Below are 144,179 nucleotides of genomic sequence, written 5' to 3' on the forward strand. Positions count from 1 at the left end.
ACCACACACACAATGAAACTCAAACACACACTGAAACACACACACTTGAAAGCAAACACAAATTGAAACACACACACACACTGAAACACAAACACACACTGAAACACAAACACACTGCAACACACACACTGAAACATAAACAAACACTGAAACACACACACACACTGAAACACAAACACACACTGAAACACAAACACTCAGTGAAACGCACACACATTGAAACAGACACACACTGAAACATGCACACTGAAACACAGACACACACTGAAACCAAAACATAAATGGAAACACACACACACTGAAACACACACACTGGAACACAAACACACACACACTGAAACACAAACAAACACTGAAACACACTCACACTGAAACACACACACACACTGAAACACAAACACACTGAAACACAAACACACTGAAACACACACACTGAAACATAAACACACACTGAAACACACTCACTGAAACACACACACACACTGAAACACACACACACTGAAACACAAACACACTGAAACACATACACACTGAAACACACACACACTGAAACACACACAAACTGAAACACAAACACACATTGAAACACACACACTGAAACACAAACACACACTGAAACACACACACTGTAACACAAACACGCACACTGAAAAACAAACACAAACTTAAACACACACACACTGAAACACAAACACACACTGAAACACAAACACACACTGTAACACACACACTGAAACACAAACACACACAAACAAAAACACACACACTGAAACACACACACACACACACTGAAAAACACACACACACTGAAACACAAACAGAAAATGAAACACACACACTGTAACACAATCACACACTGAAACACAAACACTGAAAAACAAACACAAACTTAATCACACACACTGAAACACAAACATACACTGAAACACACACACTGAAACACAAACACACACTGAAACACACACACTGAAACACACACACTTAAACACAAACACACACTGAAACACAAACACACACTGAAACACAAACTCCCACTGAAACACAAACACACTGCAACACACACACTGAAACATAAACAAACACTGAAAGACACACACACACTGAAACACAAACACACACTGAAACACACACACACTGAAACACACACACACACTGAAACACACACACACACACTGAAACACACACACACACTGAAACACACACACACACTGAAACACACATACACACTGAAACACACACACTGAAACACAAAAGCATACTGAAACACACACACTGAAAAAGAAACACACACTGAAACACAAACACACAGTGAAATGCACACACATTGAAACAGACACACACTGAAACACGCACACTGAAACACAAACACACACTGAAACAAAAACACAAACGGAAACACACACACACTGAAACACAAACACACACTCAAACACAAACAAACACTCACTGAAACAAAAACACACACACTGGAACACACACACATTGAAGCACAAACACAATGAAACACAGACAACCTGAAACTCAAACACACTGAAACACACACACACTGAAACACATACACTGAAACACAAACACACATTGAAACACACACACTGAAACACAAACACACACTGAAACACACACACTGTAACACAAACACGCACACTGAAAAACAAACACAAACTTAAACACACACACACTGAAACACAAACACACACTGAAACACAAACACACACTGTAACACACACACGTGGAAACACAAACACACACTGAAACACACACACTGAAACACAAACACACACAAACAAAAACACACACACTGAAACACACACACACACACACTGAAAAACACACACACACTGAAACACAAACAGAAAATGAAACACACACACTGTAACACAATCACACACTGAAACACAAACACTGAAAAACAAACACAAACTTAATCACACACACTGAAACACAAACATACACTGAAACACACACACTGAAACACAAACACACACTGAAACACACACACTGAAACACACACTGAAACACACACACTTAAACACAAACACACACTGAAACACAAACACACACTGAAACACAAACTCCCACTGAAACACAAACACACTGCAACACACACACTGAAACATAAACAAACACTGAAAGACACACACACACTGAAACACAAACACACACTGAAACACACACACACACACTGAAACACACACACACACTGAAACACACACACACACTGAAACACACATACACACTGAAACACACACACTGAAACACAAAAGCATACTGAAACACACACACTGAAAAAGAAACACACACTGAAACACAAACACACAGTGAAATGCACACACATTGAAACAGACACACACTGAAACACGCACACTGAAACACAAACACACACTGAAACAAAAACACAAACGGAAACACACACACACTGAAACACAAACACACACTGAAACACAAACAAACACTCACTGAAACAAAAACACACACACTGGAACACACACACATTGAAGCACAAACACAATGAAACACAGACAACCTGAAACTCAAACACACTGAAACACACACACACTGAAACGCACACACTGAAACACAAACACACACTGAAACGCAGTCACTGAAACACAAACACACACTGAAACACGCACACACTTAAACACAAACTCACTGAAACACACACACACTGAAACTCAAACACACACTGAAACATACACACACACACTGAAACACACACACACACTGAACCACACACACACACTGAAACAGACACACACTGAAACACAAACACACTGAAACACACACACACTGTAACACACACACACACTGAAACACACACACACTGAAACGCACACTGAAACACAAACACACACTGAAACACAAACACAAACTTAAACACACACACTGCAACACAAACACACACTGAAACAAACACACGCTGAAACACATACACACACTGAAACACAAACAAACACTGAAACACAAACACAAACATAAACACACACACACTGAAACACAAACACACACTGAAACACACACACTGAAACACAAACACACACTGAAACACACACACACTGAAACACATACACACACTGAAACACAAACACAAACGTAAACACACAAACACTGAAACACAAACACACACTGAAACACAAACACACTGCAACACACACACTGAAACATAAACAAACACTGAAACACACACACACACTGAAACACAAACACACACTGAAACACAAACACTCAGTGAAACGCACACACATTGAAACAGAAACACACTGAAACACGCACACTGAAACACAGACACTCACTGAAACCAAAACATAAATGGAAACACACACACACTGAAACACACTCACTGAAACACACACACACACTGAAACACACACACACTGAAACACAAACACACTGAAACACAAACACACTGAAACACACACACACTGAAACACATACACTGAAACACAAACACACATTGAAACACACACACTGAAACACAAACACACACTGAAACACACACACTGTAACACAAACACGCACACTGAAAAACAAACACAAACTTAAACACACACACACTGAAACACAAACACACACTGAAACACAAACACACACTGTAACACACACACGTGGAAACACAAACACACACTGAAACACACACACTGAAACACAAACACACACAAACAAAAACACACACACTGAAACACACACACACACACACTGAAAAACACACACACACTGAAACACAAACAGAAAATGAAACACACACACTGTAACACAATCACACACTGAAACACAAACACTGAAAAACAAACACAAACTTAATCACACACACTGAAACACAAACATACACTGAAACACACACACTGAAACACAAACACACACTGAAACACACACACTGAAACACACACTGAAACACACACACTTAAACACAAACACACACTGAAACACAAACACACACTGAAACACAAACTCCCACTGAAACACAAACACACTGCAACACACACACTGAAACATAAACAAACACTGAAAGACACACACACACTGAAACACAAACACACACTGAAACACACACACACACACTGAAACACACACACACACTGAAACACACACACACACTGAAACACACATACACACTGAAACACACACACTGAAACACAAAAGCATACTGAAACACACACACTGAAAAAGAAACACACACTGAAACACAAACACACAGTGAAATGCACACACATTGAAACAGACACACACTGAAACACGCACACTGAAACACAAACACACACTGAAACAAAAACACAAACGGAAACACACACACACTGAAACACAAACACACACTGAAACACAAACAAACACTCACTGAAACAAAAACACACACACTGGAACACACACACATTGAAGCACAAACACAATGAAACACAGACAACCTGAAACTCAAACACACTGAAACACACACACACTGAAACGCACACACTGAAACACAAACACACACTGAAACGCAGTCACTGAAACACAAACACACACTGAAACACGCACACACTTAAACACAAACTCACTGAAACACACACACACTGAAACTCAAACACACACTGAAACATACACACACACACTGAAACACACACACACACTGAACCACACACACACACTGAAACAGACACACACTGAAACACAAACACACTGAAACACACACACACTGTAACACACACACACACTGAAACACACACACACTGAAACGCACACTGAAACACAAACACACACTGAAACACAAACACAAACTTAAACACACACACTGCAACACAAACACACACTGAAACAAACACACGCTGAAACACATACACACACTGAAACACAAACAAACACTGAAACACAAACACAAACATAAACACACACACACTGAAACACAAACACACACTGAAACACACACACTGAAACACAAACACACACTGAAACACACACACACTGAAACACATACACACACTGAAACACAAACACAAACGTAAACACACAAACACTGAAACACAAACACACACTGAAACACAAACACACTGCAACACACACACTGAAACATAAACAAACACTGAAACACACACACACACTGAAACACAAACACACACTGAAACACAAACACTCAGTGAAACGCACACACATTGAAACAGACACACACTGAAACACGCACACTGAAACACAGACACTCACTGAAACCAAAACATAAATGGAAACACACACACACTGAAACACAAACAAACACTGAAACACACTCACACTGAAACACACACACACACTGAAGCACAAACACACTGAAACACAAACACACACTCACTGAAACAAAAACACACACAATGTGGAACACACACACACACTGAAACACACACACTGGAACACAAACACACACACACTGAAACACAAACAAACACTGAAACACACTCACACTGATACACACACACACACTGAAACACAAACACACCGAAACACAAACACACTGAAATACACACACTGAAACACATACACACACTGAAACACACACACACTGAAACACAAACACACTGAAACACACACACTGAAACTCAAACACACACTGAAACACACACACACTGAAACACAAACACACTGAAACACAAACACACTGAAATACACACACTGAAACAGAAACACACACTGAAACACACACACACTGAAACACAAACACACTGAAACACACACACACTGAAACTCAAACACACACTGAAACACACACACACACTGAAACACACACACACACTGAAACACACACACACACACACTGAAACACACACACACTGAAACACAAACACACTGAAGCACACACACTCTGGAACACAAACACACACACTGAAACACACACACACTGGAACACAAACACACACTGAAACACAAACACACACACTGAAACACACACACTGAAACACACACACTCACTGAAACACAAACTCAAACGTAAACACACACACACTGAAACACAAACACACTGAAACACACACACACTGAAATTCAAACACACACTGAAACACACACACACACTGAAATACACACACACACTGAAACATACACACACACACTGAAACACACACACTGAAACACAAACACACAGAAACACACACACACTGAAACACAAGCACACTGAAGCACTCACACACTTAAACACACACACACACTGAAATACACACACACACTGAAACACAAACACACACTGAAACACATACACTGCAACACAAACACACGCTGAAACACACACACTGAAAAACCAACACAAACTTAAACATACACACATTGAAACACAAACACACACTGAAACACACACACTGAAACACAAACACACACAAACAAAAACACAAACGGAAACACACACACACTGAAACACACACACACACACCGAAACACACACACACACTGAAACACAAACACAAACTGAAACACACACACTGTAACACAATCACACACTGAAACACAAACACTGAAAAACAAACACAAACTTAAACACACACGCTGAAACACAAACATACACTGAAACACACACACTGAAACACAAACACACACTGAAACACACACACTGAAACACACACACACTGAAACACAGACACTGAAACACAAACACACACTGAAACACAAACACACACTGAAACACAAACACACACTGAAACACAAACACACACTGAAACGGAAACACATACACACTGAAACACACACACTGAACCACACACACAATGAAACTCAAACACACACTGAAACACACACACTTGAAAGCAAACACAAACTGAAACACACACACACACTGAAACACAAACACACACTGAAACACAAACACACTGCAACACACACACTGAAACATAAACAAACACTGAAACACACACACACACTGAAACACAAACACACACTGAAACACAAACACTCAGTGAAACGCACACACATTGAAACAGACACACACTGAAACATGCACACTGAAACACAGACACACACTGAAACCAAAACATAAATGGAAACACACACACACTGAAACACACACACTGGAACACAAACACACACACACTGAAACACAAACAAACACTGAAACACACTCACACTGAAACACACACACACACTGAAACACAAACACACTGAAACACAAACACACTGAAACACACACACTGAAACATAAACACACACTGAAACACACTCACTGAAACACACACACACACTGAAACACACACACACTGAAACACAAACACACTGAAACACAAACACACTGAAACACACACACACTGAAACACACACAAACTGAAACACAAACACACATTGAAACACACACACTGAAACACAAACACACACTGAAACACACACACTGTAACACAAACACGCACACTGAAAAACAAACACAAACTTAAACACACACACACTGAAACACAAACACACACTGAAACACAAACACACACTGTAACACACACACGTGGAAACACAAACACACACTGAAACACACACACTGAAACACAAACACACACAAACAAAAACACACACACTGAAACACACACACACACACACTGAAAAACACACACACACTGAAACACAAACAGAAAATGAAACACACACACTGTAACACAATCACACACTGAAACACAAACACTGAAAAACAAACACAAACTTAATCACACACACTGAAACACAAACATACACTGAAACACACACACTGAAACACAAACACACACTGAAACACACACACTGAAACACAAACACACACTGAAACACACACACTGAAACACACACACACTGAAACACACACACTGAAACACACACACTTAAACACAAACACACACTGAAACACAAACACACACTGAAACACAAACTCCCACTGAAACACAAACACACTGCAACACACACACTGAAACATAAACAAACACTGAAAGACACACACACACTGAAACACAAACACACACTGAAACACACACACACTGAAACACACACACACACTGAAACACACACACACACACTGAAACACACACACACACTGAAACACACACACACACTGAAACACACATACACACTGAAACACACACACTGAAACACAAAAGCATACTGAAACACACACACTGAAAAAGAAACACACACTGAAACACAAACACACAGTGAAATGCACACACATTGAAACAGACACACACTGAAACACGCACACTGAAACACAAACACACACTGAAACAAAAACACAAACGGAAACACACACACACTGAAACACAAACACACACTGAAACACAAACAAACACTCACTGAAACAAAAACACACACACTGGAACACACACACATTGAAGCACAAACACAATGAAACACAGACAACCTGAAACTCAAACACACTGAAACACACACACACTGAAACGCACACACTGAAACACAAACACACACTGAAACGCAGTCACTGAAACACAAACACACACTGAAACACACACACACTTAAACACAAACTCACTGAAACACACACACACTGAAACTCAAACACACACTGAAACATACACACACACACTGAAACACACACACACACTGAACCACACACACACACTGAAACAGACACACACTGAAACACAAACACACTGAAACACACACACACTGTAACACACACACACACTGAAACACACACACACTGAAACGCACACTGAAACACAAACACACACTGAAACACAAACACAAACTTAAACACACACACTGCAACACAAACACACACTGAAACAAACACACGCTGAAACACATACACACACTGAAACACAAACAAACACTGAAACACAAACACAAACATAAACACACACACACTGAAACACAAACACACACTGAAACACACACACTGAAACACAAACACACACTGAAACACACACACACTGAAACACATACACACACTGAAACACAAACACAAACGTAAACACACAAACACTGAAACACAAACACACACTGAAACACAAACACACTGCAACACACACACTGAAACATAAACAAACACTGAAACACACACACACACTGAAACACAAACACACACTGAAACACAAACACTCAGTGAAACGCACACACATTGAAACAGACACACACTGAAACACGCACACTGAAACACAGACACTCACTGAAACCAAAACATAAATGGAAACACACACACACTGAAACACAAACAAACACTGAAACACACTCACACTGAAACACACACACACACTGAAGCACAAACACACTGAAACACAAACACACACTCACTGAAACAAAAACACACACAATGTGGAACACACACACACACTGAAACACACACACTGGAACACAAACACACACACACTGAAACACAAACAAACACTGAAACACACTCACACTGATACACACACACACACTGAAACACAAACACACCGAAACACAAACACACTGAAATACACACACTGAAACACATACACACACTGAAACACACACACACTGAAACACAAACACACTGAAACACACACACTGAAACTCAAACACACACTGAAACACACACACACTGAAACACAAACACACTGAAACACAAACACACTGAAATACACACACTGAAACAGAAACACACACTGAAACACACACACACTGAAACACAAACACACTGAAACACACACACACTGAAACTCAAACACACACTGAAACACACACACACACTGAAACACACACACACACTGAAACACACACACACACACACTGAAACACACACACACTGAAACACAAACACACTGAAGCACACACACTCTGGAACACAAACACACACACTGAAACACACACACACTGGAACACAAACACACACTGAAACACAAACACACACACTGAAACACACACACTGAAACACACACACTCACTGAAACACAAACTCAAACGTAAACACACACACACTGAAACACAAACACACTGAAACACACACACACTGAAATTCAAACACACACTGAAACACACACACACACTGAAATACACACACACACTGAAACATACACACACACACTGAAACACACACACTGAAACACAAACACACAGAAACACACACACACTGAAACACAAGCACACTGAAGCACTCACACACTTAAACACACACACACACTGAAATACACACACACACTGAAACACAAACACACACTGAAACACATACACTGCAACACAAACACATGCTGAAACACACACACTGAAAAACCAACACAAACTTAAACATACACACATTGAAACACAAACACACACTGAAACACACACACTGAAACACAAACACACACAAACAAAAACACAAACGGAAACACACACACACTGAAACACACACACACACACCGAAACACACACACACACTGAAACACAAACACAAACTGAAACACACACACTGTAACACAATCACACACTGAAACACAAACACTGAAAAACAAACACAAACTTAAACATACACGCTGAAACACAAACATACACTGAAACACACACACTGAAACACAAACACACACTGAAACACACACACTGAAACACACACACACTGAAACACAGACACTGAAACACAAACACACACTGAAACACAAACACACACTGAAACACAAACACACACTGAAACACAAACACACACTGAAACGGAAACACATACACACTGAAACACACACACTGAACCACACACACAATGAAACTCAAACACACACTGAAACACACACACTTGAAAGCAAACACAAACTGAAACACACACACACACTGAAACACAAACACACACTGAAACACAAACACACTGCAACACACACACTGAAACATAAACAAACACTGAAACACACACACACACTGAAACACAAACACACACTGAAACACAAACACTCAGTGAAACGCACACACATTGAAACAGACACACACTGAAACATGCACACTGAAACACAGACACACACTGAAACCAAAACATAAATGGAAACACACACACACTGAAACACACACACTGGAACACAAACACACACACACTGAAACACAAACAAACACTGAAACACACTCACACTGAAACACACACACACACTGAAACACAAACACACTGAAACACAAACACACTGAAACACACACACTGAAACATAAACACACACTGAACCACACTCACTGAAACACACACACACACTGAAACACACACACACTGAAACACAAACACACTGAAACACAAACACACTGATACACACACACACTGAAACACACACACACTGAAACACAAACACACATTGAAACACACACACTGAAACACAAACACACACTGAAACACACACACTGTAACACAAACACGCACACTGAAAAACAAACACAAACTTAAACACACACACACTGAAACACAAACACACACTGAAACACAAACACACTGTAACACACACACGTGGAAACACAAACACACACTGAAACACACACACTGAAACACAAACACACACAAACAAAAACACACACACTGAAACACACACACACACACACTGAAAAACACACACACACTGAAACACAAACAGAAAATGAAACACACACACTGTAACACAATCACACACTGAAACACAAACACTGAAAAACAAACACAAACTTAATCACACACACTGAAACACAAACATACACTGAAACACACACACTGAAACACAAACACACACTGAAACACACACACTGAAACACACACTGAAACACACACACTTAAACACAAACACACACTGAAACACAAACACACACTGAAACACAAACTCCCACTGAAACACAAACACACTGCAACACACACACTGAAACATAAACAAACACTGAAAGACACACACACACTGAAACACAAACACACACTGAAACACACACACACTGAAACACACACACACACTGAAACACACACACACACACTGAAACACACACACACACTGAAACACACACACACACTGAAACACACATACACACTGAAACACACACACTGAAACACAAAAGCATACTGAAACACACACACTGAAAAAGAAACACACACTGAAACACAAACACACAGTGAAATGCACACACATTGAAACAGACACACACTGAAACACGCACACTGAAACACAAACACACACTGAAACAAAAACACAAACGGAAACACAAACAAACACTCACTGAAACAAAAACACACACACTGGAACACACACACATTGAAGCACAAACACAATGAAACACAGACAACCTGAAACTCAAACACACTGAAACACACACACTGAAACACAAACACACACTGAAACACAGTCACTGAAACACAAACACACACTGAAACACACACACACTTAAACACAAACTCACTGAAACACACACACACTGAAACTCAAACACACAATGAAACATACACACACACACTGAAACACACACACACACTGAAACACACACACACACTGAAACAGACACACACTGAAACACAAACACACTGAAACACACACACACTGAAACACACACACACACTGAAACACACACACACTGAAACGCACACTGAAACACAAACACACACTGCAACACAAACACACACTGAAACAAACACACGCTGAAACACATACACACACTGAAACACAAACAAACACTGAAACACAAACACAAACTTAAACACACACACACTGAAACACAAACACACACTGAAACACACACACTGAAACACATACACACACTGAAACACAAACACAAACGTCAACACACACACACTGAAACACAAACACACACTGAAACACAAACACACTGCAACACACACACTGAAACATAAACAAACACTGAAACACACACACACACTGAAACACAAACACACACTGAAACACAAACACTCAGTGAAACGCACACACTTTGAAACAGACACACACTGAAACACGCACACTGAAACACAGACACACACTGAAACCAAAACATAAATGGAAACACACACACACTGAAACACAAACAAACACTGAAACACACTCACACTGAAACACACACACACACTGAAGCACAAACACACTGAAACACAATCACACTGAAACATAAACACACACTGAAACACACTCACTGAAACACACACACACACTGAAACACACACACACTGAAACACAAACACACTGAAACACAAACACACTGAAACACACACACACTGAAACACAAACACACATTGAAACACACACACCGAAACACAAACACACACTGAAACACACACACCGTAACACAAACACACACTGAAACACACACACTGAAAAACAAACACAAACTTAAACACACACACACTGAAACACAAACACACACTGTAACACACACACGTGGAAACACAAACACACACTGAATCACACACACTGAAACACAAACACACACAAACAAAAACACACACACTGAAACACACGCGCACACACTGAAAAACACAAACACACTAAAACACAAACAAAAAATGAAACACACACACTGTAACACAATCACACACTGAAACACAAACACTGAAAAACAAACACACACTGAAACACAAACACACACTGAAACAAAAACACAAACGGTAACACATACACACTGAAACACACACATCGAACCACACACACACTGAAACTCAAACACACACTGAAACACACACACTTGAAAGCAAACACAAACTGAAACACACACACACTGAAACACAAACTCCCACTGAAACACAAACACACTGCAACACACACACTGAAACATAAACAAACACTGAAACACACACAAACTGAAACACACACACACACTGAAACATACACACACACACTGAAACACACACACACACTGAAACACACATACACACTGAAACACACACACTGAAACACAAAAGCACACTGAAGCACGCACACTGAAAAATAAACACACACTGAAACAAAAGCACAAACGGTAACACATACACACTGAAACACACACATCAAACCACACACACACTGAAACTCAAACACACACTGAAACACACACACTTCAAAGCAAACACAAACTGAAACACACACACACTGAAACACAAACTCCCACTGAAACACAAACACACTGCAACACACACACTGAAACATAAACAAACACTGAAACACACACAAACTGAAACACACACACACACTGAAACATACACACACACACTGAAACACACACACACACTGAAACACACATACACACTGAAACACACACACTGAAACACAAAAGCACACTGAAGCACGCACACTGAAAAATAAACACACACTGAAACACAAACACACAGTAAAACGCACACACATTGAAACACACACACACTGAAACACTCACACTGAAACACAAACACACACTGAAACACAAACACAAACTGAAACACAAACACACACTGACACTCACACACACTGAAGCAGAAACACACACTGAAACAAAAACACAAACAGGAACACACACACACTGAAACACAAACACACACTGAAGCATGCACACTGAAACACAAACTCACACTGAAACACACACACTGAAAAAGAAACACACACTGAAACACAAACACACAGTGAAACACACACACATTGAAACAGACACACACTGAAACACGCACACTGAAACACAAACACACACTGAAACAAAAACGCAAACGGAAATACACACACACTGAAACACAAACACACACTGGAACACAAACACACACTCACTGGAACAAAAACACACACACTGGAACACACACACACTGAAACAGACACACACTGAAACACAAACACACACTCACTGAAACAAAAACACACACACTGGAACACACACACACACTGAAACACACACACTGGAACACAAACACACTGAAATACACACACTGAAACACATACACACACTGAAACACACACACACTGAAACACAAACACACTGAAACACACACACTGAAACTCAAACACACACTGAAACACACACACACTGAAACACAAACACACTGAAACACAGACACACTGAAATACACACACTGAAACAGAAACACACACTGAAACACACACACACTGAAACACAAACACACTGAAACACACACACACTGAAACTCAAACACACACTGAAACACAATCACACACTGAAACACACACACACACACACTGAAATACATACACACTGAAACACAAACACACTGAAGCACACACACTCTGGAACACAAACACACACACTGAAACACACACACACTGGAACACAAACACACACTGAAACATAAACACACACACTGATACACACACACTGAAACACACACACTCACTGAAACACACACACTCACTGAAACACACACACACTGGAACACAAACACACACTGGAACACAAACACACACACTGAAACACACACACTGAAACACAAACACACACTGGAACATAAACACAAACGTAAACACACACACACTGAAACACAAACACACTGAAACACACACACACTGAAATTCAAACACACACTGAAACACACACACACACTGAAATACACACACACACTGAAACACACACACACACACTGAAACACACATACTGAAACACAAACACACAGAAACACACACACACTGAAACACAAACACACTGAAGCACTCACACACTTAAACACACACACACACTGAAATACACACACACACTGAAACACAAACACACACTGAAACACATACACTGTAACACAAACACACGCTGAAACACACACACTGAAAAACCAACACAAACTTAAACATACACACATTGAAACACAAACACGCACTGAAACACACACACTGAAACACAAACACACACAAAAAAAACACAAACAGAAACACACACACACTGAAACACACACACACACCAAAACACACACACACACTGAAACACAAACACAAACTGAAACACACACACTGAAACACAAACATACACTGAAACACACACACTGAAACACACACACACTGAAACACAGACACTGAAACACAAACACACACTGAAACACAAACACACACTGAAACACAAACACTGAAAAACAAACACAAACTGAAACACACACACTGAAACACAAACATACACTGAAACACACACACTGAAACACAAACACACACTGAAACACACACACTGAAACACACACACACTGAAACACAGACACTGAAACACAAACACACACTGAAACACAAACACACACTGAAACACAAACACACACTGAAACACAAACACACACTGAAACGGAAACACATACACACTGAAACACACACACTGAACCACACACACAATGAAACTCAAACACACACTGAAACACACACACTTGAAAGCAAACACAAACTGAAACACACACACTCACTGAAACACAAACACACACTGAAACACAAACACACTGCAACACACACACTGAAACATAAACAAACACTGAAACACGCACACACACTGAAACACAAACACACACTGAAACACAAACACTCAGTGAAACGCACACACATTGAAACAGACACACACTGAAACACGCACGCTGAAACACAGACACACACTGTAACCAAAACATAAATGGAAACACACACACACTGAAACACACACACTGGAACACAAACACACACACACTGAAACACAAACAAACACTGAAACACACTCACACTGAAACACACACACACACTGAAACACAAACACACTGAAACACAAACACACTGCAACACACGCACTGAAACACAAACACACACTGAAACACACTCACTGAAACACACACACACACTGAAACACACACACACTGAAACACAAACACACTGAAACACAAACACACTGAAACACACACACACTGAAACACACACAAACTGAAACACAAACACACATTGAAACACACACACTGAAACACAAACACACACTGAAACACACACACTGTAACACAAACACACACACTGAAAAACAAACACAAACTTAAACACACACACACTGAAACACAAACACACACTGAAACACAAACACACACTGTAACACACACACATGGCAACACAAACACACACTGAAACACACACACTGAAACACAAACACACACAAACAAAAACACACACACTGAAACACACACACACACACTGAAAAACACACACACACTGAAACACAAACAAAAAATGAAACACACACACTGTAACACAATCTCACACTGAAACACAAACACTGAAAAACAAACACAAACTTAATCACACACACTGAAACACAAACATACACTGAAACACACACACTGAAACACAATCACACACTGAAACACACACACTGAAACACACACACTGAAACACACACACTTAAACACAAACACACACTGAAACACAAACACACACTGAAACACAAACACACACTGAAACAAAAACACAAACGGAAACACATACACACTGAAACACACACACTGAACCACACACACACTGAAACTCAAACACACACTGAAACACACACACTTGAAAGCAAACACAAACTGAAACACACACACACACTGAAACACAAACTCCCACTGAAACACAAACACACTGCAACACATACACTGAAACATAAACAAACACTGAAAGACACACACACTGAAACACACACACACACTGAAACACAAACACACACACTGAAACACACACACACTGAAACACACACACACACTGAAACACACATACACACTGAAACACACACACTGAAACACAAAAGCACACTGAAACACACACACTGAAAAAGAAACACACACTGAAACACAAACACACAGTGAAATGCACACACATTGAAACAGACACACACTGAAACACGCACACTGAAACACAAACACACACTGAAACAAAAACACAAACGGAAACACACACACACTGAAACACAAACACACTGCAACACACACACTGAAACATAAACAAACACTGAAACACACACACACACTGAAACACAAACACACACTGAAACACAAACACTCAGTGAAACGCACACACATTGAAACAGACACACACTGAAACACGCACACTGAAACACAGACACACACTGTAACCAAAACATAAATGGAAACACACACACACTGAAACACACACACTGGAACACAAACACACACACACTGAAACACAAACAAACACTGAAACACACTCACACTGAAACACACACACACACTGAAACACAAACACACTGAAACACAAACACACTGCAACACACGCACTGAAACACAAACACACACTGAAACACACTCACTGAAACACACACACACACTGAAACACACACACACTGAAACACAAACACACTGAAACACAAACACACTGAAACACACACACACTGAAACACACACAAACTGAAACACAAACACACATTGAAACACACACACTGAAACACAAACACACACTGAAACACACACACTGTAACACAAACACACACACTGAAAAACAAACACAAACTTAAACACACACACACTGAAACACAAACACACACTGAAACACAAACACACACTGTAACACACACACATGGCAACACAAACACACACTGAAACACACACACTGAAACACAAACACACACAAACAAAAACACACACACTGAAACACACACACACACACTGAAAAACACACACACACTGAAACACAAACAAAAAATGAAACACACACACTGTAACACAATCTCACACTGAAACACAAACACTGAAAAACAAACACAAACTTAATCACACACACTGAAACACAAACATACACTGAAACACACACACTGAAACACAATCACACACTGAAACACACACACTGAAACACACACACTGAAACACACACACTTAAACACAAACACACACTGAAACACAAACACACACTGAAACACAAACACACACTGAAACAAAAACACAAACGGAAACACATACACACTGAAACACACACACTGAACCACACACACACTGAAACTCAAACACACACTGAAACACACACACTTGAAAGCAAACACAAACTGAAACACACACACACACTGAAACACAAACTCCCACTGAAACACAAACACACTGCAACACATACACTGAAACATAAACAAACACTGAAAGACACACACACACTGAAACACAAACACACACTGAAACACACACACACTGAAACACACACACACACTGAAACACAAACACACACACTGAAACACACACACACTGAAACACACACACACACTGAAACACACATACACACTGAAACACACACACTGAAACACAAAAGCACACTGAAACACACACACTGAAAAAGAAACACACACTGAAACACAAACACACAGTGAAATGCACACACATTGAAACAGACACACACTGAAACACGCACACTGAAACACAAACACACACTGAAACAAAAACACAAACGGAAACACACACACACTGAAACACAAACACACACTGAAACACAAACAAACACTCACTGAAACAAAAACACACACACTGGAACACACACACATTGAAGCACAAACACAATGAAACACACACACTGAAACACAAACACACACTGAAACGCAGTCACTGAAACACAATCACACACTGAAACACACACACACTTAAACACAAACTCACTGAAACACACACACACTGAAACTCAAACACACACTGAAACATACACACACACACTGAAACACACACACACTGAAACACACACACACACTGAAACAGACACACACTGAAACACAAACACACTGAAACACACACACACTGAAACACAAATACACTGAAACACACACACACAGAAACACACACACACACTGAAACACACACACACTGAAACACACACACACTGAAATGCACACTGAAACAAAAACACACACTGAAACACAAACACACACTGAAACACACACACTGTAACACAAACACACACTGAAACAAACACACACTGAAACACATACACACACTGAAACACAAACAAACACTGAAACACAAACACAAACATAAACACACGCACACTGAAACACAAACACACCCTGAAACACACACACTGAAACACAAACACACACTGAAACACACACACACTGAAACACATACACATACTGAAACACAAACACACACTGAAACACAAACACAAACGTAAACACACACACACTGAAACACAAACACACACTGAAACACACACACACACTGAAACACACACACACACTGAAACACACACACACTGAAACACAAACACACACTGAAACACACACACTGAAACACAAACACACACTGAAACACACACACTGAAAAACAAACACATACTGAAACACAAACACACACACTGAAACACACACACTGAAACAAACACACACTGAAACACACACACTGAAACACACACACTGAAACACAAACACATACTGAAGCACACACACACACACACACACACCAAAACACAAACACACACCGAAACACAAACACACACTGAAACACATACACACACTGAAACACACACGCACACTGAAACACACACACACTGAAACACACACACACTGAAACACAAACACACACTGAAACACATAAACTGAAACACAAACACATACTGAAACACGCACACTGAAACACAAACACACACTGAAACACACACACTGAAACACAAAAACTGAAACACAAACACATACTGAAACACACAAGCACTGAAACACACACACACATTGAAACACCAACACACACTGAAACACACACACACTGAAAGACACACACACTGAAACACACACACATACTGAAACACAAACAGACTGAAACCCATACACACACTGAAACACATACACACACTGAAACACAAACACACACTGAAACATACACACACTGAAACAAACACACACACACTGAAATGCTCACACTGAAACACAAACACACACTGAAACAGACACACTGAAACACAAACTGAAACACACACACACTGAAACACAAACACACTGAAACAAACACACACTGAAACATTCACACACTGAAACACACACACACTGAAACATACACACACTGAAACACACACACACAAAAGAAACACACACACACACACTGAAACACACACACTGAAACACAAACACACACTGAAACACAAACACAAACTGAAACACAAACACACACTGAAACTCACACACACTGAAGCAGAAACACACACTGAAACAAAAACACAAACGGAAACACACACACACACTGAAACACAAACACACACTGAAACATACACACTGAAACACAAACACACACTGAAACACACACACTGAAAAAGAAACACACACTGAAACACAAACACACAGTGAAACGCACACACATTGAACAGGCACACACTGAAACACGCACACTGAAACACAAACACACACTGAAACAAAAACACAAACGGAAACACACACACACTGAAACACAAACACACACTGGAACACAAACACACACTCACTGAAACAAAAACACACACACTGGAACACACACACACTGAAACAGACACACACTGAAACACAAACACACACTCACTGAAACAAAAACACACACGCTGGAACACACACACACACTGAAACACACACACTGGAACACAAACACACACACACTGAAACACAAACAAACACTGAAACACACTCACACTGAAACACACACACACACTGAAACACAAACACACTGAAACACAAACACACACTGAAACACACACACACTGAAACACAAACACACTGAAACACACACACTGGATCTCAAACACACACTGAAACACACACACTGAAACACAAACACACTGAAACACAAACACACTGAAATACACACACTGAAACAGAAACACACACTGAAACACACACACACTGAAACACAAACACACTGAAACACACACACACTGAAACTCAAACACACACTGAAACACACACACTGAAACTCAAACACACACTGAAACACAAACACACTGAAGCACACGCACTCTGGAACACAAACACACACACTGAAACACACACACACTGGAACACAAACACACTGAAGCACACGCACTCTGGAACACAAACACACACTGAAACACAAACACACACTGGAACACAAACACACACTGGAACACAAACACACTGAAACACACACACTCACTGAAACACACACACTCTCTGAAACACACACACACTGGAACACAAACACACACTGAAACACACACACTCACTCAAACACACACACTCACTGAAACACACACACTGGAACACAAACACACACTGAAAAATGCAAACACAAACACACACAGACACACACTCACACAAATGCGCACACACAAAGACACGCATGCACAATCACACACTCACACAGACACACTCACACACATTCCAATGGCATAGTGATCAGGAGCGGGAACCATGGCTAATTTTTGCCCTTTCTCGTCTAGAAGCAGTCGGGCCAACAGCAACGCCCCGATACCGCCTGAGATCAGCTATCTGAGCACGAACCAGTGATCGAATCTGGGATCTTCCTAATCAGTGTGCCTCAGTACCACAACAGGCAGGGTACGCGCCCACTCAGGTAATCTCACATCTTAATCTGATAATCTTGACAACTCGCTGTGAATATGGAAGAGAATCGCGACATTTGTATTGTTTGCAAAATGAATGTCATAAATTTGGAACTATCCCAGAAATACCTGCCGTTAACATTCCAAATCATGACCTCATTTTAAATGGAAGAATAAATTTCAGGCAAAATTTAAATACTGTTACAATTATAATGGAGTACCGCTGTGTGATGGTAATTCAAACATCACAATACCAGTGATAGTACGAGCAGCTGTGAGCAAGTGTGTCTAAAAGTTCCTACTTGGCTGCAATTAATTTGCTGTAAAGGGCTTTGGGACGTCCTGAGGACATGAAAGGTGCTATATTAATGCATGTTCTTTCTTTATTTCCATCTTTCAGAAGGAGGGAATGTCGATGATCGACATTTCCTTCATCAGTCATCTTTGTTGCCTTACTCGGTAAGAATGTCAATATATTGCCATGTTTGTGCCAAGTACAGGCAGTGTCGTGCTGTTGATTCCTGCTCGTAAAGAATTGGGCTGCCAACCAACCCATTCTACAGCCAACAGAGAGAGAGAGAGACACTCTCATCCAATCCGTCTACACCGGAACTAGGATTATAAATGTAGCGGTCCGTTCAGGCTCCTGGGCCAAATTCTCAAGCCTCAAATACCGGATGGAAGGGGATGATTTTTCTTTTAATGCGGGCCCCTAGCGTGGAGCCTAGGCGGCAGATCATTGGGAGCACGCCCGCGATTACCTGATATATGCTCCCGATGGGTGAGACCCTCTGGGGGTAACTTTAAGCAAACTCTCCGGGCGGGAAACCCACGGGATTGGGAGGAGCGCCGGTTTTACACCCCGCCCAATAAAGAAAGAAAGACTCACATTTCTCCAGCGCCTTTCACAACCACCGGACGTCCCAAACGCTTAACAGCCAATGAAGTACTTTTGAAGGGTACTCACTGTTGTAATGTAGGAAACGCGGCAGCCAATTTGCACACAGCAAGCTCCCACAAACAGCAATGTGATAATGACCAGATAATCTGTTTCTTTAGTGATGTTGGTTGAGGGATCAATATTGGCCCAGGACACCGGGGAGAACTCTCCACCTGCTCTTCTTTGAAATAGGACCATAGGATCTTTTACGTCCACCTGAGAGGGGACCTCGGTTTAAGGTCTCATCCAAACGAGGGCATCTCCGACAGTGCAGCGCTCCCTCAGTACTGCCCCTCCGACAGTGCAGCGCTCCCTCAGTACTGTCCCTCTGACAGTGCAGTGCTCCTTCAGTACTGCCCCTCCGACAGTACAGCGCTCCCTCAGTACTACCCCTCCGACAGTGCAGCGCTCCCTCAGTACTGCCCCTCCGACAGTGCAGTGCTCCCTCAGTACTGCCCCTCCGACAGTGCGGCGCTCCCTCAGTACTGCCCCTCCGACGGTGCAGCGCTTCCTCAGTACTGCCCCTCCGACAGTGCGGCACTCCCTCAGTACTGCCCCTCCGACAGTGCAGCGCTCCCTCAGTACTGCCCCAGCGACAGTGCAGCGCTCCCTCAGTACTGCCCCTCCAACAGTGCGGCGCACCCTCAGTACTGCCCCTCCGACAGTGCGGCGCACCCTCAGTACTGCCCCTCCGACAGTGCGGCGCTCCCTCAGTACTGACCCTCCGACAGTGCGGCGCTCCCTCAGTACTGACCCTCCGACAGTGCAGCACTCCCTCAGTACTGCCCCTCCGACAGTGCGGCACTCCCTCAGTACTGCCCCTCCGACAGTGCGGCGCTCCCTCAGTACTGCCCCTCCGACAGTGCGGCGCTCCCTCAGTACTGCCCCTCCGACAGTACAGCACTCCCTCAGTACTGCCCCTCCGACAGTGCGGCGCTCCCTCAGTACTGCCCCTCCGACAGTGCGGCGCTCCCTCAGTACTGACCCTCCGACAGTGCAGCGCTCCCTCAGTACTGCCCCTCCGACAGTGCGGCACTCCCTCAGTACTGCCCCTCCGACAGTGCGGCGCTCCCTCAGTACTGCCCTTCAGTACTGCACTGGGAGCATCAGCCTGGATTTTTGTGCTTAAGTCTCTGGAGTGAGGCTCGAACCCACAACCTCCTGACTCAGGTGCAAGGATGTTACACAGTAAGACTCAGCGCTGACTTCAGTGGAAAGTAAAATTGCCCGGGGGTGTAAAAGTAGCAGCGCACCTGATCCCATCAGTGAATCAAAGTGGAGAATGGGTGGGACCAATGATGCTTCCTGCCTCTAGAGGTCACCATCTACATGTTTTATAAATATTATTGTTATAAATAATAAACAGATTTAATAATTGCACTAGTGATATCTCGTGGCAATAGTGCACCAGCTCTATTTTGATTAAATTGATTGATGGCCTGTCCTGTGTTGTCACATTCAGGCCCTGCCAGTGGTTCATGTTCTGGAGACCTGGGGGCCCTGTGGAAAGTTCAAATCCTCGTTCCCATTGATTTGCTGGTATCTCAAGCTGCTGAATCTCACAGATCCTGGTGTTCTGATTTAGGATTTTTTCATCAACAGGGGACAGCACTGAGAAATACACGCTCCCAACATCCACACCCACAGGATTCTAATCTTTGAAAGAGCTCTCCAATTAGTCCCACTTCCCCACTCTTTCCCCACAGCCCTGCACGTTTCTCCTTTTCGAGTATTTATGCAATTCCCTTTTGAAAGTTACTATTGAATCTGCTTCCACCGCCTTTCAGGCAGCGCATTCCAGATCACAACAACTCGCTGCAGAAAAACATTCTCCTCATCTCCCCTCTGGTTCTTTTGCCAATCACCTTAAATCGGAGTCCTCTCGCCACCGACCCTCCTGCCACTGGAAACAGTTTCTCCCTCTCTACTCTATCAAAAACCCTCTTCATTTTGAAATGTAAAGACATACAGGACTGAGACCCAGTGCGGTGGGGGGGGGGGGGGCAGTGGGGGGGAAGCGGGCAGGTCAGAGGACCTCCTCGTAGGACTGTTCCTGGCCAAAGTGGCCATCAACTGGTCCAGGCAGCGGGCGGTCGAGGGGGGGGTTCATTCGGCCCGATTGCCCTGCCTCTGTTCCGTGGCCACGTTCGCGCCCCAGGTGGCCCTGGAGATGGAGCACGCGGTGTCCGCCGGCACACTCAAGGCTTTCCGCGATCGGTGGGACTGGAGTGCATCATCACCCCGGCCAACCAAATTTCAATTTAATTTGTTAAGTTTCATTTTGTTGTACTTTTGTTAAGTTACAGTTTTAGTTGATCACACCAAAACAGCAAACAGGACTGAGTTGCCTGAGCTTTGAGGGCTGATTTGCCAGGGGCTTGGGGGCCACATGTGACCACAGACTGCAGTTTGAACACCCTGCACTTCTGCGTGGAGGCGTTCCCTGTACGGGCTGCTCCTGCACACTCTCCACTTTGCCATCTTCGTCTGCCGTCCGGACACGCCCATCTTGCCGTCCGGCGGAGGCGGAGGTCCCCAATGGTGGGCTCTCTACGCGGGAGTCCTCCCCTTTTCTGTTGAGGACTTGGCCTGGAGGGTGTTGCACGGATCAATCTTGTGCAATAAGATTTTAAACAGGTTCACGGATTCCCAAGTCGCTTGCCATTTTTGTGGCCTAGAGGAGTCCGTCTTTAACATCTACATTGAGTGCAAAAGGTTGCAGCCCCTCTTCCATTAGTTGAAGGGGCTGCTCCTCGATTTTTGGCTGCACTTCAGTCCGACGCTCCTGATCTTTGGTCACCCAGTGCGGAGGGGAGCGGGCAGGTCGGAGGACCTCCTTGTAGGACTGTTCCTAGGCCTGGCCAAAGTGACCATTAACTGGTCCAGGCAGCGGGCGGTTGAGGGGGATCATCCGGCCCGATTGCCTGCCTCTCTTCCGCGGCCATGTTCGCGCCCGGGTGGCCCTGGAGATGGAGCACGTGGTATCTGCCGGCACACTCGAGGCCTTCCGCGACCGGTGGGCGCCGCGGGGACTGGAGTGCATCATCACCCCGGCCAACCAAATTTTAATTTAATTTGTTAAGTTTTATTTAAAGTTTTATTAAGTTACAGTTGATTTGTTTAACGATCCAATTAAAAGAGGGCACACCCTGCACTAATCCATGCACCCGCTCTGACCAAGGGGGTGGAAAGGCGCTCTGGTTCCAAGCTCACAAAATTCCCCTCTCGCCCACCAATGGCGGCCGTGCCTTCAGCTGCTGAGGCCCTAAGCTCTGGAATTCCCTCCCTAAACCTCTCCGCCTCTCTCTCCTCCTTTAAGACGCTCCTTAAAACCTCCCTCTTTGACCGAGCTTTTGGTCACCTGACCTAATATGTGGCTCGGTGTCAAACTTTGTCTGATTTACGCTCCTGTGAAGTGCCTTGGGACATTTTACTACGTTACTGGCGCTATATAAATGCAAGTTTTTATCGTTGTTGAGTTACGACACCTATGACATTAGGGAGTGTCATGCTGCTTTTTACATGAACACTGGTGTGTTGGGACACAAGTTTATAATTCACACTGTGAGTTCCCAGTTGTGCCCAGTTCTGTTGTTGTTGCTTCTCCTCAGCGCACTCGCCCTCTTTTGTAGGTCTTCGCTTTTTTTTCATTTCAAAATATATTAGGCCTGCAGCAATAGCTGACTTCTTGATGTGGAGCAGAACCGTACACAAGAGGTAGGATTGACCTCTGGCTTATGCTGAGCCACCTCTTCCCAGCTGGCCTCCTCCCTCCTGGCAGCAACCCAGACTAAAAGAGAAGAAAGACTTGGGTTCCTCCAGCGCCTTTCACGACCACCAGGCGTCCCAAAGCGCTTTACAGCCAATGAAGTACAATTTGAAGTGTAGTCACTGTTGTAATGTGGGAAACACAGAAGCCAATTTGCGCACAGCAAACTCCCACAAACAGCAATCTGATAATGACCAGATAATCTGTTTTTGGTGATATTGTTTGTGGGATAAATATTGGCCCCAGGACACTGGGGAGAAATCCCCTGCTCTTCTTTGAAATACCGCCATGGGATCTTTTACATCCACCTGAGAGAGCAGACGGGGCCTCGGTTTAACGTCACGTCAAAAGATGACACCTCCGACAGTGCGGCACTCCCTCAGTACTGCCCCTCCGACAGTGCGGCGCTCCCTCAGTACTGCCCCTCCGACAGTGCAGTGTGCACTCAGTACTGCCCCTCCGACATTGCGGTGCTCCCTCAGTACTGCCCCTCCGACAGTGCAGTGTGCACTCAGTACTGCCCCTCCAACAGTGCAGCGCTCCCTCAGCACTGCCCCTCCAACAGTGCGGCCCTCACTCAGTACTGCCCCTCCGACAGTGTGGCGCTCCCTCAGTACCGACTCTCCGACAGTGCAGCGCTCCCTCAGTACTGCCCCTCCGACAGTGCAGCGCTCCCTCAGTATTGCCCCTCCGACAGTGCAGCGCTCCCTCAGTACTGCTCCTCCGATAGTGCAGCGCTCCCTCAGTACTGCCCCTCCGACAGTGCGGTGATCCCTCAATACTGCCCCTCCGACAGTGCGGCGCTCCCTCAGTACTGCCCCTCCGACAGTGCAGTGTGCACTCAGTACTGCCCCTCCGACATTGCGGTACTCCCTCAGTACTGCCCCTACGACAGTGCAGTGTGCACTCAGTACTGCCTCTCCAACAGTGCAGCGCTCCCTCAGCACTGCCCCTCCGACAGTGCGGCCCTCACTCAGTACTGCCCCTCTGACAGTGTGGCGCTCCCTCAGTACCGACTCTCCGACAGTGCAGCGTTCCCTCAGTACTGCCCCTCCGACAGTGCAGCGCTCCCTCAGTACTGCCCCTCCGACAGTGCAGCGCTCCCTCAGTACTGCTCCTCCGATAGTGCAGCGCTCCCTCAGTACTGCCCCTCCGACAGTGCGGTGATCCCTCAATACTGCCCCTCCGACAGTGCGGCGCTCCCTCAGTACTGCCCCACCGACAGCGCGGCGCTCCCTCAGTACTGCCCCTCCGACAGTGCGGCGCTCCCTCAGTACTGCCCCTCCGACAGTGCAGCGCTCCCTCAGTACTGCCCCTCCGACAGTGCGGCGCTCCCTCAGTACTGCCCCTCCGACAGTGCGGCGCTCCCTCAGTACTGCCCCTCTGACAGTGCAGCGCTCCCTCAGTACTGCCCCTCCGACAGTGCGGCGCTCCCTCAGTACTGCCCCTCCGACAGTGCAGTGCTCCCTCAGTACTGCCCCTCTGACAGTGCAGCGCCCCCTCAGTACTGCCCCTCCGACAGTGCGGCGCTCACTCAGTACTGCTCTGGGGTGTCAGCCTAGATTTTTGTGCTCACGTCTCTGAAGAAAGGGTCTTAGACCCACAACCTCTGACTCAGAGGCGAGAGTGCTACCCACTGAGCCACGGCTGACACAGAACCTTGCTGAAAAGTGCCTGTATGGATGCCGGGTAAGAACAGGCTCCTCTTTGGTTGTGAAGCTACCCTTCCCCAGCGATGGAATGCCCTGCCAGCGCACAGTGTCTATGCTGACCCACGGCTATTTAACTGGGACCCAGTCTGCACCTTCAGGAGTGAGGAATTTGTGAGAAAAAAGAATATGTTGTCGGATAGTGCACCCACAGACAGCTGGACTGAGGCCAGGTCTAGAGACAGACGTAGCAGTGAGGGCAACTGACGCATCACAGTACAACACGGGATGGATTCCCAGTCAGTGCTGAGTTAGCTGGTCTCCGCAGATTAGCAGGAGAGCTGGCACAATTGGGGTTAGCTCACCCAGGCTAACAAAGAAAAGAAATCTCCCTCCTGGTCATTAGGCAATGACTCTTACTGGAAAGTGTGAGGGCGTGTGTGTGTGTGTGTGAGTGTGCGAATACATGTGTGTGTGTGAGCCCATGTGGGTGTGTGTGGGAGCGTGTGTCTGTGCATGAGTTTGTGTGAGCATGTGAATTGATGTGTGTGTGTGAGTCAGTGTGTGTGAGTCAGTGAGAGTCAGTGTGTGTGAGTCAGTGTGTGTGAGTCAGTGTGAGTCAGTGTGTGTGAGTGAGTCAGTATATGTGAGTCAGTGTGTGTCAGTGTGTGTGTGTGAGTCAGTGTGTGTGAGTCAGTGTGTGTGATTCAGAGTGTGTGAGTCAATGTATGTGTGTGAGTCAGTGTGTGTGAGTCAGTGTGTGTGAGTCAGTGTGAGTCAGTGTGTGTGAGTGAGTCAGTATATGTGAGTCAGTGTGTGTCAGTGTGTGTGTGTGAGTCAGTGTGTGTGAGTCAGTGTGTGTGATTCAGAGTGTGTGAGTCAATGTATGTGTGTGAGTCAGTGTGTGTGAGTCAGTGTGTGTGATTCAGTGTGTGTGAGTCAATGTGTGTGTGTGAGTCAGTGTGTGTTGTTGTGTCCGTCAGTAGTAAGACAGATTGCAGGAGAACGGTACAACAGGTGTTTACTCAACGTGGCTCACTCTGGAACTGAACTGTACAGATTACTACTCAGTGCTATATACAGGTGTGGTCACTGCCGGTACTACAGTATACATGAGCTGTAAAAAGTAGTTCCCCCCCTTAAAGGTACATACATTACAATTCCTCCCCTTTTAGATTAACAGTACCATAACACTCATTTAACAATTAAATATCAAACTAATTACAATTAACACTTTTAACATACAACGTTAGCTGAAAATAGTCCATTTGTATATTCAGTCTTTGGGGAGGCTTCCTGATCCTTTCTGGATAGCGCCTTTCCCGAGTGTCTCGCTCTTGGTGCGGAGGCGATTCTGGCACCCTGTCGTCGATTGGGTCATCAGCTTCCGATACTACTGTTTCTGGGGTAGATGCGACCTGTACGTCGAGTTCCTCACCAGGTACGTATGGGCGAGACATGGGGTTGACTTGTTCCTGTGACTCTAGGATCTGGTCAGCATGGCGTCTCACGATGTTCTCCCCAACGTCCACTGTGTACATTAGTGGCCCCTGCCGTGTGCATATCGTTCCTGGCTGCCATTTTTCTGTTCGGTAGTCGCGGGCCAAGACTGGTTGCCCTACATTGAAGCTCCTTGTTGGCTTCTCATGGATGTGCTGGAATTGCTTACTCTCAACATCTCTTCGTACGTTTGGTCTGAGCAAATCCAGGCGAGATCTTAACCTTCAGTTAAAGAACATCATGGCCGGGGCCTGGTTGGTGACTGCATGTGTCGCATTCCGGTAGGTGAACAGGAAATTGTCCACCTTATGCTGCAGCAGAATGTTGTCATTGTACATAGCCTTTATTGCCTTCTTAAAGGTTTGTACGAACCTCTCAGCCAATCCACTTGTGGCTGGATGATACGGGGTGGATGTGTATTGCCTTACCCCATTCTTCTTCATAAACCTCCGGAACTCTTCGGGCACAAACTGTGGTCCGTTATCGGAGCAAATCTGTTCTGGCAAGCCATTCCTGGCAAAAATGGTCCGTAGGACTGCAATAGTTTTCTCCGTGGTGGTGGAGGACATTTTGATGACCTCAGGCCATTTCGAGTGCGCATCCACGGCTATTAAAAACATTGAGTCCATGAATGGACCAGCAAAATCAATATGCACCCGTTGCCATGGAGATGGGGGCCACTCCCATGGGTGTAGAGGGGCATGTGGTGGTGCATTTTGGACTTTCTGGCATCCTGAGCAGCTCTTGGTCAGGTCCTCGATTTGTTTATCGATTCCCGGCCACCACACATAAGCCCTGGCAAGGCTTTTCATTTTTACCCCTCCCAGATGACCTTCATGAAGCTCATTGAGCACTCTATCCCTTAACTTGGGTGGAATTACCACTCGGGATCCACACATCAAGGTCCCCCGGCACACTGACAGCTGTTCTCTTCTTGTCGAGAATGCTGGCAACAGTGAGTCGCCATGTGCTGGCCATCCCTTCACCGTCAAATCATATACCCGAGACAGTGTCGGGTCATTTCGGGTCTCCTGTTCTATACAAGCGTTAGTTACCAGTAGGTATTCAACTATAGTCGAATGAAATATTTCGACAGGATCCACTGCAGTAGGCAGTGGCAGGCGTGATAGCCCATCAGCATTTCCATGCTGTTTCGTGCCCTTATATTCAATCTCATAGTGGTGCGCCCCTAGAGTGACTGTTAAATCTGTGAGTTATCTAGTTAATTAAGACACAGACTAATTAATAACAATCAAAAACAGGTCTTTACTGGTTGGAGGTAGGGACTATACTGAATACAAGATTACTGCACAGTGCTTATATACCGGTGTGTTCACCCCCGGTATTACGTCTACAGCAGCCTGAGAAAGTAGTACATCTCTTAAGGTGGAACAGGCTTAAGCTCTCTTAAGGTGGAACAGGTTACATACACAACACTCCTCCCTTCTTAGCTTTATAGTCATCCCCCCCATTTAACATAACGTAATAACATATATACATATATAACTTCATGTTTAATGTAACATATCACAGATTCAGTCTCTGCGGAAAACAGTTCACAGATTCAATCTCTGTGGTGTAGTCGGTTCACGTTACTCATTCAATAGTCCTTTCATGGATTTAACAGCTTGAACTTCCGAACTGATTTGGCTCCGTTCGGAGGGACCACGTGTGTGATCTGGTAGAGGTGATAATGGTTCAGATGGGTCATCTTCTGTTTTTACTTTTCCTTTTCTGCTTCTTGGAGACTCTCTGGGCTCCATTGTCAGCTGCCACAGCTGCCAGCTGCATGCGCAGTTCCTCCTTCTCTTCCTCCTGTTCCCGTCGTAGAGCCAGCTTCTCCCGATGTTCCGTAGACTTTTGGTGCTCCTCCATGATTTCTGCACTTTGGGAGTCGAAGTTACAAGCTGGGCAGGACAGGACATCGTAATATTCGGTGTCGTCCACCAAGTCATGGTAATATTCGGTGTCGTCCTGAGCTAGACCAGTGAGAGGGTCGTCTATTTCCTCCATACCCAGCTGGACGTTAGCCAGCTCTTGTTCCAAATCCAGTCATCTTTCCTGAAGAGACTTCTTCATGTGTACCTCTGCATCCAGCTTTTTCTGGGCTTTCAGCAAGTCGTTTACTAGTGACCTCATTTGTGATTTTAATACTTCAACTTCCTTTGGAGATTGATTGATCGGACTATGCAATCCCTCTACCGGAGCAGCTGTTTCAGCGGTCTGTTGTTCTACATTGACGTGAGTCAGCGTACTTTTGGCATCCAATGGCTGCTCTGTTGCAGTCGTTTCAGTCTGTGTCGTCACATCAGCCATCTCAATGACTTTTGAGAGCTCCGAACCCTTTTCCTTTGAAGATCGCAGCTCGTGTTCAAGTTTTTCCCATTTCAGAGTCTTGTCCCTCAGCATATGAAGGAGTTGGCTGACCGTTAACTCTTCTGACACCAGATTATGGCACGCACCTTCAGAACCTGAATCAGCTTTGATTCGTTCGGCCTCCTCGCGCAGATGGTTGGTGTGCTCCTGCTCCATTTTCTCCATCAGTTGCTTCTGTTGCCTTTCCAGATTCTCCCACTCTGTAACAAAGAACTTTTTTATTTCATTCATCTCTTGCTCAAAACGGCGAATCATTTGTTCTAATTGCTGTTGTAGTTTGAAATGGAGTTGAGTTCGAGCCCAGTGTCCCTCAAAAATGTGCATATCAGTAGACTTGACAGACTCAGAATTCTCTGTTAAACTATGTTGTTGTTGCTCAGTGGAATTCTGTGCTGAAACTTTGTCTTTTGCACATGGGTTGGTCTTACCATCATCAGTTCTAGAGTCTGGGCTGATTATCTGCACCGAGTTCTCACTCTTTATGGCTTTTAGCGAATGCCAGTCCATATTTATGTTTCTAAACCACTCCCGGCCTAGTAGTGGTGGACCTCCCTCCGGTAGCACATATAAGTCCATTATTTGACTTCCTTCGCCCTTGTTGGCCACTGCAACCTTTATTGTCCCGATGGGGTACACTCTCTGCCCCGTGTAGGTTGTCAATATAATCTCCGTATCCTGTAGGGGAATATGTTGGAATAACCTTCTGTAATCTTTCTTATTCATGACCAACAATGCCGATCCAGTGTCCAATTCCATTTTTACTTGGACTCCTTCTATCTGAAGAGTAACCCAAATTGTCTGGAGGTCTGCACCCTTACCAATGTTGAGTACCCTTAAGCTAGCCAGTTCAATACTGCTAGCGTCTGAATCGGACTCCTGTTCGGCCACCTTGTGTACTTTTGCGTATTTTCCTTGCGGTGACTTCTTGTTGCTGGTCTTCTTCCCTGACCTGCATACTCTAGCTATGTGTCCAAGCCTACCACAAGTTCTACATTCTTGGTTTTTAAACCAACACTGGTTCTGATCATGCGTTGTCTTTCCACAACGATAACATTTGCGAGAACTCACACCCAATTTGTGTGCACTGAGCTCCGGTGACCGTAGCTGCATTACTGCCGTGCCTCTCGCTGCGGCTTCGTGTGCTGCTGCCATAGTGACCGCCTTCTCAAGCGTCAGCTCATTCTTCTCGAGCAGTCACTTTTGTGTATCCTGTTTAAATAAACCACACACAAATTTGTCTCGTAGTGCATCTGTCAGTCCCGTTCCAAACTGGCAATATTTCGCTAATTTACGCAATTCCAGCAAATATTCAGCATTGCTTTCATGCTGTAGCTGCCTTCTGTCGTAAAATTTAAATCGTTCCGCTAGCATCAGCGGCGTGTGGTTTAGATGATCTTTCAGGACAGTAACAATCTCATCGAACGTCTTATCCGCCGGTTCATCTGGTGATCACAGGTGTTTCAATTGCCCGTATGTCTTCGCACCCATTAAATTTAATAATGTTAGAGCTTTATCTTGGTCACGAATTTTATTGGCCTTACAATAATTTTTTACTCTTTCAACATATATGGCCCAATCTTCGAGGTCACTATCAAAGGTGCTAATATTCCCGTGTTTAGGCATTGTAGATTTGCAATTTCTCAGATTTTATTTTCTTTACTTGTTATCAAAGATGGCGGCTTCCCGCTCTTGCCGTCGTCCTCCGCCCACAAAATGGCGGTTTTCCCGCGCTTGGCGGTCTTCACCCGTCCCCCGACGCCGTCTCCCTTCAGCCCCCGAGTGCGGCCCTTATCTTCGCCGCGATCGCCCGAGTGCGGCCCTTATCAGCGGATGCGATCAATGGCCCGGCTGCGCCTCGCACTTGAAAGCGGCCCGGCCCTTATCAGTGCTTGCGATCGATGGCCCGGCTGCGCCTCGCACTCCAAAGCCCTTATCTGGAGATGCGATCGCTCTCGCGGCTCTCGGCCCTTATCAGGAGATGCGATCGCTCTGTTGAAACGCCTCCCGCTCGAAGCGGCTCTCGCGCCCTATTCCTCCGGCTCCCCCAGCCCCGTTCGTGCGGCCAACGCGGTCGACTGCCTGTCGCGTCGCTGCCCGGCTCAGACAACGGCTTACCCACCACCAAGCTGGAGAAGAAGCTGACGGTCGCCAATGGAGGCTCCGAGGTCAGGATGTCTTCCAGTGGGGTGGAGAGGGTGGAAACCTTTCTGCAACGTCCTGGCTGTGGACGAAGCTGCCGTGGAGTGACTGCCGCAGGGTCCGAATCAGACTCGTCGCCAGTGTTAAATCTGTGAGTTATCTAGTTAATTAAGACACAGACTAATTAATAACAATCAAAAACAGGTCTTTACTGGTTGGAGGTAGGGACTATACTGAATACAAGATTACTGCACAGTGCTTATATACCGGTGTGTTCACCCCCGGTATTACGTCTACAGCAGCCTGAGAAAGTAGTACATCTTTTAAGGTGGAACAGGCTTAAGCTCTCTTAAGGTGGAACAGGTTACATACACAACAGTGACCATCTTTGTAGTCGTTGCGCAGTCATCACCGGAACGCCCTTCTTCGGATTAAAAATGGAGACAAGAGGCTGGTGGTCAGTCAGCAAGGTGAATTTCTGCCCGTGCAGATAGTGATTGAACTTTTTCACTCCCCACAATAGGCTGAGGGCCTCCCTGTCAATCTGGGCGTAGTTACGCTCGGCTGAGGTTAGTGATCGTGACGCAAAGGCTATTGGCCTCTCTGAGCCGTCCGAGAATTTGTGCGACAGCACCGCTCCAATGCCGTAGGGGGACGCATCACATGCCAACCGAATTGGTAGTGCTGGGTTGAAATAGGCCAATGCCTCTTTCGATGTGATTAGTGTTTTGCTCTTCTGGAAAGCTCGTTTACATTCGTCACTCCACTTCCATGGCACCCCAGTTTGCAGTAGGGTGTTCAGTGGGTGTAGTATTGTAGACAAATTTGGCAAGAACTTATGGTAGTAGTTTACCAGCCCGAGGAACGACCTCAGTTGTGACACGTTTTCCGGTGCTGGAGCCTTGACTACTGCCTCAATCTTTTCTGGGGACTTATGTAACCCCTCTTTATCAATAATGTGGCCACAATACGAGATCTGTTTTTTAAAAAACTCGCATTTGGGGCGGTTAGCTCGGAGCCCATATTCCTTCAATCTAGTGAGCACCTGCTCCAGGTTGGCGAGGTGATCACTGTCATTTTCGCCCGTGACCAGGATGTCGTCCACATAACACTGGGTCCCTAGGATCCCTTGCAGGACTTGTTCCATTGCCCTTTGCCAAATAGCCGGAGCTGATGCTACCCCGAATACCAGCCGGTTGTATTGGTAGAGACCTTTATGGGTGTTGATTGTGAGGTATTATTTTGATGCTTCTTCTACCTCCATTTGCAGATATGCCTGGGCCAGATCAATCTTAGTGAAGCGTTTCCCTCCAGATAGCGAGGCGAAAATATCTTCAATCCGCGGAAGTGGATATTGTACGGTGTGAAGGACTGGGTTCACTGTTACCTTAAAGTCCCCACAGATGCAAACCTTCCTTGGTTCCCCAGGCGTGCTGCTCAACGACTTTTTCATCACAGGGACGATGGGTGTAGCCCACTCGCTCCAGTCTACCTTGGACAGTACTCCTGAATGTTCCAAACTCTCCAGCTCTGCTTCGACGGCTGGACGGATCGCATAAGGTACCGGTCTGGCCTTAAAAAATTTTGGGTTTGCGTTTTTTTCGATTTTAATTGTTGCTGTCATGCCTTTTAGTGTTCCGAGTCCTTGCTGGAACACTTCTTGCGCGTCGGTTAGGATCTTTGACAGTCGCCCAGGTGTGACGTCGTCATCCTTTTTGGCAGCCACAGTCAGTGCTTGTATGGAATGCCAATCCAGCTGTATTTTCTGGATCCATTCACGTCCCAGTAATGGTGGTCCTCCATCTTGCAATACATACAGGTCTAGTTTTGGTGTTTCCTTACCGTTATATATAACGGTCACCCTTATTTTTCCTTTGGGGTAGACTTTTTGCCCCGTGTACGTCTTCAAAATAATTTTTGTGGCTCTCAAGGGTATGTGTGAGAATAGCCGCTCGTAGTCCCATCGGTTTATGACTGTTAGGGCTGATCCTGTGTCCAATTCCATTTTTACCTGGACTCCTGCTATCTTGAGAGTGACCCAAATGGTTCGGTGATCCTCCGTTTTGATCACATTATGTAGTTTCAGACAACTCAGCTCCCTGCTTTCGGAGTTGGTATCACTCTTGTTCGTCTGAACTATTCTCCATCACCTTATGTACCTTCTTGTACTTTTCTTTTGGAGATTTCTTATTGCTGGTTTTCTTTCCCGACCTGCAGACTCGTGCTATGTGTTCTACTTTTCCACACTGTCTGCACACTTTGTCTTTGAACCAGCAATCATTGTGGTCGTGTGTTGTTCTGCCGCAGCGATAGCACTTCTCTGTTCTGTATGACATTTCGTTTGTGCCATATTCTTGCGGTCTCTGTTGTATCTCTGCAGCGCCCCGTGCTGCTGCTTCATATGATACCGCAATGCTGAAAGCCTTGTCCAGCGTAAGGTCCTTTTCAGATAAAAGCCGTTTCTGGGTTCCTCCACTTTGAAGCCCACACACAAACTTGTCCCTTAAGGTATCTGCCAGTCCCGTTCCAAACTGGCAGTGTTTCGATAGTTTGCGCAGTTCTGTTAAATATTCAGCATTGCTTTCATCCTTATGCTGGTTCCGTTTGTGAAACTTGAATCTTTCTGCTATCAGCAGCGGTGTGGGGTTTAAATGTTCCTGTAGTATCGTCACTATGTCTCCAAAACTCTTTTCCACTGGCTTCGCTGGGGTTACTAGATTTTGTAATAAGCCATACGTCTTTGCACCCATTAAATTTAACAATACCGGTGCTTTCTTGTCATCTGACACCTCATTTGCCTTGCAGTATACCTCTATTCGTTCGACATATGCAGTCCAATCTTCGACTTCATTGTCAAATGCGGTGATACTGCCACTCTTCGGCATTTTGGGTGTGGTTTAAGATGGCTTAAAATGGCGTTTCCCGCGCTTTCCTTCCTCCCCCGCTGCTGCCAATGCTGCTCTCGGCGGTCCTCGTGGCAATGGCGGCGCCCTGTAGGTTTCGCGCGCTTCTTCTGCGCTGCTGCCAACGCCGCTCTCGGCGGTCCTCGTGGCAATGGCGGTGCCTCACGGATTTCTGCGCGTCTCTCTCCCTGTCCTCGACGCTGCTCAGCCCCTGAACACCAGCTGCGCCCTGTGCGCTCTGCCCTCTCTCTCTCTCCCGTTGACGCTGCTCGGCCTTTTGCTGTGCCGCACGGTCGGGCTTTAGCCCGCCGCTGTCCGGGAAGGGTCTGCGCACTACCTGTTGCCAGCCGTTTCGCTGGACCACTGCGACTGGAAAGCTAAGCCTGGCTCTCAACAGCCTCCCCCGCAATTCTCGAGTCTCTGCTGGATGACTGGGCGGTTGCCCGTGGTCGACATCTGTGTCTCTGGCCTTGACCTCCAATCTACTGGTCTCCAGGAACAAATCCCTGGGAGGTGATGCAGAGTTGCAGGTAGGATCGAATTTGCCTCGTCGCCAATGTTGTGTCCATCAATAGTAAGACACAAGACTGCAGGAGAACAGTACAACAGGCGTTTACTCACCGTGGCTCACTCCGGAACTGAACTGTACAGATTACTACTCAGTGCTATATACAGGTGTGGTCACTGCCGGTACTACAGTATACATGAGCTGTAAAAAGTAGTTCCCCCTGTTATGTTCATTAATAACTAGACATTCTTATTATGAACACAGCTAGCTTTTGCTAGTTACTTTATTTGAGCACATGTGGACTTGTACAGCATCTTGTAGAGGCTTCCATTTTGACTGCTGCCTTGTGGGTAGCCTAGTGCCTCATGGGTAATGTAGTCTTAATATCATACAGCTGGGTAGTGTAGTCTTATACATACAGCTATATACAGCTCTACACAGCTCCACCTAGTGTCCACTATAGAATGACATGCTATTGATCACTACATCCCCCTTTCTTTGAGGTTTAACAAAATCAATATCAATCAGCTTTCAAGAAAACAATAAAGATAATATCAGTAACACTTTTGTTAGTGCTCTATAAACATAAACATTTTCAAAACAGTCAACACATTTTCAAAGCTTTACATTGTACTCAAAGATTAAGTCTATCAGGCTTTTTTACTTCACATGTGGATCTTCTCAACACGAGTAAGTCTGATGTGTCTTCATGAGATTGTTCTGGCGGTGAATGACAAGATGCAGTTGCGGCATTGTCATCAATCTGCTCTTGTATAGATCGAGGTCTCCTTGCAATCTTTGCTTGGAGAGGGTTTCAGTGTTTCCTTCACTCTTCATGCCATAACTCTCAATGTAGTCAATGCACTCTCGAAAAACTGCTGGCAGCTGGATCCCATCATACAGCATAGTCCTCTCAGCAGCCTCGGCTAAAGGAACACCAAAGATTGGCCTGAGGGAAGAAGGAGTATCCACCGGAACTGCTTCCTGCTCTGGTGCAGGCTTCTTCTTTTTCTTTTTCTCTTTCCACTGCTTAACAACATCTGCTGCGGTTATATCTTTGGACTTTTTCTCCTTGTGTTTTTCCTCTTTGTGCTTTTCTTCCTTTGGCTTCTCTTTGACCTTAAAGTCTTTTTCTTTCTTCTTGGAGAAACTAGGCTTTTTGAAGACATGGATACCCTTTGGCCTTTTCATCCTTGATGGGCTCTCTGCTTCATCACCTGAGTCATCTGGTCTGCTTATGGCACAGTTTATACGGTAGACTCTCTTGACCAGTTCTAAGTCTTCACAAGCTTTGTCACCTAGTATCGAATCAAGTCTTTCAGCCACAACAGAAAACATGAGATGATGCACTTTGTCTTTGACTGTCACTTTAAGTCTGCATACACCTAAGCTATCTATCTTCTGTCCATTATAGTCCTTCAGTAGTACTGACTTTTTCTGTATTTTGGGCTTTTCTTTCATATTGTTAATGTCACTCATACTGATTAAGTTTGCTTTTGCCCCAGTGTCCAGTTTCAATGTAACTAATGCTCCATTTATCTGCAGTGGGATCATCCATTTGTCCACTTTTACTGCATTGACTTTATGTTCAGCATTGTCCATTTCTGAGGGCTGCACATTTTCTGTATCTTTTTTGATATCGTCACTGTAAAGTCTGTGGGTTGTATAGCGAAGTAATACACAGACTACAAGAGTAACTTAAACAGGACTTTACTATTCGAAGGTCAGGGCGAATCTGCCCAATAAATTCTGCCACAGCACTTATATACTGGTGTGGTCACCGTCGGTATTACAGTATACAGCAGCCAGGATAAAGTAGTGCCACACCTAAAATAGTTCTCTTAAAGGTGGACGGTTACATACAATAGTTCTCTTAAAGGTAGAACAGTTACATACACTACAATCCTCCCTTTTTAGCTTACAATATACTTATTCCCCATTAACATAACATCATAACATATCCAACTTCATGTTACAACAGTTCACAGAGGTAGTCTCTGCGGAAACAGTTCACAGATTCAGTCTCTGCGGGAAACAGTTCACAGATTCAGTCTCTGATCTTCTTGACTCGGTCCGGACCACGCCTCCGTGGTGTAGTCGGGTCACCTTGCTAGAGGGACTCATCCCATAGTCCTTCCCTAGACTTAACAGCTTTACTTCCATCACTTCTGAACCAGCATTGCTGACTTTTTAAAACAAACAAAAAACAGTTGGATTGCCTTGGGAAATTTTCCTACCTTCCAACTGATTTGGCTCCGTTCGGGGGACCACGTGTGTGATCGGGTAGAGGTAATAATGGTTCAGATGGTTATCATCTTCTGCTTCATCTTTTCCTTTTTTGCTTCTTGGAGACTCTCGGAGCTCCATTGTCAGCTGCCAGCTGTAACGCCACCATCTCCCTATGTTCCTTAGACTTTAAGTGATTCATCCTGATTTCGGCACTTTGGGAGTTCTCGGCACAAGCTGGGCAGACCAGGTCCTCGTAATATTCAGTGTCACTCAACAGATCATGGTAATATTCGGTGTCGTCCTGAGCTAGGCCAGCGAGAGGGTCTTCTATTTCCTCCTTACCCAGCTGGACGTTAGCCGACTTTTGTTCCAAATCCCGACATCTGTCCTGAAGAGACTTCATCATGCGTTCAGATTCATCCCGCTTTTTCTGGGCTTCCTGCAAGTCTTTTACTAATGACCTCATTTGTGATTTCAATACTTCAACTTCATTCGGAGATTGATTGATCGGACTATTCAATCCCTCTACTGAAGTAGCTGTTTCAGTGTTCTGTTGTTCTACATTGCCATGCGTCAGCGTACTTTTGGCATCCAAGGGCTGTTCTGCTGCAGACTTCTCAGTCTGGGTTGCCACCTCAGCTCTTCCAATGACTTTTGAGAGCTCCCTTCCCTTTGAAGATTGAGGCTCGTATTTAAGTTTTTCCCATTTTAGAGTTTTATCCCTCAGCATATGAATGAGTTGGCTGACTGTTAACTCTTCTGCCATCATCCCTTTCCCATTAGCTGCAGGGCTGTTTAGAACCTTGCACTGGGGTCCCTTTGCTGCTTCTACTTCGCCATCATCCGCAGCCTCCACCATTCGAATTTCCACAAATGAATCGTCCGGTGATGCTGCACCCGACTTCAGTAGGAGCTCGGAATTCATGGTGACCAAATCAGCCTTTTCTGCCTGCAACCTGCTAACAAGCGCCTTCAGTTGCTGAACATCTTGCTCCACCAGATTAGAGCACGCACCTTCAGAGACCGAATCAGCTTTGATTCGTTTGGCCTCCTCGCGCAGACGGTTTGTGTGCTCCTGCTCCATTTTCTCCCCCAGCTGCTTCTGTTGTCTTTCCAGATTCTCCCACTCTGTGTCCAAGAACTTTTTCATTGCTGTTGTCTCTTGCTCAAGACGGCAACTCAATTGTTCTAATTGCTGTTGTAATTTGAAATAAAGTTGAGTTTGAGCTCGGTGTTCCTCAGTAATGTATATGTCTGTAAACTGGACAGACTCAGAATTCTCTGTCAAACTATGTTGTTGTTGTTCAGTGGAATTCTGTTCTGAAACTTTGTTCTCCTCTGGAGCATAAGCCTTTATGCACGCCTTCGTTTTTCCAACCTCAGTCAGCAAGTTCATTTTAGACTTGTCTTTCATACTTGGGCTGGTCTCATCGTCATCCGTTTCAGAGTCTGAGCTGATTGTCTGCACCGAGTCCTCACTCGTTATTGCTTTTAGGTAGTGCCATTCCATGTCTATTTTCTTGATCCACTCCCGTCCTAGAAGTGGTGGTCCTCCCTCAGGTAGTACATATAAGTCCATTCCTGGGTGTTCTTTGCCCCTGTCTCTCACCTTGACTCTTATCTTCCCCATGGGGTATACTTTATGCCCCATGTATGTCTGCAATACGAACTTGGTATCTCTCAAGGGTATATGTGAGAATAGCCGGTTGTAATCCCTTCGATTTATGACTGATAGGGCTGATCCAGTGTCCAACTCCATTTTCACTTGGACTCCGGCTATTTTTAGCATGACCCAGATAGTTTGTAGGTCAGCTTTCTTACTCACATTGTGAATTCTCAGACTACCCAGTTCCTGGCCATTTGGGTCTGAATCCGAATTCTGTTCATCTGAACTCTTCTCAGCCACCTTGTGTACTTTGTTGTACTTTCCCTGTGATGGCTTTTTTTGGTTGTTGGTCTTCTTTCCTGACCGGCATACTTTAGCTATGTGACCCAGTTTGCCACATTTTCTACATTCCTGTTTTTTAAACCAGCATTGGTTCTGGTCGTGTGTTGTCTTCCCACAACGATAACATTTCGTTGTACCCGAAGTAATTTGATCCACACTGAGTACCGCTGCCTTTAGCTGCATTTCCGCAGTTCCTTTCGCTGCGGCTTCGTGCGATGCTGCAATAAGGACAGCCCTCTCAAGTGTAAGGTCGTTCTCTTCGAGTAGTCGCTTTTGCGTTCCTTCCTTCGACAGCCCGCACATGAACTTGTCTCGCAATGCCTCTGTCAGATTTCCTCCAAACTGGCAGTATTTCGCTAGTCTACGCAGTTCGACCAAGTATTCCGCGTTGCTTTCCTCTTTCCGTTGCGTTCTCGCATAAAATTTGAATCGTTCCGCCAACATCAGCGGTGTGAGGTTCAAGTGATCCTTCAGAACAGCAACAATATTATCGAAAGTCTGATCTGCCGGTTTAGCTGGTGATAGAAGATGCTTCAATAACCCGTATGTCTTCGCGCCCATCGAGTTTAGCAAGGTTATAGCTTTATCATCATCTTCTATTTTATTGGCCTCACAATATATCTCGATACGTTCTACGTACGTGGCCCAATCTTCCACCTCGGCATCGAAGTTGTTGATGTTACCATGCTTAGGCATCTTCACTATCTCTCACTATCTTTCTGCGAAACAACAGGATTTCTCTTTAACTTTTTAACTTTTTCTTTTTTTTCCCCAAAAATGGCGGTTTCCCACGCTTGTCTTCTTCCCCGCCTACTGGCAAAATGGCGGTTTCCCGCGCTTGTCTTCTTCCCCCCTACTGGCAAAATGGCGGTTTCCCGCTCCTGACTTCTTCCTCTGGTGGGAGGGGTAAGCTTTGCCCTCGGGCGACGACCGCTGGTTTACGGGGTTTGTAGCCTGTGCGCCGGCTTCAGTTTATTCTGAAGCGCGCGCTAGAAAAGCCGATCGCGTTCCTTGTTCCCCCCCCCTTCTTCTTTTCGGCAGGGGCAACCGGCGCTGGGGTCAACCAGTTGGCGTCGGACAGATCCAGCTCCTGGTCCTTCACGGCAGCTGCTGCAAGCCGCTGGCCGGAACCTCGCTCGGTCTCTCTCTCGGGCTCTGTCTCTCTCGCTCGCGCTCTCTCTCGGGCTCTGTCTCTCCCGCTCGCTCAGCTCTCGCTCGCTCTCTCTCGGGCTCTGTCTCTCCCGCTCGCGCGGCTCTCCCTCAGCGGCTTTAAACGCCTCTCCCAGACCTCCCGCAGTCCGGTCCTTTCCTCCTCGGTTGCGGCTGATTCTTCGCGGGTTATTTAGTTATTTATTTATTTATTGCCTCCGCGCCTTATGATCCCGGTCGCAGCGCCTCGCGGCCTCGGTAGGTGCCCGGCCTTTTTTGCTCCAATCGCGCCTCCCAGCCCTCTCACAGTCCGGTGCTTTCCTCCCCGGCTGCAGCTGAGTTCTCCGTGGCTTATTTATTTTTATATCTTCCCGCGCCTTACGATCCTGGTCACAGCGCCTCGTGGTCGCGGTATTTGTCCGGCCTTTTTCACCGTCGCAGTCTAGTCGTCTCACAACGCTCCCCAGCCCGCTTGTACCGCGGCTTCTGCTCCACGCTGCCCCAGTCTCAGCGCCTCTGGGCCCGACTTCTGTCCGGCTCCTTTCCCCCTCGACCGTGGTCGAGTGCACCGCCCTTATCCTCCGTTTATTTGTTTCTATTTTCCCTTTACTCACAGTCACCGTGGCCGACTTGCTTCTCGTGTTGATCGGCTCACTCGCCACCGTGGCAGAAGGGACAATCCGTGCCTGTTGCTGATGGAAGACTTCGTGTTTGAAATCTTCCTCCTTTCTTGGTCTGCAGACTCGAGTTTTCTCTCAGCAAAACGACGAGGGCGGGTGCCTCTTCTCGACGCTCGTTTACTTCTTCAGAAGTATTGTTGCCGCAGGGTAAGATCGAACTCGTCGCCACTGTAAAGTCTGTGGGTTGTATAGCAAAGTAATACACAGACTACAAGAGTAACTTAAACAGGACTTTACTATTCGAAGGTCAGGGCGAATCTGCCCAATAAATTCTGCCACAGCACTTATATACCGGTGTGGTCACCGTCGGTATTACAGTATACAGCAGCCAGGATAAAGTAGTGCCACACCTAAAATAGTTCTCTTAAAGGTGAACGGTTACATACAATAGTTCTCTTAAAGGTAGAACAGTTACATACACTACAGTCACATGACACCATTCCTACAAAAAATGTCTCACTTAAATCAGTGTCCTCAATCACATTAACTTGTTGCCCTTTCGTTGTTTTTACTTTCGAAAAGCATTGTTTGGCAAAGTGATTCTTTCCATTACACTTTGTGCACATTTTTCCAAACGCTGGGCATTGTCTTAACTGGTGTTTGTAACCACAGCGTTTACAATTAAAAATTTCATCCTCCGATTGCTTTTCATTTCTGTTCTGCCCACGTTTCTTCCCCTTGTAGGACACAGCACCGACAGCAGCATTATCACTCATTACAATCGCATCATTATTGATTTCACTGAAAGTCTGCGCGTGCTTTCGAGCTAGCTCGCTGGCTTGGCATATTTTCACCGCATTTTCCAAATTTAGTTCGGTTTCTCTCAACAGATGTTCCCTGACTTTTTTATCATACCAAACATAATCTGGTCATGAATCATGGATGCTTTGAGCTCAGAGAAATTACATGTCTGTGCTTTCAGTTTCAGATCAGTTATAAAGCTATCAAAAGTCTCATTTTGTTGCTGTGTCCGAGAACGGAAGATGTATCTTTCATACGTCTCATTCTTTTTGGGAGAACAATGTGCATCACATTTCTGTAGCACATCGTCTAATTTGTCTCTGTTCTCCGCTGGATTAAATACAAATGTATTAAATACCTCTATCGCCTGTGGGCCTGCAACCGTAAGCAGCAATGCTATCTTCCTTGCGTCTGGCTTCGTACCGAATCCGATGGCTGCAATGTAGAGTTCGAATTGCTGTTTAAAAGTCTGCCAATTGTAGTCGATTTTTTCTGTGAGTTTCAAATGCTTTGGTGTCTTCAAATTCTCCATGTCGCTTTTCACAATTTTCAGCAGATCTTCACCACCCTGGTACCATGTTATGTTCATTAATAACTAGACATTCTTATTATGAACACAGCTAGCTTTTGCTAGTTACTTTATTTGAGCACATGTGGACTTGTACAGCATCTTGTAGAGGCTTCCATCTTGACTGCTGCCTTGTGGGTAGCCTAGTGCCTCATGGGTAATGTAGTCTTAATATCATACAGCTGGGTAGTGTAGTCTTATACATACAGCTATATACAGCTCTACACAGCTCCACCTAGTGTCCACTATAGAATGACATGCTATTGATCACTACACCCCCCTTAAAGGTATATACATTACATGTGTGAGTCAGTGTGTGTGTGTGAGTCAATGTGTGTGAGTCAGTGTGTGTGTGTGAGTCAATGTGTGTGTGTGAGTCAGTGTGTGTGTGAGTCAGTGTGTGTGTGAGTCAGTGTGTGTGTGAGTCAGTGTGTCGAAACCTGGGTCTGTACATTGTCAATGGTAGGTTCATAGGAGACCTCCTAGGAAGATCGACCTACTGCTCACCTCTTGGCTGCAGCACAGTAGACTATATGATTACAGACTTGGACCCATCCTCTTTCAGAGCATTCACAGTCAAACCACAAACAACACTGTCAGATCACAGCCAAATTACTATGTTTCTCAAAAAGACAGAAACAAACAACATAGAAACACAACCCAGTAAACTGTACAACACCAAAAAATCGTACAGATGGGCCAAAAATGACACGGAAAAATACCAGAAAACAATTAGCAATGCATCAACTCAAGCTCTCTTAGACACCTTTCTGGATAACATATACACTCACAATAAAGAAGGCGTAAACCGGGCAGTTAGTAAACTAAACAATATTTTTGATAATTTGGCAACAAATGCAAACTTGAAAGCTCGCAAGAACAAACCCAAAACAAAAAACTATGAAAAATGGTTTGACCCAGATTGCCATAACATGAGGAAAAAACTTAGAAAACTGTCAAACCAAAAACACAGACATCCAGAAAACGAGGAATTACGCCTTACTTATTGTCAGACGCTAACACAATACAGAAACACACTCAGGACCAAAAAAGAGCAATTTATTAAGAATACACTCAGCTCCATGGAGGAATCCATTGAGTCGAATTGTTTCTGGGACAACTTGAAAACACTACACAAAAAACAACACGACGATTTGTCCATTCAAAATGGGGACACATGGGTAAACCACTTTGAAAAATTATACCAGAAAAACACACTAAGACCAGAGCAACACCAAATACGCAAAAAACTGGAAAAGCTTGAAATGGCCATAAAAGACAACCAAAACCCGCTAGACGCCATAATAACAGAAAAAGAACTTCTTGAAAAACTCAAGGACCTGCGACCAGGAAAAGCTTGCGGGACAGACGGCATACTAAACGAGATGATTAAACACGCAGACGACAAACTGAAACTGGCTATCCTAAAACTCTTCAACTTGGTTCTGAGTGTCGGTTATTTCCCTGACATCTGGAACAAAGGACTCATAACACCCATATACAAAAGTGGGGACAAAATCGACCCAAACAACTATCGAGGCATCTGTGTAAACAGTAACCTGGGGAAGGTATTCTGTAGCATCATAAACAAAAGACTTATAAACTTCCTTGAAGAGCACAATGTCTTGAGTAAAAGCCAAATTGGATTCCTGCCAAACTATAGAACATCCGATCATATCTTCACCCTACAGACCCTAATTGACAAACACGTTCACCATAACAAAAGCAAAATCTACGCATGCTTTGTAGATTTCCAGAAGGCTTTCGACTCCATCTGGCATGACGGTTTATTCCTGAAACTTATCGAAAGCGGGGTAGGAGGGAAAACATATGATGTAATTAAATCAATGTATACAAACAATAAATGTGCAGTTAAAATTGGAGACAAACAAACAAAATACTTCCCACAGGGGCGGGGGGTGACGCAGGGCTCACCAATCTCACCGACACTCTTTAATATTTACATTAATGGATTGGCAAAACTACTTGAACAATCTACAGCACCCGGCCTCACCCTATATGAATCCAAGGTTAAATTCCTCCTCTATGCCGACGACCTGGTTCTGCTGTCACCAACTAAGGAGGGTCTACAGCAGAACCTGGACCTGCTGGAGTCGTACTGCCAGACTTGGGCCCTGACAATAAATCCCCAAAAAACCAAAGTCCTTGTGTTCCAGCAAAGATCCAAACAACATGGACCCACAATAAATTTCACAGTAGGAACAACCAAAATTGAACAAACCACTCACTACACATACTTGGGCTTAAAAATCAGTTCTACGGGAAACTTCAAACTGGCTGTGAATGAACTGAAAGAGAAAGCAAGAAGGGCTTTCTATGCCATCAAAAAATCAATCCAAATAGAAATCCCAATTAGCATTTGGCTCAAAATTTTCAAATCAGTAATTGAACCAATTGCACTCTATGGCAGTGAGGTCTGGGGACCACTAACACAACAAGATTTTGCAAAATGGGACAAACACCCAATTGAGATCCTACATGCGGAATTCTGTAAAAGTATCCTCCGGACTCAAAGGAAAACAGTAAACAACGCATGCAGGGCGGAACTAGGCCAATACCCATTAATAATCACTATCCAAAAAAGAGCCACCAAATTTTGGAATCACCTACAAATGAGCAACCCCCAATGCTATCACTACGACGCCCTGAAATGCCAAGAGCTGACCATAAAGAAGAATACCCTCAGTCAACTAGTCCTGGGACTCAATAAAGTAACTAATAACAATACTAACAATAACCAGTCCCAGGACAGTGACAGGGTAACACAAAGAATTCGACCCAACACAATCGTCGCTAAGCAAAAGGAAAAATATCTGTCATATTGGGCAGAAACAACAAAAACCCAAAGCAAACTCAATTGCTACTTGGCCCTAAACAGACAATACAACATAGCTGATTACCTGACCATGGTAAAGGATAACAAACTGAGAAGAACCTTGACAAGGTACAGACTTAGCGAACATAGCCTAGCGATCGGAAAAGGCAGACACAGGCAGACCAGGCTGCCAAGAGAAGACAGGATATGCTCTCACTGCAGTCAGGGAGTAGTTGAGACAGAGATGCACTTCCTCACAGCCTGTGGAAAATATCAGGGCATCAGAGAGAATTTCTACCAAAAATTCTCACAAATATGCCCTGAATTCAGAAATCTGACTGACAACCAAAAACTCCCATTCCTACTGGGGGAGGAGAGAAGCTGTGTAACACTGGCGGCACACTATGTTACAGCTTGCCATGAACAGAGGGACAACCAGTAAACTAAGACAAGAATATATATAAACAAGGCGAATGTATATTTATAAACTCAGGGATATACCTGTTTATACACTGTATGAATGGAACCGCGTTTATGTGTTCAACCATAAATGTATTTTGATGCTTTGGCAACATAAGATGTACCTTATCATGCCAATAAAGCGATTTGTATTGTATTATTGTATTGTATTGTGTGTGAGTCAGTGTGTGTGTGTGAGTCAGTGTGAGTCAGTGTGTGTGAGTCAGTGTGTGTGTGTGTCAGTGTGTGTGAGTCAGTGTGTGTGTGAGTCAGTGTGTGTGAGTCAGTGTGTGTGTGTGAGTCAGTGTGTGTGAGTCCGTGTGTGTGTGTGAGGGGGTGTATGTGAGTGGGTATGTGTGCAGGTGTGTCTGTGGGTGTGTGTGTGAGCATGAATAGGTGTGTGTGCGGATGTGTGAGCATGTATGTGTGGGGATGTGTGAGTGGATGCGTGTGTGTGAGCATGTGTGTGTGCATGGGTCTGTGTGGGAGTGTGTGTCTGTGTATTAGTGTGTGTGAGCGTGTGAATCGGTGTGTGTATGTATGAGTCGGTGTGTGTAAGTCGGTGAGTGTGAGTCAGTGTGTGTGAGACGGTGATTGTGAGCCGGTGAGTGTGAGTCAGTGTGTGTGAGAGCCGGTGAGTGTGAGTCGGTGAGTGTGAATTGATGTGTGTGTGAGTTGGTGAGTGTGAGTCAGTGAGTGTGAGCCGGTGATTGTGAGCTGGTGAGTGTGAGTCAGTGTGTGTGTGAGCCGGTGAATGTGAGTCGGTGAGTGTGAGTCGGTGAGTGTGAGTCAGTGTGTGTGTGAGCCGGTGAGTGTGAGTCGGTGAGTGTGAGCCAGTGAGTGTGAGTCGGTGAGTGTGAGTCAGTGTGTGTGTGAGCTGGTGAGTGTGAGTCAGTATGTGTGTGAGCCGGTGAGTGTGAGTCTGTGTGTGTGTGAGCCGGTGAGTGTGAGTCAGTGAGTGTGATTCGGTGAGTGTGAGTCAATGAGTGTGTGAGTCGGTGAGTGAGTCAGTGTGTGTGTGAGTTGGTGAGTGTGAGTCGGTGAGTGTGAGTCAATGAGTGTGTGAGTCGGTGTGTGTGAGCCAGTGAGTGTGAGTTGGTGAGTGTGAGTCGGTGCGTGTGAGTTAGTGAGTGTGTGAGTCGATGCGTGTGAGCCAATGAGTGTGAGTCGGTGAGTGTGAGCTGGTGAGTGTGAGCCAGTGAGTGTGAGTCAGTAAGTGTGTGAGTCGATGTGTGTGAGCCAGTGAGTGTGAGTCGGTAAGTGTGAGCCGGTGAGTGTGAGTCGGTGTGTGTGTTAGCCGGTGAGTGTGAGTCGGTGAGTGTGAGTCAGTGTGTGTGTGAGCTGGTGAGTGTGAGTCAGTATGTGTGTGAGCCGGTGAGTGTGAGTCTGTGTGTGTGTGAGCCGGTGAGTGTGAGTCAGTGAGTGTGATTCGGTGAGTGTGAGTCAATGAGTGTGTGAGTCAGTGTGTGTGTGAGCCGGTGAGTGTGAGTCGGTGAGTGTGAGCCAGTGAGTGTGAGTCGGTGAGTGTGAGTCAGTGTGTGTGTGAGCTGGTGAGTGTGAGTCAGTATGTGTGTGAGCCGGTGAGTGTGAGTCTGTGTGTGTGTGAGCCGGTGAGTGTGAGTCAGTGAGTGTGATTCGGTGAGTGTGAGTCAATGAGTGTGTGAGTCGGTGAGTGAGTCAGTGTGTGTGTGAGTTGGTGAGTGTGAGTCGGTGAGTGTGAGTCAATGAGTGTGTGAGTTGGTGTGTGTGAGCCAGTGAGTGTGAGTTGGTGAGTGTGAGTCGGTGCGTGTGAGTTAGTGAGTGTGTGAGTCGATGCGTGTGAGCCAATGAGTGTGAGTCGGTGAGTGTGAGCTGGTGAGTGTGAGCCAGTGAGTGTGAGTCAGTAAGTGTGTGAGTCGATGTGTGTGAGCCAGTGAGTGTGAGTCGGTAAGTGTGAGCCGGTGAGTGTGAGTCGGTGTGTGTGTTAGCCGGTGAGTGTGAGTCGGTGAGTGTGAGCCAGTGTGTGTGTGTGAGTCAGTGTGTGTGAGTCAGTGAGTGTGAGCCGGTGAGTGTGAGTCGGTGAGTGTGAGCCGGTGAGTGTGAGTCAGTTAGTCTGAGTCAGTGTGTATGTCAGCCGGTGAGTGTGAGCCGGTGAGTGTGAGCCAGTGAGTGTGAGTTGGTGAGTGTGAGCCGGTAGGTGTGAGCCGGTGTGTGTGTGAGTCGGTGAGTGTGAGCCAGTTAGTGTGAGTCAGTGTGTGTGTGAGTCAGTGTATGTGTGTCGGTGAGTGTGAGTCAGTGAGTGTGAGTCGGTGAGTGTGAGCCGGTGAGTGTGAGTAGGTGAATGTGAGCCGGTGAGTGTGAGTCGGTGAGTGTGAGCCGGTGAGTGTGAGCCGGTGTGTGTGTGCGAGTCGGTGAGTGTGAGCCGGTGCGTGTGAGCCAGTGAGTGTGAGTAGGTGATTGTGAGCCGGTTAGTGTGAGTCAGTGTGTGTGTGAGTCAGTGTGTGTGAGTCGGTGAGTGTGAGCCGGTTAGTGTGAGTCAGTGTGTGTGTGAGTCAGTGTGTGTAAGTCGGTGAGTGTGAGTCAGTGAGTGTGAGTCGGTGAGTGTGAGTCAGTAAGTGTGAGCCAGTGAGTGTGGGTCAGTGAGTGTGAGCCGGTGAGTGTGAGCCGGTGTGTGTGAGCCGGTGTGTGTGAGCCGGTGAGTGTGAGTAGGTGATTGTGAGCCGGTGAGTGTGAGTCAGTGTGTGTGTGAGCCGGTGAATGTGAGTCGGTGAGTGTGAGTCGGTGAGTGTGAGTCAGTGTGTGTGTGAGCCGGTGAGTGTGAGTCGGTGAGTGTGAGCCAGTGAGTGTGAGTCAGTGAGTGTGAGTCAGTGTGTGTGTGAGCTGGTGAGTGTGAGTCAGTATGTGTGTGAGCCGGTGAGTGTGAGTCTGTGTGTGCGTGAGCCGGTGAGTGTGAGTCAGTGAGTGTGAGTCGGTGAGTGTGAGTCAATGAGTGTGTGAGTCGGTGAGTGTGAGTCAGTGAGTGTGAGTCAGTGAGTGTGAGTCGGTGAGTGTGAGCCGGTGAGTGTGAGTCAGTGAGTGTGAGTAGGTGATTGTGAGCCAGTGAGTGTGAGTCAGTGAGTGTGAGCTGGTGAGTGTGAGCCGGTGTGTGTGAGTCGGTGTGTGTGAGCCGGTGAGTGTGAGTAGGTGATTGTGAGCCGGTGAGTGTGAGCCGGTGTGTGTGAGTCGGTGAGTGTGAGCCCGTGTGTGTGAGCCGGTGTGTGTGAGTCAGTGAGTGTGAGTCGGTGAGTGTGAGTCGGTGTGTGTGAGCCGGTGTGTGTGAGTCAGTGAGTGTCAGTCGGTGAGTGTGAGTCGGTGAGTGTGAGTCGGTGAGTGTGAGCCAGTGTGTGTGAGTCGGTGATTCTGAGTCGGTGAGTGTGAGTCGGTGAGTGTGAGCAGGTAGGTGTGAGTCAGTGTGTGTGTGAGTCAGTGTATGTGAGTCGGTGAGTGTGAGTCAGTGAGTGTGAGTCGGTGAGTGTGAGCCAGTGAGTGTGTGTAGGTGAGTGTGAGTCGGTGAGTGTGAGCCGGTGAGTGTGCGCCGGTGCGTGTGAGTCGGTGAGTGTGAGTCAGTGTGTGTGAGTCGGTGAGTGTGAGCCGGTGAGTGTGAGTCGGTGAGTGTGAGCCGGTGAGTGTGAGCCGGTTAGTCTGAGTCAGTGTGTATGTGAGCCGGTGAATGTGAGCCAGTGAGTGTGAGCCAGTGAGTGTGAGTTGGTGAGTGTGAGCCGGTGAGTGTGAGCCAGTGTGTGTGTGAGTCAGTGAGTGTGAGTCGGTGAGTGTGAGCCGGTCAGTGTGAGTCAGTGTGTGTGTGTCAGTGTGTGTGAGTCGGTGAGTGTGAGTCAGTGAGTGTGAGTCGGTGAGTGTGAGCCGGTGAGTGTGAGTAGGTGACTGTGAGCCGGTGAGTGTGAGTCGGTGAGTGTGAGTCGGTGAGTGTGAGCCAGTTAGTGTGAGTCAGTGTGTGTGTGAGTCAGTGTGTGTGAGTCGGTGAGTGTGAGTCAGTGAGTGTGAGTCAGTGAGTGTGAGTCGGTGAGTGTGAGCCGGTGAGTGTGAGTCAGTGAGTGTGAGTAGGTGATTGTGAGCCAGTGAGTGTGAGTCAGTGAGTGTGAGCTGGTGAGTGTGAGCCGGTGTGTGTGAGTCGGTGTGTGTGAGCCGGTGAGTGTGAGTAGGTGATTGTGAGCCGGTGAGTGTGAGCCGGTGTGTGTGAGTCGGTGAGTGTGAGCCCGTGTGTGTGAGCCGGTGTGTGTGAGTCAGTGAGTGTGAGTCGGTGAGTGTGAGTCGGTGTGTGTGAGCCGGTGTGTGTGAGTCAGTGAGTGTCAGTCGGTGAGTGTGAGTCGGTGAGTGTGAGTCGGTGAGTGTGAGCCGGTGTGTGTGAGTCGGTGATTGTGAGTCGGTGAGTGTGAGCCGGTGATTGTGAGTCGGTGAGTGTGAGCCGGTGATTGTGAGTCGGTGAGTGTGAGCCAGTGTATGTGAGTCGGTGAATGTGAGCCGGTGCGTGTGAGTCGGTGAGTGTGAGTCGGTGAGTGTGAGTCGGTGAGTGTGAGTCGGTGTGTGTAGGCGGGATTGGGTTGCCCAGAGTCGAATAACCAACACTTCCTGCCGAGACTCACACTCGATGAGGGAGTCACCGGCTGTGGCACCCGGCCTGCCTGCGGAACCCGTGTCTGAATCAGCAGAGAGGTAGAGAAACCGGACAGAAAGAAATTAAAAATGGAACAATAACCCTCTCCAAATTAGATTCCCTCATTAATTTGCAAATGTGGAGATGATTCCGACTATTTAACATAAGAATATAAAAAAAACAATTAAGCAATGAATTTTTAATTAAATTGGGATAAATAGAGGGACCATTCTCTCTTCTAAACACATTTGAATCTTGATGTAATCATTGCTAAATGTTAGAATAAAGCTAGCCCGTTTGCTGTTGATAGTATTTGGTGCGGGATTCAGAGGAAGGAGTGAAGCTTTTCTCTGCTAAGCTTGTGCGCTCAGTGCCTGAGTTCGCTGGTGAAGGGATTTTTTTTCCTCTTAGCCTTGCCTGTGTCAGTTAAGCATTCACACTGGATTTAAACAGCAATGAGGAACCGCCTCGCTGGCATTGGCCGCTGGTGCACAGGGAGGCGGGGTGCTGATGTCTATCAGCCCCGGATCCTGCAGTCTGAGTGGCCAGAGAAGATTGCAAATGACTCATTCATGCCATATAAATGCTGTGCCTTGCACTCAAACCCCTTATTGCTCGCAGTGTTAGTGCAGGAGGCGTATTGTTGGTAGGGAACACACAGGCACTCAAAAAGAAAGAGGGGCTTCTGTGCAAAGCTCAGCTCCCCTCCCGCCCCCCCCCCCCCAACAACAGGACTAGATTATTAATATTTTTCTTTTTTTTGCAACTTAGAAGTGGCTTGTTCATTGCGGGGGGAGCTGCAGCGGTGGATCATGATGGATTGTGCCGTCAATGCACAAAGCTTGATCACCATCTCTCTCCGCAAGATTCATAATTCCAGAACTCAGAGAGGGGGCATCAAGCTGCACAAGAACCTCCTGGTGTCCTACGTGCTCCGGAACGCCCGGCAAGTCTACATGAGCGAGAAGTACGCCGAGATCTACGGCATGCACCAGTACGAGGACATGCTGGACCTCTCGGGAGAGGTCCCAGGGGCTGGCCAGCCGCTGCAAGTGGCCGAAGAGATGGTGGAGGGGAGCGCTGGTGCTGGTGGACAGGAGGAGGTGGTGGTGGAGATAGAGGAGGACCATCATCGCCACCAGCCTGGGCACATGGACATCCCACTCAGCAAGGAAGCCGAGCCTCTGTACCGGCTCGCCTGCTCGGCTGCCTACCCGGGCACCAACTACGAGCCTTCTGCAGGCGCTGGGAGCCACTGTACCAAGACCACGGTGCTGGACCTGGACACTCACACGGTCACCACGGTGGACAACGGCTTCCTCCAGGACTGCGCCTGTGGCTGCGCCAGTGGCCCCGGCACAGCAGCGGGCGGCAGGAAGCGCAAGTCGGGCTCTGGCAGCTTTGACCCGGGTGAAGCCGAGGACTTCTCGCCCCTCAAGCGGGTGAGGCTGGAGGAGGGCTCGGGCCAGGGCTCGGGCTTGGACTGCACGGACCCCTCCAACATCTCCAACCTCATCTCCATCTTCGGCTCGGGTTTCTCGGGCTTGGTGAGCCGGGCGGACTCGGAGCAGTTGCTTCAGCCAGAAGTCAAACAGAACCAGCAATTATGCAGCAAACAGGCGCTCGCCAGTTTAGGAGCTTGGACTCGAGCGATTGTGGCTTTCTGAGAGTGAGTGAGTTGTGAGTGAGTTGAGTGTGTGGGGCGTGTGTGGGTCTTTATTATTTTATTATAAATGGGGAGAACAAATCTGGACCTCACTTCCAATGGGGAGGCGGAAAAAAATGTTCTTTTATTTTGTTTTTATCAAGAGGAACAGTATTGGGTCAGAGCAAATGGTTTACAATTTCTTTCCAAGACTTTTTTTATATATATAATAATATATAGAGAGAGGTCAGTAACTCAAAACCCCTTTGGAAATTGAATGGTTGACCTGGGTTCGTAAATCCTTAGAGGGTGGAGTGGGGATGGTGAAGAATACGGTATTTTTAATAAGGCAAAATGAAAAGTTAGAAATGTGAGATTCTCTTCTCTCTTTCCCCCCCCCCCCCCCCCCCCCCCCGGACTGGTGCTGAATTGGCGGTGTTGCTTTAAGAGGGCCGCGGTCCCTTTAAATGGCCTCAGACTCTCTGACGCCGCCGTTGGGTTGAATGGGGGCTGGCGGCGTCACGTGACGCAGCCCGGCGCTTTTTTTAAAGGGGCAATGCACCGATTCCCCCCTCCAACATACATTGCGGAATTGGCTTTTTCAACTTAATGGCATAACTTTTTTTCTCACACCAGTTCCTGTTGTGTTTTTTTTAAGCAAATTATGTTGAATCCCGGTTTTTTAAAAGCCGTTTCCAAAGTTTCTCATCTTTTTTAAAAGAAAAAAGCTGAGCCTACTCTCTTAAACGGGCAATGACTTCTCTCCTCTTTTTGGAGCGGTGGGACCCATAGACTTGAAATTGTTTTAAACGCCAGTTTTCTTGCAATGGGAAGAGTTTGTTTTTTTTACAACCTATCTATCCCGCGTCTATTGGCGATTGCAAAATCTCAACCGGTTTTAAATTTGGTTAAGAAATAAATATTTATCCTTAAGTTTAATGTGCGCAATACGGATCAAGAACACGAGCCATTTACCAAATCTGCAGGAATCTTAATTCGTCCAAAGCCTCCACGGGCATAAAATCGAAGACCTCTATTGGAACTTGTCATTGTGTTGATTCTCTGTGTGCATGTTGCCACCCAGTTTAAAATGCAGAGCATTGAACGAGTGTAGTAATCTTGTGTTTTTTTTTAATTCGGTATTTCACACTCCTAGGACAAGGAATAGCGACTCGTACCTGAACGGAAAGTTAAAAGCTCTGGTCCCCACAGGAGCACAAGATGGAATTATTTCCCCTCCACCTTTCCCTTTCCAACTTCTCGCTTCCATTCAGTTGCAGCCAGGTGCAGTGATCGTTGAAACCGCCCCAAGTAACTGCTCTGGATTAAAACACTTTCAGACCTGGTTTCGAACCAGCATTAATCCCGAGCAGTGTTGCAATGGGTTTTTTTTGCGTTCTGTAAATAAACCAGTTTTTCCCTCTTTCTTTAAACCTGATTCCAAAACTCGAGCTTTTCAACTTTTTGTTTTGTCGTGTTTCTTTTTACTTGCGCCTGTCTTCATCGAGCAGAAGATTTTCAACACACCAAACCCTTTAACATGAGCGTGCTGTTAAATGGTGAGGCTGTTTTAACCGTGAGTGTTTCAATTTTGTGAGCTGAGCGAAATGTTAAACCGATGCAAGTTTTCTTTTTCAAAATTTGTGTTTGGCAAAGCCTTTTGTTGTAAAAAGGTGTCGAGGCTCAAATGAAACGTTTTATAGCGTGTGACTGACCAGCTTTAATTTGGGAGGCTCCATCTGCCAACCTATCATCCTTTCTGTGTTTGTATCTTGTATTTTTGTGCTTTTAATAAACTGTATATCAGATTCAACTGCCTGAACGGTTGGTCTTTTAAGTGCAGAACCTTTTTTGTTTTTTTTAACACTTTCTCTTCCTCCCCAGCCCATGCTTCAGTCAATTTCCCAATAGTTTCAGATTGTCAACTTTTCCCCAAGTGTGGTGTAAAGGGATGTTGGTCAGTCTACCTACCACTGAACTGTGCTTCAATTCCTAACTTGGAGCAGTGGTGTCTGAGGGTACCAGGGCTTCCAGGGTTAAATTGAGTGGTTGCATAAACTTGGCTTGTGTTCCCTTGAGTTTAGAAGATTTGGGGTGATCTGATCGAGGTGTTTAAGATTCAATAAGGTAGATAGATTATTTCCCCACCAGAGGAAATAGAGGGGACATAACCAATGTTCCCGTTAATTTTTGGGGGGGGCCACGCGCCCCCTTTAACTGGCTGTGCGGCCCATTCAAAGTTCCACACCTGTGCGGTTTTCTATCTGAAAACAAGAGCCGGCTGCGTGGGACCTGCAGACCACGTGCAGCTCAAGGGGAACATTGGACTTAATCTTCGAGCCAAGCCATTTAGGAGGGAATCAGGAAGCACTTTCACAAAGGGTAGTAGAAATCTGGAATACTCTCTCCCTAAAGGCTGAGGCTGGGGGGTCAGTTATACAGCACAGAAAGAGGCCCTTCGGCCCATCGTGTCCGCGCCGGCCATCAAGTCCTGTCTAATCTAATCCCATTTTCCAGCATTTGGTCCGTAGCCTTGTATGCTATGGCATTTCAAGTGCTCATCTAAATGCTTCTTGAATGTTGGGAGGGTTCCTGCCTCTACCACCCTTTCAGGCAGTGAGTTCCAGATTCCAACCACCCTCTGGGTGAAAAAGTTTCTCCTCAAATCCCCTCTAAACCTCCTGCCCCTTACCTTGAAACTATGCCCCCTGGTTATTGACCCCTCTACTAAGGGGAAAAGTTCCTTTCTATCCACCCTATCTATGCCCCTCATAATTTTGTACACCTCAATCAGGTCCCCCCTCAGCCTTCTCTGCTCCAAGGAAAACAACCCCAGCCTGTCCAGTCTCTCTTCATAGCTGAAGCGCTCCAGCCCAGGTAACATCCTGGTGAATCTCCTTTGCACCCTCTCCAAAGCAATCACATCCTTCATATAGTGTGGCGACCAGAACTGCACACAGTATTCCAGCTGTGACCTAACTAGTGTTTTGTACAGCTCCATCATAACCTCCCTGCTCTTGCCTTCATTAGCCAAGGCATAGAATATAAGTATCCCATATGCCTTTTTATGGATAGACTTCTGTTGGGCAAGGGTATCGAGTGATATGGAGCAAGGGCAGGTGAATAGAGTTGAAGTACCGATCAGCAGTGACCTAATTGAATGGTGGAGCAGGCTTGAGGGGCAGAATGGTCGTCTCCTGTTTCTATCCTAGGAACAGCGATGGATGTCCAAGTTAGAATGGTGTGAAACTTGGAGGTGATGGTGTTCCCATGCACCTGCTGCCCTTGACCTGCTGGGTGGTGGAGGGTACAGGTTTGGGAGGTGCTGCTGAAGGCAGATACTGACTGGAGACAGAGTGGAGTTACATAAGGGGAAGTTGAAAAGAACTTTGAAGAGAGATTGATCAAGCCTTCCAATCTTCTTTAGGTGCTGCCTGAAATGTCGAGTCTTTCTACCATTTCCTGGCTTCTTTCTTGCCTGAACTGTCCTAGCTTTAGCCTGAGTTTGGGGTGGCGAGGGGCTGAATGCTCAGATCCATTCTGGTCCCAGTATTTCTCCCTCCTTTCCTGAAGGCGCTGGTTCTTGTTGATGATCCACAGGCTCTGAAACCTCACCCAAATGGCTGTTCAACCATGTGAGCCTAGATGGGGAAGCCACTATTAAAGCCAAACCCAATCCTGTCCATATGCTCCAGTATTTCACTGGATAGTGCTCGAGTGGGACTGGTTGCTTGCCCAATATTCTTTCTACCTACCCTGAGCTCCAGGGTGCTGACACCAGTTATTTTTTCTTCCCTCACTTTGTGACTGGTGGGCCCCACAGACACTTGCTTGTGTGATTGGACCACAAGATCCTGATCTGGTTTTATGTTGCACTTTAAGTTTGATTGTACCTCAGGTTAGACTTGGTGGTGAGAGGGAGTCACCTTGTATTGACCTTCTGTTTGGTGACATTGGGGTTACCCAGCAGGCTGAGACTCTGGTTTGTTCCGGGGACTCCCTCGTCTGTGTGGCTCAGCACCACACTAGGTCCATCCACCCACTGAACCATGGCACATCCTGTTCAACGTCAAACCTCTGCACTGATGGCTTTCTAGGTCAGGTGTGGGCAAGGCTCTGAATCAGTGTAAAACTCCCCAATCTGTCCCTGAGCAGTGGAACTTGTTAAATTTCCACCTGCCAGTTTTACCTTCTCTGAGGTGTTAGCAAACCCCCTGTCTTTGGACATGTGCCTGCTGAGGTCAGAAGTGAGACTGCACTTGGGGAAGTCAGTATTTACAAAAACATATAAAGTACTCGGGCTGAGATAGATTGAGTTGAATTGATGTGTATCTAACCTGTCTGGTACCAGACCTGAGTGTTTGATGGAGCAGTGTAGTGTTTTACTCTAACCTGCCCTGGGAGTGTCCGCTGATACCAAGTGCCCAAAGAGGGAGTTTCCATTCCAAGGTGCTACCAGTCTCTACAATCTTGAGGTTTTTTAAACTTTTTTTGTATAAACTTAGCTTGTACTCCCTTAAGTATAGAAGATTGAGGTGTTCTGATCAGTGTTTAAAATTAGCTGATGGGGTAAAAGAAAGACTTGCATTTCTATAGCACCTTTCATGACCATCAGATGTCTCAAAGCGCTTTACAGCCAATGAAGTACTTTTCAAAGTGTAGTCACTGTTGTAATGTAGGAAACATGTCAGCCAATATTTGCACAGCAAGCTCCCACAAACAGCATTGTGATAATGACCAGGTAATCTTTTTTTTACTGATGATTGAGGGATAAATATTGGCCAGGACACCAGGGAGAACTCCCCCTGCTGTTCTTCAAAATAATGTCCACCTGAGGGCAGACGTGGCCTCGGTTTAACGTCTCATCGAAAAGACAACATCTCGGACAGTGCGGCACTGGAGTGTCAGCCTAGATTTTTGTGCTCAAGTCTCTGGAGGGGGGACTTGAACCCACAACATTCTGGCTCTTGAGGCGAAGGTGCTGCCCACTGAGCCACGGCAGGCAGATGCAGAGAAACGATTTGCTCTGGTGGGGATTCCAGAACATGGGGGCATATCTTAAAATTGGAGCCAGGCTGTTCAGGAGGGAAAGTGGGAAGCACCTTTCCACACACCGGGTTGCTGGTGCAGACTCGATGGGCTGAATGGCCTCCTCCTGTGCTGTACTATTCGGTGATCAATCTAGAGTGCTCTCCCCTAAAGGGCTGCGGATGCTGGGGGACAGTTGGAGCTTTAGGACGGAAACTGAGATTTTTGTTGGGTCTTGAGGGACATGGATCAAAGGGGGTTAATGGAGTTGAGGTACAGAGCAGCCAAGATTTAATTGAATGGTGGAAGAGGCTCGAGGGGCTGAATGGCCTGTTCTTGTTCCTATGTTTTTGAATTCTGATTGTGAGTGCAAGAGTTTGCAGCTCTTGGCAGCAGGCTTATTTGTAAAGCCCTGCAGAGAATGAACTCTGATGTCTTTCATACCCTCTGGACACCCCAGAGTGATTCGCATCCAATGAATTATTGCATAGATGTAGGAAACAGGGCAGATCAATTGTCCATGGCGTGGATGAGGCGCGAGTGGGGAATGGGGGGGCGCGCGGGGAGAGTGGGGAATAAGGTGCCGAGACACTATCAGACAGACTGAGCCCAATTGTCATCCGTGCAGAGTTGGCTGAAATGCGCTAACACGAGACCTGAGACCATAGGAATAGGAGGAGGCCGTTCAGCCCCTCGAGCCTGCTCCGCCATTCAATTAGATCACGTTGATCTGTATCTTAACTCCATTTACCCGCCTTGGTTCCCTAGCCCTTCAATCCCTTGCCTAACAAAAATCTATCTGTTTGGAAATTTTGAATTGACCCCCCAGCCCCAACAGGTTATTAGGGGAGAGTTTCCAGAGTTCTGCCACCCTTTGTGTGAAGAAGTGCTTCCTGACCTCACCCCTGAATAGCCTGGCTCTAATGTTAAGGTCCTGCCCCCTTGTTCTGGGCTCCCTCTGTCCCCCCTCCCCTCCTCCAACCCCACCAGAGGAAATAGTTTTTCTTTCTCTTCTCAACACCTCAATTAGATCACCCCTTAATCTTTTATACTCGAGGGAATGCCAGCCTAGTTTATACCTGTTCTCATAATGTAATCCTCTAAGCCCCGGGATCATTCTGGTGAATCTGCGCTGCTCCCCTCCAAGACCGAGATATCCTTCCTGAGGTGCGGGGCCCAGAACTGAACGCAGATGGGGTCTGACCCGGGTTTCTGCTGAGTCCCCTTTTCCCCTCCAGCTGTGAAGTGTGGTAGGTATATCATGAAGGAGTGCTGAGCTCAGTAGTAACCTGTAGTTGGGATTGGGATTCACAGGTGCAAACCCAGGACTGGATTTAAGATTGTACAAAGAAGCCAGGTAAGAAGCAACTGTTGATTCAAGGCTTGTGTTGACAAAGGTGATTCCTCTGAAACATTAATCACGTTCAACAGGAAACTCTCGGTTGAAGGGGACATGGGGAAAGATTAACTAGTAACGTGTAATGAGAGGCCAACACGCCATATTTTTCCACAGCCTAAATGTACCTCTCTATTTTATTTAACCTTTGTTCCTATTTAAGAGGAACATGTTGGATTTCAAAGGCGCTGCTCCATGTTGGGGAAGGTCAGTGATTTGTGTTGGCCTGTAAAGGACCCTGATTACTTTACGATTCTAGCTAGCCAGCCTCGCTCTGGAGTAGTTTGCAGGTATATTAGAGACATTAGGGCTGCAGTGGGTGAGACACTGACATTCACTTCACTGGAATACAGCCAAGACGGATGGGAGGTCTCCTCAGCCCGCTGGATGTCAGGGCTCCATGAGAAAGCGGTGTGATATCCTGCTCGACATCCAAGACTTGTGCATTTGCAGCGACTTGCTGCGACCCACTTTTATAAAAAAAAAAATTAAAAAAAAACAGGTTTACTTAACAGCCTCATGTCTAAATCCCTCCATGGCCTCGCCCCTCCCTGTTTCTGACCTCCTCCAGCCCTACAACCCACCCCCCCCCCCCCCCCCCCCCCCCCCCGAGATCTCTACGCTCCTCAAACTCTGGCCTCTTGAGCATCCCCAATTTCCATCACTCGACCAATGGCGGCCGTGCCTTCAGCTGCCTGGGCCCCAAGCTCTGGAATTCCCTCCCTAAACCTCTCCACCTCTCTTTCCTCCTTTTAAGACGCTCCTTAAAGCCTACCTCTTTGACCCTGTCCTAATATCTCCTTATAGGGAGGGGCGAGGCCATGGAGGGATTTGAAAACAAGGCTGAGAATTTTGAAATCGAGACGTTGCCGGACCGGGAGCCAATGTAGGTCTGTGAGCACAGGGGGTGATGGGTGAACGGGACTGGGTGCGAGTTAGGACACGGGGCAGTGAGCACAGTGGGTGAACGGGACTGGGTGTGAGTTAGGACACGGGGCAGTGAGCACAGGGGGTGATGGGTGAACGGGACTGGATGCGAGTTAGGACACGGGGCAGTGAGCACAGTGGGTGAACGGGACTGGGTGTGAGTTAGGACACGGGGCAGTGAGCACAGGGGGTGATGGATGAACGGGACTGGGTGTGAGTTAGGACACGGGGCAGTGAGCACAGGGGGTGATGGGTGAACGGGACTGGGTGTGAGTTAGGACACGGGGCAGTGAGCACGGGGTGATGGGTGAACGGGACTGGGTGCGAGTTAGGACACGGGGCAGTGAGCACAGGGGGTGATGGGTGAACGGGACTGGGTGTGAGTTAGGACACGGGGCAGTGAGCACGGGGTGATGGGTGAACGGGACTGGGTGCGAGTTAGGACACGGGGCAGTGAGCACAGGGGGTGATGGGTGAACGGGACTGGGTGAGAGTTAGGACACGGGGCAGTGAGCACAGGGGGTGATGGGTGAACGGGACTGGGTGAGAGTTAGGACACGGGGCAGTGAGCACAGGGGGTGATGGGTGAACGGGATTGGGTGAGAGTTAGGACACGGGGCAGTGAGCACGGGGGGTGATGGGTGAACGGGACTGGGTGAGTTAGGGCACAGGGCAGTGAGCACGGGGGGTGAGTTAGGACACGGGGCAGTGAGCACGGGGTGATGGGTGAACGGTGTGAGTTAGGACACGGGGCAGTGAGCACGGGGTGATGGGTGAACGGTGTGAGTTAGGACACGGGGCAGTGAGCACGGGGTGATGGGTGAACGGTGTGAGTTAGGACACGGGGCAGTGAGCACAGGGGGTGATGGGTGAACGGTGTGAGTTAGGACACGGGGCAGTGAGCACGGGGTGATGGGTGAACGGTGTGAGTTAGGACACGGGGCAGTGAGCACGGGGTGAGGGGTGAACGGGACTGGGTGTGAGTTAGGACACGGGGCAGTGAGCACGGGGTGATGGGTGAACGGTGTGAGTTAGGACACGGGGCAGTGAGCACGGGGTGATGGGTGAACGGTGTGAGTTAGGACACGGGGCAGTGAGCACGGGGTGATGGGTGAACGGTGTGAGTTAGGACACGGGGCAGTGAGCACGGGGTGATGGGTGAACGGGACTGGGTGCGGGTTAGGACACGGGGCAGTGAGCACGGGGTGATGGGTGAACGGGACTCGGTGCGAGTTAGGACACGGGGCAGTGAGCACGGGGTGATGGGTGAACGGGACTGGGTGCGAGTTAGGACACGGGGCAGTGAGCACGGGGTGATGGGTGAACGGGACTGGGTGTGAGTTAGGACACGGGGCAGTGAGCACGGGGTGATGGGTGAACGGGATTGGGTGAGAGTTAGGACACGGCAGTGAGCACAGGGCGTGATGGGTGAACGGGACTGGGTGTGAGTTAGGACACGGGGCAGTGAGCACGGGGTGATGGGTGAACGGGACTGGGTGCGAGTTAGGACACGGGGCAGTGAGCACAGGGGGTGATGGGTGAACGGGACTGGGTGAGTTAGGACACGGGGCAGTGAGCACGGGGTGATGGGTGAACGGGATTGGGTGAGAGTTAGGACACGGGGCAGTGAGCACGGGGGGTGATGGGTGAACGGGACTGGGTGTGAGTTAGGGCACAGGGCAGTGAGCACGGGGGGTGAGGGGTGAACGGGACTGAGTTAGGACACGGGGCAGTGAGCACGGGGTGATGGGTGAACGGTGTGAGTTAGGACACGGGGCAGTGAGCACGGGGTGATGGGTGAACGGTGTGAGTTAGGACACGGGGCAGTGAGCACGGGGTGATGGGTGAACGGTGTGAGTTAGGACACGGGGCAGTGAGCATGGGGTGATGGGTGAACGGTGTGAGTTAGGACACGGGGCAGTGAGCACGGGGTGAGGGGTGAACGGGACTGGGTGTGAGTTAGGACATGGGGCAGTGAGCACGGGGTGATGGGTGAACGGTGTGAGTTAGGACACGGGGCAGTGAGCACAGGGGGTGATGGGTGAACGTTGTGAGTTAGGACACGGGGCAGTGAGCACAGGGGGTGATGGGTGAACGGTGTGAGTTAGGACACGGGGCAGTGAGCACGGGGTGATGGGTGAACGGTGTGAGTTAGGACACGGGGCAGTGAGCACAGGGGGTGATGGGTGAACGGTGTGAGTTAGGACACGGGGCAGTGAGCACGGGGGGGCGATTGGTGAACGGGACTGGGTGTGAGTTAGGACACGGGGCAGTGAGCACGGGGTGATGGGTGAACGGTGTGAGTTAGGACACGGGGCAGTGAGCACAGGGGGTGATGGGTGAACGGTGTGAGTTAGGACATGGGGCAGTGAGCACGGGGTGATGGGTGAACGGTGTGAGTTAGGACACGGGGCAGTGAGCACGGGGTGATGGGTGAACGGTGTGAGTTAGGACACGGGGCAGTGAGCACAGGGGGTGATGGGTGAACGGTGTGAGTTAGGACACGGGGCAGTGAGCACGGGGTGATGGGTGAACGGTGTGAGTTAGGACACGGGGCAGTGAGCACAGGGGGTGAGGGGTGAACGGGACTGGGTGTGAGTTAGGACACGGGGCAGTGAGCACGGGGTGATGGGTGAACGGTGTGAGTTAGGACACGGGGCAGTGAGCACAGGGGGTGAGGGGTGAACGGGACTGGGTGTGAGTTAGGACACGGGGCAGTGAGCACGGGGTGATGGGTGAACGGTGTGAGTTAGGACACGGGGCAGTGAGCACGGGGGGGCGATTGGTGAACGGGACTTGGTGTGAGTTAGGACACGGGGCAGTGAGCACGGGGTGATGGGTGAACGGTGTGAGTTAGCACACGGGGCAGTGAGCACAGGGGGTGATGGGTGAACGGTGTGAGTTAGGACACGGGGCAGCAGAGATTTAGATGAGCACAAGTTTACAATTGACTAAAGCTACTAAAGGAAAGAATGGCCAAGATGAGCTCGACCTCAATGTAAAACACTGCACCAGCGTTTGTGACTTTGCTCTGGTTTCACAAACAATTCAAGCAGGGTTTATTTTAGTTTGGAGAATCCTCAAAATTGCAGCGCAGAATGAAGCCATTCGGCCCATTGTACCTGTGCTGGTGCTATCTCTCCAACTGGAACTCTTCACCAATCCATCTCTGTGCCCTTTCTCTCTGTTCATTTATATTCTTCCTTTCCAAATACTTACCCAAGGAGTAGAGTTCAGGGAGGCTTGGGGGAGCAGCAAGTGGTTAAAAACTGGATATTGGGTTTATACCTCACCAGGGATTCTCTACAATGGGAGTGAATGGGAAGGGGTTTGGTCCATTTGGATTCTGTACAATGGGAGTGAATGGGAAGGGGTTTGGGTCCATTGGGATTCTGTACAATGGGAGTGAATGGGAAGGGGTTTGGTCCATTTGGATTCTGTACAATGGGAGTGAATGGGAAGGGGTTTGGGTCCATTGGGATTCTGTACAATGGGAGTGAATGGGAAGGGGTTTGGGTCCATTGGGATTCTGTACAATGGGAGTGAATGGGAAGGGGTTCGGTCCATTGGGATTCTGTGCAATGGGAGTGAATGGGAAAGGGTTTGGTCCATTGGGATTCTATACAATAGGAGTGAATGGGAAAGGGTTTGGTCCATTGGAATTCTATACAATAGGAGTGAATGGGAAGGGGTTTGGTCCATTTGGATTCTGTACAATGGGAGTGAATGGGAAGGGGTTTGGGTCCATTTGGATTCTGTACAATGGGAGTGAAGGGGTTTGGGTCCATTGGGATTCTGTACAATGGGAGTGAATGGGAAGGGGTTTGGTCCATTGGGATTCTGTACAATGGGAGTGAATGGGAAGGGGTTTGGGTCCATTCGGATTCTGTACAATGGGAGTGAATGGGAAGGGGTTTGGGTCCATTGGGATTCTGTACAATGGGAGTGAATGGGAAGGGGTTCGGTCCATTGGGATTCTGTGCAATGGGAGTGAATGGGAAAGGGTTTGGTCCATTGGGATTCTATACAATAGGAGTGAATGGGAAGGGGTTTGGTCCATTGGAATTCAGTACAATGGGAAGGGGTTTGGGTCCATTAGGATTCTGTACAATGGGAATGAATGGGAAGGGGTTTGGTCCATTGGGATTCTGTACAATGGGAGTGAATGGGAAGGGGTTTGGTCCATTGGGATTCTGTACAATGGGAAGGGGTTTGGTCCATTGGGATTCTGTGCAATGGGAAGGGGTTTGGGTCCATTGGGATTCTGTGCAATGGGAGTGAATGGGAAGGGGTTTGGTCCATTGGGATTGTGTACAATGGGAGTGAATGGGAGGGGGTTTGGTCCATTGGGATTCTGTGCAATGGGAGTGAATGGGAAGGGGTTTGGTCCATTGGGATTCTGTGCAATGGGAAGGGGTTTGTTTCATTGGGATTCTATGCAATGGGAGTGAATGGGAAGGGGTTTGGTCCATTGGGATTCTGTACAGTGGGAGTGAATGGGAAGGGGTTTGGTCCATTGGGATTCTGTACAATGGGAGTGAATGGGAAGGGGTTTGGTCCATTGGGATTCTGTACAATGGGAGTGAATGGGAAGGGGTTTGGTCCATTGGGATTCTGTGCAATGGGAGTGAATGGGAAGGGGTTGGGTCCATTGGGATTCTGTACAATAGGAGTGAATGGGAAGGGATTAAAATCTTACCATTTAAAGAGCCACATTGCTATCATCCAGTTCTCTGCTGTAATTTAACTTATGGCGAAAATAATGGAGTTAAAGGGAATGTGATGTGATGGACGGATGGCAGGAAGCAGAAAGGGAAGTTTCTTGGACTGGGAAGGTGTGGTGAATGGTCCCAAAGAAAAACTTGCATTTATATAGCACCTCCCACGACCACCAGACATCCCAAAGCACTTTATAGCAAATGAAGTACTTTTGAAGTGTAGTCACTGTTGTAATGTTGGAAACGCGGCAGCCAATTTGCACACAGCAAGCTCCCACAAACAGCAGTGTGATAATGACCAGATAACCTGTTTTAATGATGCTGGTTGAGGGATAAATATTGGCCAGGACACCGGGGAGAACTCCCCTGCTCTTTAAAATAGTGCCATGGGATTGTTTACGTCCACCTGAGAGCGCAGACGGGGCCTCGGTTTAATGCCTTATCTGAAAGACAGCACCTCCGACACTGCAGCACTCCCTCAGCACTGCACTGGAGTGTCAGCCTAGATTTTTGCACTCAAGTCCTGCAGTGGGACTTCAACCCACAACCTTCTGACTCAGATGTGAGGGTGCTACCAACTGAGGAACGACCTGGATGTAAGAATTGAGGGAACAATATTGTAATTTGATGACAGCAAATTGGGGGATATGACAAACTGTAAGGGGGACTGTGAAAGACTGCGATAGGACATCGATTGCAGGGTGGGCAGATGCAGGTCACTGGGGAGCTGTGTCTTTTTAATTCATTCATGGGATGTTGGCATCGCTGGCAAGGCAGCATTATTGCCCATTCCTAATTGCCCTTGCGAAGGCGGTGGTGAGCCGCCGCCTTGAACTGCTGCAGTCCGTGTGGTGAACGTCCTCCCACAGTGCTGTTAGGGAGGGAGTTCCTTCATTGTCGCTGGGTTAAGATCCTGGAACGGCGATATACTTCTAATTCAGGATGGTGAGAGACTTGGAGGGGAACTTGGAGGTGGTGGTGTTCCCATGGGCCTGCTACCCTTGTCCTTCTAGGTGGAAGAGGTCGCGGGTTTGGGAGGTGCTGCCGAAGAAGCCTTGGCGAGTTGCTGCAGTGCATCTTGTCGATGGTACACACTGCAGCCGCGGTGCGCCGGTGGTGGAGGGTGCGAGATCTTACTATTTAAAGTGTACTTTCTTCCCAAATGTAAGATTGTAAATGGAGGAGAGGAGCAGAGCTGTGGTCATTAAGATGTGAAGCAAGTAGATAAAGCCATAAAAAGGTGAAAAGAATCCTTGGTTTTACATGTAGAAGAATAGAATGCAAAGGCAGAGAGCTAATACATTTAAAGGGAAGCTCGATAAACGCGGGCGAAAGGAATCGAAGGTTATGTTGATGGGGTGAGATGAAGAGGGTGGGAGGAGGCTCGTGTGGAGCATAAACACCGGCACGGACCAGTTGGGCCGAATGGCCTGTTTCTGTGCTGTGAATATTGTGCGCACAAGATCTCAGCCAGGCCACAGTTGGACTATTGTGTACAGTTTGCACACCCCCTTATAGTAAAGCAATGGAAACGGTGCAGCACCAGGCAGGAGAGGTCATAGTTAAGAGGTTCGACTTGAGCAGTTCGTACTATTTCACTTGAGCTAAGCAGGATTGACCTGATGGATTATGAAGGGTTACGATAAGGTAAATAGTGAGAGTGTGTCGTCATTCAGCCCCCCTCCCATTATAGGAAGGAACGGAAAAGGTGCATTGCAGGTTCACTCGAGGGATGAGGTTGTGAAGAGAGACTTCAGATGTTCGAGCTTTCTCACTGGGGTTGATGAGGTTTAAGGAATGATGTGATCGAGGTGTCCCAGGTACTGAAGGGACACGGTAAGGTAAATGATGATTGTTTCCATTAATCAGGCAGACGGTGAGGAGAGGCCATAAAATTAAGATGCTCACAAAGAATTAGAGGGTAGAAAATATTCTTCACACAACAGGGTGGTTAGATTGTGGAACTCTGCCACAGAGCGTTGTTGAAGCAGACTTGATGCATTCTTTTAAAAAGGAATCAGAAAGATGTTTGGAAAAAAGAGGAATATTAAAGGGTACGGGGAGAGTGGGATTAGACTGGGTGGGATATTAATGGGTACGGGGAGTGAGGGGAGAGTGGGATTAGACTGGGTGGGATATTAATGGGTACGGGGAGAGTGGGATTAGACTGGGTGGGATACTAAAGGGTGAGGGGAGAGTGGGATTAGACTGGGTGGGATATTAATGGGTACGGGGAGTGAGGGGAGAGTGGGATTAGACTGGGTGGGATACTAAAGGGTACAGGGAGTGAGCGGGAGAGTGGGATTAGACTGGGTGGGATACTAAAGGGTACGGGGAGTGAGCGGGAGAGTGGGATTAGACTGGGTGGGATACTAAAGGGTATGGGGAGAGTGGGATTAGACTGGGTGGGATATTAAAGGGAGAGGGGAGAGTGGGATTAGATGGTGTTTGGGCTGGGGGTGGGATTGGGCGATGTTGGGGGGGTTGTCACCATTTCGTTCGCAGCAGACGTCTCTTTTTAAACTGTCGTGAACCAATCACGCTCTTCGAGTAAAGCCATGTGTGCCAAACTCTCCGCTGTTTAATTGTGATTTATTTTGTTAACCTTAAACAGCCTCTTCCTGCAGCAATTGAGAGTCTTTACCGAGTTTTACGATACTTTCTGCACAAACTCATTATTAAACCTGCAGCCTTAAAACAACAGTCATGGTGTGGAGATGCCGGAGTTGGACTGGGGTGGACAAATGTAAGAAGTCCCACAACAGCAGGTTATAGTCCAACAGCTTTATTTGAAATCACAAGCTTTCGGAGCGCTGCTCCTTCTTCAGGTGAAGGAGCAGCGCTCCGAAAGCTTGTGATTTCAAATAAAGTTGTTGGACTATAACCTGGTGTTGTGTGACTTCTTACATTAAAACAACAGGACAGCAGCTCTCGAAAGAAGTAGAACTGCTTTAGATCTCATAATAAGAACAAAAGAATTAGGAGCAGGAGTTGGCCATTCGGCCCCTCGAGCCTGCTCCGCCATTCAATAAGATCAAGGCTGATCATCGACCTCCACTCCATTTTCCCGCCCGATCTCCATATCCCTCGATTCCCCTAGAGTCCAAAAATCTATCGCTCTCAGCCTTGAATATACACAATGACTGAGCCTCCACAGCCCTCTGGGGTAGAGAATTCCAAAGATTCATCACCCTGAGTGAAGAAATTCCTCCTCATCTCAGTCCTAAATGGCCGACCCCTTATCCTGAGACTGTGACCCCTGGTTCTAGACTCTCCAGCCAGGGGGAAACATCCTCCCTGCATCTACCCTGTCAGGCCCTTTAAGAATTTTATATGTTTCAATGAGATCACCTCTCATTCTTCTAAACTCCAGAGAGTATCGGCCCATTCTACACAATCTCTCATCATAGGACAACCCTCTCATCCCAGGAATCAATCTAGTGAACCTTCGTTGCACCGCCTCCAAGGCAAGTATATCCTTCCTTAGATAAGGAGACCAGAACTGTGCCCAGTACTCCAGGTGTGGTCCCACCAAGGCCCTGTACAATTGGAGCAAGACTTCCTCACTCTTATACTCCAACCCCTTGTAATAAAGGCCAACATACCAGTTGCTTTCCTAGTTGCTTGCTGTACCTGCATGTTAGCTTTCTGTGTTTTGTGTACAAGGACCCTCGGGTCCCTCTGAATCCCAACATTTACTAACGCCTCACATTTTGAATAATATTTTGCTTTTCTATTCTTCCTACCAAAGTGGATAATTTCACATTTCCCCACATTCTACTCCATCTGCCACCTCACTGCCCACTCACTTAACCTGTCTATATCCCTTTGCAGCCTCTTTGTGTCCTCCTCACAGCTTACTGTCCCACCTAGCTTTGTATCGTCAGCAAACTTGGATGCATTGCATTTGGTTCCCTCCTCCAAATCATTGATGTAGATTGTGAATAGCTGAGGCCCAAGCACTGGTCCTTGCGGTACCCCACTAGTTACAGCCTGCCAACCCGAAAATGACCCGTTTATTCCTACTCTCTGTTTTCCGTCTTGTGCAGTATATCAGAGTGTTACTGTGGGGTACATCAGAGTTACAGTGAGGGGTGTGAGATATATCAGTGTTAGTGAGGGGTGTGGGGTATATCAGTGTTAGTGAGGGCTGTGGGGTATATCAGTGTTACAGTGAGGGGTGTGGGGTATATCAGTGTTACAGTGAGGGGTGTGGGGTATATCAGTGTTACAATGAGGGATGTGGGGTATATCAGTGTTACAGTGAGGGGTGTGGGGTATATCTGTTAGTGAGGGGTGTGGGGTATATCAGTGTTACAGTGAGGGGTGTGGGGTATATCAGTGTTAGTGAGGGGTGTGGGGTGTGGGGTATATCAGTGTTACAGTGAGGGGTGTGGGGTATATCTGTTACAGTGAGGGATGTGGGGTATATCAGTGTTAGTGAGGGGTGTGGGGTATATCAGTGTTACAGTGAGGGGTGTGGGGTATATCAGTATTACAGTGAGTGATGTGGGGTATATCAGTGTTACAGTGAGGGGTGTGGGGTATATCAGTGTTACAGTGAGGGGTGTGGGGTATATCAGTGTTAGTGAGGGATGTGGGGTATATCAGTGTTAGTGAGGGGTGTGGGGTATATCAGTGTTACAGTGAGGGGTGTGGGGTATATCAGTGTTACAGTGAGTGATGTGGGGTATATCAGTGTTACAGTGAGGGGTGTGGGGTATATCAGTGTTACAGTGAGGGGTGTGGGGTATATCAGTGTTACAGTGAGGGGTGTGGGGTATATCAGTGTTAGTGAGGGGTGTGGGGTATATCAGTGTTAGTGAGGGGTGTGGGGTATATCAGTGTTACAGTGAGGGGTGTGGGGTATATCAGTGTTACAGTGAGGGGTGTGGGGTATATCAGAATGTTACAGGGGTGGGTTAGATTGAAAGCCCTTTAAAGTTAATTCAATCCAGGCCTTTTTTGTTGTCTATTTTACCCCCCCTCCTCCCTTGTTGGGCTGCTATTTCATGGGCACTGTTATTTCATCCAAGTGTCCATTCTTCATGGCAGAGCCTCAACAGTTAATGTCGACAGACTATCCGACTGTGGGGGGCATCACAATCGAACCCAATCCTGCAATTATGTAACACACACACACACACACACTTTCCAGCAAGAGTGAGTGGATACCGATCAGGAGCAGAACTGTCTGGTTTCTCCCCTCCCAAATCCAGGGGTGCCGAGACCATTTGCCACATCCTGCAGCTAACCAGGATTAAATCAGCCAATTTACACAGCCTGGTTCGAATCTGCAGCCTCCTGCTCTGTGGGGCTGAGACTTGCGCTGCTTTAAACCAGTTGGAACCTTTCTTTTAATGCGCTACTAAACTGTGATATTGATTCAAGGTATTAACACACCTACAAGCGACTCAGTCCAAGGCTCACGCAGCCTCCCTCGGACACTCTGTCCTCTCTCTGCAGTTTCCTGGCTCGCGCCTGCCTGATTCTGTGCTGGACTCTGTGATCCAGCGCTCTCTAGTGGTGCTTCATCTAAATGACACCTGCATCCAAGGTTGACTGTTGACTGATGTCAAAATGCTGCTTTTAGAAAGTTGTTACAGAGCCAGTCAAGAAAAACATCAGTTTTACTGTGTAATATTTTGTCGTGATATTGCGTCATAATAATTATTATAAAAGAAGTAGTCTTAATTGCAGTTTTCAGTTCAAGCAAAGCCTGCAGCATTTAATAAGCTTTAGATCAACACACAAAGGGTGGTGGAAATCTGGAACACTCTCCCCCACAAAGCTGTCGAGGCTGGGGGTCAACTGGAAAATTTCAAAACTGAGATTGATAGATTTTTGTTAGGCAAAGGATATGAAGGGTTATGGAACCAAGGTGGATCGATGGAGTTAAGATACAGATCAGACATGATATAATTGAATGGCGGAACAGGTTCGAGGGGCTGAATGGCCTCCTTCTGTTCCTAAGTTCCTTCCTATGTGCTGATTCCTTTTACACTTTAATTCTCCCCCTTCCTCCCCTGAACTTGCCAGATTACACTGGGGTTCGGCTCCATGGGCTCCAACTGCCCACTGGTGTTGTGGCCAAGTGACCATTCTTTAGGAGTGAGAGGCCGGGGGGGGGGGTTCGATGATGTTTAACGATCAGAATATATGGGCCCTCCTGATTTCCCCCACTCCCTCCTTGCCACTGAGTGTCGTGTCCCATCATTTCCCTGGATTGAGATCAATCTTTGCTTTTAAATCATTTTCTCCCTTAATATAATTTGAAAAGGACTTGCATTTCTAACAGTGCCTTTCACGACCTCAGGATGTCCCAAAGCGCTTCACAGCCAATTAAATACTTTTGAAGTGTAATCACTGTTGTAATGTAGGAAACGCGGCAGCCCATTTGCACACAGCAAGCTCCCACAAACAGAAATGTGATAATGACCAGATAATCTGTTTGTGATGTGGGTCGAGGGATAATTATCGGCCAGGACACCGGGGAAGAACTCCCCTGCTCTTCTTCAAAATAGCGGCATAGGATATTTTACATCCGCCTGAGGGCAGGTGGAGCCTCGGTTTAACGTCTCACCCAAAAGACGGCACCTCCGACAGTGCAGCACTCCCTCAGTACTGACCCTCCGACAGTGCGGCACTCCCTCAGTGCGGCACTCCCTCAGTACTGCCCGTCCGACAGTGCAGCGCTCCCTCAGTACTGCCCGTCCGACAGTGCAGCACTCCCTCAGTACTGCCCCTCCGACAGAGCGGTGCTCCCTCAGTACTGCACTGGGAGTGTCAGCCTGGATTACATGCTCAAGTCCCTGGAGTGGGACTTGAACCCACAATCTTCTGACTCGGAGGCGAGAGGGCTACCCACTGAGCCACGGTTGATGTTGCCGTTCTCGTGCTGGCCCCAGAGAGGCAAAGAGTGGAGGCCAAGACGCAACTTTCCTGCCAATCTGCGTAGCCGGGGCAGTGCTTGAAGGCAACTCCTTCATTCTAAAATTCTTACACTTGCATTCAAATCCCTCCATGGCCTGGCCCCTCCCTATCTCTGTAACTTCCTCCAGCCCTACAACCGTCCAAGATCTCTGTGCTTCTCCAATTCTGATCTCTTCCACATCCCTGATTTTAATCACCATTGGCAGCTGTACTTTCAGCTGCCTGGGCCCTAACCTCTGGAATTCCCTCCCTAAACCTCTCCGCCTCTCTCTCCTCTTTTAAGATGCTGCTTAAAACCCAACTCTTTGACCAAGCTTTTGGTCACCTGTCCCCATAGCTCCTTATGTGGCTCGGTGTCAAATTTTGTCTGAGAACCACCTTGGGACATTTTTACTGCGTTAAAGACATTGCAAGCAATGTTCCCGCTAACGTGCTAACCTCAAAGGTCCCACGCAGGCCGCTCACCGGCTTTTACATTGTATATACCGAGCATATGCAGAAATTTAAAGGGACCGTGCGTTAAAAGAAACAGGCCCTGCGGAACAAAGTGCAGCTTACAGGGAACATTGGCTGTAAGTTTTTGTTGTTTGGGCTTGTGGGGCTCATGGCCATGAGGTACTGACATGAGAATGGAGTCTTGCATCCCATCAAGCTGCTAGATTTGAACCAAGGCCTCTTGAGGTGAAGGCCAGTGTCTAACCCATTGACCCATCCAGTCGCCCACTGCATTTTTCCCCCCTTTCCTCTTCTCATGAAAGCATTGACTCTATGCTTGGGTTTGGTTCCACCCATGGGTGGAGCTCATCATCTCCTGCCTTGCTTGGCTCTCCGCAACCTTGCATGGATGTTGGCCTGCTCCACGCAAGTCGCGCCTCAGCCTGCTCACTTGTAGAAGCAGTCACTGGCTAGCATCAAGATCGTAGAATCATACAACACAGGAGGAGACCATCAGTCATACAGCTGCAACAAAGGGGGACTGGATGGTTCAATAGGTTAGACACTGGCCTGGGTCGATTTACCCCTCTCTAACCCAGGGGTGTCAAGGCCAGTTGTACTTGCTCCTGCTCCACTTGGGCCGAGGTGAGCTGTCGTAGCACGGACCAGGGATTGAACCTGGGAGACATTCCTGGCCCACGAGCCACCTAAACCAGCTGAGCTGTAGAAGGACCTTTGTCAATGCAAAATTTCTATCATTGTGTTAGTGCGCTCAAGGTACAGAAAAAAATCTTCACCAAACAGCTTTGGAGAAACCACAGTCCTTTTAATCTTTATTTTTTGTTATATGCAATAACATCACAGGAGTGCGTTTCATCGAGGGGGTTTAGGTGTCATTGATAAAACACTCCAGGCGTTGTCCTCTCAATACTCCTAGGTACAAACGCAAACATAGTGTAAAGGGCTGAGATTATCAGCATCCTTTAAATACTGCATTGCCTAATACTTTGTCTAACGAGATTTATACTTACTGTTTAAATATGAACGGCAGGCAGTGGGATATATCCAACCAAATCAGTAATGGAAAACTTTAGTTACTTCTGTTACCTTAGATCGTTTCATTATTTAAAAGCTGACAAAATCCAGAGAAACTAGTGGGTGCTAAGGGGAAGGAAGAAGGGAGGGGAGGGGAAGAGGGCGGAGTGGGTGATACTATTTTGTTTCAACGTACTGTCCCATTTTTATTGAAAAAAAAATCTATGTTTAGAATGAATTATTTTATTAAAAGCATCAAATCTTTCTCTCAGTAGCAGGGGGACTGGGGAGGGGTGGGAAATGGAGAGGAACCGTGGACCAAATTGGTACTCAGGCAAATATTTAAATTATTTTCTTTTAAAATGAAAAAGCCACTTGTTGGTTTTAATTAGCGCAGATTTCTTTTCCAATGTATTAAAGGCACATTCTCTAGATTTCAACTCTTAGTTTTTTAAACATTCCCGTAGCTCTCTCCCGCACACCGCCCCCCCGCACTGCCGATGGCACGGGTTGAATTCTTAATGCTGCTTTCTGCTCAAGTTGTGATGTAAGCCGGCAGAGCCTTTCGTATGGATTTTAGATTTTAAAAAGACTTAAACTAGGGGCGGGAGCGGCGATCTTTAAACCAATTGTGGGGGATTCTGAACTTCGACGCTGGCTCTTACCTAAAAGTGGGGTTGGGGGTTGGGGCACGATCGCCGCGGGACATAGAAAAGCACGGCAATGTTGTTGGGTCAGCAAGCTGCTTTATCGTGGCATCGGGAGAGGGAGTGGCGGCAATGGCAGAGGACGCGCCGTGACACGTCGGCCCGGGCGCAGTGGGAGTCGAATTCCCGTAGCAGGTCGGCTTGCGTCGCCACGGTGCTGGAGAGGAAAATGAAGAACGTGCCGGCCGGCAAACTGCGGCGGCCGACAGCCGATTCGCTCGACGTCCCATTTGCACCCGTGAAGTGCGAGCCCCGTCAAAAATCCACGCTATTTCACTCCAGAGATACTTCCGAACTTAAAACAAAACCAAAAAAAAAAAAATTGTATTAAAGGAAAAAAATAGTCATGGTTTTTTTTTGGTGGAATTGTTTTTCTTGCAGCCGGTCGGTAGGTCCCAGACTGCCTACGTTTCTGGTGCCCGTTTCCCTTCGGCTCAGGACCCCACGGGGTTGATGGAGAGCAAGCTGCCGAATTTGAAATGCTGGATGACTGGGAATTTCTCGAGGCACTGGAAAGGAAAACAGAGACGCATCAGGGGGAAGATCGAGGAAAACTCTCCCGCGCTACTGGACAGGCTACAAGAGCTGGCCGCCCAACCTCCTCCGGCCCTACAACCCTACAACCCTCCCAGGACACTGCGTTCCTCCTGTGTCTCCCCCCAGTCCCTTTGCTCCACCACTGGCGGCCCTGCCTTTAGCTGTCTAGGCCCTAAGCTCCAGAATTCCCTCCCTAAATCTCTCCACCTTTAAGATGCTCTTCAAAACCTACCTCTTCGACCAAGACTTTGATCAGCTGTCCCAATATCTCCTCTGTAGGCTCGGTGTCAATTTTGTTGCCTGATTACGTTCCTGTGAAGCACCTTGGGACATTTACTACATTAAAAGGCGCTGTATAAATGCAAGTTATTGTTGATCTGTCTATCTTCCAACATCTCTGTCACCTTTCTTCTCTTGCTCATTGACTACTATGGTTACGCCCTCTCTGGTCTGTCTTCTCTTGCTCCCCCAACACACCCTTCCTAAATAACAGAAAATGCTGGAAAAACTCAGCGGGCCAGGCAACATCCGTGGAGAGAGAAATAGAGTCAACGTTTCGGGTCGAAACCCTTTGTCAAGACTGTCTTGAAACGTTGACTCTAATTTCTCTCCACGGATGTTGCCTGGCCTGCTGAGTTTTTCCAGCATTTTCTGTTGTTATTTCGGATTTCCAGCATCTGCAGTATTTTGCTATCATACTCTTCCTTCCGCCTGCATCCTCACCATGTTGGAATCGATACTGCGCCGTCTCCTTCCTCCAGCTCATTCTTACCTGCGCCCTCAGCAAGGTCAAGCCCTCCTCATCCTCCTACACCATACAGGCTTTTAAAATGCACTGCCCGAGAAGCTCCCTGATGCAATACAATTACACCCGACATTACAACAGTGACTACACTTCAAAAGAACTTCATTGGGGCATCCTGAGATAGATAAGGCGGCTGAAAATAGAATACTTGGTTTTGCATTTGGAGGATATAGAATATAAAGGCGAGAGGGTAATACTGAACTTCCCCAAAACCGTAGTTAGATGGCAGGTGGAGTATTGAGCATGGATCTGGGCACCCGATTGAAAGGAAAAAATTCACAGGGCTCTGGGGAAAGAGCAGGGGAGTGGGACTAATTGGAGAGCTCGTTCAAAGAGCCGGCACAGGCATGATGGGCCGAATGGCCTCCTCCTGTGCTATAAGATTCTATTTACCATATAAATGCAAGTCTTTCTACAAAGTTAACTAAGGTGTATAACAAGTGTATTGAGGGATATGTAGAAAGGGCAGGTGAATGGGATTAGAGAGAGATAAAGGGCTTTTATCGCTCGATTGACCAACTGACCCCGTTACTCAGAGACCGTATCCCAGCTTTTTTTCCTCGTGCTGTAGGAGTGAGCCCAACCAGCAGGACGATTCCAGCAGCGTTGCAGCAGGAAGAACGTTACTGTCTCGTAAATCAACTCTGCCTGGGGTTTCATTTTCCAAACCGAGAAAACTTGAGAGGGCAAGAAAAGGTCTTCACTGCAGCAGGAGGGTCGGTAACCAGAGGACACAGACTCAAGATCATTGGCAAAAGAGCCAGAGGGGAGATGAGGAGAATTAAAAAAAAAAAATTTACACAGTGAGTTGTTGTGATCTGGAACGCGCTGCCTGAAAGGGTGGTGGAAGCAGATTCAATAGTAACTTTTAAAAGAGAATTGGATAAATACTTGAAGAGGAAAAATTCTGCAGGGCTCTGGGGAAAAAGCAGGGGAGTGGGACTGATTGGAGAGCTCTTTCAAAGAGCCGGCACAGGCACGATGGGCCGAATGGCCTCCTCCTGTGCTGTGTGATTCTATAGTACTCTTAATGCCAACAGCTTTCTGGGTTTAATCAACAGAAGCATCGAGTACAAGAGTAGAGGAGCAAGGATAAATTTGTACAACCACTGGTTAGGCCCTGTGTGTAATATTAGACATCCCGTTAGAGAAAGGACATTCAAAGCACAGAGAGTGTAGAGGGTAGATTCCCTAGGATGGGTAACTAAAGTTATGAGGACAGACTTGAGATACTGGAGCCATTTCCACTGAAGCAGAGGAGGCTAAGAAGAGATCTAAGTGGGATTTTCTTTAATTATGCAGGGATTTGAAAAGGTGAAAGACTATTTACTCTAGCTGGGGGGAGTCAGCAAGAGGGGTCATCCGATTATTTTCCTACCAACATGAAAAGCCAAATATTTTCAAAGACAAAATGCTAAATATATATATTTTTTAAATATTCATTCTCGGGCTGTGGGCGTCGCTGGCAAGGCCAGCATTTATTGCCCGTCTCTAGTGGCCCTCGAGAAGGTGGTGGTGAGCTGCCTTCTTGAACCGCTGCCGTCCGTGTGGTGAGGGTGCTCCCACAGTGCTGTTCGGGAGGGAATTCCAGGATTTTGACCCAGCGACGATGAAGAAACGGCGATATATTTCCAAGTCAGGATGGTGTGTGACTTGGAGGGGAACTTGGAGGTGGTGGTGTTCCCATGCACCTGCTGCCCTTGTCCTTCTAGGTGGAAGAGGTTGCGGGTTTGGGAGGTGCTGTCGAAGAAACCTTGGCGAGTTGCTGTAGTGCATCTTGTAGATGGTACACACTGCAGCCACGGTGCGCCGGTGGTGGAGGGAGTGAATGTTTAAGGTGGTGGACGGGCTCAAGCGCTGACATTGAACCACTACAGATTACATCGAACTTACAGCACAGAAACAGGCCATTCGGCCCAATTGGTCCGTGCCGGTGTTTATGCTCCACACGAGCCATCTCACCCTCTCAACATTTCCTTCCAGTCCTTTCCCCCTCATGTAATTATCTAGCTTCTCCTTAAATGAAATGATGATGGGGTGTTCTATACTAAATGCAAAATTCTAGGCTGCCTCTAACCAGCAATTCGAAAAGAGAGGCACCTTTTATCAGCCTTTGTAATGTTAATGATCAGGTCACTATCCAGCAGAACAAGCTCCGCCGGTTCAAACAAAACCAGCGCGACTGGAGAATTTTTTTAAAGAATTCGGAGATGGATTTGAAGTGACAATCCAGTGCGTCAGCCGTGGCTCAGTGGGCAGCACTCTCGCCTCGGAGTCAGAAGGTTGTGGGTTCAAGTCCCACTCCAGAGACCGGAGCAAAAAAGTTCAGGCTGACACTCCAGTGCAGTACTGAGGGAGCGCTGCACTGTCAGAGGTACCGTCTTTCGGATGAGAAGTTAAACCGAGGCCCCGTCTGCCCCCTCAGCTACATGTAAAAGATCCCATGGCACAATATCTATGGGGAGTTATCCCAGTTGTGCTGGTCAATATTTATCCCTCAATCAACATCACTAACAGATGATCTGGTCATTATCACATTGCTGTTTGCGGGAGCTTGCTGTGCTCAAATGGCTGCCGCGTTTCCTACATTACAACAGTGCCTGCACTGCAAAAAGTACTTCATTGGCTGTACTGCGCTTTGGGACGTCCTGAGGCAATGTCCCAAGTCCTTTCTTTCTTTTCCTCTCTCTCGGACGCACTGATTATGAGGCAAATTGTTGGAAGCTGCCAAGATCACTGGAACAAAAAGCCACTTTAACTTTTAACTTTTTTCACAAAAAACCTTCAGTGATGTAACCGAGGGGGGTGAGGGCAGGAGTCAGGGAAAGAGCTGGAATGCACAGGGACAGCAGGAGCTGAGAGACGACTAACAATGAACAGTCTTCTAAACTGACGTCACCCAGAGCTCAAAGCACGCAGAGCTGCCCAAAGAAACAAGGAGGATGAGCAGAGTTCAATAAAACGCAATGAAAAAATACTTGCCTTTTAACATGAATTTTGTACTTATTATGAACGCACTGGCAGTATCAAGTCTCCCAGGGCAGGTACAGCCCGGGTTAGGTACAGAGTAAAGCTCTCTCTGCACTGTCCCATCAAACACTCCCAGGGCAGGTACAGCACAGGTTAGGTACAGAGTAAAGCTCTCTCTGCACTGTCCCATCTAACACTCCCAGGGCAGGTACAGCACAGGTTAGATACAGAGTAAAGCTCTCTCTACACTGTCCCATCAAACACTCCCAGGGCAGGTACAGCACGGGTTAGATACAGAGTAAAGCTCCCTCTATACTGTCCCATCAAACACTCCCAGGGCAGGTACAGCATGGGTTAGATACAGAGTAAAGCTCCCTCTACACTGTCCCATCAAACACTCCCAGGGCAGGGACAGCACGGGTTAGATACAGAGTAAGGGAGTCTGGGAGAAAACTTAGAAAGGAATGTCATGGCAACCCAGATGCCTGAGGGAACGTGGACCACCCAGTGTGGTACTAAACCACACCAATAGATCCCAGGTTTAATCCCTGGTCTGTGCTGAGTCAGCAGGGCGACAGTAGGATGCTACAACTGGATCAAGTGGCCCAGGGGGAGAGCGGGCAAACAACCCCACACACCCCGAGATCCAGCCCACAATCGGAATATTGTCAAAACTCATTTAATGGAGGTGTTCAAAATGATGAGGAGTAAATAAGGAGAAACTGGCAGGAGGGTCGGTAACCAGAGGACACAGATTGAAGATAATTGGCAAAAGAACCAGAGGGGAGATGAGGAGAATGTTTTTACGCAGCGAGTTGTTGTGATCTGGAATGCACTGCCTGAAAGGGCGGTGGAAGCAGATTCAATAGTAACTTTCAAAAGGGAATTGGAGAAATACTTGAAGAGGAAAAATTTGCAGGGCTATGGGGAAAGAGCGGGGGAGTGGGACTAATTGGAGAGCTCGTTCAAAGGGCCGGCACGGGCACGATGGGCCGAATGGCCTCCTTCGGTGCTGTAAGATTCGATGTTTGACTCTCGGCCTGCACTGAGTTAGCGGATCTCAGTGGGCAACGACACCAGGCGCCTGCTGTTGGCCTCAGGGCTAGGGGTGCTTGGCCGTGATGCCCCTCACAGTTGAATAGCCGGCTGATGCACACCGGGCTGATGGGCGAAGATCGGCCACTCAAGCGCTTTACCAGAGAGCCCGTGGAACCCATACCCCGGCAAGAGGAGGCCTCAGTCAAAGGAATTTTCCAAGCGTTCTTCTCTTAAAAAATAAGTACAGAAATCACCGATTAAAGCAGCTTGCCCTGCTGCACTGGGAGTGTCGGCCTAGAGTTTGTGCTTGGGTCTCTGGGGTGGGACTTGAACCCACGGCCTTCTGGCTCAGAGGCGAGAGTGCGACCCACGGAGCCACGGCGGACCGTCACCAATTGCACAAAATGCTGCCAGTTGCACGATCAGGAAAGGCTGGGGCTCTTTTCTGCAGGAGAGAGAAGGCTGAGGGGTGACCTGATAGAGGTCTTTAAATGATGAAAGGGTTTGATAGGTTAGACGTAGAGAAGATGTTTCCACTTGTGGGGGAGACCAGGACTAGGGGCCATAAATAGAAGATAGTCACTAATAAATCCAATGGGGAATTCAGGAGAAACTTCTTTACCCAGAGAGTGGCGAGAATGTGGAACTCGCTCCCACACGGAGTGGTTGAGGCGAATAGTATAGATACATTTAAGGGGAAGCTGGATAAACACATGAAGGAGAAAGGAATCGAAGGATAAGCTGAATGGGTGAGATGAAGAGGGGTGGGAGGAGGCTCGTGTGGAGCATAAACACCGGCACGGACCAGTTGGGCCGAATAACTGGCTTCTGTGCTGTAAATTCTGCAAACATATATTAAAAAAAAGTATTTCAGAACTTACAAACATACATGCTGCTCAAATTAAAAAAAAACCTCTAACCCCCCCAGCAGCAACAATTTAAAGTAAGTCTGAATAACATTTGATTGATGCAGGGAGTGGGAATGAACGAGTGCAGCAAGGATTAGACCACACGGGTTCCTGCCTCGCTCTCACCCGCCTGCTTCAGTAACAAGCTGCCTTTTGTGCAGTGTTTAGCCTCGAGAAACATTTAACTCAGCTTCCTCTGGTAGAGGGACGGAGCTCCAGGAAGGAGGCCTGGCCCATGACTGCTGTCTCCAACACTTCCTCCCATGCCAACAGCTTACAGAGACACGCCAGTGTAAAGGAAGGTCAGTCCCGCCCACCCACACTGTTGCCCCGCCCCCCGTTCCAAATCTACACAAATCATCCCGCTACACACCAACCCTGTCCCGCCACACACTGCCCAACCCGTCCCGCCGCCCGACCCCGTCCCGCTATACACCGCCCGACCCGTCCCGCCGCCCGACCCCGTCCGCCGCACACCGCCCGACCCGCCGCACACCGCCCGACCCCCCGCACACCGCCCGACCCCGTCCCACCGCACACCCCCCGACCCCGTCCCGCCACACACCGCCCAACGCTACCCCACTGTCCCTATAAGTACCACCTGTCCCGTGCCACTATGTGCTGTCCTTGGCCGAGAGGGTAGACATTCTGAAGCCCCTTCTCAGCGCCAAGCATTGCCGTTCTGAAACTGGTTGATGGATTGTATTTGGGGTTAGCCCTGGGGATGGTTCTCCCCGGGTTTCTTTTGTGCTCTGGTCAGGGAGGTACCAGGTTTCCACTGTCCCTTTCACACAAGTGGGTGAATCACAGGCACATTCTTGGCCTGTCCCCGCACCCTCGACCGTGGGCATCAGAGTCAGCCTTATAAAAAGGGGACAGCAACAGGGTCATTTCTTAGGAATGAATTGTAGCGTATGTGGATTTCCGAAAATACCGCAAACACATGCTATTCCTTCCCTCAGCACCTAGTAACTCCTGCTGAAACCGTTGTGTATGTGGACATTGGGTGAGAACAGGATCAGTCATGTGATGCCCTCAAATGACCTGGCACCAACCAGGTTCAGACAAAAGATGGTCAGTGGGGCACGGTGCCCGCAGGCGCAGACTCCTGCTGGGGCACAGTACCCGCAGGCGCAGACTCCTGCTGGGGCACGGTGCCGTGGGCACTGCCACCTGTTGAACCGAACCCGGTGAGTGGCAGCATCTAAAGGAAAAGTAAATTGGAGTGGGTGAGGAGAAAGGTAAAGAAAAGCCTGTCCCTTCCCCCTCTCACAAAAGTGCGACACAGGTTAACACACGAAAGGACATCATTACAATGAGGTGTCAGCCATGGCTCAGTGGGTAGCGCCCTCGCCTCTGAGTCAGATAGTCAGGGGTTCAAGCCCCACCCCAAAGACTTGAGCTCGTAAACTAACAGATACTCCCAGTGCAGTGCTGAGGGAGTGTTGCACTGTCAGAGGTGCTGTCTTTCGGAAGAGACGTTAAACCAAGACACGTCGTCTGCGCTCTCAGATGAACGCAAAAGAGCCCATGGCCACTCTTTCGAAGAAGAGCAGGGGTGTTCTCCCCGGTGTCCTGGGCCAATATTTATCACTCAATCAACATCACTAAAAACTGTTTATCAGAACATTATCACATTGTTGTTTGTGAGAGTTTGCTGTGTGCAAATTGGCTGCTGTGTTTAGTAGATTAAAACAGTGACTACACTTCAAAAAGTACTTCACTGGAGTAAAGCGCTTTGAGACGTCCTGAGGTTGTGCAATAGAAATGCAAGTCTTTCTTCCTTTTCTTTAACTGTAATCATGGATTTAAAAAGTTTAAATGTTGTGGCCTGTGGCTACCGATTTCAATGTGTTTCACTGCCAAGTTCAAATTTAGCAGAGCCTGCCCACACACACAGGGCGAGGGCATGCCCTGCACGGAATCACTGTTGCGCACACCAACACCTCCCAGTTTGGAGTGGGCAGCTCCAGACATAACGATCATGGGCCTCAACTCCACTTTCCTGCACAATCCCCATATCCCTTGATTCCCTTAATATTCAAAAATCTATCGATCTCAGCCTTGAATATACTCAACAACTGAGCCTCCACAGCCCTCTGGGGCAGAGAATTCCAAAGATTCACCATCCTCTGAGTGAAGATATTTCTCCTCATCTCAGTCCTAAATGGCCGACCCCTTATTGAGAGACTGTGACCCCTGGTTCTAGACTCCCCAGCCAGGGGAAACATCCTCCCTGCATCTACCCTGTCGAGCCCTGTAAGAATTTTGTATGTTTCAATGAGATCACCTCTCATTCTTCTAAACTCTAGAGAATATAGGCCTAGTCTACTCAATCTCTCCTCATAGGACAATCCCCCCCATCCCAGGAACCAGTCTGGTGAACCTTCGTTGCACTCCCTCTGTGGCAAGTATATCCTTCCTTAGGTGAGGAGACCAAAACTGTACACAATACTCCAGGTGTGGTCTCACCAAGGCCTGATATAATTGCAGTAAGACATCTTTACTCTTATACTCAAATCCTCTTGTAGTAAAGGCCAACATACCATTTGCTTTCCTAATTGTTGCTGTACCTGCATGTTAACTTTCAGTGATTTGTGTACAAGGACACCCAGGTCCCTCTGAACACCGACATTTCCCAATCTCTCACCATTTAAAAAATACTCTGTTTTCCTATTTTTCCTACCAAAGTGGATAACTTCACATTTCTCCACATTATGGGCCAGAAATTCAGGTCGGAGGTTTCCCGCGGGTGCAAGCCCCCCAACCTGCACTTACCTAGCGCGCCGGCCGTTGTGCTGTGGGCCCGCGTGGGATTCCGATCATGGGCCTCATCCAACTGCCGGCGCGCAGTGCTTGCGCATCCCAGGGGCGCAGTTAGTTCGAAGCGTCCCCTGGGATCACGTGGGCCATGGAGAGCCAATGGTAGCAGGGAATCTCTATTCATAGATTTGACAGGAAGAGCTCTCAAATCTATGAAGAGAGATCGGCCCCAAAACCTAACTAAAACTTCAAATAAATTTTTTTTTAAATCACATTTTTAAAATAACTATAAATTACATAAAATAACTTTTAAACAACAATTTAAATTTTTGAAAAAATTAATTACAGTTTTTAACGAGGCTAAAAATAAACTTACCTTTCTTTAAAGTATTTAAAAATAATAAACCTGTGGAAAAAATGTTTTAATTTTACTTAATTCACCACTTACCTTGTTAAAAGCAGGCCTTGCGACTGCTTTTTAAACGCGCAGCTGCTGGAGACTTACCCGCACGGAGAAACCTGGGAAAAAATCGGAAGTTCCAGGCGTACGCGCTGCCTCTCCGGCGCACGCGTTCGACCTGTGAACCCCTTCCTTCAAGGGAACGGAAGTTCCGGTTTCCAGCGCATGCGCAGTGCATGCACGAAACCGGCACTTTCGTTGGCCCTATGCGTGAGTACCCAGCGCGTACTCACCCGTGGGGACCCGAATTTCTGGCCCTATATTCAATTTGCCATGTTCTTGCCCCACTCACTTAGCCTGTCTATATCCTCCTCACAACCTACATTCCCATCCAGCTTTGTATCATCAGCAAACTTGGATATATTACATCTGGTCCCCTCATCCAAATCATTGATGTAGATTGTGAATAGCTGAGGCCCAAGCACTGGTCCTTGTGGTACCCCACTAGTTACAGCCTGCCAACCCGAAAATGACCCGTTTATTCCTACTCTCTGTTTTCTGTCCATTAACCAATCCTCAATCCATGCTAGTATATTACCCCCAATCCCATGAGCCCTAATTTTGTTTAATAACCTCTTGTGTGGCACCTTATCGAATGCCTTCTGAAAATCCAAATACACATCCACTGGTTCCCCCTTATCTATTCTGCTGGTTACAACCTCAAAAAACTCCAACAGATTCATCAAACATGATTTCCCTTTCATAAATCCGTGTTGACTCTGCCCAATCCTATTATTATTTTCTAAGTGCCCTGTTACCACGTCCTTATAATAGATTCTAGCATTTTTCCCTACTACTGATGTCAGGATAACTGGTCTGTAGTTCCCCGTTTTCTCTCTCCCTCCTTTCTTAAATAGTGGGGTTACATTTGCTACCTTCCAATCTGCGGGAACTGTTCTAGAATCTATGGAATTTTGGAAGATGACAACCAATGCATCCACTATCTCTATAGCCACCTCTTTCAAAACCCTCGGATGTAGGCCGTCAGGTCCAGGGGATTTATCGGCTTTCGGTCCCATTAATTTCTCCAGTACAGGAAACTTTCGTTTAACCGGAGGTTAAATGTCCGGAAAGCTCTATCTACCGGCAAAATTCAGGAGCCGTTTCCTATAAGTTTTTTTACTTCTCGTTGCTTTTTTTTTCCCAGTCAGGCTCTGCAAGGTCTAGCTGAAGCTGTTGCTTAGCTACAGAGACGCTTTTAAGCTGCGGCCAACTGTTTTGAAGCTGTTGCTAAGCAACAGGGTTTGTTGATTCACATGGAGCTCAAAAGCTCCGTATGTTTTAACATTAGCGCTGGTTTCTACGGCAGTTTTGATGGTACGGCACCAGCTCGGTCCCGTCAGTGCCGGATACCAAAGTTTCCTGTACTATTTTTTTTTACTAATACTAATTTCTTTCAGTTCCTTATTCTCGCTAGAGCCTTGGTTCTCCACTATTTCTGGGAGGTTTTTTGCATCTTCCATGAAGACAGACCCGGGGGGGGGGGGGGGGATCAAGTACTTTTCCTTTTTAAGGACTGCACAGTGTCTGACACTCCAGAGCAGGTTTTACGACTCTGAATGAATCACTAGAGGGTTTACTGACAAGTTACCGCTCCATAAACCGGCGACTACCAGCTTTATCGGTTTGCTCAGGGAGCGCGGAGGGGCTCAGGCCCTGGGTTGCAGTTCTTGACACCTCAGCTGTTCGCTCAGCTTTACCCGACCCTCCCCGAACCTGTAGGACTCCGTCCCGCGCTCTCTGTCCCGCGGGCTTTAAACCGATACTTTAAGCCACAAGGGACTTTAATGGGCAAAGTGCTGCGTCGAGGATCACATGAAGGAGCAAGAGTTTTATCACACTGCTCCGAGATATCTGCAATTCTGGCCTCTTGGGCATCCCTGAATTTAATCGCTCCATCACTGGTGGTCGTGCTTTCAGCTGCTGAGGCCCTAAGCTCTGAAATTCCCTCCCTAAAACTCTCCGCCTCTCCTCCTCCTTTAAGATGCTCCTTAAAATCTACCTCTTTGACCAAGCTTTTGGTCATCTCACCTAATATCTCCTTATGTGGCTCAGTGTCAAGTTTTGTTTGATAACTACAGGGGAGGGCATCACAGCCGAGCGCAAGCTGCTTAACGCGGGTTCGCTTCAATAGGAGTCACTGGATGCTGATCAGGAGTAGGAACCCCTGCTGGAAACAGTGAAGCTCAATGAAAGACAGACTTCCATTTCCACAGCACCTTTCACCACCTCAGGAGGTGCCAAAGTGCTTTACAGCCAATGAAGGACTTGAAGTGTAGTCACTGTTGTAACGGAGGAAACGCAGCAGCTAATTTGCAGACAGCAAGCTCCCACAAACAGCAATTTGATAACGTGCAGATAATCTGTTTTAGTGATGTTGGTTGAGGGATAAATATTGGCCCAGGACACCGGGGAGAACTCCCGTTCTTCTTCAAAATAGTGCCGTGGGATCCTTTACATCCACCCGAGAGAGCAGACGGGGCCTCGGTTTAACGTCTCATCCGAAAGACAGCGCTCCGACAGTGCAGCACTCCATCAGTACTGCCCCTCCGACAGTGCAGCGCTCCGTCAGTACTGCCCCTCCGACAGTGCAACGCTCCCTCAGTACTGCCCCTCTGACAGTGCAGCACTCCCTCAGTACTGCTCCTCCGACAGTGCGGCGCTCCCTCAGTACTGCCCCTCCGACAGTGCAGCGCGCCCTCAGTGCTGCCCCTCCGACAGTGCGGCGCTCCCTCAGTACTGCCCCTCCGACAGTGCGGCGCTCCCTCAGTACTGCCCCTCCGACAGTGCGGCGCTCCCTCAGTACTGCCCCTCCGACAGTGCAGCGCTCCCTCAGTACTGCCCCTCCGACAGTGCGGCGCTCCCTCAGTACTGCCCCTCCGACAGTACAGTGCTCCCTCAGTACTGCCCCTCCGACAGTGCGGCACTCCCTAGGTACTGCCCCTCCAATAGTGCAGCGCTCCCTCAGTACTGCCCCTCCGACAGTGCAACGCTCCCTCAGTACTGCCCCTCCGACAGTGCGGCGCTCCCTCAGTACTGCCCCTCCGACAGTGCGGCGCTCCCTCAGTACTGCCCCTCCGACAGTGCAGCGCTCCCTCAGTACTGCCCCTCCGACAGTGCGGCGCTCCCTCAGTACTGCCCCTCCGACAGTACAGTGCTCCCTCAGTACAGCCCCTCCGACAGTGCGACACTCCCTAGGTACTGCCCCTCCAATAGTGCAGCGCTCCCTCAGTACTGCCCCTCCGACAGTGCAACGCTCCCTCAGTACTGCCCCTCCGACAGTGCGGCGCTCCCTCAGTACTGCCCCTCCGACAGTGCAGCGCTCCCTCAGTACTGCCCCTCCGACAGTGCGGTGCTCCCTCAGTACTGCCCCTCCGACAGTGCGGCACTCCCTAGGTACTGCCCCTCCGACAGTGCAGCGCTCCCTCAGTACTGCCCCTCCGACAGTGCGGCGCTCCCTCAGTACTGCACTGGGAGTGTCAGCCTAGATTATGTGCTCAGGTCTGTGGAGTGGGGCTTGAACCCACGACCTTCTGACTCAGGAGGCGAGGGTGCTACCCACTGAGCCACGGCTGACAGCGTCCGACAGTCTGTGTCTCTCTCCGCACTATCAATGGCCGTGCCTCTCACTGGGGTATGGTTCCATGAGCGCTAGCATCCCTCCGATACCTCACCAGAATGCCCGTTCTTCGTGTGTGAACCTGGACAGCCAGTCTATTCACAGCCAAGCACAAGCTGGTTAACGCGGGTTCGTAGGAGTCTCTGGATGTTGATCAGGAGTAGGAACCCCTGCCGGAAACAGTGAAGCTAACTGCCGTGCCCCTATTAATGCTGCCAGGGCCAGGATAAGCTAACTCACTTCAACTAGTACTCGTATCGTGTCTTCAACAGACAACTTGTCCCAAGGTACTTCACACAGGAGGAGCTCATGTTGGCTTTAGTACTACACCAGTCACTGCCCTTACCTGCTGGGCCACTGCTGCACTGGTCAGGGTTAACTGCTCTTTAAGTTGCACTCACCTCCGCCTTGTACATTCGAATTAGTCCCTGGTTAACTTTGGACCATGCAGGGACAGCACTGATATTCCACAGCTGGTTGGAGTGCTCTGCAAAGGGGCCAGTCTTCATCTGGAGAAACAAACATGGGGCAGTTAGTGGCGTTACTCACTTGTACACACAAACCTTCATGGCTGTCAGGCAAACCAGGCAATATAGAATTACGTAGAATATTTTTTAAAATTCATTCATGCGATGTGGGCGTCGCTCAGAAACACTCAAGAAGCTCAACATCATCCAGGGCAAAGCAGCTCGCTTGATCGGCAACCCATCCACCACCTTAAACATTCACTCCCTCCACCACTGGCGCACCGTGGCTGCAGTGTGTACCATCTACAAGATGCACTGCAGCAACTCGCCAAGGCTTCTTCGGCAGCACCTCCCAAACCCGTGACCTCTACCACCTAGGACAAGGGTAGCAGGCGCATGGGAACACCACAACCTCCAAGTTCCCCTCCAAGTCAGCACAGAAACAGGTCATTCGGCCCAACCAGTCCACATTGCCGTTTATGCTCCACTCGAGCCTCCTCCCATCCTTCCTCATCCAACTATCGGCATAACCCTCTATTCCCTTCTCCCTCTTATGCTTATCTAGCCTCCCCTTAAATGCATCTATACTATTCGCTTCAACTCCCTGTGGCAGCGAGTTTAGAAATTGTGTTTTTGGTTCCAAACTCTAAATCGTTAATACAAATTGTAAACAACAGTGATCCCAGCAATGATCTTTGTGGGATGGACCCCACTACCCACCTCCTGTCACAGATAACCCTCTGTATAGATCTATCAGCAAAGACTGAACAGGCTGGGGCTCTTTTCTCTTGAAAAGAGAAGGCCAAGGGGTGACCTGATAGAGGTCTTTAAAATTATGAAGGGGTTCGATTGGCTATTTATTTATCCAATTGCCTTTTGAAAGTTACTATTGAATCTGCTTCCGCCGCCCTTTCAGGCAGCACATTCCAGATCACAACAACTCGCTGTGCGAATAAATTTCTTCTCATCTCCCCTCTGGTTCTTTTGTCAATCACCTTAAATCTGTGTCCTCTGGCCTCCTGCCAGTGGAAACAGTTTCTCCCTATTTACGCTATCAAAACTCATGATTTTGAACACCTCTATTAAATCTCCCCTTAACCTTCTCTACTCTAAGGGGAACAACCCCAGCTTCTCCAGTCTCTTAACGTAACTGGAGTTCCTCAAACAACAAAAGAAACCAGCACAAGTGAACTCACTTAACCTTCAAGCTTCTGTGGAGAGGCGGCACAAGTCGGCCATTTTTTTCCTTCGGTGCCCACAGCTCACAGTTGCCAAGGCAACTTCAGTCGCCTGGGGTCCAACCCAGGTCCAAATTCCAACTGTACCACAAACACCGAGTCTCAGTCTAATAAATGGTTCCATTGGGATTTAACACACCAATGAAGACAAGAGGCTCATCCATCAGAACAGGAGGTTAAGTCAGTGCAAAATGGATCAATGGTCTAGACCGAGGGCCAAGAGAAGAGGGATCACCCAGCCTACAGAGATGGATGAATTGTAAAATGTTCCAGCATGGAAGCAGGCCATTCGGCCTATCAAATCTGTGCCAGTTCTTCCCCCCTATGATCCACCCAATCTGATGAGGGAGTTCAGCTACGTGGAGAGATTGGAGAAGCTGGGATTATTCTCCTTGGAGCAGAGAAGGCTAAGGGGAGACCTAATAGAAGCATTAAAAATTCTGAGGCGTTTTGATAGCGCAGGTAGGGAGAAACTGTTTCCTCTGGCAAGTGGGTCAGTAACCAGAGGTCATAGATTTAAAATAATTGGCAAAAGGGGAAATGAGGAGAAATTTCCTCACACGGAGGGTTAAGATCTGGAACGCACTACCTGAAAGGCTGGTGGAATCAGATTCCATAGGAGCTTTCAAAAGGCAATTGGACATGTACCTGAAGAGGACCAACTTGCAAGGTTATGAGGAAAAAGTTGGTTGTGGGACTTGACGTAATAAAACTCACTACGCACTTGGTTCGAGTATAAAGCAAGGCTTTAATCAACTTGTTTCAAAACATGGAGGTCTAGTTATCTTTCACTAGTTCCTGTTTACAAAATGTCCTGGGCAAGCTGGGCCCACGCCCGAGTATTTATACTCCTTGGACGGCGCCACCAGCTGGCCGTCCAGTGTTATTTCATGAGTCTTTTTTCATGGATCATAAGATTCATAACATGACTAAATTGGACAACTCTTACAAAGAGCCAGCACAGGCACGATGGGCAGAATGGCCTCCTTCTGCGCGGTAAGATTCGATGGGCTGGAAATTGCGGTCGAAGGCTTCCCGCGGGCGAATGCCTCCGAACCGCAAGTGAACTCCGCACCTACCTGGTGCCTCCCTACCTTCGAAGACTCGCGCTCCTGGGCCTGCGGGCATATGCCTGCGTAAAGGCCCACGTAGCCCAGGGGCGGGCGCAGTTCACAAACGTCCCTGGGATCACGTGGGCCGACCCAACCAATGACACTGGGGAATTCCCATTGGACTTATGGGGATTTCATTTACGTACGGGATCCCCATAAGCACAATAGGAATCCCCTAAAAAATACATTTTAACAACACTGAAATAAAAATAAATCACCACATGGTCAAAATTAATTAAAGTACAATTTAATTAAACATTTAAAACAAAAATTAAATTTTTTGAAAAATAAATTTAAACATTTTTCAAGGGGTCAAAAATAACCTAAACTAATTTTAAAGGTTTTTGTATGGTTAAATCATTTAAAAAGTTTTAATATTCATTTAAACCCTTACGCTGGCAAAAAGAAGGCCTTACGCCTGCTTTTATCAGCGTATGGGCTTTAAACTAAATAGTGGGGGAGGATCCAGGTGAGCGGGAATTTAAAAAGTCAATGAGGAATGAGAAAGCAATAGAGCAGCATAAAGATGGGGGAAATAGTAACCAGAGTGTGACAGGAAGGGACAGAATGTTTAAAAATAAGAGTGCAACAGAAAATGGGGCCAAAACAAGGAGAAATGGTAAAAAGACAAAGTTAAAAGCTCTATATCTGAATGCACACAGCATTCGTAACAAGACAGATGAGTTGATGACACAAACAGATACAAATGGGTATGATCTGATCGCTATTACAGAGACGTGATTGCAAGGTGACCAGGGCTGGGAACTGAATATTCCAGGGTATTTGACAATTCGGAAGGATAGACAGAAAGGAAAGGGAGGTGGGGTGGCTTTGTTGGTAAAGGATGGGATCAGTGCAGTGGTGAGAAGTGATATTGGCTCAGAAGATCAAGATGTAGAATCGGTTTGGGTGGAGATAAAAAGTAATAAAGGGAAAAAGTCTCTGGTGGGCGTAGTCTACAGGCCCCCGAACAGTAGCAATACTGTTGGACAGAGTATAAATCAACAAATAATGGAGGCCTGTAAAAAAGGTACGGTAATAATCATGGGTGATTTTAATCTTCACATTGATTGGACAAATCAAATTGGCCATGGTAGCCTGGAGGAGTTCAGAGTGTATCCGGGATGGTTTCCTAGAACAGTATGTAATGGAACCAACCAGGGAGCAGGCTATCTTGGATCTGGTACTGTGCAATGAGACAGAATTAATAAATGATCTCATAGTAAAGGATCCTCTAGGAAAGAGTGATCATAGCATGGTTGAATTTCAAATTCAGTTGGAGGGTGAGAAAGTTGTATCTCAAACCAGTGTCCTGATCTTAAACAAAGGCAATTACAATGGCATGAGGGCAGAACTGGCTAAAGCGGACTGGAAAAATAAATTAAAGGGTAAGACAGTTGAAATGCAGTGGCGGACATTTAAGGAGATATTTCATAACTCTCAACAATATATTCCAGTGAGAAAGATTTTAAGAGAAGGGAGCACCATCCGTGGCTAACTATGGAAGTAAAGGATGGTATCAAATTGAAAACGAAGGCATACAATGTTGCCAAGATTGTTGGGAGACCAGAGGATTGGGAAATTTATAAAAACCAGCAAAGAATGACTAAAAAAATAAGAGAGCAAGATGAATTATGAGAGTAAACTGGAAAGAAACATTAAAACAGATAGTAAGAGCTTCTACAGGTATATAAAAAGGAAGAGGGTAGCTAAAGTAAACGTTGGTCCCTTAGAGGATGAGACTGGGGAATTAATAATGGGGAACGGGGAAATGGCAGAGACTCTGAACAAATATTTGGTATCTGTCTTCACCGTAGAAGACACTAACAACATCCCAATAATGGATAATCAAGGGGCCACAGGGAGGGGGAACTAAAGACAATCACTATCACTAAGGAAATAGTACTTGGTAAAATAATGGGACTAAAAGATGACAAGTCCCCTGGACCAGATGGCCTGCATCCCAGGGTCTTAAAAGAAGTGGCTGCAGAGATAGTGGATGCATTGGTTGCAATATACCAAAATTCCCTGGACTCTGGAGAGGTTCCAGCGGATTGGAAAACTGCAAATTAACACCCCTATTTTAAGAAAGGAGGGAGACAGAAAGCAGGAAACTATAGACGAGTTAGCCCAACATATGTCGTTGGGAAAATGCTGGAGTCCTTCTTTAAGGAAGCAGTAGCAGGGCATTTGGAAAAGCATAATGCAGTCAGGCAGAGTCAGCATGGTTTTATGAAAGGGAAATCATGTTTAACAAATTTGCTGGAGTTCTTTGAGGAGGTAACGAGCAGGGTGGACAAAGGTGAACCAGTGGACGTGGTGTATTTGGATTTCCAGAAGGCATTCGATAAGGTGCCACATAAAATGTTACTGCATAAGATAAGGGCTCACGGAATTGGGGGCAATATATTAGCATGGATAGAGAATTGGCTAACTAACAGAAAGCAGAGAGTCGGGATAAGTGGGTCATTTTCCAGTTGGCAAACGGTAACTAGTGGGGTGCCGCAGGGATCGGTGCTGGGGCCTCAACTATTTACAGGAAACTCTCTTTTAACCGACACCTAAATATCCGGAAATCTCTCTTAACCGGCAAAATTCAGGAGTAGGTTCAGGCAAGTTTTACTATATATTAGTGGCCGTGTAACCGGGGTTCCTGGATCTGTGGCCGTGCAACCGGGGCCCCTGCACAAGTGCCGTGTAACCGGGACTCCTGCACCTGTGGCCGTGTACGGGGCTCTCATACCTTGGTAAGTATACCTCTCTGTAATCCGGACTTTTTGACCAACCGGCACCACACCGGTCCCGTCGGTGTCGGATAAAAAAGAGTTTCCTGTACAATCTACATTAATGACTTGGATGAAGGGACCGAGTGTAATGTAGCCAAGTTTGCGGATGATACAAAGATGGGTGGGAAAGCAAGTTGTGCAGAGGACTCAAAGAATCTGCAAAGGGATATAGACAGGCTAAGTGAGTGTGCAAACATTTGGCAGATGAAGTATAATGTGGGAAAGTGCGAGGTTATACACTTTGGCAGGAAAAATAAAAAAGCAAATTGTTATTTAAATGGAGAGAGATTACAAAATGCTACAGTTCAGAGGGACCTCGGGGTCCTTGTGCATGAAACACAAAAAGTTAGCATGCAGGTACAGCAAGTAATCAAAAAGGCAAATGGAATGTTGGCCTTTATTTCAAAGAGGTTGGAGGATAAAAGCAGGGAAGTCCTGCTACAACTGTACAGGGTATTGGTGAGACCACACCTGGAGTACTGCGTACAGTTTTGGTCTTATTTAAGGAAGGGTATACTTGCATTGGAGGCAGTTCAGAGACGATTCACTAGGTTAATTCCAGAGATGAGGGGGTTGACTTATGAGGAAAGGTTGAGCAGGTTGGGCCTATACTCATTGGAATTTAGAAGAATGAGAGGTGATCTTATTGAAACATATAAGATACTGAGGGGGCTCGACAAGGTAGATGCAGAGAGGATGTTTCCCCTCGTGGGGAAATCTAGAACGTGGGGGCACAGTTTTAGAATAAAGGGTCACCCTTTTAGAACTGAGATGAGGAGGAATTTCTTCTCTCAGGGGGTCGTAAATCTGTGGAATTCTCTGCCCCGGAGAGCCGTGGAGGCTGGGTCATTAAATACATTTAAGGTGGAGATAGACAGATTTTTGCAAGATAAGGGAGTGAAGGGTTATGGGGAGCGGGCAGGGAAGTGGCTTTGAGCCCAAGATCAGCCATGATCATATTGAATGGCGGAGCAGGCTCGAGGGGCCAAGTGGCCTATTCCTGCTCCTGTTTCTTACGTTCTTATGTTATGTTCTTAAGTGTTTCATGGGCATTCGCTGGGCTGTAGTTGGGTAAATAGTCCAACCCTGCGCCAGCGCATGTCCATTTCCCGCGGATGGGTACGATCTGTCAAGTAGAATCTTGACAGATTGTAAGTACCAGGTTTTCGCCTGTGCATCGCCTGCGGAAACCTGGAACTTGCGGGGCACTTACGACCGCGTACACACAAATCCGGGCCTATGATTCTACTGCTTGCTCCCCACACCCTTAAATATTCCTGCAATCATCTAATTCCCTTTAACAGAATTTATTGACTCGGCTTTAACAGTTTGTGGCAGGAAATTCTACATTCTAACCACTTTCTGTGCATAGAAATCTTTTCTCCCCTTCCCTTCTGTGATTATTTCATTACAGTCTAACCAACCAGTGGGAACAATCTCTCAATACTTACTATATGAAGGGGTTCGATAGGATAGATGTAAAGAAAATGTTTCCGCTTGTGGGGAAGTCCAAAACTAGCGGCCATCAATATAAGATAGTCACAAATAAATCCAATTGGGAATTCAGGAGAAACTTCTTTCCCCAGAGAGTGGCGAGAATGTGGAGCTCGCTACCACAGGGAGTGGTTGAAGCGAATAGCAGAGATACATTTAAGGGGAAGCTGGATAAACACATGAGGGAGAAAGGAATAGAAGGATAAGCTGATAGGGTGAGATGAGGAAGCTCGTGTGAAGCATAAACACCGGCATAGACCAGTCGGGCCGAATGGCCTGTTTCTGTGCTGTAAATTAGATGTAATTCTGTCTCAAAATCTTAATCTTGAAGACCGCGATCACCTCATCGCTCAACAGTCTCAGCTCAAGTGGAGAAAGCCCTGCCTTCTCAAGTCTCTCTTCATAACCTCATCGCTGATGACCTCTCAAGTGAGTCTACACTGTACCTTCTCCATCCTTCCAATAATGGGGTGCCCCAAACTGGATACAATGCTCTCATGTGTGGCCTAATTAAAGCCTTGCACAAGTTCAACATTACTTCCTTGCTTTTGTATTCGCTCTCTCTGGATACAAAAGGATTCTGTTTGCCCTTTTTTATGGCCTTATCTACTGACAAAGAGATGGGACTCGCCACCTTCCATACACATCACTGCCACTCCCAGCCAGAAACATCTGCCGATGCTGGGAAGGGCATTTCCTGAACAGGCCGAGGTCAAACTTTGTTCCAACTCGATATTTATATGTCCTGGCCAGTGATGTGACGGGAAATAGCCTCACCACAGAGGCTGCTCACAGACTGCAGCCCTGCTTATTATCGCAGTCAGATAAAAAAAAGTCCTTGCATATATAAAGCATCTTTCACCACCTCAGGACGTCCCAAAGCGCTTTACAGCCAATGAAGTACTTCTGAAGTGCAGTCACTGTTGTAATGTAGCAGCCAATTTGCGCACAGCAAGCTCCCACAAACAGCAATGCGATAATGACCGGATAATTTGTTTTAGTGATGTTGGCTGAGGGTTAAACACTGGCCAGGACACTTTGAATAGTGATGGGATACTTTACACCCACCCAAGATTGCAGACGGGGCCTCGGTTTAACGTCTCATCCGTAAGACGGCACCTCCGACAGTGCAGCGCTCCCTCGGTAGTAAAGCGTGAACCGAGATTTTGTGCTCAAGTCTCTGGCGTGGGGCTTGAACCCGCAACCTCCCGATTCAGAAGTGAATGCGCTATCCGCTGAGCCCCGGCTGACACCTATGTGATTCCATGCAAATACCCATTCTAGTCACAGAGGACACCAACCTGGCCCTTTGGCTCACCACTGCTCGCCCGAGACTGGAAACAAGATGAGCAAGAACGGCAGAGTTGGGACGGATGCTCCTGGGCTCTGTTTCACACTCACTCTTCCCTAAACCCAGTCCCACAGCGATCGAAAACCCGGCGCCTGGGGAAACTGAAAACCATTTGATCTTTCTTCATCTCGATTAAGAAAACACAATCAAAAAAATTACGAGCTGGAGTAACGGACATCAGCAGAAGCAAAAAAAATTGCTGTTTTATGAGTTTTAAAAGACTGCTGTCCAGTCCCTCCTTCCAAAAAATAAATAAAATAAAATTCAGAATGAAAAGGCTACACTGAGGGTTCGGAGCAGGGGATCGTTAACACATTGTCGCAATAGCGAGCAGTCGTACATTTTTTTTGCAGTCTTTCACACGAGAAAAATGGATCTCTTGACGAAGTGAAGGGAAGCTATTTTGGGTTCACGGCAAAACATCGAAGCAGGAGGAGGAGGTCCATGGGGAATCGGAGTCATAGCAGCCATCTTGGGAAGGAAATTACTCAGTGACTACTTTCGTGCTTCAGTGTCCCCCGGGGGACCTGACCCTTTTAAACTATTTCTCTGGCAGCTAAGGGGCCTCAAGCTTCCTTCTTCCTGTGTAAGCTTCCTCTGCCGTTTAACTGAAACCCGAGATCGTTCGTCCCTCCTCCAAGCAAGCAAGCTGTAACTCTTTGTGTGCCAAGCCAGTGTCCTCACCATTCAGCTCCATTCTCTCTCTCTCCCCCCCCAATAAACCCTCCTGGAACATTGTTAGGTCCTACAGCTACATCTGATACCCACAGGGTCCTTTCTGTTAGGGGGGTGGGTTAGACAGTGCGCGTAAAACCCTTCTTTGAACATCCATGATGCTTATATAGACCCTTGGTTAGACCACACTTGGAGCACTGTGCACAGTTCTAGTCTCCATATTACAAAAAGGATAGAGAGGCACTGGAGAAGGTGCAAAAAAGATTAATAAGGATGATACCAGAACTGAGAGGTTATAACTATCAGGAAAGGGTGAACAGGCTGGAGCTCTTTTCTCTAGAAGAGAAGGCCGAGGGGTGACCTGATAGAGGTCTTTAAGATTGTGAAGGGGTTCGATAGGGTAGACATAGAGAAGATGCTCCCACTTGTGGGGGGAGTCCAAACTAGGCGTAGAGAGTGGTTAGAATGTGGAACTCGCTATTACATGGAGTGGTGGAGGTGAATAGCATAGATAAACACACGAGGGAGAAAGGAATGGAAGGATGTGCTGATGGGGTGAGATGAAGAGGGGTGGGAGGAGGCTCGTGTGGAGCAGAAACACCGGCACGGACCAGTTGGGCTGAAGGGCCCGTTTCTCTGCTGTAAATTGTACGCAATTCATTACATCGCCCGGCAGAGGTTAAACTTGCAGCAAAAAAATATGGTTGGGCTTGTTTCTCGCTCCCTTTTTGTTTTGAAATTGGCTGGATCGGAGGCGGGGGTGTGTGGGGGGGCGCGAGATGGAGTCCCCCTGTCCGCAATGATTAAATGCTCCTTCTGGTCGGTTTACTAAGTTAATGGTTCTCAAACCTTTTTTGGTTGAAGGACCCCTTTTCAAATGGATTAGTAATCACCGACCCTCTCTTCTCCACCCTCCCACCCCCCATCTAAATTATGTAAAGAGTGTTTTAATAATACTTTTAAGAAAACAGGTTATTTACTAAGAGATATGCCTGCTTCTCACACCAATCCTGGGTACTCCGCAGCAACAGATGGCCACTGTTAGCCACTTGGTGCTGAACAGTTTTTAAAGCCGTCAGCGGGCTGGCCAAGGTGAGTGAGGCACGAGCGCCTGCACACCTGCTGGGAGCGCGACTCACCGCCACACTGTCCCACCGCCATGCTCTGCAACAGCCACACTGTGCAATTGTACGCGTTTGCGTGAACACGTTCAGGCACGTGTTTGAAGGCCCCCGCGGGCGCTCTGATCACGTGTCGGGAGGATGGCGCAGGGTCGCATCGCTGGGGAGAGGAGTCGGCGCGACCGGCAGGGAGCGCTCTTTGCAAAGAGAGCGAGAGCCGTGGGCCTCTGTGAGGGGGCGAACCAGGCCGTCAAGAATCATTCGCAAGAACTGAATCAGTGTCGGTTTTATAAAGAGGAGCAGGCTTGAAATTACTTCTGGCACGGACCCCCCTGGAAAGTCTCTACGGACCCCATGTTGAGAAACACTGAAGTGGATGAACCAACACTGACCACAGAAGGATACATGGTTCTGAGAATCCCGAGAGAAAGACTTGCATTTCTATAGCGCCTCTCACTACCTCAGGACGTCCCAAAGCACTTTACTACCAATGAAGTACTTTTTGAAGCGTGGTCACTGTTGTAATGTAGGAAACGCAGCAGCCAATTAGCGCACAGCCAGCTCCCACAAACAGCAATGTGAAAATGACCACATAATCTGTTTTGGTTCAGGAATAAATATCGGCCAGGACACAGGGGAGAACTCCTCTGTACTTCTCCAAACTAGTGCCGTGGGTACATTTTACAGCCACCTGAGACTGTCGGAGGGACAGTACTGAGGGGGCGCTGCACTGTCGGAGGGGCAGTACTGACGGAGCGCCGCACTGTCGGAGGGGCAGTACTGAGGGAGCGCCACACTGTCGGAGGGACAGTACTGAGGGAGCGCCGCACTGTCGGAGGGACAGTACTGACGGAGCGCTGCACTGTCGGAGGGACAGTACTGAGGGAGTGCTGCACTGTCGGAGGGGCAGTACTGAGGGAGCGCCGCACTGTCGGAGGGGCAGTACTGAGGGAGCGCCGCACTGTCGGAGGGACAGTACTGACGGAGCGCTGCACTGTCGGAGGGGCAGTACTGACGGAGCGCTGCACTGTCGGAGGGGCAGTACTGAGGGAGCGCTGCACTGTCGGAGGGGCAGTACTGACGGAGCGCTGCACTGTCGGAGGGGCAGTACTGACGGAGCGCTGCACTGTCGGAGGGGCTGTCTTTCGGATGAGACGTTAAACCGAGGCCTCGTCTGCTCTCTCGGGTGGATGTAAAGGATCCCACGGCACTATTTCGAAGAAGAACGGGAGTTCTCCCCAGTGTCCTGGGCCAATATTTATCCCTCAACCAACATCACAAACAGATTATCTGCACTGTTGGAGGGGCAGTACTGAGGGAGCGCAGCACTGTCGCAGGGTCAATACCGAGGGAGCGCTGCACTGTCGGAGGGGCAGTACTGAGGAGCCACCTGAGAGAGCAGACGGGGGTCTCGGTTTAATGTCTTATCCGAAAGATGGCATGTCCGACAGTACAGCGCTCTCTCAGTACTGCCCCTCCGACAGTGCGGCGCTCCCTCAGTACTGCCCCTCCGACAGTGCGGCGCTCCCTCAGTACTGCCCCTCCGACAGTGCGGCGCTCCCTCAGTACTGCCCCTCCGACAGTGCGGCGCTCCCTCAGTACTGCCCCTCCGACAGTGCGGCGCTCCCTCAGTACTGCCCCTCCGACAGTACAGCGCTCGCTCAGTACTGCCCCCCGACAGTGCAGCGCTCGCTCAGTACTGCCCCTCCGACAGTGCGGCGCTCCGTCAGTACTGCCCCTCCGACAGTTCAGTACTCCCTCAGTACTGCCCCTCCGACAGTTCAGTACTCCCTCAGTACTGCCCCTCCGACAGTTCAGTACTCCCTCAGTACTGCCCCTCCGACAGTGCTGATCTCCCTCAGTACTGCCCCTCCGACAGTGCTGATCTCCCTCAGTACTGCCCCTCCGACAGTGCGGCGCTCCCTCAGTACTGCCCCTCCGACAGTGCGGCGCTCCCTCAGTACTACACTGGGTGTGTCAGCCTGGATTATGCGCTCAAGCCTCTGGAGTGAGACCCACGACCTTCTGACTCAGCAGCGAGAGTGTTAGCGACTGAGCCATGGCCGACACTACTCCCGACTCAGCAGGAAGGCGTGGATGACTACTTTGTGCAGAGGATGAAAGGTGACTTCGTGCTGGAGTACGAGAGAGAAAGATTTCCAAAAATAAAAAGTTTTAAGAGGAAATCTATCATTCGTTTATAATCTTTTCTGAGAAACATGCGGAGTGTGAGCCTCACAGCATGGGTTGTAAGCAGTTGTTTTAAGTGGCTCCATGTAACCGTGACATGGGTCACCAGGGACGCACTTTATTCAAGTGAGGTATATAAGTGGCTTTACTATGGGGTACGTTTCAGATTTCTGACACTACACTAAATGTAACTGCAGCCATTTAGCATTGTGGTTTTCTACAGGAACCAGCCATTTTAAATAGCACGTAAGAGGCATTCTATCGTTATCCGGTGTTCCCCTCCTGGAAAGCATCAGATTAGAATGGGGCCTTGCTCAGCTACACCTCCGTCTGCGAATCCCCCAGTGCAGCGCCGAGCCGAGGGAGCGCTGCACTGTCAGAGGAACCATCTTTCGAATGAGACGTTAAACAGGGGCCACGTCTGCCCTCTCGGGTGGACACAAAAGATCCCATGGCACTATTGGAAGAAGAGCAGGGGAGTTCTCCCCAGTGTCCTGGGCCAATATTTGCCCCTCAACCAACACCACTATAAACAGATGAAGTGGTCATTATCGCTTTGCTGTTTGCGGGAGCTTGCTGTGCGCAAATTGGCTGCTGTGTTTCCTACATTACAACAGTGACTACACTTCAAAACGTACTTCATTGGCTGTAAAGCGCTTTGGGACGTCTGGTGATCGTGAAAGATGCTCTATAAAGGCAAGTCTTTCTTGGAGGATGTTCCCGATGGCCGGGGAGTCCAGAACCAGGGGTCACAGTCTAAGGATAAGGGGTAAGCCTTTTAGGACAGAGATGAGGAGGAATTTCTTCACCCAGAGAGTGGTGAACCTGTGGAATTCTCTACCACAGAGGGCAGTTGAGGCTAATTCATTAAATATATTCAAGAAGGAGTTAGATATATTTCTTAAGGCTAAAGGGATATGGGGAGAAAGCAGGGACAGGGTACTGAATTTGGATGATCAGCCATGATCGCATTGAATGGCGGAGCAGGCTTGAGGGGCCGAAGAGGGGTGAAGAAATTCCTCCTCATCTCAGTCCTAAATGGCTTACCCCTTATCCTTAGACTGTGACCCCTGGTTCTGAACTCCCCGGCCATTGGGAACATCCTTCCTGCATCTAGTCTGTCCAGTCCTGTTAGAATTTTGTAAGTTTCAATGAGATCCCCTCTCATTCTTCTAAACTCCAGCGAGTATAAGCCCAAGCTGTTGTAATGTGGGAAACGCGGTAGCCAATTTGCGCACAGCAAGCTCCCACAAACAGCAATGTGATAATGACCAGATCATCTGTTTTAGTGATATTCGATGAGTGATAAATACTGGCCCAGGACACCGGAGAGAACGCCCCTGCTCTTCTTCAGAACCTTGCCATGGAATCTTTTACGTCCACCTGAGAGAGCAGATGGCTGGAGAGCGCAGCAGGGAATTTGCACTCGACTCTTCTCGTAGCACAGAGCTGTTGAGGCTGCTCTGTGGGGGGACGGGGAAGAGGGGGGATCTCTGTGCGGGAAACTAGGGTCCTCGTGGTCGGTAGGTCTGGCGACAGGACCAGGATCTGGTTGGGGGAGGAATGTTTTCTGGGTCGCACCAAGTATTCAACGGCTTAACTAATCCCATGTTCTGGGAGGCATGTCGTGCAGATGTGGTGTTGACTATTTTTTAGCTGCTTTTCCGATCCTTGAGGGGCTGGTTACAGACCGACATCGGGTTCGGTGCCCAGATCTCCCCGCCACAAGCGATCCCGGGATTCGGCTCCTCACCTCATTGATAAACCTGACGCACTCCAGAAACATGTATTCCTTTTGGTGCTCGTTCACTACTTTCTCATCCACAAAATGAGATGGCTGCAGGGTGGGGTGATCTGAAAAAAGAAAGAAAACATTCAAGCGCAGCCCTGAAGTAAAAAGCTGCTGACTTTTTAATCACCAACCCTCCCTCCCCCTTCTGAAGGCCTCGACTCTTCCTTAGACAAACCCCCTGACCCAAGAAAACTACTCGGCACTTGGTCTAAGAGTTAAACAAAGCTTTAATCAACTGTTTTACAACATGGAGGTCTAGTTGTGCCCTTCACTAGTTCCTGGTAAGAATGTCCTGCGCAAGCTGGGCCCGTGCCCGAGTATTTATACTCTCCCTGGACAGCGCCACCCGTAGGCCGCTCAGTATTATTTCATAAGTCAGTCTTTCATGAATGACTGATTCATGTCACCCCCCTCATCCTCACGAGAGCGCGCCGAAGCGACTTGATCACTGGGTGAAGGACATCACTGTCGAGGCCAGATTCTGACCACTTTAGTGAGCGACTGGCCACGCATCAAAATATTATTGAATGAGGAGTTATTAAATAGATGAGGTGTTAGAGAATACCAGGCTGGGGGTCCGAGCAGGAAAGGACACCTGGGAGGAGGAGAGTGGGGTCTTGGTTAGAAAGGTGACCAGAAAACGTGGCTTGGGTAGAGGGGGAGGACTATGTCCAGGCACACACTATCAGGACTGAATGGATCGCGATCAGGAACAGCAACTCTCGATGGATATTCACCCCTCCCTGAGCCCAGAGAACCAGGTCCATTCTGGCTGCCCGAGTGTTATCCCGGCTAAGATCAACAACACTGCCCAGATCAGGAACCAAACCATAGAGCCTCCCTCGTCTGCGTGGCTGGGTTACGCACTGATCCAGGCCAACAACTTTTAATGAATTAAAAGGGGGCACACGACAGTGAAAGGAAGGCCTAGAATCTCTCAGCACAGAAGGAGGCCATTCGGCCCATCGTGCCTGTGCCGGCTCTTTGAAAGAGTTCTCCAATTAATCTCACTCCCCAGCTCTTTCCCCATAGCCCTGCAAATGTTTCCTTTTCAAGTCTATATTACGTAGTACATAGAATTTACGGCACAGAAACAGGATCCAATTCCCCTTTGAACGTTACTATTGAATCTGCTTCCACCGCCCTTTCAGGCAGCGCATTCCAGATCACAACAACTCGCTGCGTAAAAATAAATTCCCCTCATCTCCCCCCTGGTTCTTTTCCCAATTATTTTAAATCTGTGTCCTCCGGTTACCGGCCCTCCTGCCAGTTTCTCCCCATGTACTCTCAAAACCCCTCATAAATAATTTTGAACACCTCTATTAAATCCCCCCATAACCATCGCTGCTCTATGGAGAACAGTCCCAGGTTCTCTAGTCTCTCCAGACGGAATGGAAGGAAGTGGGTTTGCACTACGATTGTCTGCACAAGTCGTTAACACGTTACAGAAGCCACGTGTGCGCACTAAGAGGGTGGGGGGGGGGGGGTGGGAGAGATGGGAGGGAAAAGCAGACACTAACAGAAAAGTACGGGCACATCTGTGGGAGAAAAACTCCCTGCCCAACTTCTGAGCTCAAAATGTTGGGCAAAGGGGGGGAAAATCAGTCAATAGAGGATGTGGAGATCAAAAAGTTCCGTGTGTGAATCGACTGATATCTTCACGGTTGCCTGCCATGGCACTTGAAGTGCTGCAACCTACAAGGCTGCGGACCACGAGCTGGACTGCACAGACACATACATTTCTGTGATTCTATGCCACTCTAGTGTGCTACCACATACACTGGGTGGCAGGGGGGGGTGGTGCGGTGGGATTGTTTGGTCTCTGTATGTCTCTCCACGATGCAGATCAAGGTGTTGGGGGAACCGCAGAATTAAAGATGCTTCCTAGGAACAGGAGGAGGCCATTCAGCCCCTCTAGCCTTTCCGCCATTCTATTAGATTATGACTGATCTGTATCTCAACGCCATTTACCCGCCTTGGCGCCGTAACCCTTACTCAACAAAAATCGATCAGTCTCAGTTTTGAAATTTTCAATTGATCCCCCGGCCTCAACAGCTTTTTGGGGGGGGAGAGTTCCAGATTTCCACCACCCTTTGTGTGAAGAAGTGCTTCCTGACGTCACCCCTGAACGGCCGGGCTCTAATTTTAAGGTTCTGCCCCCTTGTTCTGGACTCCCCCCGCCAGAGGAAATAGTTTCTCTCTCTCGACCCGATCAACTCCTTTAATCATCTTAAACACCTCGATTAGATCACCCCTTAATCTTCTAAACTCGAGGGAATACAAGCCCAGTCTGTGCAACCTGTCCTCGGAATTTAACCCTTTTAGCCCCGGTATCGTTCTGGTGAGTCCGCGCTGCTCCCCCCCCTCCGAGGCCAATATATCCTTCCTGAGGGGCGGGGCCCAGAAATGAACCCAGTTACTCCAGATGAGATAAGTGGGGCACGGTAAGGGAATGCAGTGATCCAGCCCTGTCGGAAATGCGGGGGGGGGAATAACCGGGAAAAAGGGGGGAAACCAGATGGTGACACTTTACCTATTAGTTGGGCACTGCCCCAGATGAAAGGAAGGAACTGGAAGTCGTCGAGGCCCCAGACCCCTTGGCTACCCGCCGGCTCCATTCGATATATTCTCTGCAACTTTCGCATCACCTGCAGATACCTGTGGGTTGGAAGGAGGCAAAAACCTAAAGAGTTTGTGCTTGTTGGGATTACATAGAGTTTTGCACAACCTTCGGCCCAACTGCCGGTGTTGATGCTCCACACGAGTCTCCTCCTGCCCCCTCTTCATCTCACCCTCAGCATATCCTTCGATTCCTCTCTCCCTTGTGTGTTTATCCAGCTTCCCCATAAATACATCTATACTATTCGCCTCAACCACTCCCTGTGGTAGCGAGTTCCACATTCTCACCACTCTCTGGGTAAAGAAGTTTCTCCTGAATTCCCTATTGGATTTATTAGTGACTATCTTATATTGGCGGCCCCTAGTTCTGGTCTCCCCCACGAGTGGAAACATCTTCTCTACATCTATCCTATCGAACTCTTCATAATCTTAAAGACCTCGATCAGGTCACCTCTCAGCCTTCTCTTTCCTAGACCCAGCCTGTTCAAAGTTTCTCGATAGTTGCGCCCATTTAGTTCTGGTATCTTCCTTGTAAATCATTTTTGCACCTTCTCCAGTGCTTCTATATCCTTCTTGTAATATGGAGACCAGAACTGTGCACAGCGCTCCAAGTGTGGTCTAGCCCAGGTTCGATACAAGTTTAACATAAATTCTCTGATTTTGAATTCTATCCCTCTAGAAATGAACCCAGGGCTTGGTTTGCTTATTAAATGGCCTTATTAACCTGCGTCGCTACTTTTAGTGATTTGTGAATCTGTCCCCCCAATCCCTCTGTTCCTCTACCCCATTCAGACTCTTATTATCCAAGCAGTGTGTGGCCTCCTTATTCTTCCCACCAAAATGCACCACCTCACACTTCTCTATATTAAAATTAATTTGCCAATTCCATGCCCATTCTGCCAGTTAGTCAATATCTTCTTGTATTTTGTTGCAGTTCTCCTCAGTATTAACCATAACCCCCAATTTGATTTAAAGAAATATATTTCCAGCTGCCATAAAGATCGATTCCTGAACGTTACGATCAAAAAACAGAGCGATAGGGGCAGTGAGCCAAGAGAGGTAGAACCGCCATATCACGCCACGGGCTGAGTTACCCACCCTAACTGAGAGGAGGCACTGAGTGGATGCCAGGCTCGCAATCTCCTTAACAACCAATCGCAGAGGGTTAGGAGCAAGTTAATGTGATGTTTCTATGCTGTGAGTCGACACACACACACAGAAGAAATTGGATTGGAACAGCCCCAACTCTTTTCATATAGGACCCTGTTCACCCATCACCTCTGTGCTCGCTGACCTAGTGGCTCCCGGTCCAGCTACGCCTCGATTTTAAAATTCTCCTCCTGGTGTTCAAATCCCTCCGTGGCCTCGCCCCTCCCCATCTCTGTAACCTCCTCCAGCCCTACAACCCTCCGAGATCTCTGTACTCCTCCAATTCTGGCCTCTTGAGCATCCCTGATTTTCACCATTGGGGGCTGTGCCTTCTGTTGCCTGGGCCCTAAGGATTGGAATTCCCTCCCTAAACCTCTCCGCCTCGCCCCTCCTTTAAGACGCTCCTTAAAACCTCCCTCTTTGACCAAGCTTTTGGTCACCTGTCCTAATATCTCCTTATGTGGCTCGGTGTCAAATTTTGTCTGATTTACACTCTTGTGATGTGCCTTGGGATGTTTTACTATGTTAAAGGTGCTATATAAATGCAAGTTGTTGTTGTAGCCAGAAGAAAGAGGAGACTTATCCCAATTAGCCTGCACTGGATTCAACCCCAAAGCACCACCCAATCCCACGTGTGGTTGTATTTCAATGACGTACGTGCCCACAAGGAGGACAGTTCCCAATAGCACAAGTGGACTCACCGATCAAATACACAAAATACAATAGCAAGCTGGTCATCCACCTTCAGGACTCCAATCTTACAGAGACAGCAGAGGAACGCAGCAAATGCAGCCTCGTGGCCTGTGTCAGAGGGGGAGACAGAACAAGTCAAGGACCATGGCTTCATTATGACGGAGACAAAGGAGGGAAGGGAGAGAGACAGACATCTCCGATGGAACGTAACCTTCTACCCGTCGCTCCTGAAAGCTCCAACTCCTCTGGTGCTTTACCCAGGCGGCTATCTCTGACCCTGGGCAGGGAACGGTAGCACAGTGGTTATGTTACTGGACTAGTAATCCAGAAGCCCGGACTAATGATCTGAAGACACAAGTTCAAATCCCACCATGGCAGCTGGGGAATTTAAATTCAGTTAAATAAATCTGTAATGAAATGCTAGTATCAGTAAAGGTGACCATAAAACTACCAGATTGTCGTAAAAACCCATCTAGTTCACTAATGTCCTTTAGGGAAGGAAATCTGCCGCCCTGACCCGGTCTGGCCTATATGTGGCTCCAGACCCACAGCAATATGGTCGACTCTTAACTGCCCTCTGAAATGGCCTAACAAGCCACTCAGTGATCAGGAAGGCGGCTCACCACCACCTGCTCTAGGGCAGTTAGGGATGGGCAATAAATGCTTTGCCAGAGACGCCTACATCCCGTGCATGAATAAAAAAAGTGAAATGTTGGCAGGCTATTCGACTGTGGGGTGCATCGCAGCAGAGTCCAATCTTGTTCTTATCCAACATGCACAGACACCCTTCCCCTCAGCCCAGCGACGATGAGCATTTTTAGCACTCCCAATGACCTTCCGAGTGGGGAAAGTATGGAACTCCCTTTTCACAAAAAGTTCAGCAGCCTGGTTTTGCAGGAAGCTGGCGCTCCAACAGGAGTCGTCACAGGGTAGTCGGACACAACTTTTTGAGAGGCTCAGTCCCTGCCCTTTCTCAGGGGCGTGAAGCCCAGGTGCTTCCCCAATGGGGAAGCAAAATAGGGGCAAGTTTCCCACCGTCTCCATTCGGCTCCCAGCAGCAGGTTACAGAACAACAGCAGGGGGAGGAGGCTGGGGTCTATTAATAAAATAGTCTGATCTTTATTGCAATTTCAACATTTAGGTGAGGCAGGAGAGGAGCACGCCTTTTTCTCAAACCATCTATATGGATTACACGGTGTCTCCCCAGTCAGTGTCAAACAGAAAAAACTATTTACACGTGCACCCCCACCTTTCGTTTTTTTTATATATAAAAAGGGGCACAACTAATTTTTTTTAAATTCGTTCCTGGGATGTGGGCGTCGCTGGCAAGACCCAGCATTTATTGCCCATCCCTAATTGCCCTCGAGAAGGTGGTGGTGAGCTGCCTTCTTGAACCGCTGCAGTCCGTGTGGTGAAGGTGCTCCCACAGCGCTGTTAGGGAGGGAGTTCCAGGATTTTGACCCAGCGACGATGAAGGAACAGCCAATATATTTCCAAGTCAGGATGGGGTGTGACTTGGAGGCGATGGTGCTCCCATGCGCCTGCTGCCCTTGTCCTTCTAGGGGGTAGCGGAGGAACTTAACCATAAAATAAACTTTCAACAAAAGGAAACTTATAAAACTAAATCATGATATTATTGCAGGTGGCGGGAAGACGCTTCAGTCCTTGCGGTGCCCACGGTCTCGGAAAACCTCAAACGTGCCGCTGGGCACCCCACGTCCCCTCTCCAGGGCCACCCGGGCACGGGGGGAGGGTAGCAGCAACTGGGTTAATTTTTGGCAGCAGTTCGGCAACAGAGTACACGGCTCCAACTTGTGAACCTCTGAATTGATTCGAGTTCAGACTGCATGTTAAAGTGGACCTCAAGAAACCAAATTAAGTCAGGGTTATTCGTGCACGGAATTAAGATGAAAATAGAGAAGCTGGGATTGTTTCCCTTAGTGCAGAGAAGGTTAAGGAGAGATTTGATAGAGGTGCTCAAAATTATGAAGGGTTTTGATCGAGTAAATAAGGGGAAACTGTTTCTAGTGGCAGGAGGGTTGGTAACCAGAGGACACAGATTTAAGATAATTGGCAAAAAAAATACCAGGGGTAAAATGAGGAGAAATTTTTATGAAGCGAGTTGTTGTGATCTGGAACGCGCTGCCTGAAAGGGCGGTGGAAGCAGATTCAATAGTAACTTTCAAAAGGGAATTGGATAAATACTTGAAAAAGAAACATTTGCAGGGATATGGGGAAAGAGCGGGATTAATTGGAGAGCTCTTTCAAAGAGCCGGCACAGGCACGATGGGCCGAACCAAGACTTCTTCGACAGCACCTCCCAGACCGCTGACCTCCACCACCTAGAAGTACCACACCGTGGGAGCACCATCACCGCACGGACTGCAGCGGTTCAAGGAGGCGGCACAACACCACCTTCTCAGGGCAACCAGGGATGGGGAATAAACGCCGGCCTTGCCAGCGACGCCCACATCCCAAAAATGAATATTTTAAAAAGTCCCCAACCCTGAGTCGGTGTTTTGTGTCCTCATTACAGTCTGTATGAATCCAGCTGCCTCACCCTGTTGGACTCAGTGCCTGAACCCAGGAAGCTTTCTTAATGGCACCATCAGCGCCAGTTATTAATCGTAGCTCTTTGCAAGTCTCTCTGATGGCGAGACCCCCGTTATCATCGAACACACTAATGGAGTCTGGGAACTCTTACCCAATAGAAGAATTGCTGGAAATGAAAGATGAGATCACTAGAGTCAAATGAAAAAGGCCATTCGACCCACATTAGCACACCCATTCAGAAAGTCCCTACACAGCATCCAACTGCTTCTAAATGATTACACAGCTTTTGCCTCTGTCACCCAACCTGCAGTCCATTCCATGTTGATCACTGTGCGTGAAGAGCTTCGGAGGGGCAGTGCTGAGGGAGCGCCGCACTGTCGGAGGGGCAGTGCTGAGGGAGCGCCGCACTGTCGGAGGGGCAGTGCTGAGGGAGCGCCGCACTGTCGGAGGGGCAGTGCTGAGGGAGCGCCGCACTGTCGGAGGGGCAGTGCTGAGGGAGCGCCGCACTGTCGGAGGGGCAGTGCTGAGGGAGCGCCGCACTGTCGGAGGGGCAGTGCTGAGGGAGCGCCGCACTGTCGGAGGGGCAGTGCTGAGGGAGCGCCGCACTGTCGGAGGGGCAGTGCTGAGGGAGCGCCGCACTGTCGGAGGATCAGTACTGAGGGAGCGCCGCACTGTCGGAGGGGCAGTACTGAGGGAGCGCCGCACTGTCGGAGGGGCAGTACTGAGGGAGCGCCGCACTGTCGGAGGGGCAGTGCTGAGGGAGCGCCACACTGTCGGAGGGGCAGTACTGAGGGAGCGCCGCACTGTCGGAGGGGCAGTACTGAGGGAGCGCCGCACTGTCGGAGGGGCAGTGCTGAGGGAGCGCCGCACTGTCGGAGGGGCAGTACTGAGGGAGCGCCGCACTGTCGGAGGGGCAGTGCTGAGGGAGCGCCGCACTGTCGGAGGGGCAGTGCTGAGGGAGCGCCGCACTGTCGGAGGGGCAGTACTGAGGGAGCGCCGCACTGTCGGAGGGGCAGTACTGAGGGAGAGCCGCACTGTCGGAGGGGCAGTACTGAGGGAGAGCCGCACTGTCGGAGGGGCAGTACTGAGGGAGAGCCGCACTGTCGGAGGGGCAGTACTGAGGGAGCGCCGCACTGTCGGAGATGTCGTCTTTCAGATGAGATGTTAGGCAGAGACCCTGCCTGCTCAATGTGGTGGGTGTAAAAGATCCCACGGCCACTATTCGAAGAGGAGCAGAGGAGTTCTCCCTGGTGTCCTGGCCAAAGTTTACCCCTCAACTAACATCACTAAAACAGATGATCTGGTCATTATCACGTGTGTGGGAGCTTGCTGTGCGCAAATTGGCTGCAGTGTTGCCTACATTACAACAGTGACTACAATTCAAAAGAACTTCATTGGCTGTGAAGCACTTTGGGACGTCCTGAGGTTGTGAAAAATGCTATATAAATGCAAGCTCTTTAATTTGGTATTAAGTCTCAGGTGGCTGACATTCGCAGTTACTCAGCACTGCTGAGGGGTTGATGATAACAACTAAAATGCCTTCAGTAAGCAGCTGCATTTTGTCAGCATCATGTCATTGAAAGGCAGTGGAGTTGCTGAGCCCAGCAACTACATAAGAAAAGGAGCAGGAGTCGGTCATTTGGCCCTTCGAGCCTGCTCCGCCATTCAATAAGGTCATGGCTGATCTTCTACCTCAACTCCACCTCCCTGCACTATCCCCATATCCCTCGATTCCCTTAATATCCAAACATCTATTGATCTCCGCCTTGAATATACTCAACGATTCAGCATCCACAGCCCTCTGGGGTAGAGAATCCCAAAGATTCACAACCCTCTGAGTGAAGAAGTTTCTCCACAGCTCAGTCCTATATGGCCGACCCTTTCTTTTATACTCCAATCCTTTTGGAATAAAGGCTAACATACCATTTGCTTTCCCAATTGCTTGCTGTACCTGCATGTTAACTTTCAGTGATTCGTGTACAAGGACACCCAGTGTCCTAGGCCCAACCATCCTCAACTTTTTCATCAATGACCTCCCCTCCATCAGGTCAGAAATGGGGATGTTCGCTGATGACTGCACAGTGTTCAGCGCCATTCACAACTCCTCAGATAATGAAGCAGTCCATGCCCACATGCAACAAGACCTGGACGATGTTCAAGCTTGGGCTGATAAGTGGCAGGTAACATTCGCACCACACAAGTGCCAGGCAATGACTATCTCCAACAAGCGAGAGTCTAACCACCTCCCCTTGACATTCAATGGCATTACCATCACTGAATCCCCCACTATCAACATCCTGGGGGTCACCATTAACCAGAAACTTAACTGGACCAGCCACATAAATACTGTGGCAACAAGAGCAGGTCAGAGGCTGGGTATTCTGTGGCGAGTGTCTCACCTCCTGAGTCACCAAAGCCTTTCCACCATCTACAAGGCACAAGTCAGGATTGTGATGGAATATTCATCCACTTGCCTGGATGAGTGCAGCTCCAACACACAGCAAGCTCGACACCATCCAGGACAAAGCAGCCCGCTTGATTGGCACCCCATCCACCACCTTAAACATTCACTCCCTCCACCACCGGCGTACCGTGGCTGCAGTGTGTACCATCCACAAGATGCACTGCAGCAACTCCCAAACCCGCGACCTCTTCCACCTCGAAGGACAAGGGCAGCAGGTGCACGGGAACACCATCACCTCCAAGTCACACACCATCCTGACTTGGGAGTATATCAACATTTCCAATCGCTCACCACTTAAAAAATGTTCTTTTTCTATTTTTCCTACACAGTACAGCACGGAGTAGATACAAAGTAAAGCTCCTTCGGAATTACCCCATCAAACAACTAGACGGCAGATGCAGCATTTGTCAGATGAAGCCCCCTCCACACTACCCCATCAAACTGCTGCCAAGCTGCCACCAGCGATGAGGGTATCAGCATTCACTGTTTAAATGAACACACAGACTTGCTGCTGCCCTCCATTCCGGAGGTGCTGACATGATAGGTTAGGGTGGGGGGGGTTAGTTTCAACAACTCCAGCTATCCTCTGGTACGTCCTTATAAATGGCCATTCTTCAATGCAAACCTAGGCAAGCGAGTGCAAGCAGGCTGATCGACTATAGGAGCATCACAGCCGAGCCCCGCCATTCTCCTGAGCTCCACAGGGGCACGTTCGGGATAGCAATCGGGAGCAGAAATCCAGGCCGATATTCCCCCCTCTCCCTGGCCATCTGGAATCAAGCCTGGGATCTTCCTGATTTGTAAGCCTCAGTATCGTACTGGGTGGTGCATCGAGTCAGCGGGCACCTGGCCGGTGTGGGGTTTTTTTAAACAATTTTTTCACACAAACCAAACTAAAAACTTTCTAGATGGCGAAAACAAACTCTCCTTAGGACTACTGTGGTAAGGATAAGCGATGAGCAGTTATGTCCGGTATCAGTAACCGGGAGGCCGTGCGCGGGAGAAAGATGGGATCTGGATTCATGCCACACGATTCCTTACACAGTGGGGGGGTGGGGGAGAGGAATCATGTCAAGCACGAAATTGAGAATCAAAGCAAAACTGGGGGCTGAATTAACTTGAGCCTCTCATCGCATTGCCGAGTGGCGTGTAAACAGGGGCCTGACGGCAAGTCACACTATCCACCCGGGAAAGAAAGATGTGAAGCACGGGAGGGGGCAATGTTCCCCCTGAGGTGCGAGGCCGCTTACCAATCGGGAGGTCCTGAGCGGGCTGCTCTCCAGCTGCTGCCGCTGGAAAAGATACCGCGCATTTAAAAAAAATTCTTAATAAGCGTTTGTACATTATTTCCATTGCTGGCAATGCACATCAGCAGGGCTGGTAACAGCAGAGTCTGGACTTTAACTTCAGAGCCCCACTGTGTAAAAGTGTGGCGGTCGAATTGCTTGACAGACACCCCCATCTAGTGGACAATCCTGGAACAGCACAGAGGGTGAATGAGCCCTGCGATCATGGCACGATGTTCGGGATTGTAAAGCTAACCCCCTAACTGACCACCAAGAACAGATTATCTGGTTATTCATTTGCTGATTGCGGGACATGGCTGTCAACAAAATTGGAAATAAGAAAGAAGTTGCATTTATAGGACAGCAAGCTCCCACAAACAGCAATGTGCTTGTTCTGGACTCCCCCCACCAGAGGAAATAGTTTCTCTCTCGCTACCCTATCAACTCCTTTCATCATCTTAAACACCTCAATTAGATCACCCCTTAATCTTCTATACTCGAGGTACCAGACAGCGGAGCTGCCACCTACATATAGAAGACAGACTTGTTCTTACACAGCGTCTAACAAACATCTCAAAGCGCTTCACGTGTAATGAATTAGGTTGAAATGGCAATAAAATATGCAGTAAAATGCAGGAGCCACTTTGCGAACAGCAAGATCCCACAAACAGCAAGCAGTATGAATGGTCACAATCTGTTTTTGATTTAAGGAGGAACGCTGGTCCATGTCCCCGGCGAGAGTCACCACCCTCAGGACCAGGAAGACCCTGGGATTTAATGGAAAGGTGTGCAATGGACAGTGGCTGGACTGGCTGTGGACAGTTATTCTCCATAACAAGAGTTACGTTCAGAAAACCAACACTGCAACTGATCTGCCGATTTCCTCCGTGTGATGCGCCCACACACAGGGATATTAAGACGCGGTTACCTGTTCCATAGTCTATTCTCGTCGGGTTTCCCACAGACTCCTTTAAATACACTGTAGCCTCGGCGACAGCAGCACTCTGCTCTCCGGGAATCACCATAGAAACCAAGTTCTCGCCCTCCTATGACAAGAAAGCAAATTAGTGCAAGCACTGGGATCTCATGTACAGCACGGGACAGCCCCACCCCCCCTGGTCCGTGTACATCGCGGGACAGCCACACCCCCCCTGGGTCCGTGTACAGCACGGGACAGCCCCACCCCCCGGGTCCGTGTACCGCACGGGACAGCCCCACCCCCCCTGGGTCCGTGTACAGCACAGGACAGGCCCCCCCCCCCCGGGTCTGTGTACACGGGACAGCACCGCCCCCGCAGGCCAGGGCACAGGAACTGTACATTCTGGATCAATTTCTAACGTTATGTCCTGTCCACCTTGGCGATGGTTTCAGCCCTCATTGCCGCACCCAAGTCTCCATTCTTCACAGGGTAGCCTAGACGATGAGTGTCAGCAGGCTATTTGACTGTAGGGGACACCATTGCACGAACCCCACCCTCCACTCACCTGACACCCGGACACAGGCACTGCGCTTCTGGAGCCAGGGGAGTGGGAAACCTGCGACTTTCCCCGGCTAAGACTCACCACAGATGGGGGGATTGAACCTAGACGGTGTGGCTCAGATACATTACCTTTGCCAGTAAACCATTGTGGGGGAGGCAGACACCCCTAGCGGAACCTGACTTTGGGGGGGGGGGGGGTGGAGTTACACAGTGAGGCGGAGACAAATTAACAGAAACATAGTTAGGGTCAATGACCAACCACTCGGAGGAAACGACTATCTCTGTATTGATATTAAATAAACAAAGAACGCAAGATGGATTCAATCCTTGCTCGTTCACCCAGAAAATAAAACCTCACAGTATCCAACTATTCCTTGAACTATATTCCAGGGTTTCTGCACCTGCCCAGAGTCCAATCAATTTTTACCTCAAAAACTTCCTGAAATCAGTCCTAAATTAGCTTTCCTCCAGTTTAAACCTAGCAAAAATGTCTCTCCTCCTCAACCCCCCCACTTCCAAAATCAAAACTTACAATTACTTTTAAAATTAGAATGGGTGAGCGTTCGCTTTTTAAAAAGGCTTCAGTGGCGAGACACTCTTTAAAAGCACCGTCTGGAAGTGACTGTTTTCATGACACAGTACCTTCTCGAGCTTGCTGTACCAAGTGCGGTACGCCTTGTTGCCAAATCGGGAAGGCTGATCGACTGGGGGGGTCTCGTCGATCCACCGGTCCAGTGTGTTCATGAGCACAACCAGTTTCTCCACCGGCTGCAGATGAAAAGACAAGGGAGGCATCAGTACCGGTCACTGCACACTGTACAAACAGAAAAACAAACTTCCATTTATGTAGCGCCTTTCACGACCTCAGGATGCACTAAAGTGATCGACAGCCAATGAAGTACTTTATGAAGAGTAGTCACTGTTGTAATGTAGGAAATGCAGCAGTCAATTTGTGCAAAGCAAGACCCCACAAACGGTAGTGTGATCATGAGCAAGTAATCTATTTTAGTGATGTTGGTTGAGGGATGAATATTAGCCCAGGACACCGGGGAGAACTCCCCTGCTCTTCTGCGAAATAGTGCCATGGGATCTTTTACGTCCACCTGAGAGGGTACATGGGCCTCGATTTAATGTCTCATCCGATAGACGCAGAATGCGGGTTGGAGACTAGTTGTTTATAACAGAACAAAGTTCATTCATTACTCCTGTGACAGATTCAGATGATGAGCCATTCACATTCAACACATGCACACGCAAATGGTGAGGCAACTCCTCAGTGCTACGCACCTTTAAGTCTTCCCTCATGAGAAGGCTCCCGGGAGTCGGATGGTCTTACTCGGGACAGTTTTGAAAGCGTGGAGTGGGCTGCTCAGGCCATTGGGGTCTCCGGGTAGTAGCCAGCTCTCAATCACTGGAAAGGCAATGGAAGGGGGAAATCAGCCACCCAACCAGACCAGACACGTGTTTGAAGGAGATTGATGTCAACGGGTTAAGTTCTCGGACTCCCCCATACAGGATATGGATTCAAGCCCCACTCCAGAGACTTGAGCACATAATCCAGACTGACACGCCCAGTGCAGTACTGAGGGAGCGCCGCACTGTCGGGGGGGGGGGGGGGGCGGCATTAATGAAGGAGCGCTACACTGTTGAGGGGCAGTACTGAGGGAGCGCCGCACCGTCGGAGGGGCAGTACTGAGGGAGCGCCGCACCGTCGGAGGGGCAGTACTGAGGAAGCGCCGCACTGTCGGAGGGGCAGTACTGAGGGAGTGCTGCACTGTCGGAGGGGCAGTACTGAGGGAGCGCTGCACTGTTGGAGGGGCAGTACTGAGGGAGCGCCGCACTGTCGGAGGGGCAGTACTGAGGGAGCGCCGCACTGTTGGAGGGGCAGTACTGAGGAAGCGCCGCACTGTCAGAGGGTCAGTGCTTTGGGAGCCCTGCACTGTCGGAGGGGCAGTACTGAGGGAGCGCCGCACCGTCGGAGGGGCAGTACTGAGGGAGCGCCGCACTGTCGGAGGGGCAGTACTGAGGGAGCGCTGCACTGTTGGAGGGGCAGTACTGAGGGAGCGCCGCACTGTCAGAGGGTCAGTGCTTTGGGAGCCCTGCACTGTCGGAGGGGCAGTACTGAGGGAGCGCCGCACTGTCAGAGGGTCAGTGCTTTGGGAGCCCTGCACTGTCGGAGGGGCAGTACTGAGGGAGCGCCGCACTGTCAGAGGGTCAGTGCTTTGGGAGCCCTGCACTGTCGGAGGGGCAGTACTGAGGGAGCCCTGCACTGTCGGAGGGGCAGTACTGAGGGAGCCCTGCACTGTCGGAGGGGCAGTACTGAGGGAGCCCTGCACTGTCGGAGGGGCAGTACTGAGGGAGCGCCGCAATGTCAGAGGTGCCACCTTTTGGATGAGGCGTTAAACCAAGGCTCCGTCTGCTCTCTCAGGTGGGTGTTAAAGATCCCACGGCACTATTTCAAAGACGAGCAGGGGAGTTCTCCCCGGTGTCCTGACCAATATTTATCCCCCAACCAACATCACTGAAACAGATTATCTGGTTATCACATTGCTGTTTGTGGGAGCTTGCTGTGTGCAAATTGACTGCTGCGTTTCCTACATTACAACAGTGACTACACTTCAAAAAGTACTTCATTGGCGGGAAAGCTCTTTGGGATGTCAAGAGGTTGTGAAAAGCACTGTATAAATGCAAATTCTCTCTATTTCTTTTATGTGTGTAAGTTAGCTGATTTTATGTCTCAGGCCGCTAGTGACCTCCTTGTTTACCTGATATGATGCTACAGGACATTAAGAGTTTCAATACACTCTGCCAACGCAATGTGGCGGAATTCTGGTTCGTGTCTGCAATCTCCTAAATAGGGACCTGCTAATCGTATTGCTAACTGTGCTGTGGGGAGACACAAGGAGGGAGAGGGGACACGCCGCACTCTCCACTGTGCTCTTCTGTGTCCTCAAGGTAATGAGCGGCACTGACGGCGGAGCTAGAAGAGGACCGGGGTCCTCTCAGCCAGGTGGAAATTTCCTTCAAATGATAAAAGATAAAGGGCACAATCCTAAAGGGGGTGCATGAACAGAGAGACCTGGGGTATATGTGCACAAATCATTGAAAGTGGCAGGGCAGGTTGAGAAGGTGGTTAAAAAAGCATATGGGATCCTGGGCGTCATAAATAGAGTACAACAGCAAGGAAGTTGTGATGAACCTTTAGAAAACACTGGTTCGACCTCAACTGGAGTATTGTGTCCAATTCAGGGCACCGCACTTTAGGAAGGATGTGAAGGCCTTAGAGAGGGTGCAGAAAAGATCGACGAGAATGGTTCCAGGGATGAGGGACTTTCGTTACATGGATAAACTGGAGAAGGTTCACCAGACTGGTTCCTGGGATGGGGGGATTGTCCTATGAGGAGAGATTGAGTAGACTAGGCCTATATTCTCTAGAGTTTAGAAGAATGAGAGGTGATCGTATTGAAACATACAAAATTTTTACAGGGCTTGACAGGGTCGATGCAGGGAGGATGTTTCCCCCTGGCTGGGGAGTCTAGAACCAGGGGTCACAGTCTCAGAATAAGGGGTCGGCCATTTAGGACTGAGATGAGGAGAAATTTCTTCAATCAGAGGGTGGTGAATCTTTGGAATTCTCTACCCCAGAGGGCTGTGGAGGCTCCATCGTTAAGTATATTCAAGACAGAGATCAATAGATCTTTTAATATTAAGGGAATCGAGGGATATGGGGATAGTGCAGGAAAGTGGAGTGGAGGTAGAAGATCAGCCATGATCTTATTGAATGGCGGAGCAGGCTCGAGGGGCCAAATGGCCGACTCCTGCTCCTATTTCTTCTGTTGTTATGTTAAAATCTTATGTTAAGCTGGGGTTGTTCTCCTTGGAGCAGAGAAGGTTGTGAGGAGATTTGATAGAGGTGTTCAAAATCATGAGGGGTCTGAACAGAGTAGAGAGAAACTGTTCCCATTGGCGGAAGGGTCGAGAACCAGAGGACACATGAGGAAAAACGTTTTTACGCAGCGAGTGGTTATGATCTGGAATGCACTGCCTGAAAGAACGGTGGAGGCAGACTCAATCGCAGGTTTCAAAAGGGAATTGGGTAAGTACCTGAAGGAAAAAATTTTGCAGGGCTACGGGGAAAGGGCGAGGGAGTGAGACTAGCTGAAATGCTCTTGCAGAGAGCCAGCATGGGCTCGACGGGCCAAATGACCTCCTTTTGTGCTGAAATCATTCTATGATTCTAAGATGCAAAGTAATATCTCGCATCAGCTCTCAACAGCCCCTTGAACTCCAAGTCCCACCTAATCTAATGCTCAAAACAAGAGTGTTTTAACAGAATGAGGATAGGTGCCAAAGGATACCTCTAGTGCCTTCAGCTGCCTGGACTCTAAGCTCTGGAATTCCCTCCCTAAACCTCTCCGCCTCTCCTCCTTTAAGACGCTCCTTAAAACCGACCTCTTTGACCCAGCTTTTACTCACCTGTCCTAATATCTCATGTGGCTCGGTGTCAAATGTTGTTTGGTAATCGCTCCCGTGAAGCGCCGCGGGACGTTTTACTACGTTAAAGGCGCTGTATAAATGCAGTTCATTAAAACCCTTCCACCAAAGCCCTCGACATTACACCCCAGCGTGGAACTTACGGAAATATTCTATTGTATAGACAGAGGGGACTATGTCAATAGAATCCCAGTCCGTGTGTTGGCAGGACTGTCCTACCTTGGAGGTTTTATAGTTGCACGAGAGCTTTTTCCCTTTCACGGCCTCATTTAGTGTCAGAACAAACCCGACGTAGTCAGCGTAGGCCTGGAGAGAGAGAGGGGCGGGGGGGGGGGGGGGGGGAAAGAGAGAGAGGGGAGAGACAGGTTAATTACAGGATGCACCAAAGCTTTGAGTAAACTCAGGTTTGAACTCAGATCCCTTTTAAAAAAATATTTTTAAACACTCTCCACTTGCCTGGATGAGTGCAGCTGCAACAACACTCAAGAAGCTGGACACCATCCAGGGCAAAGCAGTCCGCTTGATTGGCCCCCCCATCCACCACCTTAAACATTCACTCCCTCCACCACCGGCGCACCGTGGCTGCAGTGTGTACCATCTACAAGATGCACTGCAGCAACTTGCCAAGGCTTCTTCAGCAGCACCTCCCAAACCCGCGATCCTCTACCACCTAGAAGGACAAGGGCAGCAGGCCCATGGGAACACCACCACCTCCAAGTTCCCCTCCAAGTCACACACACCCCATCCCGACTTGGAAATATATCAGCCGATCCTTCATCTTCGCTGGGTCAAAATCCTGGAACTCCCTCCCTAACAGCACTATGGGAGTACCTTCACCACACGGACTGCAGCGGTTCAAGGCGGCGGCTCACCACCACCTTCTCGAGGGCAATTCGGAGTGGGCAATAAATGCCGGTCTTGGGGGGGGGGGGGGGGGGGGGGGGGGGGGGGGGCGAGAAAGAGTGTTCCTATGTAGTACCATCTACCAGCCACTGGATGGAAGGACACCCTTTGCATAGGACAGCACACTTCACACCGTGTCACAGTAACATATATGGGTTGCACCCGGGGTCACAATTGAATTACTCGAAGATTCAAAGGACCGTACAATAGGAAATATCTTTCACTTGTGATATTCCACTAAATAAATTGCGAGTGGATGAATGCAAGCCGACTCCACTCATAATTATACAGCACAGAAGGAGGCCATTCGGCCCATTATGCCTGTGCCGGCTCTTTGAAAGAGCTCTCCAATTAGTCCCACTCCCCCTGCTCTTTCCCCACAGCCCTGTGAATATTTTTTTTTTTAAGTATTTATCCAATTCCCTTTGAGGCAGTACGTTCCAGCGAGCCATAACTCACTGCGTAAAAAAGGTTCTCACCTCCCCTCTGGTTGTTTTGCCAAATACCTTAAATGTGTGTAAAAAACCCTCATAATTTTGAGCATCTCTACTAAATCTTTCCTTAACCTTTTCTGCTCTAAGGAGATTATTAAGGTATTATTCCCCAAGACTGTCAACCAGTGGCTCACTGGGCATCACCCTTACCTGAGTCAGAAGGTTGTGGGTTCAAGTCTCACTCCAGAGACTTGAGCACAAAAAATCTAGGCTGACACAACAGTGCAGTGCTGAGGGAGCGCCGCACTGTCGGAGGGGCGGTGCTGAGGGAGCGCCGCACTGTCGGAGGGGCAGTACTGAGGGAGCGCCGCACTGTCGGAGGGGCGGTGCTGAGGGAGCGCCGCACTGTCGGAGGGGCGGTGCTGAGGGAGCGCCGCACTGTCGGAGGGGCGGTGCTGAGGGAGCGCCGCACTGTCGGAGGGGGCGGTGCTGAGGGAGCGCCGCACTGTCGGAGGGGCGGGTGCTGAGGGAGCGCCGCACTGTCGGAGGGGCGGTGCTGAGGGAGCACCGCACTGTCGGAGGGGCAGTACTGAGGGAGCGCTGCACTGTCGGAGGATGAGATGTTAAACCGAGGCCCCCGTCTGCCCTCTCAGGTGGATGTAAAAGATCCCACGGCCACTATTGGAAGAAGAGCAGGGGAGTTCTCCCGGGTGTCCTGGCCAATATTTATCCCTCAAAAAACATCACTAGAAATGATGATCTGGTCGTTATCACATTGCTGTTTGTGGGAGCTTGCAGTGTACAAATTGGCAGCCGCGTTTCCTGCATTACAACAGCGACTACACTTCAAAAAGTACTTCATTGGCTGTAAAGCGCTTGGGGATGTCCGGTGGGCGTGAAAGGCGCTATAGAAATGCAAGTTTTTCTTTCTAAGATGCAAAGGTTGGCACTCTGAGCCCCACACCAATGACGCCGGATGTCACATGGAAGATAGGAGCAGGAGTAGGCCATTCGGCCCCTTGAGCCTGCACTGTCACAAAATGGTTCACAGCCAATGAAGTACTTTTTGAAGTGGAGTCACTGTTGTAATGTAGGAAACGCGGCTGCCAATTTGCGCACAGCAAGCTCCCACAAACAGCAATGTGAACAGGAAGAGAAAATCAGTTTTTCAGTGATGTTGGTTGAGGGATAAATATTGGCCCAGGACACAGGGTAGAAATTCCCTGCTCGTCTTCAACTGGTGGTCCGTGGGATCTTTTACATCCACCCAAGAGGGCAGAATAGGCCTCGGTTTAACGTCACATCCAAAAGACGGCACCTCCGACAGTGCGGCGCTCCCTCAGTACTGCCCCTCCGACAGTGCGATGCTCCCTCAGTACTGCCCCTCCAACAGTGCGGCGCTCCTCAGTACTGCCCCTCCGGCAGTGCGGCGCTCCTCAGGACTGCCCCTCCGACAGTGCGGCGCTCCCTCAGGACTGCCCCTCCGACAGTGCGGCGCTCCCTCAGTACTGCCCCTCCGACAGTGCAGGGCTCCCTCTGTAATGCCCCTCCGACAGTGCGGCGCTCCCTCAGTACTGCCCCTCCGACAGTGCGGTGCTCCCTCAGTACTGCCCCTCCGACAGTGCAGTGCTCCCTCAGTACTGCCCCTCCGACAGTGCGGCGCTCCCCTCAGTACTGCCCCTCCGACAGTGCAGGGCTCCCTCTGTAATGCCCCTCCGACAGTGCGGCGCTCCCTCAGTACTGCCCCTCCAACAGTGCGGTGCTCCCTCAGTACTGCCCCTCCGACAGTGCAGTGCTCCCTCAGTACTGCCCCTCCGACAGTGCGGCGCTCCCTCAGTACTGCCCCTCCGACAGTGCGGCGCTCCCTCAGTACTGCACTGGAGTGTCAGCCTGGGTTATGTGCTCAAGTCTCTGGAGTGGGGACTTGAACCCACGACCTTCTGACTCAGAAGCGAGAGTGCTACCCACTGAGCCACAGCTGATAGAGCTGGAAAGGTGCCCCTGTGATCAGATGCAAGAAACTAGTCAGTGGCTTGGGTGAAAAGAGAGAAGGTTCAGTTATTTTTGAAGTGTAATTAAATAATCTGAAACTCAACGCCAACAGCAACAGCTGGTCACACAAGCTGCTCACACCAGGCCCCGGCAAACCCCACGCACCATGTACCCCCACACAATCCCGTACCTTGAGAACGCTTCACTTCCCCATATCTGGGAACATGTTGATCTCTTTCTTTGGTATGATGAAGGTGTGACTGGAGAACGAGATCCGCATCTCCTCTTCGGGGGACGAGCCTGCGCACACATAAGAGCGTTAAAAAAGATCTTGCATTTCTACAGCACCTCTCACTACCGCAGGACGTCCAAAGCGCTTCACAGCCAATGATGTACTGTTTGAAGGGTACTCACTGTTGTAATGTAGGAAACGCAGGAGCCAATTTGCGCACAGCAAGCTCCACAAACAGCAATGTGATAATGACGAGATAATCTGTTTCAGTGATGTTGATTGAGGGATAAATATTGGCCCCAGGACACCGGGGAGAACTCCCCTGCGCTTCCTTCAAAACAGTGGCCGTCGGATCTTTCACCTGAGAGCGCAGACGGGGCCTCGGTTTAAAGTCTCATCCGAAAGACAGCACCGCCAACAGTGCGGCACTCCCTCAGTACTGCACTGGAAGTGTTGGCCTGGATTGTTTTGTGCTCAAGTCTCTGGAGTGGGACTTGAACCCACGGCCTTCTGACTCGGAGGGGAGAGTGCTGTCCACTGAGCCACGCCGGACATCAAGGGAACTGCACTTGGGGGGGGGGGGGGGGGGGGGGGGGGGGCACCGTTGAAGAGGGAATAAAACAAACGTGTTTTCAAATACAGACATTACCCATTATTTGTTTTTGCACTCGGCGGAGGTTTTGAAGAAAATGCAGCTCAGGAGTAGAGGAGCCCCGTCGGATAGGTCAACAAAGGGAGAGAACGACGGATAGAGGGCGAAGGAAATGGCACGCAAGTTGCTTTCGTGTTTCAGCACAGTCAGGTCAAGCAACTTGCCTCCAGGTTTGAGCGCGAGTGGAATTCGAGAGCTCAGCACAGATAGCAACATGTGAGCGGAGGAAGACGATGGAATTAGTTAGAGTCCTGGAGAATAAGCCACCACCCCCCCCCCACGCGAGGATTGCTGTTGGCCCGTCTCGCTGTGTCGTGACGCAGCAGCGGAGGGAACAGAGATCCGTTTGAACAATAGGCAGCAGCTACTGTAACAGCGACACCTGGCCTCCCATTAAAAATGTAAGAGCTCCGTCCCATTCAGTCCTTTCAGACGGCAGATGCAGCGACCACGGAACAATACGGAGGATGGAACAAGACACGCAGCCGACATGACAGGGGCCCGGAGGTTTATCAGAGTCCAGTCAAGCCAGGCTAACTTTATTCAGTCAGGTGAGTGCAGGCAGGCTATTGAACAGTGGAGGCCTCTCCTGCAATTTCCAGGAGGATGTTTTTTTTTGTTGTTTTTTTTTAATAAATTCGTCCTCAGGATGTGGGTGTCGCTGGCAAGACCGGGATTTATTGCCCATCCCTGGTTGCCCTCGAGAAGGTGGTGGTGGGCTGCCTTCTTCAAAGGCTGGTAGCGGATTTGATACAATCAAGTTGCTTGCTCGGCCACTTCACAGGCTGTTTCCCCTGGCTGGGGAGACTAGAACTAGTCTCAGGGTCAGAGTCTCGCGATAAGGGGTCAGCCATTTAGGACTGAGGAGGAGGAGGAATTTCTTCACTCGGAGGGTTGTGAATCTTTGGAATTCTCTACCCCAGAGGGCTGTGGATGCTCAGGCATTGAGTATATTAAAGGCTGAGATCGAGAGATTTTTGGACTCCAGAGGAATCAAGGGATACGGGGCTAGTGCAGGAAAGTGGAGTTGAGGTCGAAGATCAGCCATGATCTTATTGAACGGCGGAGCCTATTTCTTATGTCCCCTGCTCTCCATGGCTCTTCCTCTTCTTAGGCAGTCCCTCGGAACCGAGGATGACTTGCTTCCACACTAACAATGAGTTCTCAGGTGACTGATGAGTCCAATGCGGGACCGACAGTCTGTCACAGGTGGGGCAGACGGTGGTTGAAGGGGCGGGTGGGTGTGGGGTGCTTGGGTTGACGTGCACTCCTTCCGCTGTTTGCGCTTGGCTTCCGCTTGCTCTCGGCGAAGAGATTCGAGGTGTTCGGCGCCTTCCCGGATGCTCCTCCTCCACTTTGTGCGGTCTTGGGCCAGGGATTCCCAGGTGTTGGTGGGGATGTTACACTTTTTCAAGGAGACTTTGGAGGGTATCCTTGAAGTGTTTCCTCTGCCCACCTGGGGGCTCTCTTGCTGTGTCGGAGCTCCGAGTAGAGCGCTTGCTTTGGGAGTCTCGTATCGGGCATGCGGATGATGTGGCCCGTCCATCGGAGCTGATCGAGCGTGGTCAAAGCTTCGATGCTGGGGATGTTGGTCTGAGTGAGAACACCGACGTTGGTGCGCCTATCCTGCCAATGGATTTGCAGGATCTTGCGGATGCAGCGTTGGTGGTACCTCTCCAGTGCTTTGAGGTGCCTGCTGTACATGGTCCATGTCTGAGGCATACAGCAGGGCAGGTATCACTGCTGTCCTGTAGACCATGAGCTTAGTGCCGGGTTAGAGGTCCTGGTCTTCAAACACTCTCTTCCTCAGGCGACCGAAGGCTGCACTGGCACACTGAAGGCGGTGTTGGGCCTCTCCATGGCTCAGTGCTACACCAGAAGGCCCATTTACCCAGTAAACCATTGGGAAGAGAGGTTATAAAAAAGAATCAGGCGGGAGAATGTTATGATCTGGAATGCTTTGCCTGAAAGGGCGGTGGAAGTAGATTCAATAATAAATAGAGAATAACTAAAATAAATAAAAATATAGCGCCTTTCACGACCTCAGGACGTCCCAAAGCACTTTACAGCCAATGAAGTACTTTTTGGAGTGTAGTCACTGTTGTATTGTAGGCATTGCAGCATCCAATTTGCAAACAGCAAGATCCCACAAACAGCAATGACCAGATAATCTGTTTTAGTGATGTTGGTTGAGGGATAAATAGTGGCCAGAACACCAGGGAGAACTCCCCTGCTCTTCTTCAAATAGTGGCCATGGGATCTTTTACGTCCACCCAAGAGGGCAGACGGGGCCTCGGTTAAGCGTCACATCTGAAAGACGGCACCTCCGACAGTGCGGCGCTCCCTCGGCACTGCACTGGGAGTGTCAGCCTGGATTTTTGTGCTCAAGTCTCTGGAGTGGGACTCAAACCCACAACCTTCTGACTCAAGAGGCGAGAGTGCTGCCCACTGAGCCACGGCAGACACCTAAAAACGAGCATGAGATTCGAACCCATGCGTGCAGAACACAATGGATTAGCCGTCCATCGCCTTAACCTCGTTGTGCACTAACTGCACAATGATCTGGCTGTCTGAACTCAACGTGATACAAACCTCTGGTATAAAAAACCCAACAGAGTAAAACCCCTGGGTGCAGTGCCAACTGCTTCAGGAATAAGAACATGAGAATTAGGAGCAGGAGTCGGCCATTCGGCCCCTCGAGCCTGCTCCGCCATTCAATAAGATCATGGCTGATCTTCAGCCTCAACTCCACTTTCCCGCCCGATCCCCAGATCCCTCGATTCTCTTCGAGTCCAAAAATCTATCGATCTCCGACTTGAATATACTCAACGATTCAGCATCCACAGCCCTCTGGGGCAGAGAATCCCAAAGATTCACAACCCTCTGAGTGAAGAAATTCCTCCTCATCTCAGTCCTAAATGGCCGACCCCTTATCCTGAGACTATGCCCCTAGTTCTAGACTCTCCAGCCAGGGGAAACAACCTCTCGGCATCTACCCTGTCAATCCCCTTCAGAATCATCACCTCTCATTCTTCTAAACTCCAGAGAGTGTCGGTCCAATCTACTCAATGCTCCGTCCGATTCGCCATCCCCTTCAGTGTACTAATGACATAACTTTCATGACCAGAGTGATCTGCCTGATATCAGTTGTGGAAGTGCAGTGATACCACGCAAGTCTGCAGTACAACAGTTCAAAAGTACTTCATTGGCTGTGAAGTGCTTTGGGACGTCCCGAGGTTGTGAAAGGCGCTAGAGAAATGCAAGTCCATTCTTTCTTTCTTGGACAACACAATAACTGGAAGCCTGGAAAACACGAGGCAGTGTTCAAAAATCACACTCGCACTTGATGTCTCGGCACGCCTCTGTGCAGCAAGGTTTCCGTTTTCAACACAGTACCGGGCATCTGAGACAAAGGTTTGTAAGAGTAAGATTGAAAAATGGAGGCTTTTCAGTCTTAAAGGAGGTGAATGAGAGGGGGCCTTGGAAACAAGGTGGTGCATTTATATAGCACCTTTAAATGTAATAAAATGGCCCGATGCGCTTCACAGGAGCGATTATCAAACAGAATTTGACACCGAGCCACATGAGGAGATTTTGGACAGGTGACCAAAAGCTTTAAGGAGCATCTTAAAAAGGAGAGAGAGAGAGGTGGAGAGGTTTAGGGAGGGAATTCCAGAGCTTAGGGCCTCGGCAGCTGAAGGCACGGCCACCAATGGTGGAGCGATGAAATCAGGGATGCTCAAGAGGCCAGAATTGGAGGAGCGCAGAGATCTCGGCGGCTTGTGGGGCTGGAGGAGGTTACAGAGATAGGGAGGGGTGAGGAGGCCATGAAGGGGTTTGAAAACAAAGATGAGAATTTTAAAATTGAGGCGTTGCTGGATTGGGAGCCAATGTAGGTCAGCGAGCACAGAGGGTGATGGGTGAACGGGATTTGGCACTATGAAAGTACTTGGAATGGGAATGGTTAGTCAGGAGCACCCTTTCAAGTTAAACGATGGCTGTAGGATATGGGGAGATAGGTCCAAGCTGGTGGAAGGCAAGCTCAGGCTCGATGCTTGGAAATACAATTTCATGCAAAGAGTGATCAGTGTCAGCTGTGGCTCAGTGGGCAGCACTCTCACCTCTGAGTCAGAAGGGTTCAGTTCCCACTCCAGAGACTTGAGCACAAAAATCTAGGCTCGCACTCCAGTGCTGCGCTGTCGGAGGTGCCATCTTTCAGATGAGACATTATGAGGCCTGTCTGCTCTCTCAAGTGGATGTAAAAGATCCCAGGGCACTATTTCGAAGAAGAGCAGGGGAGTTCTCCCCGGTGTCCTGGGGCCAATAACTGTCTCTCAATCAACATCACTAAAACAGATTATCTGGTCATTATCACATTGCTGTTTGTGGGAGCTTGCTGTGCGCAAATTGGCTGCCACGTTTCCTACATTACAGCAGTTACTACACTACAAAAAGTACTTCATTGGCTGTAATGTGCTTTGGGAAGTCAGGTGGTCGTGAAAGGCGCTATATAAATGCAAGTCTTTCTTTCCTGGAATGGTCTGGAGGTTGGAATCATTCAAGTGGTAGGCAGATGCGGTGCTAGGGGTTGGGACGGTAGGTTTCAATGGAAGGATAAGCTAGAAGGGCCTCCACCATCTGTGCTTTCTTGTGATCTGTACAGTTGGACTTTCCGGTTTTGAAACTGCATTGTGCAAGATTTTTTTTTTAATGCAATGCTTGCTTCACTGACCGATGTTAAATTAGGGCTGGCTCTATGTCTGACTAAAAATTCAGGTTTTTCCCCCCTTTGTAGCAAAGCCTCTCGGAAGCTCCGCCATTCAGCGCCAAAGGCTCCAAGCTTCTGCTGAATTCTGATCGCAGCCAAGGCAGCTAGAATAGGCCACTGCCGCCCTGGGCTGGAGAAGAAAAGCAGCCAGCTTTCCGACTCCTGATCGGCGCTGGGGAGCAGACACCTGCGGGCATCAGGGGCAGACAGCACCTGGCGCCACTGCGACAGCCTCCACAGTTGAACATCCTGCAGACACGCAGCGTCTCAGGGTACCCGCAGACCTGTACCCCAGTGAGAGTCAATGCCTTCAGGGAGGAAGAGGGGAGTAAATTAGCTTTTAAAAAAATACTTCAATCCTGCTGTGTCACAGAAGGATCTGGAATTTCCGCCTGCTTCAAGTTACGGGTTGAACCCCGGTAATCCGGCACCGGCCTGGTCCCGGATTACCGGGGTCCAACCTGTAACTAGATTCTCCTTCCAAACTACCTTGTTATTGCTGCTAAAGATGGCTTATATGTTTTGAAAGACAATACCCTGTGGTAATATTAATATTTGGGTACTATCAGCCTCAATGAATCCCTGATGATGTGGATTATACATGATCAGTGGGAGAGAGGGGCTAAAGGACCTGTTTATGATTGTAGAGGCTCAGCAAGGAAGATTATCAAGGTGGGATAGCAGAGAACTACTGGTGCCTAGGAGCTGAATCTAATAAAAGTCACCACCCTCAGAAGAGATGGGAAAGAAACTTGGGAGGGAGAATTCTACCCTGTTACTCACCAGTATAAACTGTGCTAGACTCCCCCCCTCTGGACAAGTCGGTGAATGGGCTGCCCCATGTGATGAATGAGTCATACAGAGCAGGAAGGCCCAGCTTCAATCCTTGATTGGTGTTGTGTAAGCTGAACTCAGCCAGGGGGGTCTATAACGGGCGCTAAACCAGGACTTCAGCAACTCCGGGCTATGGTGGAGGTGAGGAAGAGAACGCCCTCTCCTCCTGCAGTGTACTAATGACATAACATTCATGTGAAGGTTGGCCTGCCTGGTATCTGTTATGAAGGTGCAGGGATATGCATAACATGCAAGTCTGCATCCAGGACATCAATTCAGGGCTCCTGGCCCTGATCGTAAACTCTGCCACAAAGCACTTGTAACGTGAGCACCAGGCAATGACAGGATCAGGCTGGTCAGTGATGTCCCCCCCCAATTAAATAACCTGCTAACATACACACTTACAAGCACACATGAACAACAGCCAAGAGCTGGACATTTACTATCAACCTCAACAACATATCCACATTATAAGACACAAAGAAGTGGACTTCTATTCGAGAGAGATTTTGTGACCAATACATCTATAATATACTTTTTAAATCTTCTGTCTGATTACATTTCTTGTCAACTTTTCCTATTATAAATTGGCTGCAATTAGTGTCTCCATTTGCAGGAAGGTCTGAGTCAGAAGGTTGTGGGTTCAAGTCCCACTCCAGAGACTTGAGCACAAAAATCTAGGCTGACACTCCCAGTGCAGTGCTGAGAGAGTGCTGCACTGTCGGAGGTGCCGTCTTTCAGATGAGATATTAAACTGAGGCCCCGTCTGCCCTCTCAGGTGGACATAAAAGATCCCATCGCAATATTTCGAAGAGGAGCAGGGGAGTTATCCTCAGTGTCCTGGGGCCAATATTTATCCCTCAACCAACATCACTAAAAAAAAAAAATTATCTGGTCATTATCGCATTGCCGTTTGTGGGAGCTTGCTGTGCGCATATTGACTGCCGCGTGTCCTATATTACAACAGTGACTACACTTCAAAAACTACTGCATTGGCTGTAAAGCGCTTTGGGACATCAGGTGGTCATGAAAGGCGCTATAGAAATGCAAGTTTTCCACTGCACTGCTGCCACTGACAGAAGGGAGTAATTACCTCATGACAAGTTTACACAGGCAGTTCCATTAGAAATGTAGATATAGGAATTTATAATAGGAACAGAGAGCATGACTTTAAAATGAGGACTGAATTACATCTGCATGTCCCACTTCAAATATCCCCTGCTCTCCAACCCCACTTCACCTTTAGACTGCACTTAGTCTTGACTCCCCCCACCCCGTGCAAGGATATCAAGGGAGAAGCTGGGTGAATGGAGATAAGATCAAGAAAAAAAATCAAAAAGTCTAATGGAATGCTGACCTTTATATCTAGAGGACTAGAATACAAGGGGGTAGAAGTTATGATGCAGCTGTACAAAACCCTGGTTAGACCACCCCTGGAGCACTGTGAGCAGTTCTGGGCACCACACCTTAGGAAGGATATATTGGCCTTGGAGGGAGTGCAGCGTAGGTTTACCAGAATGATACCCGGACTCCAGGGTTAAGTTATGAGGAGAGATTACACAAATTAGGGTTGTATTCCCAAGAATTTAGAAGGTTAAGGGGTGATCGGTTCAAAGTTTTCAAGATATTAAGGGTAGATAGAAAGAAACTATTTCTGCTGGTTGGGGATTCTAGTACGAGGGAGCATAGTCTAACAACTAGACCTTTCAGGAGTGAAATTAGGAAACACTTCTACACACAAAGGGTGGTAGAAGTTTGGAACTCTCTTCTGCAAACAGCAATTGATGCTAGATCAATTATTAATTTTAAATTGGAGATCGATAGCTTTTTGCTAACCAAAAGGTATTAAGGGATATGGGCTGAAGGCGGGTATATGGAGTTAGGTCGCAGATCAGCCATGATCTCATTGAATGGCTGAACATGCTCGAGGGGCTGAATGGCCTCCTCCTGTTCCTACGTTTGTTAGCAGCTCAATCACAGGGCGATTTGGAAATCCTTAAATTCAACATTTGCGGAGCTTAAAAATAAAAGCTGACATTTAATTACTGAATAATAATCATTCAAATATTATATCAAGCATAAAGTGTAATTGTAATCCAACCAAGGCCGGTCCTGGAAAGATTACCAAGTAAAACATCACACATATTTATCAGTACACACGCTGGTCAATGACAGCCCTCCAGAGTGAAGGACACTGAAAGCTGGGCTGTTGCTGAGACACTGACCTGACTCACTGGAACCTGCCATGTTGACACCAGCTCTCTCCCTCACAACAGCCGCCCCGGAACTGCAACCCGCTCCGCCCTCGACCCCTCACCGCTAAATCACTGCGAAAAACCGCAAACATCGTTGCATTGTGAGGGAAACATTAATCTCCTCATTATGTCGACGTTAACTCGACGTCTACAATAACGGCGAGGACAAACTAATTTTTAAAAAAAAATCAAAGTCCGCGCCCTCCATTTTTGTGAGGGGCAAAAAAGGGCCCATTTTTTGACGCGTTTTCCCCCTCCTGGTGGCTTTAAATAAGAAGTTGTTTTTCTGTGAAGACGCGAGTTTTAATAGTCGCCCTTCGTCGATAGCCGGCAAGTGTGTCAAATTTTAAAATATTTTCCCAGGACGCAAAAAAACCCCGGGGTGGTGTTTTTGTTGTTGTTGTTGTTGTTGCCCCGCACAAAGATGGCGGCACGCTGCGAACAGCCCGCCTCCGCGCGTCGCTGATTGGCTGAGACGCTGCGGCGGCGGTGTCAGGGTTCAGGGTCTGATTGGACAGCTGGGGCTGTCAGTCAGTCAGTCAGTCGAGTCCCGCCTTTGGTTGAGTTCAGATTGCAGCAAGTGTTGGGCCGGAGACTCGGGGCAACTTTGGACAGCTCGGACAACAGGGAAATGTTGGCGATTTTAGGACGCGCCATGGTAAGCTAAAAAAAAAAAACAATTTCTGTCCTCTTTTCCTTAAGTGCGAAGTGCTGCATTTTGGTAGGAAGAAACGAGGAGAGGTAACATAAACTGAAGGGTGCAATCCTGAGGGTGCATGAACAGAGAGAGCTGGGGGTACATGTGCACAAATCATTGAAGGTGGCAGGAGCAGGTTGTGAAAGTTATGGTGAACCTTTAGAAAAACACTGGTTCGGCCCCAACTGGAGTATTGTGTCCAATTCTGGCCACCGCACTTTAGGAAGGATGTGAAGGCCTTGGAGAGGGTGCAGAAAAGATTAACGAGAATGATTCCAGGGATGAGGGACTTCAGTTACGTGGATAGACTGGAGAAGCTGGGGTTGTTCTCCTTCGAGCAGAGAAGGTTGAGAGGAGATTTGACAGAGGTGTTCAAAATCATGGTGTGGAGATGCCGGTGTTGGACTGGGGTGGACAAATGTAAGAAGTCACACAACACCAGGTTATAGTCCAACAGTTTTATTTGAAATCACAAGCTTTCGGAGCGTTGCTCCTTCATCAGGTGAAGTGGAGAGATGCATAAAGACACAGCTTATATAGTCAGAGAATAATGCCAGATGATTACAGGTAATCTTTCTAACTGCCATTTATCACACCTCGGCAGAGAGATAAATGCAGTTAGAAAGATTACCTGTAATCATCTGGCATTATTCTCTGACTATATAAGCTGTGTCTTTATGCATCTCTCCACTTCACCTGACGAAGGAGCAGCGCTCCGAAAGCTTGTGATTTCAAATAAAACTGTTGGCCTATAACCTGGTGTTGTGTGACTTCTTACATTCAAAATCATGAGGGGGTCTGGACAGAGTAGATTGAGGAAAAACTGTTCCCATTGGCGAAAGGGTCGAGAACCAGAGGACACAGATTTAAGGTGATTGGCAGAACCAAAGACGACATGAGGAAAAACTTTTTTACGCAGCGAGTGGTTAGGATCTGGAATGCACTGCCTGAAAAGGTGGAGGAGGCAGATTCAATCGTGGCTTTTAAAAGGGAGTTGGCTAAGTACCTGAAGGAAACACATTTGCAGGGCTACGGGGAAAGGGTGGGGGCGAGGGACTAGCTGAAGTGCTCTTGCAGAGAGCCGGGACGGTCTCGATGGGCTGAATGGCCTCCTTCTGTGCTGTAACCATTCTGTGATTCTATGATTCTTAGCTGGGCTGTGGAGAAATGTCTTTGTGCCTCAGCGCCAGGCTGTGGTCAGCTGGGCTACTTGGGCACCCCTGATGGCTAGTGTGGCATTGAGCCTTGGTGACCAGCAGGCCCCAGCTCCCCCGCCCCCCTGGTCTGTGCTAAGTTTGCTGAACTGGGCTTATCTGGCAGAGGGAGGGGGTGCTACAATTGACCTCAGTGTTCCTGGGCTAGGAAAGGTGGAGGTAGGGGTGGGAGAGGAATCAGCCTGGATTCCCCTTTCCTGATCGCTATCCATTTGACCCCTGCTGCAGAGGATGAGCAAAAGGATGGCGGCTGTGGATGTGATCAGGCTGTGATGCCTATCATGGTTGAACAGCCTGCTGACACTGTCTAGGTTCACCCAGGAAGAATGACCAGTTGGGTGAGGTAGTGGGAGAGGGGGTGCCCAGAGGCCATAGAATCATGCAAAACTGTCTGCAATGGGTGTGCATTTCTTTGGCAGGTCTTAAAGTGTCTACCTGTTTGTTTTGTCTGAGAACCGTCTCCCAGTCTTCACGACCATTCTCCTCCACTCTTCCTGATTCTTCAGAAATAAAATGTGTGAGTTGATGGGTTTGTGCTTAGGAGCTGAGTCCTCACTCTTCTCAATGCTGAATGTGGCCCTTGCTTCCAGCAACAAGCCAGGTCTCCATCCTTGACCTCAATCCGTAGGCCCCAAAACTGGAAATTGTGCTTGTACGGACATTGGGCTAAAACAAGATTGGAGTGAACCTTCGGAACTCTTTCTCCCCCACCCATCCATGATTGAATATCCTGCAGACACTCAATATCCAGACTTGTAGATTAATGGGGGACACTTGAAAGTGGCCAGGAACTGTGGAATCACACCCCGGCGAAAGTTAGGACTCTGGAGATGTGGGGGTCGTGGGGCGGAACCCAAAATAGGATCCAAGTTTAAACTCCTAAACAACAGAAGACTTTTCGCCTCATTCTAATGATTCCACTGCCTCCACTCAATGAATTTCAGATCGGGAAGCCTGCAGAACGGACCATGAACTTTGTCCCATCTCTGCTTTGCACCATTGAGCATTAGTCCCGACCTCATTAGTGTTTTATACGTTTTAATTTAGAACCTAGTGAGTCTATTATCAGTTAGAGATTGATCAGTTCTTATTTTTTAAAAAGCAAAGACCAACTCCCACATTCATTAGATCTGACAGAGGCTCTATTTGGTTACAAGGGTTAGGTTACAAAGGGCATGATTCCTAGAACCGCCCCATTCCGCCCCACCCCCAGAACAGATGTATTTATGTATTTAAGATATGCTTTGAAAGTCCAAAGGCTCTCTTTCGTAGTGTGAAAAGAGAATGTTTGTTTCACGGGACAGAATATAAGTAAAATACAGCTGAATGTGGGAATGACTTTCAAGTTCATTCGGGCTGGCAATAGTTGTCAGGATCTCTGTTAGGATCTGAAAGTGGCAGGCCTCCTACGAGAAGGACAGAGTAAGGAATTAAATTTTCTCCTCTCTTGAAGGCACTGTCCCACATTGGGGTAACTTTTAAAAAATTAATTCCTGGGATGTGGGTGTCGCTGGCAAGGCCAGCATTTATTGCCCATCCCTAATTGTCCTTGTTAAGGTGAGAAGCCTTCTTGAGCTGCTGCAGTCCGTGTGGTGAAGGTGTTAGAGAGGAAGTTCCAGGATTTTGACCCAGCAACGATGAAGGAATATTTCCGTATGGTATGGTGTGTGACTTGGAGGTGATGGTGTTCCCATACGCCTGCTGCCCTTGTCCTTCTAGGGGGTAGAGGTCGCGGGTTTGGGAGATGCTGTCGAAGAAATACAATGGGGATGAGCAATAAATGTCGTCCTTGCCAGTAACGCCAACATCCTAAGAATGAATAAAACCCATCTGATTGTTAATTGTGGAGCTGGGGGGTGGGGGGGGGGGAAGCAAATTAACAAAGGAACTTGCATTTGTATAGCACCTTGCATATACTCAGTGTCCAAAAGTGCTTCATATCCAATTAATTATTTACAAGTGTAGTCACTGTTGTTTTGTAGGCAAACACAGCAGCCAATTTGTGCAAAGCAAGCTCCTGCAATCAGCAATGACCAGTTACATAGAAACATAGAAGATAGGAGCAGGAGTAGGCCATTCGGCCCCTCGAGCCTGTTCTGCCATTTAATGAGATCATGGCTGATCATCCAAACTCCGTACCCTGTCCCTGCCTTCTCTCCATATCTCTTGATCCCTTTAGCCTTAAGAAATATATCTAACTCTTTCTTAAATATATTTAATGAATTGGCCTCAACTGCCTTCTGTGGTAGAGAATTCCACAGGTTCACCACTCTCTGGGTGAAGAAATTCCTCCTCATCTATGTCCTAAATGGCTTACCCCTTATCCTTAGACTGTGACCCCTGGTTCTGGACTCCCCCGACACCGGGAACATCCTTCCTGCATCTAGTCTGTCTAGTCCTGATAGAATTTTATAAGTTTCAATGAGATCCCCTCTCATTCTTCTAAACTCCAGCGAGTATAAGCCCAATTGACCCAATCTCTCCTCATACGTCATTCCTGCCATCCCAGGTATCAGTCTGGTGAATTTTCGCTGCGCTCCTTCCATGGCAAGAACATCCTTCCTCAGATAAGGCGACCAAAACTGCACACAATACTCAAGGTGTGGTCTCACCAAGGCCCTGTACAACTGCAGCAAGACATCCTTGCTCCTGTACTCAAACCCTCTCGCTACGAAGGCCAACATACCAGTTAATCTGTTATTGGTGGTGTTGGTTGAGGATGAATGTTGGCCCGGGATACCAGGGAGAACTCCCCTGCTCTCCTCTGACTAGTGCCTTGGCATCTTTGACAACCACCTGAGAGAGCAGACGGGGCCTCAGTTTAATGTCTCACCTGAGAGACGGCACCTCTGACAACGAAGCGCTCCCTCAGTACTGCACTGGAATACCAGGCTAGGTTATGAATTCAAATCCTCAGAGTGGGGCTCGAGCCCATGACCACCTGATTCTGAAGGGAGAGTGCTAGCCACAGAGCCAAGCTGATGCTTCATTAAGGATCGAAACATACTTGATTTGGATTTCTGGAAAATGTAACAATTCATAAAGCCTGTATGCAGCACAAAATTATCAGTACAAAATGCTGATTTTAGTTTATATGAATATTCACGCCACTAAGCATAGCAAAATGAAATGTCTGCTGATTTTTGTCTATTTGCCGTTGACTTTTAGAACCCTGATCTTCAGTTTGCAGGTCAACAGGTTTGCTGAGCGCTGTAACCCCCCTCCCAGCCTCAAATAGCAGCCGCTCTGCCACTTCGTATCAAATAATGACTGAACAATTCTGCCTAGCGCACAATTCCGCCGACCTGGTTATAAAGGGCAGGCTGTTGTATTAATAGAGGTTCAAATATTTCAAACCAGATATAGCTCACTGCATAACCGAGGACGACACCACGGAAGGAGCAGCTAATTGTCGACAGACCGGCGTGACATTACTCTCTGGGTCCCCTTGTTTTTCCCAGCAACAGCTGCATCCTAGCAAGACAGACGCATGCCTTTGGTGGCTTATTTATTTCCCTGCCTCTGTTGGCTGACATTGATGTTGAATATAAAAATCTCATCAGCGACCAGGCCCCAGGTTAGCTTCCCCTGTCTACCTCAAGTTAATGTGCCAGTCTCGGTTCTCCCACTAGTTTCACTGTCCCGGGGCTAGGGAAGGGAAATGACATAGAAACATAGAAGATAGGAGCAGGAGTAGGCCATTCGGCCCCTCAGCCATGGTTGCTGCTCCTGAACCCCGCTCCTGGAAAGTGGCCGTGGGTTGACTTTGGGAGAGAAAAGGATCGGGTTTACGGGAAAAATAGCTAGTCAACACTCGCTATCTAGACTCCCGCACGGGTACTGGAGGGTGGCTGACGTATGAGAACACAGGAACAGGAGGAGGCCATTCAGCCCCTCGAGCCTGTTCCGCCATTCAATCAGATCATGGCTGATCTGTATCTCAATTCCATCCACCCGCCTTGGTTCCGTAACCTTTAATACTCATACCTAACAAAAATTGGAATATGGAACTGAACCCCAGAAGAGGTCAGCACCTTTGGAGGGGAGGCTGGAGAAAATTTAAATCAGGTGGAGGGAAGACTGATTCGAAGAGGTTTTTTTATTGACCACTCCAGAATATCCCCTAGACATGTATTAATTCCACCCTTCCTAATAATCTCCTCCTTTGGCTCGGTGTCGATTTTCATCTGATTACACTTCTGAGAAGTGTATATACATGCAAGTTGTTTGCAAACATGTAGAGATGTGTCGGCTGTGGCTCAGTCGGGAGCCCTCTCACCTGAGTCAGAAGGTTGTGGGTTCAAGTCCCACTCCAGGGACTTGGGCACAAAATCTAGGCTGACACTCCCAGTGCCGTACTGAGGGAGTGCTGCACTGTCGGAGGTGCCGTCTTTCAGATGAGACGTTAAACCGAGGCCCCGTCCATCATCTTAGGTGGACGTAAAAGATGCCCTGGTGCTATTCGAAGAGGAGCAGGGGAGTTCTCCCCAGTGTCCTGGGGCCAATATTTATCCATCAACCAACAGCACTAAAACAGATTCTCTGGTCATTATCACATTGCTGTTTGGGATCTTGCTGTGCTCAATTGGCTGCAGCTGTGTTTCCTCCATTACAACAGTGACTACACTTCAAAAAGTACTTTAGCACCTCCTCTTCCGATTAGGCACTTTACAGCCATCCGGACTCCATATTGAGTTCAACAATTTCAGATCATAACCTCGGCCCCCATTACATTTTTACTTATTTTTTTATCCACACCTTTGTTTTGGCCCTTCCCCCTTTTTCCCTCTCCCACATGGCAACTGTCTCCCATTCTGCCAGCGCATTTCACACCTAATCTAGAGCCAGCTTTTGTCTCCACTAGTCCTATCACCATCTCGCCTCGTTTTGAATACCTCTTAATGTCTCTTCACTTCTCGTTTGTTCTCTCCCAGCCTGACCTTTCAATCTATTTCATTTCCTGTGCTTTTTCAGTCTTGACAAAGGGTTTGACCCGAAGCGTTGACTCTATTTTCTCTCCACGGCCTGCTGAGTTTTTCCAGCATTTTCTGTTGTTATTTCAAAAAGTACTTCATTGGCTGTAAAGCGCTTTGGGACATCCTGAGGTTGTGAAAGGCGCTATAGAAATGCAAATTCTTTCTTTAGAAGGAATCACATAGGCTGTGGGTTCAAACGTAAACAAACCGTACTCATTGGCATTGGCGCGGAGTCTCTCACATTCTCCTTTTCCCCCAATTCAGAATTAGCACCAGAAGGACAAAGGGGAAAGTTAAGAGTTTTATTTTCCACAGAGGCTTTATTAGATTATGGCATAGTTTACCACACATGACCATTGAGGCAGAGACTGCAACATCATTTAAAAGGGAACTGGACAAGTATTTGAAAATATAGACTTTTTTTAACTCATTCGTGGGATGTGGGCGTCGCTGGCAAGGCCAGCATTTATTGCCCATCCCTAGTTGCCCTCGAGAAGGTGGTGGTGAGCCACCGCCTTAAACCGCTGCAGTCCGTGTGGTGAAGGTGCTCCCACAGTGCTGTTGGGGAGGGAGTTCCAGGATTTTGACCCAGCGACAATGAAGGATCGGCGATATATTTCCAAGTCAGGATGGTGTGTGACCTAGAGGGGACTGTATGGGGAAAGGGCAGGGAAATAGGATTAAAGTAGACAGCTCCATTGAAGAGCTGGCACCGGCCAGATTGGCCGAATGGCCTCCCCTGTGCTGTAGTATATTTGGCGCAGAAGCTTTGTAGATACCACAATTGTAGGGACAGCCAATAAGTGAAGTGTAGCATCTCTCACCGTCTCTGATTGGCAGAGAAATGGTTCGAAGGCACCAGCTGGTTATATGATGGCCAGTTTGTGTGCAGTTATTTTAATCGGCAGTGGGCTTTTGATTTGAATTGCTGCAAGGCATTTGCTTCCCCCCCTTCCACCAGCCCGATATCTCCGGTCCTCTCCTAAAAGTAGACTCATGACGGAACACAGCTCCATGAACTGGTGCCGCGTCCAAGTGGCCATTCTTCATGTGGCCGCCTTAGCGTTTAGGATTTGTTTAGCGGCTTCCTCTCTTGAAGAAGCTGATGTAGAGCGGGGCACGGCTCCACAGTCGCCCAGGGCCTCGCCCAATCAGCCAGACGTGCGAGCCCAGACAGGTTGTGGCCGGCTATTCGACTATGAGGGGCATCACGACCAACCCCAATCCTTTGCACCCCCCCGCCCAACTCTTTTTGTAGCCCAGGGGCAGTGACTCAATTGTAGCATCCCTGCCGTTAGCCTGGTTGAGCTCGGCTCCCACACCAGGGTTCGAAGATGGGACTTTCCACTTCTCACCAATCAGAGTTCTCAGTCCACGTTCCTCGCTCGTTGAAAGAGCCGGCACAGCCACAATGGGCCGAGCGGCCTTCTGTCCTGTGAGGCTCTGAGTCATCCACACCTCAACCTTTTAAAAGTTTGCAATGACTCCACTTCCTGATCCTTTTGAAAGAACAGCCAGGGAATGGGAATTTTCAGCTACTTCTCCCGAAAGTCCTGACTGTATTGATGCCGGCAGTGAAATATTTTGTGCTCTTTTTTTGTTTGATTTATTTTTGTTTTTGACAGATTTAGAACGAGGGAGGAGAAGGCTGTTAAGCACAGCCCTCATTACATATGTGTGTCATTTCAAGCCCAGAGTAACTGCTCAGAGTGGTAAGCGAGCAGGGCGGGATTAGAGGGGCTGTGCTTTTGGCTTTTATGTTTCTGCTCCCATGGAGAGAAAGAAGGATTCCAGAAAGGTACAGTATGAATTATTACAAATCAAAATCTATTGAGAACGAAGCAGCAGCCAGCTCCTGTCTACTAACACACAAACTAACTTTCCATTGCCTTTAATACCATGTCTGCTTTTAAGCTGTGACCGCTCTGATCTACTAGCCAGCAGGGCAGGGTTAGAAAGCCATGTTCTGTCTTCAAATAGTGCTGCAGTGTTAGGCAGGGAATAGTTTAAGTAAGGAACTACTCCGTCCACATTGGAACCGAGCTGTAGAGAGCAGGAAGGATCCCACAGGATCAACCACCGAGTCAGCTGATCTTGGGTTTCCGAGGAGGGGGGGGGTTATAATTGGCCTCAGTGCCGGCAAGCTTGGGTGGGCGGGGGCGGGGAACTCACCCAGGGCTCCCCCTCCCGATCACTGTCCAGCGACCCGTGCCGGAAAATGTTTGTGTGGATTCAGGGGAGGACACAATTGGGTTTGGCTGTGATGCCTCTGCTGCTGAATAGCTCGCCGACACTCGCCGTCCAGGCTCTTGGATGAAGAATGGCCACTTGGATGGGGCACTAGAGGGGAGAAGTGTGAGGCAATAATCGCGACTGGGTTGCACAGATTGGCCCATTGAGGCCAACTCCTGGTGAGAGGCCAGTGGAGGTGCCTTGAGCTCAACTTGACTTTCCGTCATTCGGCCCAGTGTGCCTATGCCGGCTCTTTTGAAAGAGCCTTCCAGTCAGCATTCCCCCCTGCTCTTTCCGCAGAGCCCTGCAATCCTGAATGATGTCCCTTTCAATCTTTTCTCCAACTGAAATAAGGTTTAGATCTGTGTGCGGTATTTGTAACTAGGAGCCCTAACTCCCGAAACCATGCTCATTGCACTTCACTGAACCCTCTCCAGCACATCAGTGCCTCTCTGAATTTAGGACGTCAAACTGTATTATGCAAAATGCCCTCCCCATTTATCTGGGAGATGTTTAAAATAACTTGGTTAGAGTTATAACCCACTGAGGTGCATCCTGTCCTGGAATATTCTTGACTGGAGCTCTTCATTGACTGGAGGCTTACAGTGAAAGGTTAGCACGGACACGCAGTTCTTATTTTGCTCGCATTGTGTACAGTACATGCCTCTTATTCTAACGGGCATAACCTTGCAGACAAGGGCAGCGATGCCAGGAGTACTGAGAGATTTCCTTGTAACCAGGCAAGGCTTTGAGATGTTTGCAATCTTTTATTCTTTATTTTTTTTCCTTTTTTCCGCTCTCCTGTAGGTGTTTATTATGTGTCTTTTGTGATATATGAGGTGCGATATTTACTGTAATGTGCAGTGAAATGAAACCCGAGATCCTGTCAACTCAACTTGTGTGGTTCGATCGCAGGAGCCAGCTGTCCATTGCTGTCCTCCACAATGTCCATTGCCAGCAACAAAAAACAACTTGCTGCAAATCAAATAAAAGCTACACAAATCCTGGCAAGCTCCTGCTGTATGTAGTCTAAAGAGTTCCACAGGCTTGAAGGTGTTTCAAGGATATAACACTGGAGCTGAGCCATACAGACCCAGCAATTTATCCCTGGTCTACAACCCTCCGCGATCTCTGCACTCCTCCAATTCTGGTTCTCTTGCGCATCCCCGATTTTAATCGCCCCACACTTGGCGGCCGTGCCTTCAGCTGCCTGGGCCCTAAGCGCTGGAATTCCCTCCCTAGACCTCTCCGCCTCTCTCTCCTCCTTTTAAGACGCTCCTTAAAACCGACCTCTTTGACCAAGCTTTTGGTCACCTGCCCTAATATCTCCTTATGTGGCTCGGTGTCAAATTTTGTTTGATAATCGGTCCTGTGAAGCGCCTTGGGAGGTTTTACTACGTTAAAGGCGCTATATAAATAGAAGTTGTTGTTAGTTTGCTGCCTGTTCATACTCTTTTTTTTGTTTATATTCAGCTCAAACCGACCTCACTGAAGCCTTGTTGCTTGGTGAGGCCCATCGCTCCTACGAAGCTACCTGGACGATACCTAGCCCATCAGAAGTCTTTGCCTCGCCTGCCAGTTCCTCCTCTCCAACAAACTCTCGAACGCTACCTGCTGGCCTTGGAACCCATTGTCAGCCACGAGGAGTTAGAAATTACCCAACAAATAGTGAAGGAATTTGCCCAAAAGGGTGGAGTGGGAGCGAGGCTTCAAGCGAGCTTGGAAAGAAGAGCCAGGAAGTCTGAGAACTGGGTACGATGATAGTTTCCTGGGTTTCATTATGTTTATATATATTTTTTTGACTGATGTGATCAAGTGGAGAAAAAAATGTGAGCCAAGCGCCTGGGACCTGGTCTTGTGAGACTAACATGTTCCCTGATTTTGTCTGTTTCCGCAGCCCCCCCCAACCCCCGTTCCAATCCTTTTACCACTCTGCACTAGTTTAGTGGAACTGGTCCACAGTTGTTCAACGTGCAATCCCGGAGACCAACACTCTCGTGGATATTGGAGCTGGAAGTTACTCGCAAGATCGAGACCACCACGTCCTCACCGCCATTGTCGGTTGAGGTGTTACTCAACTAAGGGCAGCCAAACATCTGGGGGAAACCCTGGTGGCATTAAACTGACCGTGCGATTGTCTCCAGATCATAGAATCATACAGCACATAAGGAGGCCATTTGACCCATCGTGCCGGTGCCGGCTCTTTGAAAGAGCTCTCCAATTAGTCCCAATCTTTTCCCGTAGCCCTGCAAATTTCAACTTTTCGGGTATATGGCTTCACAGCTCATGTTGGAAGAAAGGCCTACCCTTGGCTGGCTCTGGGCCTGGTTCTGTTCATGCATCACTGTGTCCCAAAGTGAATGGATTGCAGACAGAATCAATTCCCTACCTGTGTCGTGGTGTCGGTGCTGCCCTCCGCAGTGGTAGAACCTTCGAAATGGTTTCAATGGGGAGGGAAGCGCAATGCAACACTTTGGTGAAGGACGATGGGCTCGTTGGGGAGGCAGTAAAGAGTGCACGTCCCCGAAGACGCTCAACTAAAGAGGCCTGCTTATTCTGGGATGGGATAGCTAGGCGACGTTGAGTTCTCAGATGGGGTGTCGGACACTGGCAATGTCTAGGGGGCCACGATTGCCAAATATGAGGCAGTGTGGGGGTGCTGGGCATTTGTGTGTCCATGTGCTGTGCCCGGTGTTCTTGCCACCTACCCTGAGCTCCCACAGCACCATTTCGGCAGTACTGCGGTATCGTGGTCACAAACCGGTGTCCTGCTATTCTCTGGCAGAGGAATGAGGAATCACCGTGTGATCCCGGCAGTCAAAGCACCTGACAGCTTCAGAAATAATCCACTGAGAAAGATCATGCTAGAACTTTATAAATCCCTGGTTAGAAACACAGGAACAGGAGGA

At 48.1% G+C, this 144,179-nt stretch overlaps 3 protein-coding genes across 3 annotated transcripts in view; 2 read left to right on the top strand and 1 right to left on the bottom strand.

Annotated features, from left to right (window-relative positions):
- Positions 1–53,817: 53,817 nt before the first annotated feature.
- ier5l (immediate early response 5-like) lies at positions 53,818–56,651 on the top strand. Its single transcript, XM_085965251.1, has one exon. It carries the CDS (start codon positions 54,006–54,008, stop codon positions 54,858–54,860), a length of 855 nt encoding a protein of 284 aa, XP_085821377.1. The 5' UTR covers positions 53,818–54,005; the 3' UTR covers positions 54,861–56,651.
- Positions 56,652–75,080: 18,429 nt separating this feature from the next.
- Positions 75,081–121,436, bottom strand: ptpa (protein phosphatase 2 phosphatase activator). Its single transcript, XM_085965129.1, has 9 exons — positions 121,422–121,436; positions 120,301–120,387; positions 116,230–116,355; positions 115,036–115,153; positions 107,813–107,912; positions 105,877–106,001; positions 103,305–103,405; positions 89,519–89,626; positions 75,081–76,526 (listed from the first exon to the last, which is right to left on the bottom strand). The coding sequence occupies exons 1-9, from the start codon at positions 121,434–121,436 to the stop codon at positions 76,452–76,454; spliced, it is 855 nt and encodes a 284-aa protein (XP_085821255.1). The 3' UTR covers positions 75,081–76,451.
- A 19,309-nt stretch (positions 121,437–140,745) lies between these two features.
- Positions 140,746–144,179, top strand: part of crata (carnitine O-acetyltransferase a) — a gene marked incomplete at its 3' end in the record, with an annotated part of 26,369 nt that continues 22,935 nt past the window's right edge. The window contains 2 exon segments of the mRNA XM_085965252.1: positions 140,746–140,836; positions 142,744–143,022. Coding sequence (XP_085821378.1) covers positions 140,810–140,836; positions 142,744–143,022 — 306 coding nt within the window.

The sequence above is a fragment of the Somniosus microcephalus genome, chromosome 23, assembly GCF_052327205.1.
Source record: "Somniosus microcephalus isolate GS21.2 chromosome 23, FLI_Smic_1.0, whole genome shotgun sequence".
Taxonomy (NCBI): Eukaryota; Metazoa; Chordata; class Chondrichthyes; order Squaliformes; family Somniosidae; genus Somniosus; species Somniosus microcephalus.

Coding starts and splice junctions, on each gene's coding strand:
- ptpa (XM_085965129.1), bottom strand. Junction 106,002..107,812: donor GTATTTTGTGTATTTGATCG/GTGAGTCCACTT, acceptor TCCAACCCACAG/GTATCTGCAGGTGATGCGAA. Junction 76,527..89,518: donor TTCGAATGTACAAGGCGGAG/GTGAGTGCAACT, acceptor TTTCCTTTCCAG/TGCCTCGAGAAATTCCCAGT.
- ier5l (XM_085965251.1), top strand. CDS start 54,006: ATGATGGATTGTGCCGTCAATGCACAAAGCTTGATCACCATCTCTCTC.